The sequence below is a fragment of the Suncus etruscus genome, chromosome 2 (assembly GCF_024139225.1).
Source record: "Suncus etruscus isolate mSunEtr1 chromosome 2, mSunEtr1.pri.cur, whole genome shotgun sequence".
NCBI lineage: Eukaryota > Metazoa > Chordata > Mammalia > Eulipotyphla > Soricidae > Suncus > Suncus etruscus.
The window spans coordinates 89,437,958-89,580,987 of NC_064849.1; the positions used below are offsets into that span (position 1 = coordinate 89,437,958).

General features: G+C 46.7%; 2 protein-coding genes across 3 annotated transcripts; both read right to left on the minus strand.

Annotated features, from left to right (window-relative positions):
* Nucleotides 1-20,551: 20,551 nt before the first annotated feature.
* Nucleotides 20,552-32,095, minus strand: ROPN1L (rhophilin associated tail protein 1 like). The gene is given in 7 exon segments (XM_049767955.1): nucleotides 20,552-20,709; nucleotides 24,530-24,638; nucleotides 24,641-24,686; nucleotides 24,688-24,702; nucleotides 26,858-27,019; nucleotides 28,077-28,200; nucleotides 31,946-32,095. Coding segments are annotated over 7 exon segments (657 nt in total). The 5' UTR covers nucleotides 32,077-32,095; the 3' UTR covers nucleotides 20,552-20,639.
* Nucleotides 32,096-40,197: 8,102 nt separating this feature from the next.
* Nucleotides 40,198-114,649, minus strand: MARCHF6 (membrane associated ring-CH-type finger 6). Of its 2 annotated transcripts, none has more exons than XM_049767908.1 (26): nucleotides 114,452-114,649; nucleotides 95,663-95,759; nucleotides 93,966-94,039; nucleotides 90,175-90,318; nucleotides 88,480-88,552; nucleotides 86,374-86,542; nucleotides 82,650-82,839; nucleotides 79,413-79,474; nucleotides 78,061-78,093; nucleotides 74,145-74,196; nucleotides 69,980-70,038; nucleotides 67,953-68,033; nucleotides 67,648-67,716; nucleotides 67,404-67,478; nucleotides 66,301-66,435; nucleotides 64,280-64,399; nucleotides 63,782-63,882; nucleotides 62,530-62,667; nucleotides 60,415-60,619; nucleotides 58,261-58,330; nucleotides 52,910-53,106; nucleotides 49,236-49,370; nucleotides 48,163-48,252; nucleotides 45,363-45,495; nucleotides 43,662-43,797; nucleotides 40,198-40,605 (listed from the first exon to the last, which is right to left on the minus strand). In XM_049767908.1, the coding sequence occupies exons 1-26, from the start codon at nucleotides 114,468-114,470 to the stop codon at nucleotides 40,515-40,517; spliced, it is 2,748 nt and encodes a 915-aa protein (XP_049623865.1). In that variant the 5' UTR covers nucleotides 114,471-114,649; the 3' UTR covers nucleotides 40,198-40,514. The 2 variants fall into 2 exon arrangements, with proteins under 2 accessions (XP_049623865.1, XP_049623866.1); XM_049767909.1 differs by having other exon boundaries at nucleotides 52,910-53,091; nucleotides 114,452-114,571.
* Nucleotides 114,650-143,030: the final 28,381 nt, after the last annotated feature.

Sequence of the window (143,030 nt, forward strand, 5' to 3'; positions counted from 1 at the left end):
CTCATCCTGTGCCCTTTGGAACCACTGAGTCTGGAAAGATCCACATGGGTCTCCTCCCTAGCTATGGAACAATTGATCTCTGGTCCTCCCACAACATTAAAGACAAGAACCACTTCAGCATCTACAAAAGTGGTCTGCCCTCTCTTCCCTCCTCCTCCCTGTCCTGATTTTCCTCCTCCCTATTCTTTCTTCCTTCCTCCTTCTTCCTCCTCCCTGCCCTAACCTTCCTCCTCTTCCCTACCCTAACCCTCCTCACCCACCTCAGCCCGTGGCACTCAGTAGTTTTCTGTATTTTGCAAATTTTCCCAAAATAGATTTGCATGTTTAATGGAAGAAAAACGGGGAGAAAAAAGAAGCCATTTTATAATCAAATCAGTGGTTCTCATTTGTCTACATACACACCCATTTCCTAGTTCCATCTCATGATTGGCTTCTACCAGAAGACTAACATCCCCTGGTTATCCAGCCAAGTCTTTATGCCATGAGTTATTTATTAATGCTAAAACAATCAGTTTGGGAAATGGAGTCTAGACTTCATTTTTCCCTTTCTTCACCTTCTTCTCCTTTTTATTCCTCCCCACCCCCCTACCCCCCACCCCCGGTTTTATCCTGGCTGACTTCCTAGGCGCTGTGCTAGTCTGAGCACTCTGCCTATGTTCCCCGCTTGCACTGGCCCTTCACCCTGCTCATCCCAGCTTTTTCACCTGCATCCCTCAGGTTAGAAACACTGGTAACTCATTAAACAGACAGGCTATCTTTGCAAATCACCTTGCCACTGCCTGCTCAGATGAGCCCATTCTTTGTGCTTGCAAGGAGACTGCTCCGTTGTACTCTCGGCATCATGGCATGAGCTGCCGTGGGTGCCTGTTAAAGATGCAGAAGGGAGGAAACATATGGCTTCTTTATACAATTAGGGTATTGCAGCATGTAAAAGAAATGTGTGAAGGTAGACACAGAGTAATTTCACTCATCGATGGGATTTAAGAAAAATAAAAGATTATTGTAATAATACCCAGAGACAATAGAGATGAGAGCTGGAAGGACCGAGCAATGATATGATGCTTATTACAGAAATTGGTGAGTTCAGTTAGAGAAATAATTACAGCAACAACTATTATGAAAAGAATAATGACAAAGATAAGTACAAGGCCTAACCCAAGACAGGCGAGGAGTAGGGAAAAAGGGAGATGGGGCATTGGTGGTTGGAAGGTTGCATTGTTGAAGAGGGTGTTCTTTTTTAATAACTGAAACCCAACTACAAACATGTTTGTAATTACAGTGCTTAAATAAATGTATTATTAAGGGGCCAGAGAGATAGCATGGAGGTAGGGTATTTGCCTTGCATGCAAAAGGACGGTGATTCGAATCCTGGCACCCCATATGGTCCTCCAAGCCTGCCAGGAGCGATTTCTGAGCATAGAGCCAGGAGTAATCCTTGAGCACAGCCGGTTGTGACCCAAAAACAAAACAAATAAATGTATCATTAAAAAAAAAAAAAGAAATAAAGAAAAAAGAAATGTGTGAAGGGAGCAAAGAACTAGATCAAGTGAGCTCTGAAGCCAAGTGGAACAAAGCAAGACTGTTAGTGGCTTATCTCAGTCATAGAATTTACTGGACAATCCTCCAGCCAGGATGCTGCCAGCTAGATCCAGAGGACCACTGTGAATGAGGCTCAAATCCCAGGGAAGGCCCTGATTGGGCCAACAGCGAGTTAGCTGACCAGTTCTGACCAGTCAACATGGAGGACGAGTCACGTGGGCAGAGTCTAAGATCATGGCTGCCCCCATTGCATGGCTGGTTATGGTGGAAAGAAAGTTCCTCTGTCTTCACCACGGCCTTGCTCCAGCAACCTCCTATCCTCACTGAAGGGAGTCAGAGGAGCCATGCGAGGAGTCCCACATGTTGTTAGCCAGAAAGAACAAGGATTTTTTTTTGCCAGGGCTCCCCAGGAGTTGATGATTAAACTGGGTAGTGTCAGTTGTTTGCATTTCAAAAGGGGGTGCTAGGTTCTAAAGAGAGTTGGTGGGTGTGAGAGGAGGTTGAGGTGCTGAAGACCCTGTGGCCCTTTGTGTGACTACAGGATTTGTCTGTTTCTACCTCAATCAGTATATGCCCTTTTACTCATTGGATGGAATTGTCTTTGAATGTAGCACCTTGGATTGGTGTTGAGACCAGATGGTCCCACCTTCAGGTGTGATGAGTTCCCTCAGATGAAAATCTCAGATGGTAGAGAAAGTCAGCCCTTACTTTTTCCCAATCTCCTGGGAGCTGGCGGCTTGTGGCTGTGGCCTGCTAGGAGCTAAAGGTAACATGGGGAACTCCTCAAAAGCCTTTTCTCTCTACATGCATGTGTGTGAATTATTTTCCAGACCCTCGTCTCTCCAGTGTTCTGGTGTTGGAAACCGAGGACTTAATTCAATACCCCTTCACAGTCTGTAATCCCCTGATCTCACATGCTTTCCACACCCAGATTTCATGATCTGTGAGCAAGGCCAAGACTGTGGGCGTGGCCCTCCCTGGCTCTCTTTCTAGCTTCTGAGACATAAAGATCTTGCAGATGGAATCTAATGACTAGAATTTGCGGGGGATGGAGGGAAGGGTGTGTATGCAAGAAAGGGGTGCAGCTGGTTCTTTCCTGGGAGGCTGGGATGAAGACCAGTCCTCAGAAACTGCATTTGGTTTTGGTTTTAGGGTCTCACTCTAAAACCAGGTTTACTCCAAGCTCTATGCTCATGCATCACCCCTAAAGGTGCTCAGGGGAGCCTATGCAATGCTGGAGATCGAACCCAGGTCAGCTGAGTTCAAGACAAGCGTCGGATCCCCTGTAGGGTTTCCCTATCCCTTGAAGCTGCATTCGAATCCTTTACAAATGGTGCTGACTTGGGGTGACGGGCAGGGGGACTGGGATTTCTCAAGTGCTGAACTTTACCAGCCTATAACAAACCAGTTTGCCGGCTGCATCTACATTCCTCTGTGGAGGCTTTGACCTTGAGAAAGAGGAGGCCTCCTTTAGCACGGAAAGATCTGACTCTCCACAGGGCATCAGGGAGCCTCTTTGCCAACTCAGCTGCTCCCCCAAGAAGGAACCTGGTTTCACATTTCCAGGTCTACTTCTGCAATCTTCCACAAACTTGCCCATCTACTAATACTTGAAGGGCCTCCAAAACATTTGAAACAAAACCACCAGGAAAGAAAGGAAATTGTACCTAATGCCGATCTGGAGAGATATGACAGGGGTTCAGACTCTTTCCTCACATGGGGCGGACCCTGGTTCTGACCCAGACCAACATTTGGCTCCCATTGCACTCACTGCCAGGGCTCACTTCTGAGCACAGAGCCAGGAGTATGCCTTGGGCACCATAGAAGAAGGCTCCAAGTCCCAAAGAAAATTTTATTGGGTTCTATGTACCAAATACTCTCAGCACATCTCTGCGCAGGGAGCTGCAGAAACTGCCGAACCCCGGCATCCCATATGGTCCCCCGGGGCCTGCCAGGGGCGATTTCTGAGCATAGAGCCAGGAGTAACCCCTGAGCACTGCTGGGTGGAAGGAAGGAAGGAAGGAAGGAAGGAAGGAAGGAAGGAAGGAAGGAAGGAAGGAAGGAAGGAAGGAAGGAAGGAAGGAAGGAAGGAAGGAAGGAAGGAAGGAAGGAAGGAAGGAAGGAAGGAAGGAAAAAAGGAAGGAAGGAGAAATAAAGAAAAAAGGAAGGAAGAAGAAACAGAGAGAGAAGAAAGAGAAAGAAAAAGAGAAAGAAAAAATGAGGAAGAGAGAGAAAGAAAGAAAGCAAAAAGCAAGAAAGCAAGAAAGCAAGAAGAAAGAAAGAAAGAAAGAAAGAAAGAAAGAAAGAAAGAAAGAAAGAAAGAAAGAAAGAAAGAAAGAAAGAAAGAAAGAAAGAAAGAAAGAAAAGAAAGAAAGAAAGAAAGAAAGAAAGAAGAAGAAAGAAAGAAAGAAAGAAAGAAAGAAAGAAAGAAAGAAAGCTATAGAAGAAAGGGCTGAAGCATCTCCTCTGCATGTGGGTTCGGCAGATTTGATTCCTGGAATCACAAGACTTACCATCACCTCCTGAGTACCACCAAGTGTGGTCCCAAAACCAAACAGAAGGTTGAGGTCAGAGATACAAGGACAGGACAGAGAGCATCAATAAAAACAAGAAGGAGCCTTCCACTTCCACTTTCATTCTTATATGCAAGGCTAATCAGAAGAAGAAGAGGAGGATGAAGAGGAGGAGAAGGAACAGCCAGGAAGTGATGTCCATAACTTCTTCCGGGATAAAAATGGTTCAATCAGAACACAAATATATCCCCAACTTCCTCAACATATCACCCCATTTCTCCTGGTCCACAGCATCTCTGAACACAAAAGCCCTTTGCTGCTCTGTGAGTCACTCCTTCGGCTTCCCAATCTGCCACAGACCAGTGACACTAAAATGGTTCCTTTGAGTCCTTGGTCACTGCTGTTCATGAGGCGAGAGGTTGGGGCACAGATGAAACCCACCTTTTGGCTAAACTCAAAGGACCAGAAGCTAGAAGCTCTCTATGATTAGACTGGGATGTGGTGGCCCAGCAGGAGCAAACCCCAGACATCCTGGTTGGGTTTGCCACCCACGCCCCATGCTCTCTCAGCTCCCCACAGCTGGTGGGTCTTTGTGATTGCACTCATGGAAGTGACATGTCAGATCAATGGTGTGACTGTGAATTGGCACTGTTTCTATTTATTGACATACATCAATATATATTATACACATTATACATACATACATATATATATACATACATACATATATATATATATATATATATATATATATATATATATATATCTTTGCATTTGGGTCACATCCGGCAGGTGCTCAGGGATTACTCCTAACTCTGCACTCAGAAGTTGCTCTTGGCAGGCTCAGGTGACCATGTGGGATGCCAGGGATTGAACCCGGGTCCACTCATGTTAGCAATGTGCAAGGCAAATGTCCTATTGCTGTGCTATCACCCAACTCCCTATTTATTTATTTAGTATTAGCTTTTAGGCCATACTTGTGGGTGCTCAGGGCTGACTCCTGACTCTGCTCTCAGGCATCACTCCTGAAGGTGCTCTGGATCTTCATAAGAGATGCTTGGGACCAGACCTGGGTTGGTTACATGCAAGGCAAGCAATCCTCACTGCTATATGATCAGTCCAGCCCTGTCCCATGGTGTTGTTAGATCCGATTCCTGACCAGGAGCTCCTAGGAAGTGACTCCTTCACCCCAAACCAGTCCCAGGTCTAAATTCCAGCTCAGACCCCAGCAGGAGAAAAATCCTTGGTTGGTTGATGGGCAAGAAACTTTCTGGGTTCAGATAGCTAGTACCGTGGGGAGAGTACCTGCCTTGCATGTGATGAACCTGGGTTTGATCCCTGTCATCCCATATGAGCCCATCAGGAGTAGTTCCAAAGAACAAAACCAGGAGTAAGTCCTGATCACCACCGCGTGTGACCCCAAATCCAAGAAAGCTAAAGAGGAAACTTTCTAGGACAGATGCTTTTAGTCCACCAGTGCAGCCTTCAGAATCCCAGAACAAAATGACCACTCAGAGTCTGTAAAATGAACCTCACTCCATCCCATGTGGCCCCCACAACCACTGTGCCCACTGGATGAGCACCTGAGGCCATGAATGGCCAGTTCCCCACCCCTTGCAGTTGCTTCTGGTCCCTTGAGCAGTAAGCAGAAGTCTGGGGCTGTGCAGTGGGGACACACAGGCAGATGAAGACTCGCTGTGGCCCATCATAAGCTTTTAGACATCATCTCAGTCAGTCCATATTTATTGTCCTGAGGCGCATTCAGATGATGCATGATTGGCTTCCTGCAGCACAGCTTGCAAAGGCAATGCAACTCACCTGCACAACAGTTCATCAGGATGCCTCCAGGTGAGCTGATTTACCAAACAGATCTTTCCAGAAGCCTGGAACGAGCCCTTGGCATGGAGCCTTAACAAAGTGTCTCCCACCAAGTATGTGTGTGTGAGTGTATCAATATGTGTGTGACAGTGGAGAGTTTGAGAGTGTATGAGTGATTTGTGTGAGTGTGAGTGTACATGAGTGTTGAATTCATGTGTGAACGTATGTATGTGTCATTCAGAAGTTGGAAATACAGAGCATTCCCCACAACCAAGTTTTACCTTATGAACAGTTTTGCGTGCAATCTTGGGGAGATACTTATACTACAAAGTTATTGTCTGAGGGGCCGGAGAGGTGGTGCTAGAGGTAAGGTGCCTGTCTTGCAAGTGCTATTCTAGGACGGACTGCAGTTCGATCCCCTGCATCCCATATGGTCCCCCCAAGCCACGCTCGGGGGTCCATATGGGATGCTGGGAATCAAACCCAAGTATGTCCTGGATCCGCAGCATACAAGACAAATGCCCTACCACTGTGCTATTGCTTCAGCCCTGTTTGAAATTTAAACTTTGGGGCCAGAGTGATGGTGCAGTGTTTGCCTTGCATGCATCTGACCTAGGACAGACAGCATTTCGATCCCCTAGTGTCCCATATGGTCCCCCAAGCCAGGAGCAATTTCTGAGTGCATAGCCAGAAAAAAGAAAACAATTTGGACTTCACTGGACCTTTTATCTGATGACCCTCCATCCGGGGGATGCACACTGGCACCAGAGTTGGCTTAGAGGATTCGGCAGAGAGAAAACCTTCAGCCAGATTCTTGGGCAAGTAGAAAACATCTGGGAGCAGAAGACAGGGATCCCTCCCAACCCCAAGGCAAGAGGGGAAGCTGAGTCCCCCCAGTGTGAGGCAGAACCCTCTCATCCTGCTCCTCTACCTTCCTCCTCCCTTCTCTCTTCCCTCCTCTCTCTTTCTTCCTCTTTTATTCCTCCCTTCTCTTCTTCCTCCTTCCCCTCCTCCTCCCTTCCCTCCTCTATCCTCTCTCTTTCCTCTCTCTTCTTGTCCCTCTCCCACTCTCCATTCTCAACTTCTCTTTGTTATTTTTTTCTCCTCTATTTTTTCTGTTTCTCTTTTCTCTTCCAGCCACCCCTCTCTCCAGGGGTGCCAGGAATCTAGGGCTTTCAGCTGGGTTTGAGGCCCTTGGAAGTGGGATGGTGGTAAGTGCATGCTTGAACCCTCTCTCCTACCCTCTCCTCCTCCTTCTCTCGTTCTCCTCCTTCCTCTCTCCACGCAAGATCCCCCAACCTGCTTCCCTCACCTGAGCCCCCCACCCACAACCTAACCACTAGGAAGTCTCATTCTTAGGCCACTGAGAGTTGACTGGGAGACCAGGTACTGAGATACCCTAAAATTTGCTTAAATCCTGATAACAGGATGTTCTAGAATCTTCTTCCTTCTGCCCCCCCCCCCCCGGGGGATGCACAGTGGCACTGAGACCCTCTTTTCTGCAAGAGGAGATGGTTGATGGGGCCTTGACAGATCTTCCTTCCATGGCATCCACAAAGAAGGGTGTCTCTGAAAGGTCCCTCAGGGAATAATTTGAGTAGTTGCAGGATGGGTGGAAACAAATAGCCATAAAGACTTTCCAAGGCTCTAAGGCTCCTCCTTCACTGACCTCTTGGGCCATCTGGTTCTTTGGAAAGACTGGGAGACTCTCCCTGCCTGTGGCTTATTTCACACTGGCTAACGCACATACTATATATCAGTAGCAGCTCCTGGGCCCCATGTGGGGTGGGGGGCAGTGTCTAGGCAATAACTGAGCCCCAAAGGAGGAGACAGCTATGCCCCTCCTCCCAACCAGGGCCCCCAGCACATACTGGATTCACTTTTTTTTATTTATTTATTTTTATTGTGACTGAAGTTCATTTACACAGAATTATTTATGATACATAGTGACAATGAATGAAGGGCATTCCCACCACCAATGTTATCCTCCCTCCACTCTTGTTCCCAGCATGTCTCCCACACCTCCCTCCTTTACCCCCCAGAATCCTACTGCAAATGGTCTCCGCCTTACAGCTTGTTATAGGTTGGGTATCTATTCTGTTTGCTGTTCCAGTCTGGTCATTTTTTATTTACACTACGTGTTCATATGACTGGTCCTGGTATCATTCTTTTACTCCTTCAGTTTATGAGGCTGAATGATTCAAGTTATGCTATTCTGTTAGAGATTAAAAGGTTAAGGAAAAGAGAAGAAAAAACTTGGTATCAACTACTAAAATAGAAAGAAAAAAAATCACCGAATAATATCCACGAAAGTGAAAAAGAAAGAAAAAAGTGGAAGAAAAAAGAGAAGTGAGATAATATCAAAAAACAAACAAAAAATAAAGCAAAACAAAACCAGAAAAAGTGGTGCAGTGGCAGGGCTTGGTGTTATCCCAACATTTTTTTTTTGTATAGGCACAGTAAGTTTTTTTTTTTTTTTCAGTCTGACTCATTTTTATTAGGGGCAATGTTTATAGATGGAAGTGAAACCCTGCCTAGGAAAAGGCTGCCACACAGAGTATTTTCACAGAGGGGGTAGAGGGTCTGGGGTGTGTGTGCCATCAAAGAAACAGGTCTGCAGGGGATCTACCAACTCAATATGCACCGCAGGTCACCATTGTGGGCATTTTGATCTCAGAAGGAGCTTAGGGCAGAGCAGGGTTGGGGAAGGAGGATTCCCCACCCTCAACTCCCAGACTTGCAACAGGCATCATCAAAAAGACCTAGTCTCATTTGTGAGGTAGGAAAAAAAAAAGATAGTATGGTAATGATATCCAGAAATAATAGAGATGAAGGACAGAAAGATCAGTCTGTGGTAGAAAGCTTGCCACAAAGAGCAGGAGTACAGTTAGGGGAGACAATGAGAGCTGAAAATGATCACCCTGGAAAAGAACTGGATGCTGAAAGGAGATAAAGTGATAAGAATGATAATTCATTGATAACAAGATTACACAACACAGTGCCTAAGGGGGGGGAGAAAGGAGAGAGAGAGAGAGAGAGAGAGAGAGAGAGAGAGAGAGAGAGAGAGAGAGAGAGAGAGAGAGAATGTTTGCTATAGAGGCAGGTGGGATTGAAACTGGAGACAATGATGGTGGGAAATGAGCCCTGGTGAAGGGTGTTGGACATTGTGTGACCAAAACTCAATCATGAACAGCTTTGTAACTGTGGAAAAAGAACAACTGTGTTATGAACAACCTTGTAACCACAGTGTTTAAATAAAATAATATTGGAGGGTTCAGGGACCCTCCTGTGGTGCTGGCAGTCATGGAAGTTGGAATTCTGGGTTAAAGTTCAGGGCTTCCCTACACAAAACTCTGGCCCTTCTAAGCATTTCCAGGCTCTGCACTTTCTTCTCCCCTGCCTACTGATACCATTTCCTTCCTTTTCACACCTCTTCCCTGCCCCAAACAGAGAGACGTACTGAATAGATGACCCTGTCCTGCCGAGATGCTGAGCATTGTCCTGGGGAGCAGGGAGATCCCAGAGTAATCCCCAGGGGAAAAATCCCCCAGCAGCTCTGTGTATTTGGCCCTTCTGATCCCCACTGACCTCAATCCGAGCCTATTTCCAGCACCAGATACTAATTCTCCAGGCATAATCCTGGGGTTTAGCTTAGTGGGATTAGCACCTAAAATGTGGACAGCTGCTTCTTCCCTGGAGTCTATGGAGTTCCCCAATGATGTCCTGGATTCTGAAGATTGTCCTAGAGGTCAATCTGTTCCATCTTTCTCCCCTCCCCTTCCCTCCCCTCCCCTACTCTCCTCTCCCCTCCCATCTTCTCCCCCTCCCTCTCTCTCTCTCTCTCTCTCTCTCTCTCTCTCTCTCTCTCTCTCTCTCTCTCGCCCTCTCTCTCTCGCTCTCTCTCTCTCTGTCTCTCCTCTCTTACACACACACACACACACACACACACACTCAGATTCACAAAATACATTTCAACATCTGACTAGTGTTTCAACGTGAGACTAGACTAAAAGGTCTTGACCCCTGAACTGTCATGTGACCCAGAGCCAGGCATCAGGGCACTGGTAGGACACGCTATGCAGCAGTGACTGTGTCTGGGTGATGGCAGTTCCTACCCTCTGCTTAGTAATCCACGTAGCAGCATGGTCGGTGGTTGTGTGTGGGGAGGGATGCCAGGGCAAGGATGTAGGAGCCTCTACCGTGGGCTTCCATGAAAAGTGGGAGGAGGAAAGGAGGAAGAAAAGGAAAGAGGGAGGGAGGAAGTAAGAAGAGAGCCAGGGAAAGAGAAAAAAAAACCCTTAGCTCAGCCCCCAGCACCCCCCATAGCCATCTGCTTCTCGCCTCAGGCAGGTTCAGGGTCCCCCACCCCACTACCAATTTCCCCGAATTCCCTGCGTGGGAGCCTGAGCAGGTGTACAACTCCCGGACCAGCTGTCCCAGAAATGTGCGGGCATCTATTCCACCTCTCACGGGAAACACCCTGACTTCTGGTTGCAGTCGCAGAATTCCCAGGGGGAGGGGGGCAGCGAAAGACCCAGGATGTGGAGCCTCGGGCAGAGAGAACACAAAGGCTGGAGCCCATCAGTACCCTCAGGATACCCAGACACCACCGCGGCCCTCAATGTTCTCGACATGTGCAACCCCCGAACTCCTCCATCTGTAGCCTCTGAACACTGCAGGGTCTGGCCCCCAAGTGCACAGAGCAAAGGAAATAGACCTTTGCTTGTGCCCCAAAGCCTCCTGCAGGGCCCAGGAGCTGCAATCACTCCCTGCCAGGAGGCGATCTCCCCTCTTAGGGGACCCCAGGCTTCCTGCAGGAAGCAGATCAGGATCAATTTACACCTTTGTTGGGGGGGGGGGGTTTCACAGCACCGGGATCCTGGGGCAAGCTGGGTGCCGGCTCTGGGCTGCCCCAGGAAATGTCTAGAAACCGGAGTTCAGCAATTAGAGCAGGTTCTCCTGGGCCCTGAAGCTACCAGACAAGGGCAGCATTTTTTCGTCCAGGACCGACTCCAGGGGATCCAGAGGGATCCCCCACTAAATGCTCCTGGCCCCAGTCACCTCCAAACTTGCATGTCTTCACTGGAATCCCAATAATTCAGCAGCCTCAGGAAAGAGGGGCCTCAGGAAGTTTCTGAAAAATCTGGGACTATCTTCATGGCTTGAATCTCCACCCATCCCAACACACACACACACACACACACACACACACACACACACACACACACACACACACACACACACACATTCATACCCCCCTGAAAGTTTGGCCTCAATTTTCCTCCAGCAACACAGAATTAACCCCTGGCATCTCTATGGGATCTAAGACATGTTTTTTATTTATTTATTTATTTTTACTTTTTGCTTTTAGGGTCTTATGCAGCAGCGCTATGGGATTACTTCTGGCTCTGCACTCAAAAATTGCTCCTGGAAGGCTCTGGACCATATGAGATGCCGTGTACAAGGCAAACCTCCTCCTTGCTGTGCTATAGCTTCGGTCCCAGGACAGTGATTTTAGAATTAAATGAAAACAAGCCCTGACCTGAACCCTTCTGCACTTCTGCAACCATTGGGAAGGGAAGAGACAAAAACTCCCCACAGAAACCACCCATGTCTTTGGAGACTGTTTGTTCCTATTTTAGCACCTCCTAAAAGCACGATTTTTTTTTTCATGAGCTCTCTGAAGACTTTCCATTTCCCACCCTAGAAAGAGCAGAAGTGGAGATGGGCTGGGCTGGGGGCTCTTCACACACACAACCCAGACCCCACCCCAGCGCCCCAAAATCCTCACAGGGCAGGAAGATGACCTAGAGGGAAACAGAAGACCCTAGGCTGTCCTAGAAACTGTCACTGTGACCCCAAAGGAAGGGTCTCCCAGCCCAGTGGGCTCTCTTCCTCTCGCCAGCGGATTTCTGGGGAGCCAGTATGAGGGGCCCAGCTCCATCCTCTTCTCAGAGGGATCTGCGGCCTCAGCCCCCCATCTTCCACCTTGGGACTCTGTTAAGTGACCCTGACCTAGTGATACAGTAAGGTCACACCTTGCAGAACGTTGGGACCCCTTATTCTCGTCCTGCTAGCATAGTGGAGACCCCATCCGAGTAGTCCCCGGTGCCGCTGAGTACCGCCAGGGGTCGCTTCTGAGCACACAGCCGGGACTACTAGCCCCTGACCAGGTGTGGCCAACAGCCCCTCTCCCCAGCAAACAAATACCAGACAGATTGGGTTAAAAAAAATTTTTTTTTCTCCAGTGACAGCTGCAGGGAGGAAAGCCAACCCACCCTTGGTGGCTTGAAATCTTGGGACTTTTCAATCCCAAGATTTGTTTTTCTCTCCCTGTCTACCCCCTGGCCAGGTGTTTTCCAAACCCACACCCACAAACACCAGGGATGCTACTGATGCTACTGCTGCTGCGCTTTCTTCTTCTTTCTTCTTCTTCTCTTTTCTTCTTCTTCTTCTCTCTTCTTCTTCTTCTTCTTTCTTCTTCTTCTTCTTCTTCTTCTTCTTCTTCTTCTCTTCTTCTTCTTCCTTCTTCTTCTTCTTCTTCTTCTTCTTCTTCTTCTTCTTCTTTCTTCTTCTTCTTTCTTTTCTTCTTCTTCTTCTTCTTCTTCTTCTTTTTTCTTCTTCCTTCTTCTTCTTCTTTTCCTTCTTCCTTCTTCTTCCTTCTTCTTTTTCTTCTTCTTTCTTCTTTTCTTCTTCTTCTTCTTCTTCTTCTCCTCTTCCTCCTCTCCTCTTCTTCTTCCTTCTTCTTTTTCTTCTTCTTTCTTCTTCTTCCTTCTTTTCTTCTCTCTCTTCTACTACTTCTTCCTCTTCTTCCTTCTTCTCTTCTTTTCTTCTTTCTTTTCTTCTGCTTCTTTTCTTCTTTCTTCTTCTACTACTACTTCTTCCTCTTCTTTTCTTCTTTTCTTCTGCTTCTCTTTCTTTTCTTCTTCTGCTTCTTTTCTTTTTTCTTCTTCTGCTTCTTCTTTCTTCTCTTCTGCTTCTTTTCTTCTTTCTTCTCTTTCCTTCTTCTTTCTCTTTTCTTCTTTCTTTTTTCTTCGTTCTTTTTCTTCTTCCTCCCCCTCCTCCTCATTTCTCCTCCTCCCCCTCCCCCTTCCTCCCTCCTCCTCCCCCTTCTCCCTCCTCCTTCCTCCTCCTCCTCCCCCCTCCTCCTCTCCCCTCCTCCCTCCTCCTCCCCCTTCCTTCCTCCTCCTCCTTCCTCCTCCTCCTCCCCCCTCCTGCTCCCTCCTCCTCCTCTCCCCTTCTCCCTCCTCCTCCCCCTTCCTCCCTCCTCCTCCTTCCTCCTCCTTCCTCCTCCTCCTCTCCCCTCCTCCCTCCTCCTCCTCCCCTTCCTCCCTCCTTCTCCTCCCCCTCCTTCCTCTTCCTCCTCTCCCCTCCTCCCTCCTCCTCTTCCCCCTTCCTCCCTCCTCCTCCTTCCTCCTCCTCTCCCCTCCTCCCTCCTCCTCCTCCCCCTTCCTCCCTCCTCCCCCTTCCTCCTCCTCCCCCTTCCTCCCTCCTCCCCCTTCCTCCTCCTCCCCCCTCCTCCCTCCTGCTCCCTCCTCCTCCTTCCTCCTCCTCCTCCCCCTTCCTCCCTCCTCCTCCTCTCCTCTCCTCCCTCCTCCTCCCCCTTCCTCCTTCCTCCTCCTTCCTCCTCCTCCTCCCCCCTCCTCCCTCCTGCTCCCTTCTCCTCCTCTCCCCTCCTCCCTCCTCCTCCTCCCCCTTCTCCCTCCTCTTCCTCCCTCCTCCTCCTTCCTCCTCCTCTCCCCTCCTCCCTCCTCCTCCTCCCCCTTCCTCCCTCCTCCTCCTTCCTCCTCCTCCTCTCCCCTCCTCCCTCCTTCTCCTCCCCCTTCCTCCTCCTCCTCCTTCCTCCTCCTCCCCCTCCTCCTCTTCCTCCCCCTCCTCCTCTCCCCTCCTCCCTCCTCCTCCTTCCCCTTCCTCCCTCCTTCTCCTTCCTCCTCCTTCCTCCTCCTCCTCTCCCCTCCCTCCCCTCCTCCTCCTCCCCCTTTCTCCCTCCTCCTCCTTCATCCTCCTCCCTCCTCCTCCTTCCTCCTCCTCCTTCATCCTCCTCCCTCCTCCTCCTTCCTCCTCCTCCTCTCCCCTCCTCCCTCCTCCTCCTCCCCCTTCCTCCCTCCTCCTCCTCCCCCTTCCTCCCTCCTCCTCCTCCCCCTTCCTCCCTCCTCTTCCTTCCTCCTCCTCCCTCCTCCTCCTTCCTCCTCCTCCTCTCCCCTCCTCCCTCCTCCTCCTCCCTCTTCCTCCCTCCTCCTCCTTCCTCCTCCTCCTTCATCCTCCTCCCTCCTCCTCCTTCCTCCTCCTCCTCTCCCCTCCTCCCTCCTCCTCCTCCCCCTTCCTCCCTCCTCCTCCTTCCTCCCTCCTCTTCCTTCCTCCTCCTTCCTCCTCCTCCTTCCTCCTCCTCCTCTCCCCTCCTCCCTCCTCCTCCTCCCTCTTCCTCCCTCCTCCTCCTTCCTCCTCCTCCCCCCTCCTCCCTCCTGCTCCCTCCTCCTCTCCCCTTCTCCCTCCTCCTCCTCCCCCCTCCTCCCCCTCCTGCCCTCTCCTCCCCCTCCTCCTCCTTTCTCTTCCTCCTCCCTCTCCTCCTCCCTCTTCCTCCCCCTCCTCCTCCCTCTTCCTCCTCCTCCCTCCTCCTCCTTCCTCTACTACTACTTCTTCCTCTTTTCTTCTTCCTTCTCTTCTTCTGCTTCTTCTCTTTCTTTTCTTCTTCTCTTTCTTTTCTTCTGCTTCTTCTTTCTTTCTTTTTTCTTCTTCTGCTTCTTCTTTTCTTCTTTTCTTCTGCTTCTTCTTCTCTTCTTCTCTTTGCTTCTTTCTTCTCTTTTCTTCTTTCTTCATTTTGTTGTTGTTGTTGTTGTTGTTGTTTTTGGTTGTTTTTTGGTGTTTTTTTGGGCCACACCCAGCGGTGCTCAGGGGTTACTCCTGGCTGTCTGCTCAGAAATAGCTCCTGGCAGGCACGGGGGACCATATGGGACACTGGGATTCGAACCAATCACCTTTGGTCCTGGATCGGCTGCTTGCAAGGCAAACGCCGCTGTGCTATCTCTCCGGGCCCCTTTCTTCTTTCTTCTTTTTTCTTCTTCCTCCCCCTCCTCCTCCCCCTCCCCCGTCCTCCCTCCTCCTTCCTCCTCCTCCTCCCCCTTCCTCCCTCCTCCTCCTCCCTCCTCCTCCTCTCCCTCTTCCTCCTCCTCCCTCCTCCTCCCCCTTCCTCCTCCTTCCTCCTCCTCCTCCCCCTCCTCCCTCCTGTTCCCTCCTCCTCCCTCCTCCTCTCCCCTTCTCCCTCCTCCTATTCCCCCTCCTCCCCTTCCTCCTCATTTCTCCTCCTCCCCCTCCTCCTCCCTCTTCCTCCTTCCTCCTCCTCCCTCCTCCCCCTTCCTCCTTCCTCATCCTCCCTCCTCCTCTCCCCTTCTCCCTCCTCCTACTCCCCCCTCCTCCCCCTCCTCCTCCTTCCTCCTCCCTCCTCCTCCCCTCCTCCTCCCTCTTCCTCCCCTCCTCCTCCCTCCTCCTCCCTCCTCCTCCCCTCCTCCTCCCTCTTCCTCCTTCCTCCTCCTCCTCCTCCTCTCCTCCTCATCCTCCCTCCTCCTTTTCTTTTTTCTTCCTTCTTTCTTTTCTTTCTTTCTTCTTCCTTCTTTCTTTTTTCTTTTCTTTTCTTCTCTTCCTTCTCCTTCTCCTTCTTTGTTCCTCTTCTTTCCTCCTCCTTATACTTCTCATCCTCTTCCTATCGCTCTCTCTCCTCTCTTCTTTCTCTCTTCCTTTCTTTCTCACCCTTTTATTTCTCTTTATTGGTTTTGGATCACACCCAGCTGTGCTCAGGAATTACTCCTGACTCTGTGCTCATATATCACTCCTGGCAGGCTCAGGGGGACCCTAGAGGATGCTGGGATTGAATCCAGGTCATTCCAGTGCAAGGCAGACAGACGCCCTCCCCTCGAGCCCCAAGATTATTCCTTTCTAACACTGCATTTATCCTTGTCCAAGTCAGCCCTTATGTGACTCTGGAATAAGCTGGAAATCTGCTTTGTCTGTTGAGATGCTAAGAGACTTCTGTCTCCTCCCTGCAGGAGTAGGCCCATCCCAGAGCTCCCCATGGTCCCCCAACCCCTCCCAAGCTGCAGCATCTATGCTGGAACATTCCAGCCTTCCCAGAATGCCTTTATTCCAGCTCTTCATCCATTCCACCACACATTAGTTAACGATCATTTCAAGCAAGCTCCCAATATTCATGAAACCTTCATTGGAGGCTTGGGGCCCCAGCACTGAGCACCCCACAAAGCCAAACTTCCTGCAGTTGTTTGAAACGGAAGTCACAGCAGGGCCTGAAGAATAAAGATGATTCACCAGGAGACCAAGAAGGGGCCCTCTGATCAGTTTCCCAGTCTGGACTCTCAGCAGCCTGTCCCCCTAATCAGACTATAGAGCCAGGGGTGGGGCCTTCTCAACAACAACAGTGCAGGAGGTGATTGAGGGACTCCCCTGCCCAGGAAACGGGTCACCCCTCAAAAGCTTTGGCACAAGGCTTGTTTCCTGGGAGGAGCTCAGAGGCTGCCTGTGGAACAAAGACTTCTGAGGGCGCCTTCCCTGGAACTCTGATCCTCTGGGGTGGTGCTGTTTCCAGGGTCTCCTGGAGGTGCTCTCCCCAGTGTTGTGGGAGCCAAGCATCCAGCAGAGGCAGCGAGCTACTCTGCCTTTCTGGGATCTCCTGTACAGACAACACGGGTCTGAGTCCTCATTCAACTTCTTGTTCTCAACACCCCATGGAATGCTTGGGTTTGGAGATTTGTTGTTGGTGTTGGTTTGTGGGTGATACTTTAGGGTGATTTCTGGCTCTGCTCTCAGGGATCATTCCTGGTGATGCTCTGGGACCATGCTAGGGATAGAATCTGGGTCAGCTGCATGCAAGGCATGTGCACTACCTGCTGCAATAGTCTCTCCAGCTCTTGGGATTTTTTTTTTTTTTTTTTTGGTTTTTTGTTTTGGCCTTTAGGCCATATGGCGTGTCAGGGATCAAAGCTGGTTGACTGCATTCAAGGTACGTGCTTTAAACCTTAAACTGTCTATCTCTTTATAAAACGTTTTCCAGCTTCACCCATGTTGTAGCCAGGATCAATCAGCCCCTCCCTCCCTCCTTCCCTTTCCTCCCTTCCTTCCTCCCTCCCTTCCTTTCATGCCTCTCCCTCCCTCTGTCCCTCCCTCCTCCTTTCCTTCCTTCCTCCCCTTTTCCCTTTCCTCCCTTTTTCCCTTTATTCCTTCCCTTCTTACCTCCCTCCTTACTTCCCTCCCTCCTTTCCCTCTCTGTTTTGGGGCCACACCCAGTGGTGCCCAGGGCTTGCTCCTGGCAGGTTCAGGGTCCCCAGTGCAGTGCTGATGCAGGAACTGGCAAACTTGTTACTCTGTTCTTCCACTGTCCCCAGATCCTTCTGTTTGTGGGAATGAAATTATCAAGGAATAAAGGTGTTTCGACTTGTGAAAGTTTATTACAAGAAACTTCCCAGCCACATGGAAACTAATCAAGGACTAAGAAAATTATGGCCCATCTTTGTGGGGTTGTTTTATTTTGTTTGGGGGCCATGCCCATTGGTGCTCAGGGTATGCTCCTGGTTCTGAACTCAGGAATTCCTCCTGGTAGTTCTCAGGGATGCTGGGAACCAAACATGAATCAGCTGCTTTCAAGGCAAACACTTTACCTGAGGTGCCATCTCTCTGGCCCCATCATTTTTGTGGGGTTTCATAGGAAAACTAAGTCTTTGTTTCTGTTCAAAGTATCAAGGGACTGGAGGTCAAAGTGATGGCACAGGGATAGGGCATTTGCCTTGCATCAGCCATCCTAGAACTGACCCAGGTTCGATTCTTGGCATCCCATATGATCCCCGAGTCTGCCAGGAGCAATTTTTGAGCACAGAGCCTAAAGTAACCCATGAGCAACACTGGATGTGGCCCGAAAACAAAACAAACAACCAAAGTGTCAAGGGACCCCCATTGTTTCCCAGAAATGTCTTGTTAAATTAGGGCCCATTTGTGTTTCTAAAATGAATATTCTCATTCCCTCTGAGGTTGGGCTGTTGACTCCAGGCCTGGAAGGTTCTATATTTGACCACTTGTTCAGGTACTACCTTATTATCTCTTATTCTTCTGTGAGCCCAGGTCATGTCATGGAGCAACTTTCACAGCCTTAGGCAACTTTACCTTCCCAAATGACCAGGGTTTTGCAGGAATGACTAACACGTAGGATGAGGACAGTTCAAATGGAGCTGATTACCTGCAAGGAGAAACTGAGGCTTCCACTTCCAGAATAACCTCATCCTCCACTCAGAGAGAGCCCAGCCTCTGTGGACACCCCAGAGGTGATGATCCTGACCAAGGGGCTTGGTCTCTGGGGTGGAAGTAGGGAGCTGAGAGGGTAGTAGTGGGAAGACCCCGGAGTGTGCTGTGGGAATAGAGTCTGCAGCACCTCAGAAATGGCCAGGTTGGTGCTGCTCTGAGGAATATTCTGGAAATGTGACTCTTCAACTCTGGCTCTGTGAGAGCCCTGGGAAATTCATCCTGCAAGGTGACAGGTGCTCCGAGCTGGGCTGTGGGTCTCCTGGGGTCAGGTCAAGGTGGGGACCCAGCATCTCTCCCATTTCTTCCTTTCCACTCACAATGGCATCTGTGCAGAGGGTCGATTGGCAGGATTTGAGGGTCTAGCTTCTCGCTGCCTGCTTCCTCTTGAGCTCCATGTTTTCCCAGGATCCCCCTAACCTCTCATCACCTCCTTCTCACAGCCAAGTTCTTGAGTTGTCTCTGTCATGCATGACCCCAGCTCTGCCTGTGCACAGTCCAGTACGCAATGACAAACTGCCTGGCTCTTTCCTCAGTCCCACCAAGTTGGGCTCTGCCATTCCCAGGGGCTGGCATAGAACTTGCAGGGAAGAGAGAGGGGACTCATGGGGACACCGTGATGGGACAGAGTTGTTCTGGACAGCAGCAGCTTTTGTGCCAAAAGACAAACCCCAAAGCTCACTCAACCCTGATTTTGCTGTAGTGAGTGTGGGGAGCTGATTCCACATGTCCTTGCATGGATCTGGGGCCCTAACACCCCTACAGACACTCATACAATGAAGAACTAACACCCCTACAGACACTCATATAAAGAAGAATGCAGAGGGTGTCTCTGCCCCAGACCGTTGCATGTTCTGAGTATGTTCCTCAGTGTCCAGAGTCCACATCTCACATTCACCACTTCCCACTCTGCCTCTGTGCACAGCCAGGCAGGTTGAACTTGCTCAGTATCTACTCTGGAGCGACACTACACAACACACACACACACACACACACACACACACACACACACACACTCAGGTTCCCATCTCCTCCTGCCTGAGCCAGCCTGGAGGCTGCTGTGTCTACTCTGGGGCCTCTTCTCAACCATTACCCCAGAGTTTGGGGGTCATGAGCAAGTAGGTGATGTCTCCGGTTACATCCCACCAAACACCACACCTTGTGGATCTCTTTGGGGGTAGGAGGTGGGAGGTAGGAGACTTCCAGTGTTGAGAGTTGGGGGGATACTGTGGTCTTCTCCTCTAAGCCCCTAGAAGATTGTGGCTGTCCAAGTAAGTTTCATCCCAACTTCTGCCCGAGGGATGGATGCTGGTCAGTGGGGTGTCACTATGGGTGAGGCTGAGATGGCCACTGTTCTGGTCCTGGATGGGAAGCCCTCCTGATTTGGGGGGAAACAAAATTGCTCCCAGGGATCTATATACTAGGGGTTCCACACAGGCTGCTTCTCCCTGAGTGGGTCTCTGTAGACATCTTCCAGGAAAATTAAAGTTCTTGGAAGCAGTCAAGATGGAGACAGACTTCTGGTCAAATAGGGGCATATCTGAGATCCTCGACTCCCTGGGAGATATGAAAGACCCTCTGCACCACCATCTCATGAGAATTTCTGCCTCCACCATGCTGGAGCTGATCTGTGAGCAGCCTGTGTCCTGGCTTCCTGCAGTTCCGCACTTGCCCCAAAGAGCCCCATCATCACTGTCAGTCGCACCCCTGCAGGTTTCTTTCCTCTGGGCCCAGGTATCTAGGCTTTATGGTGAGTCAGGGTGACAAATTTTTGGACAACAGTGTTGAAGGCAATTAAACTCCTGACACTGTCATTTTGGGGTCACATACCTAGAAATGTCATAGCTGGGTACAGCGGGAGTTGCAGCTTTGTCTATTTTTGAGGAATCTCTCCTCTGCTGGTCAGAGAAGGTGCCAAGGGTGGTGCCAGGAGATAAAGCCCCACAACATTTTGCCCCCCACCAACAAGTTACCAAAGGAGCAAAACAGCCAGTTAAGGGGTGGAGGATATGTGGGGGGGAGGGGTGGTCCATTCAGCAGTGCTCGGGAATCCTGTGGTACCAGAGATCAAATCATCTAGGTCTCCTACACTCTTTGCATATGTTCCACCCTTTGAACTGTTCCCTCACACCCTTGAAATCTTCTTTGCTATTTTTCTCTTTTGGGGGAGACACAACCAGCAGTACTCAGGGGTTATTCTTGACTTCACTCAGGGGTCATATGGGGTACCAGGGATTGAACAGGGGTTAGGCAAGTGTCAGGTAAACATACTCCCAACTGTGCTCTCGCTTCGACCCCTCTTGCTGCTTCCAGGCTCCCCACCACTTCATGGTGTCCAGATTGACCAGTCCCCGGCCCCGCTTAGCAAAGAAGCCGGGCCTATGTGTGTTCAAGAGAAGCTGTATTTGCCACTCTATCTTTCTCTCTCTCTCTCTCCCCCACACGTGGCTGCCGAGCCCTCTTCCGGGGCGCTTACACAACTACCTTCTTCGCGTAGAAGAAATCGGCGGGTCCAATCATACTGCTGTTGTTTTTCGCGTCTCTGAAGTGGAAACAGAGTCAGAGTCTCAGAACACACAGGGAGGTGTTAGGGGCATGACACAATGACAAAGGATTAAACTTTAAAAATGGATTCTTGGGCCAGAGCAATAGCACGGTGGTAGGGCATTTGCCTTGCACGTGGCCAACCTGGGGAGGAGCCAAGTTCGATCTCTGGTATCCCATATGGTTCCCCGAGCCTGCCAGGAATAACTTCTGAGCACAGAGCCAGGAGTAATCCCTGAGCATTTTCAAGTATGTCCCAAACCCCAAAAATTAAAAAAATAATAAAAATGGATTCTTGACAACCTCTTATCAGTCAACTCTATATAGTTTGGTTTGGGTTTTGGCTCACACCCAGTAGTGCTCAGATCTTACTTCTGGCTCTGCTCTCAGGAATCACTTCTGGTGAAGCTCAGGGGACTATATGGGGTCCTAAGGACCAAACCCAGATTAGCTGCATGCAAGAAAAGTGCCCTCCTCCCTGCTGTTCTATTACTCTGGACTGATCAGATTTGTTTGTTTGCTTTTGGGCCACACACAGTGGCACTGAGGACTTTCTCCTGGTTCTGTACTGAGAAATTATTCCTGACAAGCTTGGGGGACCATGTGGGATGCTGAGAATCGAACCCAGGTCGGCTGCTTTGCACAAGCAAGTGCCCTCCTTGCTGTGCTATTGCTCCAGCCTTTGATCAGTAGATTTTTAACCTGTACAATTAAAGCTTCCTTTTCTTGGACAGACGTCAGTTGCTGGGTGTCAAGCCCCAGACCTCTGTGGATTATAGATTCTCTCTACAGACAACTCACATTTGGTCCCTGGTCTGACAATGTTGCACCCTGGGATTTAAAAAGTCAATTGAGGGGCCGGCGAGGTGGCGCTAGAGGCAAGGTGTCTGCCTTGCAAGCGCTAGCCAAGGAAAGGACCACGGTTCGATCCCCCGGCGTCCCATATGGTCCCCCCAAGCCAGGGGCAATTTCTGAGCGCTTAGCCAGGAATAACCCCTGAGCATCAAACGGGTGTGGCCCAAAAAAAAAAAAACCAAAAAAAAAAAAAAAGTCAATTGAGAGGGGCCAGAGAGATAGCATGGAGGTAGTGTGTTTGCCTTGCATACAGAAGGACAGTGGTTTGAATCCCAGCATCCCATATGATCCCCTGAGCCTGCCAGGAGCGATTTCTGAGCGTAGAGCCAAAAGTAACCCCTGAGCACTGCCAGCTGTAACCCCAAACCCCCCCTCAAAAAAGTCAAATGGAGCAATAGCACAGCAGGCAGGGAACTTGCCTTGCAAGTGGCCAACTATGTTCCATCCCCAGCCCCTCATATGATCTGTCTGAGCCTGCCAGGAGTAATTTTTTTTTAACTTTATTTATTGATTGATTGATTTTTGGCCAAACCCAGCAGCTCTCAGAGGTACTCTGGCTCTGCATTCAGAAATTACCCCTGGGCATTCTGGGGAACCATATGGTATGCTGGGAATCTAACCAGGTCCCTCACGAGTGTTGACCACATGCAAGGCAAATGCCCAACCACTGTGCTATCTCTCAGGGCCCCTCCAGGAGTGATTTCTTGAGTAGAGCCAGCGAGGTAACCTCTGAGCACACATGAGGACCAAAGAAATCAAATAACAAACCACCATCACCACTACCAATAACAAAAACTTCAGAGAAGGGCACTGAGCAAACACTTCTCCAAAGACGACATGAAGATGACCTGTGGAAAATCAAACAACAGTGAGCTTCACCCTCCAACTATGAAGAATTGGTCTATACAAAACAGTTTAGAAACAGGGAAATGCAGCGTGGGTGTGTGTGTGTGCAAAGGAAGCATCTTGCGTCAGGGTAGTGCTGCTGGCCTGCTGCTGCCTTATGAAAGGTTTGGAGACTCCAAACAGTAAATACAGAGCATCCCTTTGGCCTATGACCCCCTCCCAGCATCTTCATCCTAGAACACAGAAGCAGCCATATTTCTTCTTGAAGCTGAGGTCTGGGAACAAGCCCTGAGCCCAGGCTGAGGAATGGAAGACACAGCTGAGCCTTGCTACACAGTGACCCATGGGCCCAGCTCTGAGACAAGGGAGAAATCTCGCTGGGGGATAGAGCACGAAGGTGTTTGTGCCGAGTGAGCGGAGTCAGGAAGAGGAGGACCAATGCCAGATGATATGGCTCATTGGTGTGCAGTATCCCAGGTAACCCAGACCTTGCTTCGAGGAAACAAAGCAAACAAATTCAAACCTGGTACAGGAAACTGGGAGCTGCCAATGGAGGTGGTAGAGAAGGGACCTGGACAATGGAGGATGGGCAGATGTGTGGTGATGGTGGGTGGGGTGTCATAGGGCTAACGTGTAAATGTAGTATTAATACTTACTGTAAGTAGAAAACACCATTAATGCTATTGCAAGAGTAAAACAGCATCAACTACCATGAGTATAAAGTAGCCCTAATACTACTGCAAGTGTAAAGCAGCACTAATACTACTGCAGGTGTAAAACAGCATTAATACTACTGCAGGTGTAAAGCAGCATCAATACTATTACAGGTGCAGAGCAGCATTACTATTTACTGTGAGAATAAAGCAGCATCAATGCTACTGCAAGTATAAAGCACCCATTAATAGTACAGTGAGTATAAAGCATATTAATGCTATTGCAGGTATAAAGCAGCATTAATACCACTGCAAGTCACTGTACCCCAAAAAAGAATAATTGTTGCAAAATAAAGAAGGTACATTATAGGCCAATATACTGGCAAAAGAGAACTGATATACAATAAATAGAAAGACTTTTTAAACACACATTTACACAGACATATACACTATGGGGGCAGGCTGGACCTGCCTCTCTGGAAGAATATCATTGTCCTCCTTACAACTACAAGGCCCTGGGTTCATCCTGGCACCTCACAGCCCCAAGCACCCTAGGTTTTGGTGCCTTCTGAAGAAATAATAGATTCTTTTTGTTTTTTTTTTTTGGTCACACCCAGTGGTGCTCAAGGGTTATTCCTGGCTCTGTACTCAAAAAATCGCTCCTGGCAAGCTCAGGGGACCATATGGGATGCCAGGGATCAACCCCGGTTCTGTCCCAAGTCAGCAGCATGCAAGGCAAATGCCCTACTACTGTGCTTTTGTTCTAGCCCCAGAAATAATAAATTCTTTAATGAAAATTTGGTCTAATGAAACTGGAATGACTGCACAGCAGGAAGTATGTTTTCCTTGCACATGGCAGACCCAAGTTCAATCTCCAGCACACCATACGATCCTCAGAGCCCACCAGGAGTGATTCCTGAGCACAGAGCCAGAAGTAAGGCCTGGCATTAATGGCCAGGTGTGGCCCCAAAACAAACATTGGTGCAGTCACACACACACACACACACACACACACACACACACACACACACACACACACACCATCAGGATATTCTCATCCCCTCATCATCATCTCCAACCAACACCAGGGGCATGCAGGGAGGAGACATGGGCCAGCAGGGAGAGTGGCTCTAGATCAAAGGTTTTGGGGCGTGAGGACAGGGCCCGTTCCACCCCCAGGGCTGCACACTTATCCGGGGACGCCTGTGTCTGAGCTCCCCCACCCTCAGGAGACACCCAGAGTGAGCACCCAGAGAGGCTGAGGAAACCCAAGGCCCACATGGGGTCCCAAGGGTGGAACCCCCAAATTCTAGGTGTCCTGAGTCCTAAGGCAACAGGGCCTGAGAATCCGGCTAGACATGCACACAGGACATCTGCTCCCAGAACAGCTGGCTCTATACCCAGTCCTCCCTGTCACTGGCCAGTCCTCCTGCTCGCCCCATCCTCACACACCCCTGCACTCACATGGTCAGCTTGAGTGAGGCCAGATACGACTGCATCTCAATCTCGGAGCCGGAGCGCTCAAGGCCCCACAGGTACTGGTAGACATCTGAGAAGATCTCGAAGGGGATAGAGGCCGAGTCGGGGGTCGGGTACTTAGGATCTCACAGACATGCCGCATTGGCCGAGTTCAGTGTCTGCAACACACAGCGTGCTGTCACCCCTGGCAGGGCCAGGGGATATGCAAGAGGGGGCAGCATGAGGGGAAAGAAAAAGGGGTTCCCAGCCAGGCTGAAGGGGATGAAACAGCACTGACACACACACCCCAGCTGCAGTAAATAAACCTGATGTTCTTTGGATCCATAGGAATTAAAATGGGAGAAGCCGGAGTGATAGAAAAGTGGTGGGGTGTTGGCCTTGCATGCCTCTGACCCAAGATGGACCTGGGTTCGATCCCCGGCATCGACCATCGGCATATGGTCTTGAGCCTGCCAGGAGCAATTTCTGAGAGCACAGCCAGGAGTAAACCGAGTGCCGACGGGTTTGACCCAAAAACAAACAAACAAACAAAAACAAAAAAAATAAGGACAATGAATGGGCCACTGAAAGATGTGGCAATTGCCCTTTAAGTGAAGGCTATGAATTAGAATAGGAAGAAGGTAAGAGAACAGAGTGTGTCAAGACCAAGTTGAATTGAGTTGGACGGTTAGTGGACTGAACCATCAGAATGGAGCTCAGAGAAACGTGTCCTCACAGCTCTCATGTGTGCCTCCCACCAGCGTGCATGGTGACAGATTGTGACATATTCTGAACCGTGACAGACCTTCCTGGGATAAACACGGTGCCACTTCTTCCCTCGCACCTGCCTTATATCCTCCTTCTTCCTTTTGCAAGTCTGTCCCAAGCCTGAAGATGAGACAGGACCCATCCCCCACCATGTCCCCTCACCTCAAGACCTGCATATTCCCAGCAGGGACAAGCTCACATCCCTCCTGTGTGGCTCCGAGCCCACGTGGGGTCCAACCCTGCGTCTGAGTCCCCTCCACAGCAGAAAGGTGAGCCCCCTGACTTGAGGCAGGCAGGGAGGATGGATCCTGGAAGGACCTGAGGAGGCCAAGCTGGTCCCTGACCAACGTCTCCCTCTAGTGTCCTTCACAGGGACTGACTGAGACCTGCGGGCTGGCGAGTTGCTCTTGCATTGTTGCTGACAACAGGGACAGCAAGGTGGGGCAGCATCTGGGGTCACTGACGTAAAGCTCAGGACGCAGCAAAAGGCACACAGGGCGATTGTGTTCTGAGAGGCTATTTGTGATAGCACAGTCTGGCTCACAAACAAACAAATATTTCCTCAAGGGGGCCTTGCAGGTGCGAGGCCCTGAGCCCTGATCCCCCAGGGCTGTCCCATGAACAATGCTGGGGGTTCTGGGGTCTGGGCGACCCTGAACCACAGTGCCATCATGCTGTCTGGTATATTGCCCACAAGTAGGATATGTGTATGTGTGTGAAAAGAAAAGGAAAGAAAGGGAAAGAAAAGGAAAAGGGAAGGGATGGGGAAAGGAGAGGAGAGGAGAGAGGAGAGGAGAACGGAGGAGAGGGGAAGGGAGGGAAGGGAAGGGGAGAGAAGGACAGGAAAGGGAAAGAAGGAAAGAAAAGGAAAGAAAGGAAAGGAAGGGGAAAGGAAAGAAAAAAGGAAAGGAATGGAAAGAAAAGGGAAGGGAAGGGAAAGGAAGGAAAAAGAAAAGGGAGAGAAAGAAAGGAAAGAGGAAAGGAAAGGAACAGAAAGATAGGAAGGGAAAGAAAGGAAAGAAAAAAGGAAAAAGTAAAGGAAGAAAAGGAAAGGAAAGGAAAAAAGAGAGAAAGGAAAGAGGAAAGGGCCAGGGTGATTAGCACAGCAGAGTGTGCTTTTGCTTTGCATGCAGCTGACCCAGGTTCAATCCCTGGTATCCCATTTAGTCTTGAGCCTTCCAAGAGCAATTTCTGAGCTCAGAACCACAGATAACCACCTAGTGTGGCCCTAACCCGTCACCCCCCCCCACCAAAAAAAAAAAAAAGGAAGGGGAAGGAAAATAAAGAAAAAGGAAAAGGAAAACAGTATAAGATTCTGGTTCTTCCCATGCTTATTCACATTTTACCAGGAGTCTCTGCTGCCGTGTGTCCCCCAGAAACCGAATCTCACCACACAGGCACCTGTTTCCTGCACCCACTGCCAGCTCAGTTCACGTTAGAGCAGTAACCCAAGCCTGCACAATCCTGGAGACATCACGGGCACCCGAGCATGCCCACATGGCGCCAACAGGATCCGGGCCCTCTCTTGGCCCCTCCGCTGCCCCAACCTCCAAGCGAGCCACCTACCCCACCCAGCGAGCTGCAGCAGAGCGCTAAAAACTTGATCCACTCAATTTTCTCAGTGCGCGGGTCCAGCTGCAGGATGGCCTGGAATTTCTCGATGGGCAAGCACAGGTTTCTCCATTTCTGCTCTAGGTCATCGAGATTCACAAATTGCTTGTGGCCACACTGGTTAAGGAAAATCAGACAAAATAAAACACATACATATGTGCACACAGATATGTCTTGATGTCTGTGTATGTACGTTATGAGGTCTGCAAGATCTAATTTGGGCTGAATGCTCTGGAGAAAAGGGCCCTTTGCTGAGTGATGGGTCTTTTGCACACGACCCACCCCTTAAGCCCACTCAGCACTTATGTTTCCCAGGTGACAGTGGTCGGTTCAGTGCTTGGAAAGGCTCAGTGGGGGAGAAGTCCTAGAAAAGTCAAAGCCATAAGCTAGAGCCATAGCACAGTAGGGAGGGGGCTTGCCTTACATCCGCTGGCCTGGGTTTGATCCCCGGCATCCCATATGGTCTACTGAGTCCCACCAAGAGTGATCCCTGAGCAGAGCCAGGAGTTGGCCCTGAGCACTGCTGGGCTGGATGTTGCACCAAAATGACAAAAAATAAAATAAAATAAAATACACACACACACACACACACACACACACACACACACACACACACCCCATATATGGACAGTCTCAGCCATCCAACCCAGGCCATCAGGATACCATCTTTGCCTCATACAGAAACCTTCCTTTTTCTTTCTTGTTTGTTTTTTTTGGGGGGGGGCACACCCTAGGGTGCTCAGGGGTTACTCCTGGCTCTGTGCTCAGAAATCGCTTCTGGCAGGTTCGGGGAACCATTTGGGATGCCGGGGATTGAACCTGGGTCCGCTTGGGGTTGGACTTATGCAAGGCAAGCGCCCTACTGTTTTGCTATCGCTCCGGCCCCAAAAACCACCTTCTTTTAAGCCCTTGGTGGACAGGGGTTTCTGATGCCATGTCCAATACCCAGGCTGGGAGCTAGAAAGGGGACCCCCATGGTCCAGATGGGGAAGCGGCAGTGGGTTATCGCTTGAGCCCGAGCATGTGTTGTATGTAGATCAAATGAGGGAGTCCCCTTTCCCCTTTCCTCAGTCTCCCGGTTCCACAGCAGCTGGAGTCTCTGTCAGACGTTTCCGGGACACTCACTAGGGGGCATTCAGTGACTCTGGGGTTGTCTGGGGAGCAGCCGGGATACCTGCTTGTGCAGGATCTTGAGGAGCCCTTGAGTCAGACCCGTGTCCGTCTTCTGAGTGGCCGTAGGCATCTCCACCCTGTCCTTCACGGGCAGTGGGGCTCCGCGGGACAGTGCTGAGAAATACCTGCAAGCATAGCACATTGCTGCAGGCTCCCCAGAGACACAGCTGAGCAGGGCACCTCCAACCCCATAGGAACACCCCTGCACCACCATTGTGGCCTCAAGACCTTTCCCATTTTTAATGAGGCACCTGAAGGGACCTGGGAGTGAATATGAAGGAGGGATGGAGCACAGGCCTTGCAAGGTGAGGCTCCAAGTTCAATCCCAGGAGCCACAGGCCAACAAGCACCTCACTGTGTGGGCCTGGTAGACCCCTGGGCCCTCACAGGGGTGCAAGTATCCCCACCTGAGCATTGCTTGGAAACCAGCCCCCCAAAGGCACTGGAATGAAGGCAGCAGCATTTGGCCAGGGAGGTGAGTTCTGGGCTTTAAGGTTCTTTAATGTTCTTCCCCTCTGCTCTGACCCTCTCTTTCCTCTGGACTCTAAACTTTTTTTATTTTTGGATTTTGGGCCATACCCAGCAGCACTCGGGTTACTCCTGGCTCTGTACTCAGAAATTGTTCCTGGCAGGCTCAGGGGACCATATGGGATGCCAGGAGTCAAACCCAAGTTCGTCACAGGTTGGCTGCATGTAAGGCAAACACCCTACCATTGTGCTATGGCTCCAGCCCTCAACTCCAAACTTGTTGACAACATTTAGTTCTTGGGGGTCTGAGAGACAATGGTGTGTTTGTCTTGCACAGGGCTGATTCAGGTTCAATTCCTGGCATCCCATATGGTCCCTTGTGCACCGCCACAAGTAATTCCCAAGGGCAGAGCCAGGAGTAATCCCTGAACATTACTGGCTGTGGCCCCAATCCATTCCCCTGAAAAAAGTCTTTACAATGCTCCCAAATGTATTTGTTGACTTGTTTGGTTTGGGGGCCACACCAAAAGGGGCAAAACCACTACTTTAACACACTGAAGCTGGTAAAGCAATTTGGTTTTTCTGTCATCTGTTGGCCAAGTAGATCCCACTTCCTTTCTGTAGAGATCAATGAAAACTTAGAAAGTATCAATCAGTAAATTAATCTTCAACACCATGGCAGTTTCCTCCCTATTTTCTAAATACATTTAACAAACTGTTGTGCAGATCCATTGTCAGATGTGACATGTGACACCAATGTGTGAGCTGCCTGCCTTGGCATGTTCTAAGACATCACCCTTGTGGGCTGGTTGTTCACCTTGGTTAGACTGTTCCAAGAAGGTGGGTGAGATTTGATATAGCCTATCACACATTTTTTTATTTTTTATTTGTTTTTGAGCCACACCCTGTGGTGCTCAGGGTTACTCCTGGCTCTGTACTCAGGAATCATTCCTGACAGTTCTCTAGAGAGCATATAAGGTGCAGGGGACCAAACCCAGGTAGGCTGAGTGCAAAGCAAGCACCCAACCCACTGTACTATCCCTCTTGCTCTGATATGAAATTTAAAAAATTGAAAATGGCCGGGTGCTGGCCTTGCATGTGGCCACCTGGATTTGATCCCAGAGTGCAGCCAGGAGTAAGCCCTGAGCAAAGAGGGTGTGACCCCCCCAAACAAAAATAATAAATATTAGCAGAGTCCACCTTGTGAAGTAGGCAGGACAGTTTGACCTTCATGCAGCCCACCCCACCCCTGTTGGGAGTAACTGGTTTTCACTCTATTCAGGACAATTCTTCTTTGCTGCTGCTTGTCACACATAGACTGGAAGAACTTCTGCATTGGGTCCCTTATCCTACATGTTCTCCACCCAAGGGGGTGGTCCTTATCTCCCCAATAAAAACCTCAGGTCTCAGGGAGAAGCTACTAGTTCCACAGCTAGTCAATCTGCCTGCTACTCTCTTTTGCTAGAGAGCGGAAAGTTTGTTGTGGAAGTTTCCCAAACCTGTTTTTATTCTCTTCAACCTTGTGTGAATTTATGCTGTGTCACTGTTGCTTTCGGACCCATGTTATCCAATCCTTGGGATTGAGATATGAAGCTTTCACTTCATCCCCCCAACACATACTTCTAGTCTAAGAACCACCAGTTATTGGGAATTGGGAGTGCACATAACTGACTTGCTCAGGTCTGACTTCTGGCTCTTTGCTCAGGGCTGACTCCTGACAGGGCTCAGGGGACCATATGGGATGCTAGGAGTTGAATCTAGCAGACCAAGAGAGGTGCTCTCCTACCTGCTACCAGCTGTACTATCTCTCTGGTCCCAAAACAATCAGTTTCTGACCCTGGAGGTACTCCCCATCAGTTTCCTGCTGGAGAAATCTGTGTCTCAGGTTCTAAAAGGCTCAGCATGATCGTGCAGTGCAGACATTCAGGTTCCCAAGCATCTGCCCCGCCTGCCTTTTGGTCTGTCTGCAAGAACCCAGTTAGTGTGCAGAGAGCCAGGCACGTGGTTGGTCCCTTGGGCTATTGCCATCGATCTATAGGCATGATGGCTGAATATCAGCAGGACTGCTGCAGTTGAGGCCTAGCCTCCCCCTGAAAAAGAGGGTGAAGTCCTGTCAGACACTGCTGAGAAAATGCCAGTTGTGCTCAAGGCTAGTGGTTGGCAGGATAGCAACAATGAGCTTATTAAACATTAATGCATAGAGAACTAATAATGCTGAGTCAAAAAACAGTGGTTTTGTCCCTTGCATTAAAACAAGGATTGCTGGGGCCGGGAAGGTGGCGCTAGAGGTAAGGTGTCTGCCTTGCAAGCGCTAGCGTAGGATGGACCGCGGTTCGATCCCCGGCATCCCATATGGTCCCCCCAAGCCAGGAGCAATTTCTGAGCGCATAGCCAGGTGTAACCCCTGAGCGTCAAATGGGTGTGGCTCAAAAACCAAAAACCAAAAAAAAAAAAAAACAAAAAAACAAACCCCACAAACAAGGATTGCTGGAACACACTCTGCTTACCCTAAACTGCTGGAAGAATCTACAATAATATTTTTCTCAAGCTGATAGAATCTACAATAATATTTTTCTCAAGCTGGTAGAATCAATATATTTTTAGTCAGTTATTTAGTAGTATGTAGGCTACGAAAATGTTTGGTCTTTTAATTACATCTGCCCTCTTTTGTTGTTGTTGTTGTTTTATGTTTTTTTGTTTTTTATTTTGTTTTTGGGTCACACCCCGCAGCACTCAGGAGTTACTCCTGGCTATCTGCTCAGAAATAGCTCCTGACAGGCACGGGGGACCATATGGGACACCGGGATTCGAACCAACCACCTTAGGTCCTGGATCGGCTGCTTGCAAGGCAAACGCCGCTGTGCTATCTCTCTGGGCCCATATCTGCTCTCTTTTTACAATAGTTAGTTCCTTGGTATAAGATTAATAGACAACGGGCTTGTATTTTGTTGATTAGTAATAGTTGAGTAGCAAGAATCCTATCCAAGAAGAAAGAATAATATTTTTCTGATTTCTGTTTAGGGTTTAGGGTAAATGAAACTGATGACAAAGAATTTATAAAATACATATAAAGTTTAGATGATTTTCTAACGATTGTGCTGCTATGTAGTATTTAATCCTATGGCTAAAAGGCATGTCACGCTTGACCTACCCAATTTGCTACTATTGATTATTTTTTGCTTAAATATAAAACAGAACTCGCAATAAATGGGGCTCAATTCCAACTACTGTTGAGTGTGTTTGTCCACTCTTCACCGACTCTTCGAACCCATCCTCCTATGGAATAACCCTGAAGCCCTTCCCGGTGCTGCCTGATGCTCTCAGCTGGCCTGCGACAGACTCTGAGCACCCACCAACCTGGCGGGCAGCCGCCCCCTACCACACACCCCCACCCCCGCTTACCCCGCGGACCACTGCAGCACGTCGGCCGGCTGAGTGCGGATGGCAGCCTTGGTGAACTGCTTCAGGATGTCGGGCAGCTCCGGGGGGATGTGGATCTGCTGCGCGCAGAACATGGTGTCCGGCAGCGGCATCGCCCTCGCCCTCCCTTCGCACACCCGGTCCAGGCGGGATCAAGGAGGCTGTGCTGCAAGGGCCGGGCGAGGGGAAAGGCAAGGCGGGCCGCTCAGTCTAGGGACAGAAGGACCGGCCGCCCGCTCCAGCCTGCGCGCGCTTAGGGAGCAAGTCTTGAGCCCGGGGAAAGAAGTAGGGAGGGTCCCAGGTTTGGAGCTGGCCACGGTCCCGAGTCCGGGTGCGGGATCGTCCTGCGTGCAGCGGTGCTCTTAGAGGCCGGTTTCACTCGGGGACTCTTACCCGATTTTCCACGAGACCCCCGAAAAACAGCGCCAACCGCTTCTTGCAGCAACCGCCCCTTCCAGGCCGGCCCGAGCGCGCCACCGGCATCTTGTTGCCGGCGGTTACCAGGCAACCGGGATGATGCGCCTCGCGCGCCTCTGGCCAGCGGTTTGCAGCGGCCCGATCTGGACCCTGTTCACTAGAAATGGGTCTTTTGGGGGTAGCGACCACAGTCCAGCGGGGAGGGCCCTGGCCTAGCATGCGCCCGGGTTCGGCCGTCGGCATCCCAATACGGTCCTCCCCAGACACCCGTGAGAGATTCCTGAGCATGGAGCTGGAAGTGAGCCCTATGCAAAGCCAGGTGTGCCCCCAAAACCCACCTTCCACCTAAAAGTAAAGGACCCTTTGGTCTATTTCCTGCTACCAGTTGTGAGTGGGCGATGAATGCGCAAATGTACTCCTTCAGGGGCCGGAGAGAGAGCACAGCGGTAAGGCGTTTGCCTTAGACGCAGAAGGACGGTGGTTCGAATCCCGACATCCCATATGGTCCCCCGAGCCTGCCAGGAGCGATTTCTGAGCATAGAGCCAGGAGTAACCCCTGAGCGCTGCCGGGTGTGACCCAAAAACCAAAACAAACAAAAAATACTCCTTAAGTCAGTTAGTGAGATGGGGGAAATGGAGGTACCTGGGTCCCCAGAGGTGGACACAGCTAATGAGGGGTTTTGAGAATGAAGATCTCCAGGAAGCTGTCCCTTCCCCAGCTATTCTGCACGGCCGCACCAGACACACACACACACACACCCACACCCACACACGCGCGCGTCACCCCCCTCCCCACTCTGCTTAGGGTTGTTGGATGTGCTTGTTTCCACCGTCCTGTTCAATTCCTTCACGTAGATTTGATTTTGTTTTGGAGTCACACCCGCCTGGCTCAGGGATTACTCTTGGCTCTGCGTTCAGGAATCATCACACCAGCTCAGGGACCAAATGAGATGCTGGGGATCAAATCCAGGGCTGACAGCATGCAAGGCAAATGTGCTTTACACACTGTGTAAAGCTAAAGCTCCAGCCCCTGAAAGTCAGGGTTTAGCCACTGGATGGCTTCCAGCTAAGTGGCTCTTAATTCGCCCCTTGAGATGAGACAGTTGAGTCAATCTGAGTAGAGGCGCAGAAATAACCCAGCGCCCCTGGCACTGTCACATCTGTGGGGAGAAAGAAAATGCTTTCACGAGGATGCAGAGGGAAGAAGCATCAACCAACTGGGCGTCTTGACTGGCAGCTGAGCCTCCCTGGGGGAAACTAGCGAACACTCAACTCATCTTTCTCTGCCCACCGACATAGTGATGGGACACTCATCTTTCTCTGCCCACCCGACATAGTGATGGAGAAGAACCGATTATATACAGGACCCTTCTGCCCTGACCCCACAAATAAAGACACACACACACACACACATACATACACACATACATACATACAGGACCCTTCTGCCCTGACCCCACAAATAGACACACACACACACACACACACACACACACACACACACCCGGCTATATACAGGACCCTTCTGCCCTGACCCCACAAATAAAGACAATAAAGACACACACACACACATACATACATACATACATACATACATACATACATACAGGACCCTTCTGCCCTGACCCCACAAATAAAGACACAAAGACACACACATACATACATACATACATACATACATACATACATACATACAGGACCCTTCTGACCTGACCCCACAAATAGACACACACACACACACACACCCGGCTATATACAGGACCCTTCTGCCCTGACCCCACAAATAAAGACACACACACACACACATTTCTCTGTCCTCTCTCCAAAAGCAAAGCACTGGCAAACACTGAAAATACTTGAAATCAATGGCAATACACGGGAGTTAATTAGAACATTAGCATTTTTATTCTTAGGTTCACTCCTCTTGGCTTTGTGCTCAGGAATCACTTGCTCGGGGACTATATGGGATGCCAGGGATGGATTACGGGTCTGGCCTGTGCAAGGCTGCAAGGCAAAAGTCCTCCCTGCTGTGCTATAACTTCGGGCCTCACTTATCATTTTCTTTATTTTTGGGTTTGGGGCCACACCTGGCGACACTCAGGGGTTACTCCTGGCTCTGCTCAGAAATCACTCCTGGCAGGCTTTTGCGATCATACGGGATGCCAGGGATCAAACTTGGATCGGCCACGTGCCAAATGCCCTACCCACTGTGCTGTCACTCCAGCCTCCACCTGTCACTCTAGATACTGTCTTCCAACTTTTGCCTCAGAAACAATGAGTCTATAGAGGGCAAGGTGGCACTTAACAGCATTAGACCACTTGCCCGTTGCCACTTCATTCAGTCTATCTACGTGACAAAAACCTGTTACAATGAGGCAGCTCCATCTACACTGGCGTAATAGGGAGTTCGTGATGGGGCTGGGATTCAGGTGGCAGAGCCAGTTCAAGAGTTTGCTACCTGGTCCCAAGAACTGCTGGGAGTAACCCCCAAGCTAACAAGGAAAAGATGTCAGTGGAAATCCAAGTGAAAGGCTGCAGGACCTGGGAAGAGTAATACAGAGCAGATCCTCTACCAACCCCAAACTACTCACACTGGGGACCCCAAAACAGCTCCAGCCCCAATACTGAATCACATTACCCAAGCAAGAGGTTGGGATAAAGAACATGGAGGAGACAGACAGCACCCATGAGGTCTGACCTGGTCTGGGTGCAGACACTGCCAACGTAATGTTCACCAGATAACATTACTAAGAGGTACCCAGAGAAGAATCCCCATGGGACTGCTGAGGTCACAGTGGCTAGAACCCCAAGGATCAACACTGAGTCTCCTGAGCCCGAGGTCTGGTTTATCAGACTGGACTGCCCATGGGAACGTGGCTGCTTCGGACCCGGGGCTGAGGATGAAGGGGGCTGGAAGGTCTAGTGGGCAGTAGGGCTGCAGAGACACAGCAGGGAGGGTGTTGGCCTTGCATGCACCAGACCTGGGTTCGGGTCCCAGCATCCCAAGTGGGCCCTTTAGCCTGTCAGGAGTGACCCAGTGTGTAGTCACCTCTGAGCAGCCTGGGGTGATTGCAGCCTTCAAAAAAAAAAAAAAAAAAAAAAGGAGAGGCTGCAGTGTACAGTCTCCTGAGTTAATCCATTTTCTTACAGTTCACTTAAAACCCAGATTATTTATCTGCATATTCGGTATTCGGGGCAATTTTGAAGTCTTGCCACAAATCAAACTAAAACTAGGCCTCAACTAACATTCACTTGATTCCTTTTTGTTTCCTCAGCTCAGAAGGCAAACAACATGACCACAAGAAAAGGGAGCATTTCGGGTGGCCTCCACATAAAATGAGTCTGGGAACTTAAGGGGCTCACTTTTCTTTGCTTGTAAAATCAAATTTGCCTCCGTGTTTTTTGGGTTTAATTTTTTAAGATTTTATTAAAGTGGTTTACAAAGTTAGTCGTAGTTGGGGTTTAGAAATACAATATTCTTTAGCACCAATCCCACCCAAGGGTCAACCTCCCTCCACCAATGTCCCCAGGACCCCTCCCCTGCCCCCCTCACCCCTAGTCTGCTATCTGATCAGGCAACTTTTGGAGTTAGTTGTTTGATGTTGGGTATCAGGATTCCAGTGTTACTGACTCCATGGTTTGGGTATTTAGAGCTGTCCTTCCCACCACCGATGTACCTGAACCCCCTTGACCCTGTCCTCCCATACTCATTGGTTATTTTCCTCCCTGTCCCCCTCAGCATTTTTTTTTATCCTTTTCCTTCCTATACTCTGGGCCAAGGGTGATCTAGGCAGCTCCCCTTTAAACCACTGCACTTGGGGGGAGTCACATCCAGGGGTGTTCAGGGTTAATTCTGGCTCAGCACTCAGGAATGATCTCCTGAAGGCTCACAGGTCATATGGGATGCTGGGGTTCAAACCCAAGTTAGCCAAATGCAGCAAACACCCTCCCCAGCCCATAAACCAGGTATTTTTAAGAGAAAACTGACACCCCAAGTAACTAAATGTACAATTCAGCATCTGCAAGTTATTTCTGGACCTTACCATTCATCCCTGTATTCCAAGGACCACCCTAACTCTAAGGCCTACAGACGAGGCACTCAGACAAAGCAGGCAGGAGTCAGTTGACGTGTACCTCCTTTATGCTGTCCTATTAAAGTAAAAGAAGAGTACTGGGTGTGGTGTGAGCTTACTCACAAGGGCTGTTTTTAGAACCAACATGGGGCAGTCACTGGTTTAAGAGCCAACACCAAGGAAGGAGAAGCAAGAGAGCTCAGACAGCGGAGCCAGGGCGCCAGGGATGGCATCAGTAATACTTTAATGGTAACACACCTTGATTTTCTCTTTCCTGGGTGTCGAGTGAACAGGAAATGCTCTATCAGGGGTCTCAAACTCTCGGCAGCCCTCCGTATAACATTTTGTGGCCCTGCCCTAGAGGAATCTTTTTTTGTTTTGTTTTGTTTTAGTTGTTTGGGTCACACCCCCCAATGTTCAAGGCTTACTACTAACTTTGCACTCAAGGATCACCCGACTTTGCCTCCTGCAGCCCCCTGGTAAATTGAGTTTGAGACCCCTGCAATATTCGAAACAGTCACTTCATTTTACAATGTAAAAAATTATCACAGTAGAAAGCTTAAAATATTCCATGGTGAGAATGAAGAATAAGCAGCTAACTTGTGGGATAAAAAAACTAGCCACGCCGCAGTCTAGTGCTCTATCTTGTGGGTGTGTGTTTTCAGACAGACCAAAAGAGCCCAGTGTATTAGCCTGGTTTCAAAGTCACCAATTCCTCTGCATTCGAGATTACACTTTAATAACAGCATTTTGCCATTACAGAGATATGTAAAATGGAATCATTTGTGAAAAATTATTCATTTTATACTTAAGGGAAAGAAAAAAGCCATAAGACAAGAATCCATAGTAATAACAATTGTATTAAATGTTGAAATAAAAATTGCTTTTTGTTTCAATTGGGGGATGTAGGTCTCCAATCATCACTGTTCCTTCAGAGAACTAGCAGTATAAAAATCAAGCTAAAATCACAAGTTGGATTTTCTCTTTTAAAGGCACGCTATGCAAAAACTTCACACTGGGCCTTTTCTGTTTAATCTCACTCAACTGTTGGTAATTAATGATTTAAAAAAAAATCAAACAAATTTGCTTATAAAGAACTACGTACCTCACTCATACTATGGCCACTTGATAACTGGTAATGTAAAAAAAAAATCAAATATTGATTTGTCTCCAACTTAAGAATAATAAAGGAAAAGGTCTCCTTTCTTGATTAAATTCCCTTGATGATTGTTGTAGCTCAAACAGCACTAACACTTCTAAATTAGAGGGTCCTTGCACACTCGTATGGGGAGTTTGAGCCATACCAGAAAGTGTTCAGGGATCACACCTGGCAGTGTTCCTGGAATCATGTGCAGTAGCAGGGACTGAACTGGAGTTGGCCGCATGTAAGATAATCAACCTGATGCCTCAACTCCAGCCAGGCTTTTTTTTTAAATGTTATAAGACTATGTGTTCATAGACTTGGCTTCCCAAGCCAATATTATGCCAGTAAATACTTTCCTTGTGAAAGTCTTCATCACAATGACAAGAGCAGTGGAAAGCAGCGCTGAGATGAGAGAGGGAATCCTTCAGGGAGAGGGCATCAAGTTAAAATCCCCTCCAGTAAAAAAAAAAAAATGGAGGCCATCAATTCCTCTTTTTTTTTTTTTTTCCTTTTTCCTTTTTCTTTTTTTTTTTTTTTTTTTTTGGTTTTTACAAAGTATCTGAGGAGAAACATTTAAACTTTGTAGAATCACAATGTTTCCTCTTGTTCTGTATTGACTGGCCCTCTCACAGGTCAAACAGGTTAACTGCATGCTCTCCCAGAACAAACAGGTTAACTGCATTCTCTCCCAGAACTATTCTCAAGACCTACAAATTCTCTACAAAACTAAAGAAAACAGTCAATGCTATCAAGCCAGAGGCCCAATTTTATAGCATTTCTTCCTGCCAAAGAACATTTTCTAGACATACACTGTGACAAAGGACATCATCCCGTTTTTGAAGGCTCCAGAATTTTTTTTTTTTTTTTTGGTTTTTGACGGCTCCAGAAATTCTACAGAAGGTAACAAACCTATGTTTGTTTCTAAGTGAAGACGGGACGAGCCAAGGCCTTATTACTTGTTCAGGAGAAGGGTGCTCAAAGTGCCAACAAGTCTAACACTGGTCCTATGTCAAGCTTCATTTTTTTTTCTGATACTGATACTTAAAAATAGATTTGAAAATAGAGTTAGTGAATCACTTACCACTTCGGGGACAGCTGGTGAAACAGAAAACATGCTGCTTTTTTTTTTCCATTCTTTTGGCTGTTCTGGCTGATTTTCCAGTTTGGGGGGCAGGAGAACAGACTCCAGGAACCGGAGAGAGACACACCACAGAGGAATTCGAGCACAGAGCTGCAGGAGCTGCAGTCCTCGTCACGACTTTCGTATTTTAAAAACACTCAGTCCACAGACTGTTAACGCTATAGCGACATTATTCTGTAGTTTCTTAAAGCCCAGACTGTCCCTTTGCTCTGAGAACTTGTCAAAATTTCCCACACAAAGCCCATCAGTGCCCTTACAATGCACCACTGTGAAGCACGTGGACCAAAGCCCCTTCCGTCCTCGCTACTGTCAACACCTCTAATGTGAAGCAAGGGAAAGACACGTGGGTTCCGTGTTCCGTCCTGTAGAGCATGTTTCTGATGAGGTACATTCTGAAGCTAAGTTAAAAAGCCAGCACAGCCAGCTTCCTTCCAGACAAACAGAAATACAAATACTTTTTTTCTGTTGTAGTTTCAAGTATGTAAACAAAAAACTTGGGGATCTGGGGATCCGTTGATGGGCAAACCGGGAGCGCTGTGTGTATGCCCTGTCCATGCCCAGCTCCCTGGTTGATACATGGAGAGGCGGAACATAGGCTGCGTCTAAACCAGGCTCTGTTCTGCTGCTGACCCAAAATCGCAAAGCACAGCTACACCCCAAACATCTTGGGGCATACTGTGGCTGGGCAGTGCAGAACAGGTGGGACATTATTCAGAGTCATGAGCTCACATGACTTTTGGCCACTGTTGCCAAAAAGAGGAAGAGAGCAGGAGAGAGCGAGAGCGAGAGCGAGAGCGAGAGCGAGAGAGAGAGAGAGAGAGAGAGAGAGAGAGAGAGAGAGAGAGAGAGAGAGAGAGAGAGAGAGAGAGAGAGAGAGACCGAGAAAGACAGAGACAGAGACAGAGATATGAAAAAGGGTTGGGTGTATATCAGAAAAGACCGGGGGTGGGGGTGGGGGTAGGGGCTAATGAAAATCTTTTGGACTCTCTTTCCCCCCTAAGAAGAACATGCCCCCAACTCCCACAACAAGCACAAAAAACCTACCTCCCAAAGCTGGGAATATTAAATTATCAAAATTAAAAATCATTTCCTCACCTACCACAAGATACAATATTACAAACACAGACACATGGGTTTTTTTTGGGGGGGACGGACAAAAAAAATAAAACCAGGCAGTAGAAAATGTCCAAGAGCTTTGGTGTTATACAAAATAACATCCCCAAATAACAGGTCGTGAAGCAGAGTTCCTGTTTTTCACCCACACATGCCACTGCAGGTCTCTCCTCAACAATCCTCTCAGGTGCTCGGCCTGGTCAGAGCCGCCAAGACCGAGTCTCCAATCCGCTCGGTGAGGACTATGGGAGAGCCGCGCTTCCCAGACAAGTAGCTGCCGGGTGTTGCCTCGCTCACACTATGGCTCGGTGGCAGGTTTCCTGTCAAGATCACAGCAGGTCCAGAATAAAGTGACAACTAGATTTAATAAATTAATATACATTTGTTTCAAGATGTACAATGCATGTTGCTGAATCCGAGGGAGGCTCTCCGGGCGTCTATGTACACATATACAGATCCCAGGCCGCAGCCGTGTCTGCGGGGGCGGCGGGAAGGACAGCAGGGCCTGCGGCAGCCACTCGCGCCACACTGGGGAGACCAGCCAGTCAGACACAGGTAACTGAGACAATGCTGAGATCACTGGTAAAGTCTCCAGCGAGAATTCTGTCCACGGGGAAGGACACGGAAAGGCAAGGGACGGTCAAGGTAGTTGAGACAAGCACTTTATTCTTGGGACGACGGTGGTGGTGGTTGCGATGTGCCCTGCTTCCCTGACTTCCGCTCATAGTTGACAAGGCGCTGGCCCACGAGGTACCTGGGGGTAGAGACAAGGGTGGTCACTACTCGCCGGGGAGCTGGCAGAAGAGGGGCTCACCGTAGGAACATCCAGAGTGCCTCTTCCAGGATTGTCCAACAGGCAGGGAGGCAGGGAGTATACAAGGAGGCCTTGAAGAGGCCCCATACTGGGCCCCTACACCACATGGTGTCGGCAGGAAGATGGGTGACAGGGAAGCCCTCAGCTGAAATACAGTGTTAGGGTCATCTCTACTCAGACCTGGGGAAGAGTGGGTGGGGCTCCAGACTGAGGGGCAGCTCCTTCTGAAAAAGCTGGTCACAGGGAACATTCCACCAAGGAACCTTCAGGAAGCACCGTGGGAAAGTGCCCAAGGCTGAAGCAAGAAACCAGCAACAAGGCCTTCACCACAAGGGCCAGGCACAGTCTCCTTGCATTGTCACCCCTGACCTCCTTCCTTCACACATTTTAGAAGCACACACAAGTCTAGATCTGGCAGAGGTCTGACAAACATCTAAACACATGACTTATAAATATTTCACTACTCCTACTACTTTACAAACTGCTTAATGCTTTTCTTTTAAAAGTCAATTCTTCACCCTCCATTTCCTTTATTTTACCCTTTAAAGAACTTTATCCATTATTTTTCTGAAGTCGACTCACTGTTTTGCAAACAGCCAGAGTGTCATTTAATTATGAGGGATTTTTTTTTTTAATTTTGGGTCACACCCAGCAGTGCTCAGAGGTTACTCCTGGCTTTACACTCAGAAATCGTTCCTGGCAGGCTCAGGGGACCATATGGGATGCCGGGATTTGAGCCACTGTCCTTTTGTGTCTAAGGCAAATGCCCTACCGCTGGGCGATCTCTCCAACCCCTTATATTTTGAGGTTGTTTTTTTTTTTTTGGTTTTGGTTTTTGGGTCACACCTGGCGGTGCTCAGGGGTTACTCCTGGCTTTACACTCAGAAAACGCTCTTAGCAAGGCTCGGGAGACCATATGGGATGATGGGATTCAAACCACAGCCCTTCTGCATGCAAGGCAAACACCCTACCCCCATGCTATCTCTCCGGCCCATTTTGAGAGATTTTTGATGCTTCAAACAAGACATTTAAGCAATATATGCAGAATGCCACACAGTACAGTCCATCACAAAACAAGATGTAGAGGTCAGGAGAGCTTGTGCATCGGGAAAGACAGATGCCTTGCACACATCTGGGTTCATATCCATCACAATATATGAAATACCAAGTTACTTTAGGAGTGGATCCCTGAACACAGACAGGTGTGACCTCCAAAACAAAATATAACAATATCCAAGATATGCCAGCAATACTGCAATAAAAAGGCAGGGAAAAACAGCAGAGTGTTGTGACCTCAGTGCAAGAAAGAGGACTGAGCCCCCAGGAGGCCCCGTTCCACTCCTCTCCTGCCTCCAGCCACAATCCCATAGCAGCCCCTGAACTTGCCCAGGGGGGACAGAGCCATAGCACAGAGTGAAGGGCATTTGCTTTGCCCTCGGCTGACCCGGGTTCAATCTCCAGCATCATATAGGATCACTGACTTCCGTGCAGTCCCCAGCACCGCCGGGAGTGATCCCTCATTACAGAGCCAGGAGTAAGTCCTGAACCACAGAGTGAGGCCACAAAACAAGCCAAACCAAACCACCAGACAAAAACTGCTGCCCAGGGATGACTGGCTGAGGAATGAAGAGAAAACAGTAGGCACAACACTACTCCACCTCCTGGCACTCAAAGCTCCGTGTTCTGCATTAAAGATAGATCAAGCCTGCAGGAGGTGAAGGAAAGTGCAGAAGTGATACTCAAAAATGATCCAGGGTCATAGAAACTGAGGAGACCAGGACGGCAGTGGTGCCAACTGCAGCTATCTGAAGTAAGTCTCTACCAAAGCTGAACTGAAAAAAATGAACATCCTCACACACACACACCTACACACGCCTCCGGAGAAGCCTTTAACAAACTAAATTTGTTTTGTTTCTGGGCTGCTCCAGTGGTTCTCAGGGTTTACTCCTGGCAAGTTTTCTGCTAGGAAAAAATGGTGCCGGGATTGCATGGAAGTCAGCCACATAGAAAGCAAGTGCCTGTCTACTGTATTATGGCTCCAATCTCCTAACTTTCATTTTACTATGAATATTCAGAAATCACTAGTCCAGCAGGACAATCCAGTCTTCGTTTGTAAACCATGTCAGCCACATAGAAAGCAAGTGCCTGTCTAATGTATTATGGCTCCAATCACCTAACTTTCATTTTACTATGAATATTCAGAAATCAATAGTCCAGCAGGACAATCCACTCTTCATCTATAAACCATGCAGGACTTGTCGAGGGTGTGTGTGGGGTGTGTGTGTGTGTGTGATGTGTGGGGTGTGTGTTGGCTGTGGGGGGGGTGTGTGGTGTGTGGTGTGGTGTGTGTGTGTGTGTATGCGTGTGGTGGCTAGCCTGTTCTCAGGGTCCAGAGTAGGGTGTGTGTGTGTGGGGGGGTGGCTAGGGGGTGTGTGTATGTGTGGCTAGGGTGTGTGTGTGTGTGTGTGTGTGTGTGTGTGTGTGTGGTGGCTGGCCTGTTCTCAGGGTCCAGAGTTGGCTCCATAGGATGAATTCTAGACCTCAATCATGGTCTGCCACCAAGACATGGCCCACAGCACTTCCTTTGGCCTGTCTCAACCCCGTCAAGGTGCGTGAGCTGGCCACTTTCAGTCGCAGCATGGCTCTCCTGAGAGAGGGGCTCCCTAGCCTCTACCCTACAACCACTCACAGCATTCAGATACAACATGGGAGCAGGTGGTAAAGCAGACTTGCACACTCACTCCTGCACTCCACACAGGGGGGCCACCCCATATCTTCATCACCTGCAGTCCCACAGTCGGTCCCGTCAACCAGCTCAGCCCAGCCCAGCCCAACCCAGCCAACAGTGCCCAAACTGGCCCTTCATTCTGCAGACTGATGGCAAAGCCCATCACTTCCTTCCTCTCATTCTTACCTCAGAGCCTGAGCTCTTGTCCCTCCCAGAATCAATCGCCTTTGAAACGAAACCTAGTCAGCAGAAGGGGGCCTGGACTTACTTGTCGTTTTTAATATGCTCATAAAGGCGCTTGAACTGGCGGACCTGGAAGGACAAGATTGCCATCAGAACCACGACCATCAGCAGGAACGGGTAGATCCGGCGCTGGACCAGGTTCTGCATTTCTGCAGTTACACCTATCAAAGCAAAAAGAAAAAAAAGGAAAATCCTGTTAGTGTCACGGGCAGAGACAAAAACACTGACCTTTCCCTCCAGGGAGATGTTGGTTTCCCCTAAACTCAGAGGATGCAGGAGGAGGTGACCAATGAGTAGGCCGAATGGAGTGGCACGGAAGCTGGGTCCCGAAACCTGAGGAAAGAATGTTCCATGGAAAGAAGCAGGAGACTTATTCTTCTGGAAGGCCACTGGAAGTGGGGGTGAGAGACAGATCGGGATTGGAGAAAGAGAGACAAGCTGACCCCACAATGGCTGACCAAGGCAGGCAGCACACTGGATGGCAACCCTGGAAGGAGTCAGAAGAGAACAAGGAGCAAACTATGCATAAGAGAGTTGGGGTAGGGATCTAACAGCTTTGAGTCCCCTCATTTTTTTTTAAAAAAGTAACAAACAACCACTCCTAAGGATATACCCTAGGAACACAAAAATACAATTCAAAATCCCTTCTTCACACCTATATTCATTGCAGTGCTTTTTACAATAGCCAAATTCTGGAAACAATCAAGATGCCCTTCAACAGATGAATGGCTAAAGAAACTTTGGTACATGTACACAATGGAATATTATGCAGCCATCAGGAGAGATGAAGTCATGAAATTTTCCTATACGTGGATGTACATGGAATCTTTTATGTTGAGTGAAATAAGTCAGAGGGAGAGAGATAGACAAAGAATAGTCTCACTTATCTATGGGTTTTTAAAAAAAGTAAAGACATTATTGTAATAAGGCCCAGAGACATTAGAGTTAAGGGCTGGAAGGGCCAGAAGGACTGGCTCACAATTTGAAGCTCACCACAGAGTGGTGAATGCTGTTAGGGAAATAACTACAATAACAACTAGAATGACAATGTTAAAGAATGAAAGAAGTAGAATTCCTGTCTTGAATAAAGGCAGGGGTGGGGATAAGGGAGGCATTGGTGGTGGGAATGTTGTACTAGTGAAAGAGGTATCCTGTTTATGACTGAAACCCACAAACATGCTTGTAATCGTCATGCTTAAATAAAGAGTAAAAAATAATAATAAAAATAAATAAAAGTAATATACAGTTTTGCGACCAGAGTGACAGCACAGAGGGGAGATCATTTGTCTTGCACAGGGCTGACCCTGGCATTCCACATGGTTCCCCAAGCCTGTAGGAGCAAATTCTGAGCGCAGAGCCAGGAGTAACCCGAATGCCGCTGGATGTGGCCCCAAAACTAAACAAAACAAAACAAAAACACCAGTTTTATTTGGAAATCCAGAGGAAGGTATGGGAGACAGAGACATGCATTCAAGAGTGTGGGTTTCTTTCCAAGTGGAGAGAGATTCCCCAGGACATGCCCCACCCAGTGTTAAGGAAGAAAAGTAGGAAAGTCCTCATCTCAGGAGGGGTCATGCAGACAGCATGAGCTTGGATACCGTGTGCGAGGGCCAAAAGCACCCACGGGCACACACCAACACAAGGACCCAGGGAGCATATGTGTAAGAAATCTCCCAACCAACTTGCCCCGAGTGGTCCAGTCCCAGAAGGTGCCCTCACAACACACCGAGTAAAGGAACGACTCCAGATGCGATGACGTATGGCACACACAGGGAGAGCAGGAGTACAGAGATCACAGGGGCCGCCAGCTTACGGATAATATAGTGAAGGTCTATGTTCCGGATGCCATTGGCATAAACCTGGAAGACAGGCAGGAAAACAATCACAACAAGCCCAGGACAGCCACATCTCCAAAGTAGCAGGAAAGTCTCTCCCGAACCAAGGTCACTCCGAAAGGGCTGCTCATTCTTTGAGAATGAGTACGTTCTGAACAGGCTTTGAGTATAAGGGAACCCACTGAAATGGTGCCTTTAAACACTACTGCTAGTCAGCTCTGCAAAGGGACAGAAGAAGACATTCATCTGGGATCATAATAACAGCAATCTTTTGTATTATAGTACTGGAATCAAACCCAACTGCAAGGCCTGAAGACTCAAACCAATTACACACAGAGCTTCTATATGGATTAGTTGTGTTATTAATCAAGATGGCATTCCTCATGGGGGCCAGGAAGGTGGCGCTAGAGGTAAGGTGTCTGCCTTGCAAGTGCTAGCGTAGGACGGACTGTGGTTCGATCCCCAGCGTCCCACATGGTCCCCCCAAGCCAGGAGCGATTTCTGAGCGCATAGCCAGGAGTAACCCCTGAGCGTCAAACGGGTGTGGGCCCCCCCCCAAAAAAAAAGGTGGCATTCCTGATACAGAAAAAATCATTTGAAGTAGGAGAAGTTTCTAAAAACTTGTATAAATCCAATTTTAGCTAAAAAGGTTTCTTTTTGGGGGGGAGGGGAGCAAACACAGCGCGCTTAGGATTTACTCCTAGCTCTGTGCTCAGGAGACCAGACAGGTGCTGGGATTAAACCCAGGTCAGTCACATGCAAGACGAGCACGTTAAGCACTGTACTCTCGACGGCCCAATTAAAAGGTCATTGTGAGCAGCTAGTGTGAAAGAATTAGAGACTTAATCATCTTGCCCAGAATGTGCTACTAAAGATTCAAAATAAAGAGAAGTGGGAAGTCATGGAAAATGAAGCTGGGGTGCCAAAAAAGGACAAAACAGAGGAGGTTTGTTGTTGTGTAGTATTGTTCTTTTCCCGGCACTCAATTGATCCTGCCCCAGTCACACACTGTTGTGCCCATCAACCTGGCCCCTTGGGTGAGGGCCAGAGCAGTCAGCCATGAAAGATGGACAGGTCTGGCCTACATACCCGCGTCTGGCTCCCCAGAGCCAACAACCAAAATTAACCACGCCATTCCTCAAAGAATCCAACCGTTTTATAGAAATAAGTGAAACGAAAGAAAGGCATTTTGCATGAAATAAGAGAAATTCCACCATTTCCTGCTGTGATTCTTCTCTTACTTCTGAGGCCTCTTTACAACCAAGTGAAGGTGCCCTGTCTCTCCTCTCTCTCCCCCCTCTCCCCGTTCCTCCCTCCATCCTACTCTCCCCCCTCCCCACCCCAACTATGGAATAGAAACTACACCTTCAGGGTTACTCGAGCACGTTCCTGTGACAGAACTCAAAGGACATCTTTACTGGGTGCTGACCAAAGGAGATGGGGACCAGGGGACAGGAATGCCTCAAGCAAAACTTCCAAACATTTTACAAGTCAACTTTCAAATTCTGTCCCGTGGGCTCTTTGGGGGTAGAAATAGTCCTAAATGAACTGTTACAGGTTCGGGCCTCATTATCAGTGTTCAAAGTGCAATCTCTTTTTCAAGGTAGCACATTAGCCAATATTCAGATGGTCCCAATATTAGGCTTAGGTGCTACACATCTAGAAAATCCTCCACCAGCTCTGCCTTTTAAAATCTACTATTTTGGGCTGGAGAGAAAGTACAGCAAACAGGTAGGGCTCTTGCCTTGCACACGTTTGACCCGGGCTCAATCCCCAGCATCCCAGATAGTTCCCCAATTTTGCAACAAGTACTTCCTGAGCACAGAACCAGGAGTGACTCGATATCACTGGATGTGGCTAAAACAAACAAATCTATTATTTTTGCCTATCTTTACCTACTACTTTGAGTACTAACATATCTATACTATATAAACCTCAATGTGGAAGTCTTATTAGAATTCCTGCCCTGTAAAATGACATAGATGCTGAGTCTGAAGCTATTGTACAGAGTAGAGTGTTTGTCTGGCACAGGGCCAAATTGGGTTTGACCTCTGGCATCCATATGGTCCCTTGAGCACCAATAGAAGTGATCCCTGAGCTCAGACCCAGGACTAAATCCTGAGCACAGCCAGGTATGGCCTCAAAACACACCGAAAAGGCACTAGTTTTCTCTGTGCTTGGCTGTGTGTAGGTTTGGGTTTTGGAAATGCTGGGAACTGAGCCCAAAGTGGATGTCACACATGCAAGGCAGCTGCTTCACTGCTTCACATCCCTAACCCTCTGCTTTCTCTGCAGTGCATGGAGCTTTGGGAGCAGAAACTGCTAGCTGGCCTCAGACAATGCAAGTCTTAAGAAGGCCCAATGGAAAGACATATTACAAAAAAGAAAGCTGCCTCCTGTTTTGAAAATAGCTATGACCTGGGACCCAAAGCTTAAAGCCTTGCTTGGCCTGCAGGAGGGCAGGGCCCCAATGTTCAGAGGCCACACACTTGCAAGGTGGCCCTGACAGCCTCAAGCCTGGGCCCCAACGAAGGGTAGGAATTCAAAAATATCTTAGTCACTGTAAGGGAATTGCAGAGGACTCAGGAGAAGAACAAATACAAGTTCCCGCAAGCTGGACAAGAAGACTTGTCATCTTCCATATGGCCCTGCTTACCTGCCTGAGCAAACAGCATGACTGCATTCTCTTACCTGTTCGATCACCGTCTTGAGCCACCACTGTGGGCCCATCAGCGTAATGGCTGCAATGATCTTGGCATGCAGGACTCCCAGCGCCCAGTCCTAGAGTGACAAAGACCCTCCTGAATCTTCACATTGCCCGGCTTTGGTAAAGCGGCCTGGCCGCTATGTAACTTCTCTTATTCCATGTCCCAAGAGAAGTCCTGCATGTGAAAAAGTTGAAAAAAAACTGGACACACAGTGAGGGGCTAAGGCCTATGACACAGCCAACTTGGTGCTGTGTCAAGGAGTAAGCCCTAAACACTGCTGGGTGTGGCCAAAAGACAAAAAGATTAAAATGCAGAGTTTACAGGTGCTTTCTAGCTATAAGCCTTGGAGGTGCTAAGGCTTATGTCCAGCAGGACTCAAGATATTAGATGCAGTGCTGGGCACTGAATCCAGGTCAGCTGAGAGCTGGCAAGTGCTTTACTCGCTGTACTATCTCTCCAGACCCAAAATATTCCATTTTGCTGTTTACACACAAGTGTCCTGAACTTAAAACTTGAACATCATCTGGGGCCGGGCGGTGGCGCTGGAGGTAAGGTGCCTGCCTTGCCTGCACTAGCCTAGGACGGACCGCGGTTCGATCCCCCGGCGTCCCATATGGTCCCCCAAGAAGCCAGGAGCAACTTCTGAGCGCATAGCCAGGAGTAACCCCTGAGCGTCACAGGGTGTGGCCCAAAAACCAAAAAAAAAAAAAAAAAAAAAAAAAAAAAAAAAAAAAAAAAAAACTTGAACATCATCTTTGCAAGTAACTTTCTTTAAAAAAAAAATCTGGGGCCGGAGAGATAGCACAGACGTAGAGTGTTTGCCTTGCACGCAGCTGATCCAGGACAGAAAGTGGTTCAAATTGCAGCACCCCATCTGGTCCCTCATGCTGCCAGGAGCGATTTCTGAGTGCAGAGCCAGGAGTAATCCCTGAACACTGCCAGTGTGACCCAAAAATCCAGAAAGAAAAAAATAATCTATGCTGAAATTAAAGTGTTTTTTTCTTTCCTTGATTCTAAACACATAATAAAATAACTGAACAGAAGAGATACACCTACCTGCCATGGGTAAAAAAGGGGGGTCTGGTCCAAGGGAACCCTCAGAGGGGCAACAATGACCAGCTCAAACAGGAGGCCCAGGAGAAGAGGCACGACCCCAGCCAGCAGCACCGCGACAATCAGAGTCTTCATGATCTAGCAGGAAGGAGAGAGCAGGTCACTTAAGGCTTCTTGCCCCGAGGTCTTTTTCTTCCTTGACCTGATGTCATGTTGACAGAGTAAACAGAACACCTTACAGGATTTACACACATTCCAAACATGTGTTGGCAGGAGACTCTAAAATACATTCCCAAAGGAGCTCGAGCTATGAGAACCTGAACTCACTGCCATTGAGCGAAGAGAGCATCCACTCCACCCGCTGTGCTCTTTCTCTTACTCTCAAGCAGGAGGCCTCTGCTCATCCCAGACAAGGCAACAACCTTCCAGGCTCCTGATCCAAGGATAGGCTGGCCTGGGCCCTCTTCGAAGAGAGAAGAGCTCACTATCGCCGTCTTTAAGATAAATAAACTTGGGCTGGGGAGATAGTATGGAGGTAAGGCATTTGCCTTGCATGCAGAAGGACAGTAGTTCGAACCCCGGCATCCCATATGGTCCCCCGAGCCTGCCAGGAGTGATTTCTGAGCAGAGAGACAGGAGGAACCCCTGAGCGCTGCCGGGTGTGACCCAAAAACCAAAAACCAAAATAAATAAATAAAAATAAGAAAACTTATTATGCTGACTCCCTCTAAAATAGGGTACAATAGCAGACAGATTAATGGCAAGGCTGTTCTGCATCTGTGGTGTCTGATATGGGGGTGGGGGCCATCCACCCCATACAACTGGAATCTCTTCTAGATCACAGCTTCTTAAAACTTTTTCTACTTGCACCCACTTTCTCCCCATAAGAAATGTTTACATGACCCCAGACCTATTACAAATCAAATATTTATGATGAAATGAAGCACAAATTCATTTTCAAACAAAAAGTTTTAGGAGCCGGAGAATGGAGAATTAGGTAAGGCACTTGTTTGCCTTGTATGTGGCTGCCCGGGTTCGAGGTTCGACCCTTCGTACCACAGAAGGTCCCTGAGAACCGCTGAAGTAATCGCTGACCAGAGCAGGAGTAAGTGCTGAGTACGCCTGGGTACAGCCCCAATCCAGAAACCACATAAATTTTAAGCTGTATGAGCCTTATAGGATCATAACCCAGTTTAAAAAGTTAGGCTCTCGGTATTGAAGAATATAACAAACGAGACACTGAGAGCATACCACAAAAGGCTGTTATAAAATCCTGAAGGAAATTACTTTTAAGAGATGACCTCCCTGCCACCCTTTTTCTGAAGGAGAGTGTGTGTTCTACACATGTTTTCTCAAAGACTTCTGTAAAGATACCGTACAATTGCTTTTTTTATGTGGAAATTTGTGCTGCTATGAAAGTAGAGCAAGTGAACATAGAAATTAGCTGGATTTTGGGGTATATATAACTGTCTTGTTTTTTTTTTAACTGGGTTTTTTGGGTTGGGGGGGGCTACTCCCAGCTCTGTGCTCAGGGGTCACTCCCAGTGGGGCTTGGAAGACTATGTTGTATTAAGGCTGATACCCAGGCCTCTTACATGGAAAGTTTGCACTGAGCCCATTGAAAAATCTCTCTATGGGGCCAAAGTGGTGACGCTAGAGGTAAGGCATCTGTCTGCCTTGTAAGCCCTAGCCTAGGATGATCCCCAGGCATCCCATATGGTCCCCCCAAGCCAGGAGCAATCTCTGAGCACATAGCCAGTAAACCCTGAGCATCAAACGGGTGTGGTCCAAACCCCCACCCAAAGGAAAAATCTCTCTAGCCTTGGTTTCTGTATTTTTAAATAGTTAAATGCCTCACATTATTTATTAAACAGCAACTATACCTTGTCACTGATAACATATAGAATCCCTTACATTTTTCTTTCAACACCAATATAAATTGGATAGTAAACTTTCAATTTTATCAAAACATTGTCAGATACAAAACTAGACAAAGCATATCATGCAAATTAAAAAGGCATATGCAGTGTCCTAAATATTTGTGTCACAGCCAATAAGAAAATTCAATAAACTGATATAGTTGGATAACTATGTATAGATACAGATAAAGATAGATAACTATAGTTGGATAATTATAGAGGACACACACCAGTTCCTTGATCCTCAAGTCAAAATATTTCCTATTCCAGTGCTGGGAGAGAGCTCAAGCTCAAAGGGCGAGAGTGTGTGCGTATGCATGCGTGCGTGCGTGCGTGCGTGCGTGCGTGCGTGTGTGTGTGTGTGTATGTGTTTTCATATCCCAACACAAATACCATCATTACTCATGGTCCCCTCATACTGCTGTCGTGGACCTCCAAATAAAATTTAAATTTACAAGGGCTGAACAGGTGGTGCTAGAGGTAAGGCATTTGCCTTTCAAGTGCTAGCCTAGGAAGGACCTTGGTTCGATCCCATATAGTCCCCCCAAGCCAGGAGCGATTTCTGAGCGCATAGCCAGGAGTAACCCAAGCATCAAACGGGTGCGGCCCAAAAAAACAAACAAAAAAAAGAATTACAATTTCACTAAAGAAAAAGCCTACTAACTGGATCTTGCTTCTGATTTGTTTGAGAACTGTATCTAGCAGTACTCAGTCCCCTTCTGATGCAGTAATTCAGTCTCTCCCATCAGTGCCCGGAGAATAGGAGTGGCAAGAGAAAACTCTGAGCAACTCTTCAAACCTAAGAAACCTAATTTTGAAATTCTACAGACTGTCTTATTCCTTAAAAAACACAATTTTCAAATTAAGTTTTCTATGGATATTACTTTTTTTGGTCTATGGACATTAACAAAGAGCCTTATTACCTCACTCAATGTGAAGTTTTATTATAACTGTTTATACCAAACAGCCTCACAATAAAGCAGAGAAGACTGACTTACTTAATGGAATTAATCCTTCTATTGAAAACAAGTCATTTCTCTTTTTTTTGGTTTTTGGGTCACATCCGGCAGCGCTCAGGGGTTACTCCTGGCTCTAGGCTCATACATTGTCCCTGGCAGGCTCGGGGACCGTATGGGATGCCGGGATTTGAACCACTGTCCTTCTGCATGAAAGGCAAACGCCTTACCTCCATGCTATCTCTCCGGCCCCAAGTCATTTTTCTTGGTATGATCAACATAAAAGAAGTAAAAGATGGTGGCACAGTGGTAAGGCATTTGCCTTGCACACAGTTGACCCAGGACAGACCTCGGTTCGATCCCCCGGTGTCTCATGGTCCCCCAAGCCAGGAACCATTTCTGAGTGCACAGCCAAGGGTAACCCCTGAGCATCACCAGGTGTGGCCCAACAATAACAACAACAAAAGAAAAAGAAAAAAAAGTGAAAAGATTTCAAGACTCTCTTGGAAAAGTTTCTATGAACTCTATCAGACAAGATGAGTGTTTTGTAATTTTGTTATTGTTGTTGCTTTTGTTGTTATTGTTTGGGGGGGCAGACCCAATAGTGCCAGGGGTCTATTTCTAGATCTATGTGCTCTAGACATTGTTATCCAAGGTTGGGGGAATGGAAGGCATGACCTTGAACCCCTGAAGGTTCTCTCCATCCCAAGCTGTGTTTTGTTTCTGATGAATTTTGAGACCACCTCCCAGCAGAGCTGGTGGCTCTGTGAGCTCTCTCTTAGCCAAGAAGCCACAGACCTACCATGAGAGACCACTCTTTAACCTTCTGGAAGATGACTCGGCGCCCCTGCGGCATCCAGGCCACCAACACAGTCACTGCCCTGATGGTCAGCCAGCAGACGTAGAGACCACATGCAGCAGTATAGAGTTCATGGATCTTGGCAGTCCCCGTCCAAAAGGACATTAGCCAACGGCCGGCAAACACTGGAAACAGAAAGGCTGGTAAGAGATGGAAGCTGGTGAAGAAACCGTAAGACTAACGTCAATGTCCTAAGTGTATTCTCTTAACAGAAAAACACACATTAATAGATTAGCACCAACCTCTTTTTTCCTTTCACCCACAAACATGAAGGGACACAATAGTGTCAAAGACAGTCTCCTCAGCAGTTACTGAGGACAGACTCTCCAGTGACCTAAACTGCCCAGGGCAACTGTTCTTCTGAGACTGAAAAGACTATTGAGTGATTATTTTTATTGCCAATTTAATTAATTGTGTGGTGCTTGCTTCGGCAGCACATATATTAAATCACTGTGTGTGTAATAGGACAAGAGCAGAAAACTTCTTTCTTCTTTGTAACATTGATGTTTCTTCTTCCTGCACTGGCGATGGGAACCCAAGACCCTCTACCACTAAGTCACACCCCAGACCCAATACTTCCAAAATTTGGAACATTTCAGAAATGTAGAGTGCTTTCCTCCCGTTGAACACACTCATTCAAAGCTAAACTTCATTTCATAAGAACAGGGAGTTGCTTTCTGTTTGTCAGTTTGGTTTTGCTCCACACCCTGTGATGCTTAAGGTACTGCTTGCAGTGCTAGGATGGAAACAGGGCTGTGCCTCGCTACACGCAAGGTGAGTGAGTGGCTTATCTCCTGTAGTCCATCTCTCCAGCCCACCATCAACTTTCCAAGAAAATAGTTTTAAGTCCTAAATATACTGAAATATCGGAAACAGATTTGAGACTTGTCTAAGGAACTGCTTCCCACAAAAAGCAAACAATTTACACAATGTACTATGCACAAAAAAAATCTCTCAGGCTAAATTATTTAACTCATTAAGGGAGTTCCTTCTAATCAAATTAGAAAGAGCAAATGTACATATATTTTCCTATAAAATGAGTTGGTGATGGGAATGTTGCACTGGTGAAGGTGGGTGTTCTTTATATGATTGAAACCCAGTTGTAGTCATATTTGTAATCAAGGTGTTTAAATAAAGATTTTTATTGTTGTTGTTTTTGGGCCACACCCGGCGGTGCTCAGGGGTTACTCCTGGTTGTCTGCTCAGAAATAGCTCCTGGCAGGCATGGGGGCCTATATAGGACACCAGGATTCAAACCAACCACCTATGGTCCTGGATCGGCTGCTTGCAAGGCAAACGCTGCTGTGCTATCTCTCCGGGCCCATAAATAAAGATACTTAAAAAAAAAAAAAAAAAAAGAAAAGAAATAAGGGCAAGAGAGATAGCATGGAGGTAAGGCATTTTGCCTTTCATGCAGAAGGTCATCGGTTCAAATTCCGGCATCCCATGTGGTCCCCTGTGCCTGCCAGGAGCAATTTCTGAGCATGAAACCAGGAGTATCCCCTGAGCACTGCCCAAAAACCACAAAAAAATAAAAAGAAAAAGAAAGAAGCAGAGGTAAATAAATATTAAAAAAAAAAAGAATGAGTTCTCCTTAATGAGTACTTTTCTTATTATTTTGAATTCCTTAAATTAGAAGGTGACTGGTGAAGCACTTCTCATAGTGATTCATTCATTTTCCCTCCAATCCCACAATGAAGCTACAACCCACTATTTTGAAGAAATGTAATACCAAGAAACCAAAGATACACACACAACAGCATGTTGCCTAACTAAGGTCACACAAGGTGGACAATAAATCTGAACTTATAAAACCATCACAATCATCAAGTCTTCAAACCAGAATGCAGATAATCACACTTCTTTGGGGTTGACTCATCCCTCCCACCCATTTTCAGGTCTTACCAGCAAGTGCTCAAGGCTCACTCCTGGCTCTGAGTTCAAGGATCACTCCTGGTGGGCGTGGGGTACCAGGGATCAAATCTGGGTTGGCCAAATGCAAGACAAGTACTCTACCTGCTATACCATCATTCTGTACCCCCTAATCAAACTTCTTTTTTTTTTTTTTTTTTGGGTTTTTGGGCCACACCCGTTTGACGCTCAGGGGTTACTCCTGGCTATGTGCTCAGAAATCGCCCCTGGCTTGGGGGGACCATATGGGACGCCAGGGGATCGAACCGCGGTCCTGATCCTTGGCTAGCGCTTGCAAGGCAGACACCTTACCTCCAGCGCCACCTACCCGGCCCCAATCAAACTTCTTTCTAACTTCACAGTCTTCCTTGTGTTTGTAAAGCAATCTTATTTTAAGTGACAAACGTGTATAAGTGACAAATATCCATGTTGGATAAAATGACAGATAATTCTTTAGGAGTCACTAATATATATTTATATTAATTTCGACTACAGCACATCTGGAGCTACAGCTACAAAAAACTAACTTGGGGGTAGAATATGCTGCTTTGTGAATCACACACTTTGACACCAAACATATCCATCCACTAGGTGGTGAACTGAACTAACAGACAATTTAATTTCCTATTTGTTCCTTCAATCTTAATATTGCATAGGGAACTTCAGTACAGAGTCAATGTATATGTTATGTAGTGTTATAACTAATAATATGGTGTTAGATGATACCCTACTATTACCCAAAACAAAGGTATTCCCTCAACTTCTTCCTTCCTTTTCACCTTTTCCTTTCAGATGTCAAAGTCCACCTGTTGAATTTGTACTTGTATGGAGAGAATAAAGAAAAGTCAGTCTTGGCTTGGTGTGCTGAGAGAAACTCTCAAGGCAAGAAGCCAGTGACTCCATGATTCATTCTCTCCTGACTGGCTTGGTTTATTAATTCTTTGCATTTACCATCTTCAGACCCATCCACATGGAGTTAGAAATATGGTGTGGGGTGATTTCACAATGTGAGGTGACTTCTCAATAAAATACTGTACTATTCTATATATCTTATGGTTTTGGGTCTGATATCGAGGTCTTTAATCCATTTGGATTTTACCTTCGTACATGATGTTAGCTGGGGGTCTAAGTTCAATTTTTTGCAAGTGGCTACCCAGTTGTGCCAACACCACTTGTTGAAGAGGTTTTCTTTGTTCCATTTAGGATTTTTTGCTCCTTTATCAAAAATTAGGTGATTGTATGTCTGGGGAACATTCTCTTAGTATTCAAGCTTATTCCACTGATCTGAGGACCTGTCCTTATTCCAGTACCATGCTGTTTTGATAACTATTGCTTTGTAGTAAAGTTTAAAGTTGGGGAAAGTAATTCCTCCCATATTCTTTTTCCCAATGATTGCTTTAGCTATTCGAGGGTGTTTGTTGTTCCAAACAAATTTCAAAAGTGCCTGATCCACTTCTTTGAAGAATGTCATGGGTATCTTTAGGGGGATCGCATTAAATCTGTACAGTGCTTTGGGGAGTATTGCCATTTTAATGATGTTAATCCTGCCAATCCATGAGCAGGGTATGTGCTTCCATTTCCGCGTGTCCTCTCTTATTTCTTGGAGCAGAGTTTTATAGTTTTCTTTGTATAGGTCCTTCACATTTTTAGTCAAGTTGATTCCAAGATATTTGAGTTTGTGTGACACTATAGTGAATGGAGTTGTTTTCTTAATGTCCATTTCTTCCTTATTAGTATTGATGTATAGAAAGGCCATTGATTTTTGTGTGTTAATTTTGTAGCCTGCCACCTTGCTATATGAGTCTATTGTTTCTAGAAGCTTTTTGGTAGAGTCTCTGGGGTTTTCTAAGTAGAGTATCATGTCATCTGCAAACAGTGAGAGCTTGACTTCTTCCTTTCCTATCTGGATTCCCTTGATATCTTTTTCTTGCCTAATCGCTATAGCGAGTACTTCCAGTGCTATGTTGAATAGGAATAATAATGAGAATGTATGAGGGGAATTGAGAACCTGTTTAGAGTACAGGCGGGGGTCGGGTGGGAAGGAGGGAGACTTGGGACATTGGTGATGGGAATGTTGCACTGGTGATGGGTGGTGTTCTTTATATGACTGAAACCCAAACACAATCATGTATGTAATCAAGGTGTTTCAATAAATAAAATTAAAAAAAAGAGAAAAAGAATGAGACACCCCATAATCAATGTAAATTGTCAGTTACTTGCCATGTGACTACGAGCAAGTTACTGAAAAAAAAAATACTGTACTATTTACTAGTGATAAGTAATAATAATAATAAAACCTCTGTTTTATTTAGTGGTTATTAATATGAGTGACATCTGAATAAAATTTAGAATTTCCCAGAAGGCTGTAAATCACTTAGTTCAAATTGAAAATTTAATGTTGAGAATGCCAAGTAATAAAGAGAAACTGGGGCCAAAGAGATAGCATGGAGTTAAGGTGTTTGCCTTGCGTGCAGAATGACAGTTGTTCGAATCCTGGCATCCCATATGGTCCCCTGAGCCTGCCAGGGGCGATTTCTAAGTGTAGTCAGTAGTAACCCCTGAGCGCTGCCGGGTGTGACCCAAAACAAACAAACAAACAAACAAAAAAAACCAATAAAGAGAAACTGCCTGGTTTCCTAAAGGTCTAGAACAATATCAAACAATGGATTAGAAAAAAAATCACCTAAAGGTTGGAACTAGAGAGAAAACACAGCATTTGGGCATTTTAGCCCAGAAGAGCCAACTTGGGCTCATTCCCTGGTACCACATATGGCTCCAGAAGCAATCAGGAGCGATCCCTGAGCACAGAGTCAGGAATAAGGCCTAAGCACTGCCAAGAGTGGCCCCAAAACCAAAGTCAAAAGGAGAAAATTACATGAGGGCAAACATAACATAAAAAAGAACTTGGAGGGCCAGAGAGATAGCATGGAGGTAAGACATTTGCCTTGCATGCAGAAGGACAGTGCTTCAAATCCAGGCATCCCATATGGTCCCCCGAGTTTGCCAGGAGCGATTTCTGAGTGTAGAGCCAGAAGTAACCCCTGAGCACTGCCAGGTATGACAATCCCCTGCCCCCCCCCCCAAAAAAAAGAACCTGGAGAAAATGATGACCTGTCGAGCTAGAGATATGCATGTAATACAACATGGTCCATGAATACTGAGGGATCACAGTACTGACTTAACTTGGTTTTTAAAAAACAGAAGAAAAAGACTATGAATTGTGTTCTGACTTTGTCTCCCTCTGTTTCAATACGAATGAGTCAGTCATATAAAGCCTCTAAATGAATCCCATATTCAAAGAAGAAATTACTTCAAATTAATCATATCTCTGCAACATGCCCTTTGGAAACAAAACATTTCAATCAGTGAGGCTATGTGCGTACCTGGCAGAGTAAGGCAGATGAGGCTAGCGATGAGTAAGGTCACACACATGAAGACAATCAACAAAAATATCTGCAAGGGAAGAGAAAGGCTGTTTAAACAGGTTAGATGCACTTACTCTATTTTAAGATACCCCTCAAAAGAAGTAACAGAACCCTCCCAGGACAAAAACCAGCCTATAGTTGTATTTCCACGTTTTCTTCCATTTCAACAAAAATAAATTCTATTTTCAATTAAAAAAAAAATGTCAGTCCCCCCAAAAGTGTCATCTTTGTACAATCAGGTCCAACAACAAAAAATTCTATTTTTAATCCTTAAGTGTGAAAACAAGATCATTTAAGTTTTTCCTTATGCTAACCCATCTTTACAGGAATCATGTGTTTTCATACAAGCTAAACATATTCAGTTTCAAAAAAAAAAAAACATTCAGTTTCAAAATCAAATTCCTGAATGGAAACAGTTTTGGAGGTATGGCTGAGAAAAGCTATAAGGTGAGTAACAAAAGGGGTGATGTGATCCCTGCTCAGCCCCAGGCAAAGCACCCCATCAGGACATGGCCACCACACTCAACACCCATGTATTTACAGACCATGCTTTCATCACTGAGTCTAAACAATAATTGCTACATGTCGTTACCGGCCTCCACAAATAACAGGAAAGGGTCACTGCTGCTGATTCCCAAAACCAAAGGCAGAATTCCAGAAGTAGGACTGGCAAGGACACACTGGTTTCCCGAGGCACCGCTGCTATAAACCATGACTGCCGAGAGTGCCATCAGGGAGAGACAGACGCCCCTTGATTTCTCCTTCTCCCCTTCTCCCACAGCTCTGCAGTCAGAGATAACCATCTGCTTCACACACACAGTCCCAAGCATACCCGGGAACATTTTTCCTGTCCTTGCACACATCTGAAACACCCTGATCCCTTCTCCCCGCTCTCTTCTCTTTTAAAGTTCAGTTCCCAGCATCACCGACTTTACAGATTCCTGAACATCTCTCCCAAAAATGTGTCTCACGGGGCAGAACAATCAATCATGCAAATATCTACCAACTTAGCAGCAGAGACTTAGGAGCCAAGACCTGCTAGATGGAATTTAAAGCACAAAAGTCACTGGGCCTGAGAGATAGCATGGTGGTAGGGTGTTTGCCTTGCACGGAGCCAACTAAGGATAGATCTGGGTTTAATTTCCTGCATTCCATATGGTTCCCTGAGCCTGCCAGGAGTAATTTCTGAGTGCAGAGCCAGGAGTAACCCGAGCACTACCAGGTGTGACCCAAAAACAAAGCAAACAAACAAAAAGGTCACACACAGGCTTGACAAAAATTGGTTGTGGAAAGTTTGGAGAAAAGCCAGGCAGGACCAGGTGCTTGTGAACCACTGGGACCTGAGGGTTCATCCAATGGGAACCAGAAGTCACTAGTCCACCTCTGCAGTGTGTCAACGAAGACTGAGGGTCTTCGGACCATGAAACCATCCTGCCCCAGTTCCTCAGAGCTGAGATAACTCGGTCATTTCATTCCCTTGCTCCGAGTCCTGTTCCCTTTGAGCAGGGGTGGCAAACAAGTTTGACACAAAGAGCCACAATTTTAAACTATGAGAGTCAGAGAGCCACACCACGCAGTGACCTGCCAAAACAGACAAACACTCACACAAAAGCATATAATTTTAACAATAATACATTAAACACACATTGCATTTTGCCATTTTGAGTGAGGGTAAAAATCCTGCAGTGATAGTGAGGGTGTGCTGTGTCCTCCACACTAAAAACTAACGGCCAGATGTGACCCAACATGTGACACGAGTCTCCCCCACCCCCCACCCCCGCTCCCTGGCCCGTGCAATTGTTTCCGAGGGATGGGAGACAGGATGACACTCGGAGATCTCTCCTCAGAGGTCCCTCCTTAGAAACAGCAGAACAAAATACAAACTTGGCAAAGAGCCACAGTATACAAAATAACGTAAGAGGCAAAGAGCCGCATTCATTTTGGCCGGGAGCCGCATGCGGCTCTATAGCCGCATGTTCACCACCCCTGCCTTTGAGCATCAAGGCAGACAGGCCTGTACAGTGCCCAACCCCACATTCCTTTGACTCCCAGGATGAGCTGTGACAGTGCCAACACTCCTCACCTGCTGTAATGCTACCTCGCAATACCTACCCTGAGTGGAAAGTGCAAGGGTCGGCGATATGGCTGGAAGCCCACAGGGCCTCCCTGCTGGAGGATTGCCTGGTGGGCAGCGTGCAGACCTTCACCCACTGCCGGAAGTGCATTATTGTTGCGTGCGGGCTGGTTGTGGTGCGCCTGCTGGTTTGCGTTATTTTCATTGTCTTCTTGGTCTCCCAACAGATAGGAATGAAGATCCCTGTATTGAAGTAAAGAGCATTCCATCAGGGAAGATCCTGTCCAGAGCAGAACTGCAACAGCAGATTTGGGGATGATTTCGAATTGTTACTCGAGTGGAACTCGAACATAGTGCTACTCAATCCAGTCAAAACACTGGTGCTTGCCCTAAGTTACTGAAGTTACCTGCTAAAGATACTGCTACAAAGCCTACAGAAAGCTGTAGTGAGTTCAGTATAACTTATGTTTTCCTCAGTTATCTAAGAAATAATCGGTAACTCTAAGATGAACCAAGCTATTTTAACCCAAAACAAAAGGATTCCCCATCTTCCTCTTTCTTTTAAACCTCTTCCTTTGATATATAAAAAAGCCCACCTGGATCACTTGAGCTTCCCTCTCCAGGTGAATTGATATTGGTTTAATTAAAAAAAAAAAAAAAAAAGGAGCCTGGCTTTGGCATACAGAGACACTGCAGAAAGAAGCCACTGACTCCATGGCTTTCTCCTGACTGGCTCGGTTTATTAATCTTTTGCTTCTACCCTTCCTCAGACCCGTTCGCCTGGGGGTGGAAATACATGTGTGGAATGATTTCACAACGTGGCATTTATTTTACAGTAACTACAAAATTTTATATACAATAATCGCCAATGAAAACAAATCCTGAGACAATCACCAGATCTGGGAACCATCATGATGGTAAAGGGTAGAGAGGTGGAGCAAAACACACTTAGAAAAAATGGCCTTAATACTATTAGAAACTATGGTACCTCAATTTTAAAAAGATAAAATCTGCTTTTTCTACTCTTGCAAAAAGATAAAAGAAAAAACACATAGACAATATAGTCCATGAAACAGTGGAGGGGAAAAAAACTCCTCCCAAAGTGGCCTCTCTACCTGCTACTGTACTTCGTCTATATCCTTCTATCTTGGGATCAGGAAATAAGGGAAATGGGAGAGTGGTGGGTATGACAGGGTGGTTAAGAAAGGGAGAAATGCACCCAGAAATACAAACACTGCACACATAGCAATAGGACATGTCCTTTCTTTCTTTGTTTTTTTTTTAAATTACTTAATTTTGGGTCACACCAGGCAGCACTCAGGGGTTACTCCTGGCTCTATGCTCAGAAATTACTCCTCGAAGGCTCGGGGGACCATATGGGATGCCAGGATTTGAACCACCGTCCTTCTGTGTCTAAGGCAAATGCCTTATCGCTGTGCTATCTCTCTGGCCCCATGTCCTTTCTTTAAAAAACTCTTTCTCTTTCCTCTCTCTCTCTCCCTTCCACCCCACTCATAATGCTCTACGAAAATGCCTTTACATATAGGTTTTTTTTTCTTTTTTGTTGGTTTTTGGGTCACACCCAGCAGCACTCAGGGATTACTCTTGCCTCTACGCGCAGTGGTCCTCAAACTTACATATTGTATTTGTATCTGTTTTGTTTCTTCATTGCAAAATAAGATATATGCAGTGTGCATAAGAATTCATTCATAAGTTTTGTTTTTACTATAGTTAGACCCTCCAATGGTCTGAGGGACGTGAACTTTAAAAAGTTTGAGGACCCCTGCAGTCTATGGTCAGCTCCTGGCAGGCTCAGGGAACCATATGGGATGCCGGGATGCGAACCACCATCCTTCTGCATACAAGGCAAATGGCCGACCTCCATGCTATCTCTCTGGCTACATATAGATACATTTTCACAACAAGGCTCAACTTTAAAATACAGCAGGTCCTCAAATAATGTGATCTTATTTGATCTTGTATTATATTTGCTGTTGCTCATTTGCTGTTGTATTGTAATATGGATAGATGAAAAACTTCTGGCCAATTACTTTGCTGCCAGGTAAAGTCTTCCCTCCCCCCAATCCTTCCTCCTTCTTCCTCTCCGCCCCCCACCCCCCAGCTCTTCAAATAGAGGCAGCACCTCTACTCACAGCAAGTACCCAGCCGTGACGGTCCAGGCGCGCACCAGCCCCTTCAGCCACTGGCGAGTGTGACCTTGTTCGAGCAGAGCTGGTAACACCACCTGCAGCAGGAGCAGCTCGAGCGACAGCTCACTTACGGGAGCATCACTGAGGGGACAGGGCCATGGCTTAGAGCAGGAATGCCTTCTTCCAGGATAACAGTCGCATGTGACCCAAGAGCCGAAAGAACTCTGTTCCTCTTTATTAACTCCCCTCCATGCTCAAGAGACCAGGGAGGCTTCCCCGTACTTGGCTTAAATTCCGCCAAAACTCCTCTCCACAGGGATCACCAATGACCACTTTGTGGTGAAACCATATGGATGGACACAGCTCTAATTCTCAGTTATGTCACCTGGCCAAGACCCAGCGATCCCCTTTGCCCACCACCCTATGAAACAATACCTTCTTCCCTCCTGCCAGCTACATGAGTTACTATGTTGTTCACATCAGCAATGCCCAACCTGACTTTGCACTCAGGGTAACACCTGGCAGTGTCCCACAGCCCAAATGGAATGATAAAGACCAAATTCAGGCTGATAGTGCAAGGCAAAAGTCCTACCTGCTGTACTATAACTCAAGCCACTCATCTCTCGATTTTGACAAAAATGGTCTTATTTTTGTTTATTTGTTTGTTTCGGGGCCACACTCGGTGACAATCAGGGTTTACTCCTGGCTACACACTCAGAAATTGCCCCTGGCTTGGGAGACCATTTGGGATACTGGGGGATCGAAACGAAGTCCGTCCTAGAGCTACGTACAAGGCAAATGCCCTACCACTGTGCCACCACTCTGGCCCCAGTCTTAATTATTAACATCCATCACAAAACCTTGGTTAAACTATTGGTTGTCTGTAAACAGGTCTCACCTAACAAAATGTAAAGTTAAAACCAAGAGACTAAGTTACCATTACAAACAGACCCAAGTATATAAAGAGTGATAATTATTACTCTGCTTCATAAAGGAAACTTTTACATTTAAAACCTCGCAGGGATTTTGAAGAAAAGCATAAGTTTGAGGACTCTAACAGAAAATTTAAACCAAATTGCCAGGAAAAGACACATAAGAGTTAGGAATTCGTGAGGGGACTCAATGGAGTCGAACACCACTTGACAGAATTTAACTGTCAGATGCTATCAAGTATCTTAAGAAATGCCTTCAGCATATATTCTGAATATCAGCTCCCTAAGAGAGCTCAGGTAACTGCTGGGTTTTAAAAACTTACCTATAGAGCATGACGTTGTATGGAAGGAAATTTGGTAGCAAGGTCTTGATTATACGGATAGGAAGCCAAAGCATCAGGAGGACAATTGAGCCAAAAACAATCTGCAGGAAGAGAAAGGACCTAAGACCATGGTGAGTCACTCCCACAGGAGACAGGAGAACTTGAATGAGGCATGAGCATCGCACTACCCAAGTCTGCATCTGTCCTGGACCCAGAGGACCTACACCTGGTACCTTATACGCAGGATATTCTACATCCTACACTCCAGAAAGAGATGGCCCCCTCACACATACAAATGATGAAACGGTGTGACTAAAAGCCAGAGGAGTCCAGCAGATAAGGTACACACAGCCAAACTGGGATGAGTTCCCAGCACCCCAAGTGGTCCACCCCAGCCCACCAGAAGTGATTCCTGAGAAAAGAACCAGGATTAAACCCTGAGCACAGCCAAGCGTGGCCCCAAATCTCTACCCCTCCCCCTAGAAATTGAATGCTTACCACTGACAAAATAAATCTCCGGAGATGCCTATAGATGGGCAAATGGATCATTTCTTGTACTGGATTAAAATCCGGGTCATTCAAATTCCTTAAGAACCATAAGACACCAGGTCGAAGTACCTGCAAACATATTTTGAAAACTATAAAGATGCACCATTACCTTCAAGTTCTCTATGATTTTTGTTTGTTTGGTTTTGGTTTTTCGGTCATACACAGTGATGCTCAGGAGTTACTCCTGGCTCTACACTCAGAAATTGCTCCTGACAGGCATGGGGGACCATATGGGATGCTGGGATTCGAACCACTGTCTGTCCTGGATCAGCAACATGCAAAGCAAATGCCCTACTGCTGTGCTATTTCTCTAGTCCTAAGTTCTCTATAATTTAAAACAAAAACAATAAGCCCCAAATTATATTGGTATTTTTTGAAATATGAAATATGTCCCAAGAAATCAATCTGGCTTTCCTGGGAAGGTAAGATGTTTCCCAAATCACAATATTTTAGTATTGAGAAATACTAAAGCAAAGTCAGGTTCATGTTAGGCAGGTGCCTGGGCTGAGCTCTCAGTACCACATGGCCTCCAAGAATTATTCTCTTTCTCTCTCTTTTTTTTTTTTTTGGTTTTTGGGTCACACCCGGCAGCGCTCAGGGGTTACTCCTGGCTCTATTGCTCAGAAATCGCTCCTGGCAGGCTCAAGGGACCATATGGGATGCCGAGATTCAAACCACTGACCTTCTGCATGCAAGGCAAACTCCCTACCTCCATGCTATCTCTCCGGCCTCTAAGAATTATTCTTAATAAAAGGTTATTTTATACTATACATTAGATATTCTACAATCCATAATATCAAAGTGACAATTGAACTCCTAAAGACAAAGATTCCGAGCCCGGAGATATAGCACAGCGGCGTTTGCCTTGCAAGCAGCCGATCCAGGACCTAAGGTGGTTGGTTGGAATCCCGGTGTCCCATATGATCCCCCTTGCCTGCCAGGAGCTATTTCTGAGCAGACAGCCAGGAGTAACCCCTGAGCATCGCCGGGTGCCCCCCCCCCAAAAAAAAAGGTTCCACAACAACAGATACCATTATGTTGATAAGACTATTCCATGTAAACATTTTAACACTTAACAATACAACGTTGAGGTCATATAGAATTTGTATTTGCAGGGTGGGGAACAGAAACCACACCAAAGATACTCATGGATCCCTTATTTTATTTTGTTTTGGGGTTTTTTTGGGGGGGTTACTCCTGGCTCTATGCTCAGGAATCACACCTGGCAGGCTCAGGAGACTTTATGAAATACCGGGGATTGAACCTCCCTGTTGTGCTATCAATCCATCCTTCACAAATCACTTCTGACATAAGACTAAGGGACTATTGTGGTGCTGGGGATCAATCCCAGGTTAGCGGCATATAAGGCAAAGGCCTTATCCACCATACAATCTCACCAACCCCAGTTACCAATTTTTTACAATACATTGTACTTGCTTATATTTTAATCACTTGTATTAAAGAAAGAAAATGGTTGTATTTGCAAATAAAGTATACTGGACTTCATCAAGGAGATCTTCATCAGGAGATCATTAAGGCTCCCAATTACTAAAATCTCTTAACAGCAAAGCAAATCGTTAAGCCTTTATGTGTTTTTACTCAATCCACTTTGCATTAACCCGTCTGATCCTTCCAGACTTTCCCATCTCCACCAGCATTCTAAATTGAGCAAACTGACTGACCTCGAATATGGTCCAAGAACAGCCAATAAAAAAAATGAAAGGGCTGGAGCAATAGCACAGCGGGTAGGGTGCTTGCCTTGCATGTGGCCAACCTGAGTTCAATCCCTGGCATTCCATATGGTCCCCCAAGCCTGCCAGAAGCACTCTCAGGTGTGGCCCAAAGGCCAAAAAAGAAAATAAAGGGGAGGGGGGAGAGAAGGAATGAAGTAAGAAAGGAACTTGGGAGGCCATCACAATCTCAGACCTGACAATGGGAGGACATTCTTTCATAGCTGCCCTGGAACGTACCTCTCTTAACAAGAGGATGAAGGAAGCGAAGTAGAACACATACACCATGCCCACCAGCCAATGCAGGAACATGGTCGTACCCGGCGCTGACTGAAAGCTCAGCTCTCGATCCTTCAGGGTCGCATCAAACATTTCCTGAATCCAGACAGGACAGGTCACAGAGATATGTGGCCCTTTTACTAATCAGGTTATTGTCTCCATCTACTAGAAAGTGAACCAACCACCAGGCTAGGTCATTTATAGTACTCTGAGCTACGATTCTCTCAACGCCATTCTATAGTCACAGGAACAGAAATAATCTAAGGCAGGATATTATTTTTAAAGCATAGCACTAAACCAACAAGAAAGGAACAAGTTCATGAATTCTATTATATTATAAAAGAAATTATTTTTGTTAATGCAATATCTCCTTGGCTAAAATTCTATGTTCACAAAAAATAAAAAAAATTCTATGTTCAGTCAAATTTTAAGATGAGAGAAAACACTATTTCAGAAGCAAAGGTATTTTTTTATATAAAATACATTTTGAAAAGCCAAAACTGCTCATAACTAACAGCCATTAAATGACAGCCCAGAGCATCTTATTTGAAACAAACTGCTACAGTTGAATCTAGTACTACAAAGTGTGTTATAGAATTGCTTTTAATGTATATAGTGCATTACCATAAAATTTAGAAGAGTAAATAAAGAATACCTATTGGATATTAAGACAATCAGTCAGAATTCTCAGACACCAAATATTTGCACAAACTGGGGCTGGAGCGACAGTACAGCAAATAGGGTGCTTGCACATAGCCTACCCAGGTTCAATTCCCTGGTATCCCATAGGGTCCCTCAAGCACCGTCAGAAGTAACCCCTGAGTGCCACTAGGTGTGGCCTCTAAAATAAAATGGAGTAAAAGCAGAGAACTGTACAAGGACCCCCCCCAATCAGGTTTTCAAAAATTAGTAATGTTTTCTCCATCATGTTATATACTGTATTCTCAGAAATAAGAAACAACTACTAAATATTGCCCGTTTTAGAATACTCTACTCTGAGAAACTGCTTCTCTGAAACCTTTTCTGAAGATTTTGGCATATATGATCAGAAACATCCAACTCACCAAGGAACAGATGTCCAGCCACCAGCCACAGATGAGAGGGAAGACCCCAATCTCCACCACCACTAGCAACGAGACCTGCAAGTGAGAATTAATGGCACCAGTGCCACCCAATGGGGAGAGATCTTTTTCAAGGTTTTAGTGCTGGATCAAGCCCAAGGCCTTCCACATACCAGGCCAGACAAGCAATTCATTCTGAGCTCCAGCCTGTCCTCGAGTCCAGTTTTCACCAATAAACCCAAATTACCTTGACAACAATATAGCAGACTCCAAGCAATCGGCGAGACCGATGAAATTTAACAAGAGTCGCCAAACCCTAAGAGTATCACATAGTCAAGGAAAGCAGAGCATGGAAAGGCACATGGAAACAGGTAAACTGTTTAGGTGACTCTTACTTGTTACTTGACAATCGTTCATAGCTTGTCTTCCCCCACCTTGTATAAATAGCTTTAACATTTGACAAAGGCGAGAGAAATAATCATGTCATTATCAGAAGAGCTTTTCCTGGATCAAAGTTTTGTTTTGAACTCAAGCTAGTTCGTCAAAGGATACATGACAAATGATCAATGTTATTGCTAAAAGTATGTACCCAACTATGGTGGTGATTAAGCCTTCAAAGTGAGATGCTTGGACCTAGAAAGAAGAAAAAAATAATGAATTCCAGGACGTGGCCTCAAACCCAGGTCAAGAGCCCACTCAATTCTCCAAGGAGACTACAAGTGCAGGGCGGAGGCAAATTTCCCACTTGTATTTCTGCAACTGGCCTCCTCTTTAGTGGCAGCTACATACTGCAAGAGGAGACAAGGAAGTAGCTGTCACTTCCCCCAACAGGAGGAGGCAAGAGGAGGTTTTGAAACCCTACAGGCATCCAGGACCCAGTGGTCAGTCCTCCGACCCCTGCCCTCTGTCCAAACCTCTGCAGTGGGCCAGCTGTGGGCTAGGACTGAGAGCAGCAGCACAGACAGCACAGCCCTGAACTGCAGCCTTGAGCCCCACAATCCCTGCTTGCTGTCACATTGACTGCTCGGCTGCACCTTGCTTTGAGCACCTGACAGTCTCAGTCTGAGCAAAGGAAGGGCTGGAGCGAGCAACCCTGTCCTTCTTTTTGGTTTCTGAGTTTTAGACAGCAAGACGTGATCGATCATCTGGGAAGTCAAAATTATCCAAGTATTACTTTCAACTTTTCAAGTTCTTGCATTTGACGAGCTGTCACAAATGTTGGAGGACATCTCTGAACACTTCAAACTGGGACCTCCCCCCAGGAAACACAGACATACTAAATAGAATATTTCAGTTATTCCTTAGAACACTAAGTATTTAAAAAAAAAAAAAAAAAACCCACTAAGTATTTCTGGGACCAGAAAGCTAGGACGGCAGAGAAGGCAAAGCATTTGCCTTGTATGTGATGAACCCAGGTTCAATCCCTGGCATTCTATATGGACCCTGATCACCGCCAGGCGTGACTCCAAGTATAGAGCCAGAAGTGAGTCCTGAGTAACACTGGGTATGGTCCACAAATAAACAATAAAAATCTAAATTTCTTTTTTTTTTTTTTTTTTTTTTTTTTTTTTTTTTGTGGTTTTTGGGTCACACCCGGCAGTGCTCAGGGGTTATTCCTGGCTCCATGCTCAGAAATTGCTCCTGGCAGGCACGGGGGACCATATGGGACGCCGGGATTCGAACCGATGACCTTCTGCATGAAAGGCAAACGCCTTACCTCCATGCTATCTCTCCGGCCCCGAAAAATCTAAATTTCTGTCCCCACAGCAGTCACCTGCCAAAAATTAATCTACCCCTTAAAAAAAAAAAAAAAAAAAAAAAAAGATATGGGCCCGGAGCAATAGCATGCAGCCGAACAGGACAGACTCGGGTTTAATTTCCAGCATCCCGTATGGTCCCCCGAGTCTGCCAGGAGAGATTTCTGAGTGCAGAGCCAGGAGTAACCCCTGAGCATCACCGAGTGTGACCCAAAAACAAAAAACAAACCAAAAAAAAAAAAAGGATAAAATGTCTAAAATAAAACAAATTTGAGGCCAAAGTGATAGTACAGTAGTAGGGCACTTGACTTGCAATCCTGACCCAGGTTTGATCCTTGGAATCCCAGATAGTCCCCAAACCCAGCAAGAGTGATTGCTGAGCTTAGAGCCAGGAGTAACCTCTGAACACCGGTGTGTAGCCCAAACCCCCCCAAAAAAATTCATTTTAGAAAATACTTCAGCCCATCATTCCAAAACAAACTAACCCTTTAAAAATAGCATGCTGTTCCTTTTCTATATAGTTATGGGATACCTGGGGGAAAGGGAGAGAGGGAGCAAATAAGTTCATGGAACAGGTTAGATATGAATCTGTAAGAAATGAAGAAAATGCATCAAAGGACTTCTTAGGACACAGACCTCTTAACTGGCAACAAGACTTACTGTCTTGAGCCACTGCTTTTATAGCATGAGACTAAGTTGGATAAATTAACTATTCCCATGCCTGAGACTGAGAAATGAAGCACTTTTCACATTACTACTTACTCAACAAAAATCAAGCTTGGAGGTAATTAATGTAAGCAAGTTTGAAAAGGATATACTCACATGTTCTTCAAATCCCAAACCAACAAGGGAGAAATGACCAATGTGGTATGGGCAAAATGCTAAAAAGGAGGGAAAAAAACTCAATGAAAACTTCATTGATTTCAATGAAATGAAATAAAATCAAAGCAATGAACACTCCTAATACCAACCCCCATTAAAAGGAACTTGGACTTCTTTAGTGGAACGAACAATTCCTGGCCTCAGATCTAAAACATACTGTTTCTATGTGTAACACTGATTACAGATCATGTTATGAGAGATCAGTGTCTCCATGACAAACTTGCGGCCAGTGAACACAAGCACTGTTGTGAAAAGGGTTTCATGGGTGAGAGGATGACAGACACATCAGAAAGAATAATAATCAAACCTGGTGGTAACATTCCAAACACAGAAAGCCCAGGCACTCTTACTAAGAAGCAGAAGGTCGAAATCAAAAGCACCCAACTTCTCTCTGTGAAAACTGATAAAGGGAAAATACTGCATATCTACCTATTCTTCTATTACTAAATGAATTGAAGTGCAGTCAATAGCTCACTCTAATAAGAATACATTCTCTGGGACAAGGCAGATTGCTCTAAGGGAGTCCTGGAGTTTGATCCCTACCACTGCATGGTGTGTCTTCCCCCACACACACACTCCCAGATTACATTCTGAGGGTCAGGGGGAAAATGAACCCTAATAGTACAAGCTTTGAAATGTTAACACCTGAACTGCTAGGAGAAGAGAAAAACTAAACATATACAATGTTTTCATCGAACATGATATTAGTATTCAAAGTATCAACACTGAAAGATCTGGGGCTGGAGCCATAGCACAGCAGTAGGGTATTTGCCTTACATGTGGCTGACCCAGGACAGACCTCAGTTTGATCCCCAGCATCTCATATGGTCCCCCAAGCCAGGAGCAATTTCTGAGTGCATAGCCAGGAATAACCCCTGAGTGTCACCGGGTGTGGCCCAAAAACAACAACAACCAAAAAAAAAAAAACACTGAAAGAACCTAGTCTAATCAATCAGACCTTGAAATCCAACCTCCAGTTTTAAAGAGGGGGGCAAAAAAGCAAAAAGCAGCAGCCATTCCTCGGGGCCCATACAGCCCTGCAGGCTCACCTAGACCCCTCAATAAAGCTTGGAGCAGAGGAAGGAACAAGACTATTCTAGGGATGAAGGAACTTCAGACTGAATAAAGCATCATGTGTGTAACTATGGGATTTCATTCAGGCAGAACATTAAATGATTCTGACTTGCAAACACAGGAATTCATTAACATAACGAACTATTAGAAATGTTACATTTTGGACATGTGGTAAAAAGTGTGGTAACATTTTTCATAATAAAAATTTTGGGGGTCAGAGAGGTAGCTGGAAGAGTTGAAGCACCTGTGTTGCATATTAGAGTTTGCAACTGAACCCAGGCACCCACCCCTTGGTGCCCTGAGCACTATTCAAGGATTACTGAGAGCACGAGACTAAAGTCCTCCAGAAGACAGACACCAAAACAAGACAAACAGATCATTTCATAGCCCTTCTTCAAGACTTTCATGCAATGTTAATCAAAATGACATTTTTCCCTTAATAATAATAAAGGAATTATCTTTTCCTTAGGACAAAACTGAACAATGCATCTAATTAGAAAAGGAGAGGGGCTTAATCATTGAGACAGCAGCGTGAATCTGAATCATTTTGGCAAGTATTTCAGAGACAGACAACCCTAATATATTTCAAAGTACTTAAGCTATACATATGGACTTTTTAATTAATCTACAGATGAATCATAAAATATAAGCAATTTGTAATGGGTAAGAAAAAAGGTATGTGGTATGTTTTCTATTTAGTTCTCATACTCAATTAATGGAAATCCCTGGGCAAGGCAGCTTTCAGGTTTCAACTTAACAAATGTAAATGTTAACCTGAAACAGCAATTGGAACATCAATTTTATCCCACTACACAGTTAGTTTTAGATGTTTCTTTTTTTTTTTTTTTTTTTTTGGTTTTTGGGCCACACCGATGACGCTCAGGGGTTACTCCTGGCTATGCGTTCAGAAGTCGCTCCTGGCTTGGGGGACCATATGGGACGCCGGGGGATCGAACCTCGGTCCGTCTCCTAGGCTAGCACAGGTAAGGCAGGCACCTTACCTCCAGCGCCACCGCCCGGCCCCCACAGTTAGTTTTAGAAGTCACTGTGAAATTAGTGAGTTTCTCAGGATTAATCATCCATTTCTCTCCTCTGCACACACAACCACAAAGCCCACAGTATAGAGGTAGCAATGCCAGACTGGCTCACTGGAAAGGAGAAGCATATGTGCCCAAGGACAAAACTTGTTCACAGGTTTCTAAAGACTCCAGACAGTATAAGGACATTGACTGAGACAAAATGTTTTGGCAAAGTATAATCTTGGAAAGCTGAGTTAGAAAAAATTACATAGATAAAATTTTGTTTATATAAATCCATTATTTCTATAATGCATGCTTTAATGGTGACTTTCTTTCCAAACATTCACCTGCAGCATTAAACAAGCCTTTGCAAAGAGTGAATTCTTTTTTTTTTTTTTTTTTTTTTTGGTTTTTACCCGGCGATGCTCAGGGGTTACTCCTGGCTGTCTGCTCAGAAATAGCTCCTGGCAGGCACGGGGGACCATATGGGACACCGGAATTCGAACCAACCACCTTTGGTCCTGGATCGGCTGCTTGCAAGGCAAACGCCGCTGTGCTATCTCTCTGGACCCTGCAAAGAGTGAATTCTTACAGATCAATGGTTATCAACCATTCACATCTGCAGACTAGTGAGACTAAAAGAAATATGTGTGGGCTACTAAGGTAAAACTAAAGAGGATCACTTCTATTATCATAAGAATAGCAACAGGTGAGTACTTATTACAGTACCACTATGCAATCCAGAATACCACATATTAGATAACAATAACCTTTTTTGAGGATAGGCAGGAAATTTCTGAAAACTAGCTATTGAACACCACTCTGTTTATTTTTGTCTCAATAAAAATTGGCTCAAGATCAAAAAAACTCCACAATCTATACATAGGTTATATTACATAAATGATAGATGAATAAAAATGTGCAGGTATCTTCATTCAAGGGAAGAGCCACAAAAACAAGCTTCTTATTAGTCACCAATATCTTATATAGCTACTAAAAGTTGGTGGACAGGTTTCAAGGTATTGTCTTTCAACAAGATAACTAAAACTTCTTCTCAGTCTTCTATAGATTATGTTTGTTCAGAAGCTGTTCGTTCCATCCCCATCTCCAGATTCAACATGGCCTGCCATGAAAGGATGCTGCTTTCTGGGTCACAATGGCACATACATGCCCAAATACAGCAATCACTTGGGATTCAGTGGAAGCAACCGGAACGCTTTACTCCCCCTCAGAACAGAGGCAAGCCATACCCGTGAAGCCTTGAGACTATCACTCAAGAGAACTCTAGTCTTATGTCTCAAACACCATCATAGCACAGCCACACAATCACCAACTCACAGACTGCACATCCTCTCTCTGAGACACTGGAAGATGGAATTCTCGGGGTGGAGTTCCTTGGCTCAACTTCTCCCAGATTCCATAGCCCATGTCAACTGGATCTTCTCTGGTCCACCCTCCTCTCTGATGACTCCCAGGGCAGAGATGGTCTGTGTGATATCCACACACAGTGTCCTCCCAGCTACTATTTAGCTGAGTGACTGATGTGACTGCATTTATTGAATCTTGTTTTAAAGAATTAGGTTCTGGGGGACTTGATTTCTTTCCCAAGCCCATACCCACCTCCCACCCATCTGCAGTTAAAGCTGGTATGCCAGGATCTCACCTTTATTACAGTCATGGTGAGGACTTGTTGGACAGACAGAAATAAGTTCTTCTGCCCCAAGGAACAAGACAGCACAAAATTCACTCCTGAGCTGGTATATTTTCTATTCTCAAGCCTGTGAGAAATCACCTTCAACAAAGAGAGACAGAAATGCCCAGCAAAAGCAGTGAAGGCAGTTTATCTATCGATGTTGTATAAGAAAGCTTCTGTGTGTGTGAGGCCTGTGGGATGCTAATGGAAAGCTATCTCATATATTCCTACACAAGAACAAAATGCTAACCCTGTAACAAGGTCCCTAGTAACTAACTACAAGCACAGTACCATAAATAAAAGTGTAAATATCACTTACCAAAAACCAGAATGAACAATGTATTCAAGGACACCACCCAGAAGACATGTTCCTACAGGAAAAGAACAGCAACGGAACAATGAATTCCTAACTGATAGTGTGTTTGGACCAGTCTACTACTTGTCTAGATGACTGAAATTTTATCCCTACAACTTCACTATCTCATTCTAGTTTTAGCTTTCCGCATTTTTCCAAAGACAGCTCACGAAACGAAATCTAATAAAGTGTGTGGGTTGAAAGGCTATCAATGCCAGGGACACAGAGATGTCACTGTAGGCAAGGAGCCTGCCCTGCATACTGCTGTCCCCAGCACAACAGAGGGTGCCCCAATCTTTTTGTTTTTGTTTTTGGGTCACACCCGGCAGGCTGCATTCAGGGAGTCCTCCTGGCTCTACGCTCAGAAATCACTCCTGGCAGGCTCAGGGAACCATATGGAAGGCCGGGATTGGAACTGTTGTACTTCTGTATACAAGGCAAATGCCTTGCCTCCATGCTATCCCTCAAGCCCCAAGGCTGCCCCAATCCTTACAGGAGTGACCCCTGTGTGCATAGCCATGATCACCACCAGGTATGGCCCAACCAAAGTTTTTTTTTATAGAGTAAAAAAATAATCAATACCTCTTTTCAAAAAATTTTCATAAACAAACCTACCACAAACTCATCTATACAAACTTTCACAAATAAGTGACTGATGCCATTTAAATCAAATGACACATTTTTTTTTTTTTTTGGTTTTTCGGTCACACCCGTTTGATGCTCAGGGGTTACTCCTGGCTAAGTGCTCAGAAATTGCCCCTGGCTTGGGGGGACCATATGGGACGCTGGGGGATCAATCCACCATCCTTCCTGGCTAGCACTTGCAAGGCAGACATCTTACCTCTAGCGCCACCTCACCGGCCCCGACACTTACATTTTAAAATTCCAAATAAACATTTGAAACCAATGAGCCATGAACACACTTGAGTAAAACTGACCATCATTGTTTCGAGGCATTTCGTCCTATGATTTCTTTTTTTTTTTTTTTTTTTTTTTTTTTTTTTGGTTTTTGGGCCACACCCAGTAACACTCAGGGGTTACTCCTGGCTATGTGCTCAGAAGTTGCTCCTGGCTCGGGGGACCATATGGGACACCGGGGGATCGAACCGCGGTCCGTCCAAGGCTAGCGCAGGCAAGGCAGGCATCTTACCTTTAGCGCCACCGCCCGGCCCCTCGTCCTATGATTTCTGCAAGGTCACTTGATTTTGTTTGGTTCCTTTTCTTTTTTTTTTTTTTTTTTTTTTGCAGATAATATGAAAATTATAAAAATTTACATCTGGGTTTCTGGAGCAATAAAATAGTGTATAAGGCACTTGCCTCGCATGACATCAACTGAGTTCAATCCTCAGCATTCCAATACCAATCTGCCTTTTATAATTATCAATGACAAAACAGAGTTATCCCTGGCTCCTGAACTTCACAGACTAGTCATTTAAGCTCCAGGTATTTCCATTACATGCATAAAGACATTGATCATAAAAGTACAGCTTAAAACATGTATGGAAACTCAACACACTTATGTATGGAAACTCAACACACACTTTGTTTGGTTCCTTTTCTAAAGGTGCCCCCGAGTATTCATTCTCTTACTTGGCCATTGACCCAGTTCTGCCATTGCATCACCTCTGAGAGCCTCACCTCCAAGAAAACTGCTCCTAACTATTCCTGAAGCTTTGTTACACAGCAATAAGTTATGCTCCATTCTAGGTCCCACAACTACCTGGCATTTGTCTAATAGTCCTATCCAGGAGGCCAATATGGTAAATAATATTTTCTTGCCCGAAGAAATATGGTAAATAAGATTTTCTTGCCCGAAGAACATTCTGATCCAGGTCTCCTAATCTGCCACAAATCTAAGCATTAAGAAGGATAATTAGTTCGTCTAGAGATGACTATCACCTTCTTTGTCAACATCTAAATTTTTTCAGCTTCTGCCTACCAAACTGACTGCCAAACTATCTACTTCTATCTGCTTCTACCAAACAGTCCTTACCCCTGTCTCTTTTGCGCCCCAAACCTCTACACTGTCTACTTGTGGTACTGGTCCATGACTGGTCCAGGTGTCCTCCACACATTATATGCCTCTGGACACAGTTACCTCTCCAGTTTCTAGTCATGCGTCTACCTGTCTCAACTATACTATCAAGTGCTTTTTAGTACAGGACACTATTATGTTCATCTCCGCATCTCCCAAAAATGATCACACAGGTGACATGAGAGCAAATTTTTTCCACTGAGGAATGAATCACCCTATATATGAGTTCCAAGAAAATGATTTGAGTCAACCCCAAAGCTTCTGTCATTCATTTGAAGACTGAGGAGGAGAGAGAAGTAAGTGCTCAGATCTCTAATACCTGTGATTCTCAGAGTGATCTAGCCTAGAACAGGAGCTCATGACTCTCTCATTCTCACGAACATGAATTACTACCACACGTTCCTCAAAATCCTAATACTGGGGCCGGGCGGTGGCGCTAAAGGTAAGGTGCCTGCCTTGCCTGCGCTAGCTTGGACGGACCGCGGTTCGATCCCCCGGTGTCCCATATGGTCCCCCAAGCCAGGAGCAACTTCTGAGCACATAGCCAGGAGTAACCCCTGAGTGTTACTGGGTGTGGCCCAAAAACCAAAAAAAAAAGGAAAAAAAAAATCCTAATACTGCTGATTTCTGTTTCCTCAACTGGTTCCCAGATGGTGTCCATCTAAGAAGGACTAAGGACTAAAGGTTAAGGACCCCAAAGAAATGGACAGAAAAGATCTGAGCTTCTGGATCAAATGCCCTGGTATTAACTGCCCTTTTCCTTATCAACAGCATGTCAACAAGGTTCTTGCTTCCGTCAGCAAGGCTCTCCTATCTCCTATCTGTAGCTAAAGTCATCTGAATACCAAAACTGGCTAAAATGCTCAACTAGCAAATGATTTTCCTGATAAAGCCCAAAAGGGCCTTTCTCCTTTCAGAGCAAGTTCCTCCCCTAAGCTTTAGACTCATCAAGTAAAGGAACAAGAAGCTCAGCACAATGGAGGCCTATAAGGAACTAAGCTGACAGAGCGTCAAAAGCTGCTCTGTCCTCCAGGTCCATGCATAGCCACTGCAAGGCTGGGAATTTCTCCTAAGCAACACTTGACTTCATGTCTCATTTCTGGAAAGAAAAAAATTAAGATTTCCTGTTTGAATACTTATAATACACAAAAGAAATTCTTAACAAACAGTAAAAAAAAAATCAATGGGCATTTGAAATTTCAGTAACAGTCAGCCTATACTGTAAATCTGAAATTCCTAAATCAGGTACAGGGGATAACTTAAAGGAATAGAGCACAAACATTGCCTATGGGAAGTCTAGGTTTAATTCTCAGCACCAAAGTCCCAAGTACCTTTGCAAACAACTCTCAAGTACTACCGAGTATGGCCCCAAAACAAAAACAAAAACAAAACAAAAAAAATTACTTAAATTACTAAAATAAACAAATCACAATTCTAGTATTGGAAAAAACAGCTTGCATGCCTTTTATGTGGCAGACAAAGTTTGATACCTGGTATCTCTTTTTTTTTTTTTTTGGTTTTTTGGGCCACACCCTGTGACGCTCAGGGGTTACTCCTGGCTATGTGCTCAGAAGTCGCTCCTGGCTTCTTGGGGGACCATATGGGACGCCGGGGGATCGAACCGCGGTCCGTCCTAGGCTAGCGCAGGCAAGGCAGGCACCTTACCTCCAGCGCCACCGCCCGGCCCCATATACTTTGTTCTTGCTGCTGGTATCTCATACGGTCTTTCGAACCCTGCCAGGAGTGACCCTGAGGTTAGAGAGTCCTGAGAATCAAGAGTCCTGAGAATCACTGACTATGACCCCAAAATCACTCCCACAAGTACATACACACACTTTTACTTACCAGAAACACTAGAGATCCATCAAGTCCTAGCATCTAAAATAAATAATAAAATATATTAGCTCAAGACAAAATTGGAAGAAACTACTGATTGCAAAGGATCATTTTTCCTTTCAATATCTTAAATATCCTTATTTGGGTCTTCTCTTATTCTAAACCATATAGTTATACACAAAAACTTCCATCTTGGATTTAATTCCTTTTGTTTGTTTGGTTTGGTTTTTGAGCCACACCCAGTAGTGCTCAGGGGTGATAACAGGTTCTGCACTCAGAAATTGCCCCCAGGGGCCAGAGCGGTGGCACTAGAGGTAAGGCATCTGCCTTACAAGCCCTAGCCTAGGATGGACCACAGTTTGATCCCCAGGCGATTCCATAGTCCCCCAAGCCAGGAGTGATTTCTAAGCACATAGTCAGGAGTAACCAGGAGTGTCAACAGGTGTGGCCCCAAAACAAAAACAAAAACAAACTGAAATCGCCCCAGGCAGACTCAGAGAACCATCTGGTATGCTGAGGATCGAACCCAAGTCCATCCCAGTCAGTGAATACAAGACAAACACCCTACCACTGTGCTATCACCCAGGGCCCAGATTTAATTCTTATATTAAAGTATAAAGTCAGTTAAGACTTCGTGCTAGAACTGCATTACAATAATAGTAATAGTATTACTATATACTATAGTATATAGCAGATATACTATAGTATATAGTAATAGTATGTAGCAGTAATAGAATAGTATTACAATAATACTTAAAATTTCAAAGTCCATAATTACAAGCTGAACACTCCCAAGAGTAAGATTTGTACTGAAAGCTATAAGACAGACTGCATCAACAATAAATCTGTCATGTTTTCACCAAGAACAATAAATACAATAGGGCATTTACTTTCTCTACAAGTTAAAATTTCTGGTAATTATTTTCAAATGTAAGTACAAAGTGAGTATATACATCTAAATAATGCATTGACTTTAGAGGCCTGGAACACTAATACAAAACTTGCTTTGCACATGACTGACCTAGATTCAAACCCTAGCACCCCATACGGTCCCCCAAGTCTGTCATGAGTGATCTCTGAGCACAGGGCCAAGAGTTAAGTCCTGAGTATCACTGGGTGTGACCCAAAACCAAAATAAAATATATCTTAGGTGCTAAAAAAGATAATACAACAAGGAGTGTACTTGCCTTGCATGCAGCCGCCCAGATTTGATTCCCAGAATCCCACATAGGCCTTAAAAACCACCAAACAGAGCTAGAATTCCTGAACACCACTGAGTGTTGCCCTCAAATTTTTTTCACAAAATTAAACTCAATATGTTAGTACTAAATTGCAGGGCACTTGATAGAAAGAAATCTTACTCTTTCCCACGTGAGTTCTTCGGCAGCTCGATCCCACTCTAAAGCATTCCAATTCATATCATCTGGAAATAGAATTAGTTTAAGTATCATTAATGGAACCTGAACTATAAATAAGTACTCTTTCAATCTGATATTTATTTTTAAGCCACTGTTGAGAAGCTAAAACAAATTTGAATTTTTTCCATAAGTATTTACTTGTTAAGCGATAAATATGGATACATATAAATAACTACAACAACAGGAAAAAATATAGATGGTATTTCTAGAGTGGTATGGTAGAAAGTAATAGAGTATTAAATGAAAAAAAATTTCAGAGAAGCTCTTTTTGTTTTGTTTTGGTTTTTGGTTTGTTTTTTGTTTGTTTGTTTGTTTGTTTGTTTTTGTTTTTTGGCTCACACCTGGCAGTGGTTACTCCTGGCTCTAAGCTCAGAAATCACTCCTGGCAGGCTTGGGGGACCATATGGGATGCCGGGATTCAAACCATCGTCCCTTTGCATGCAAGGCAAATGCCCTACCTCTGTGCTATCTCTCCAGTCAAGAGAAACTCTCTTAACTTTAGAATGAAAATGGCAGGGCCTGGAGAGATTACACAGCAGCGGTCCAAGCCGATCCAGGACTAAAGGTGATTGGTTCGAATCCCAGTGTCCCACATGGTACCTCGTGCCTGCCAGGAGCTATTTCTGAGCAGACAGCCAGGAGTAACCCCTGAGCACCGCTGGGTGTGACCCAAAAACCAAAAAAAAAAAAAAAAAAAGAATGAAAATGGCAGAGTTGAGAAAAGGAAGTCAGAAACAGGAATACACTGGGTGGGAAAGAAAATACTAGAAGAAAGGACAGCTGGGAAGGTTAGGCAAGAGTTTTCCTTTGTTCTCTGTTGAAAAGAAAGCCCACTGAGCCTTCCAAGGCTCAAGAGCGTGACACATGCTCAAAGAAGCAAGGATGGAGTGGGGCCAGGATGGAAATGAGACCTCGGGAGAAGGATGGGGAAAGAGGGAGTTGGGGGGCAGCCACATTCCCATAGCCTTGGTCTCCCTGAAGATGCCCCTACGCCCCAGGTCACAACTTGCTTCCTCTCATCCTGCAGGTCTAGGCTCCAACATCACTTACTCCAAGCCACCCACAGGGAATCTGACTGAAAGCTGGTTTCTCCCCAGGGCATGCTCAGAGCAACCTACACAACATTGACCACAAAATGCCAGGATGCATTTGTTTACTTGAGTGCTCTGACCTCTGAACTAGCCCTAGATGCTGGGACCTGGTGTTTTGAGGGTCTGAAACACAGAAGATGTCTGAAACACCTAGATGTCAACAGCATAAACTGCTGACTCAGAAACGGTGCAATCTGGGGCAAGAGGAAAGAGACAGTGGCAATGACCCACTTGACAGATGACTGTGGTCCAGTCTTAGAGCTTCTTTTTCCATTCTGGCATGGAAACACTACACAATTGAGAAACAACTTCTCTCAGTGGCATCCAGCTTTTAAAGAATTCGTACAGGGTACAATTCAAGACTGTCTCTTTGAAATTTTATGTTGCTCTGATAACTATTAGAATCTAAGATTTAGAATTGACTGTAACCTAATTGTTGATATTAGAATATGGTGAGCCTTTACTTAGTAATATTAGAAATAACACTGGTGGGGCCGGAGAGATAGCATAGAGGTAAGGCGTTTGCCTTGCATGCAGAAGAACGGTGGTTCGAATCCCGATTTCCCATATTGTCCCCCAAGCCTGCCAGCGAGCGATTTCTGAGCATAGACCAAAAAGTAACCCCTGAGCGCTGCTGGGTGTGACCCAAAAACCCAAAAATAAAGGGAAAAAAAAAAGGAAATAACACTGCATTAGATTTTGTACTCTGCTTGAGTTAGTTAACTACTGTAAACCTGACTTTGTTGAGAGCCTAAGTGCAGCCATGACAGGCTGTAGTGCCAGTTCCTGGCACTAGCTCCTAGGGATAAATGCCAGGAAATACAGCCATATATAGCTAAACAGCAGCTGAGAGATGGCCAGATGACACAACACCCTGGGTCTGGGTGCTGTAGCCTTCCCAGATCTGTCTGATGTTACATTTGAACTACAACCATTCCTATCCAAACTTGTACTAAGGACCAATAATTTTAAAGATCAACTACCCAGAGATGAGACTCCCCTGGACTGAGCCTTGGTACCATTTAAATTTGCCATTTGAGCCATTCTTGGAGTCCTCATTTCTTAGATGTTGGACTCCAGCATGCTGGAATAAACTCCCTTGCATTTACATTACTGCCTGTCTCCCTGGTGGTCTTTTGGGTGGCAGATCCTGAGTTTTATACTCTCTAATAACAACATGAAAAAGGAATATGGTCAATCTTGTCAAATTCCTTATTAATAAAACTAGAGTCTATACCAACTGATAAATAATTCCTGCCTCACTCAAGCCCGCTGTAGGGGGCAGAGAGAGAATACAGGGGGTAAGGCACCAATTCAAATCCTAGCACTGCATTTTGGCTTTGCTTTAGCCAGGAGGAATTCCACCAAAAACACACAAGAAGCCCCATCCATGTCCTGTAGGGTTTCTTCAACACGAAGTGGAGTATGGACTGGGGTGGAGCTCACTGGTAAAACATGCATCACCTTGATACCAAACATCAACCAATACACCAAACATAGCCTGCTACTCCACAGGAAAAAAATATTAACATGGCAGCATAATAGAAAAAAATAGTGTGCCAAAGTCAAGCTGACAAGTTAAAATGATGATGTAAGGCCCAATAAACATCTTCCCTTGGGGTCCAGAGTAGGAGTACAGTGGGGAGGACAATGGCCAACCCAAATTCGAACCCTAGCATCCCATGGGTACATGAGCCTGCCAGGAGTAATCCTGAGGCAAGAGCAAGGAGTAAAGCCTGAGTGCCGCTGTGTAACCCAAAATTCAAAAACAAGCAAAAAACCCATGTTTTTCCCATTGGAAATGGACTTAAAGTAACTAATCTCTCTGCCCTTTCTGTTGCTGCTGCTGCTGCATTTGGGGGCCACTCTCGGCAGCATTCAAGAGCTTCTGCCTGGCTCTCTGCTCTTAAACCAAGACAGGACCAGCACAGCCCCAGTCAGGTAAGTGCCTCACATCCACCATCTCTCCAGACCAGATTTAGTTCAAGTAGGGCCCCTCCCATGCTGCTCATGCACTCTCCCACCTAAGACCTCTGAGGGGGAAAGGGGTATCCTGAAAGAAGGGCGGGAGATGAAAGCCACTGGTTACCCTGGGCCCCATTGTTGGCGTCGGCCACATCATCCCCACCAGCGTCATCCTCTTCCTCGTTCTCCTCCTCTTCTTCGTCTGCCTGGTCATCCTGAGCATCAGGGTTCTCCCCAACCACTGCGTTCTCAGCGGCAGGGTTGCCAGGCTGGTCAGGAGCCACGTTCTCGGCACCATTTCCTCCTGCTGGAGCCTATAGTGACAAAAAAAAAAAAAAGACACTAGGTTCATCTCAGCTTCAGCTCCATTTCCAAACATACTCCCCCCTTCTTACAATAAAGTAGAAAATGGCCGGGGTGGTAGTACAGAGATAGGAAGTTTGCTTTGCACGCTGCCAACCAGGGATGAACCTGGGTTAGATTCCTGGCATTCTGTAGGTCCCCGAGCCTGCCAGACACAGCTTTGTTACTATTCCAAAATATACCCCTTCCAAGCCAAAGAGATAGCACAGCGGTAGGGCATTGCCTTGCACGCGGCCAACACAGGATGGACAGTGGTTCGAATCCCAGCATCCCATATGGTCCTCCGAGCCTGCCAGGAGCAACTTCTGAGCACAGAGCCAGGAGTAAACCCTAAGTGTCACTGGGTGTGACACCCCCCCAAAATATATTCCTTCCAAGAATCTTTTTTAAATGTGTCGGTGTTAGATCAATTTGTTATCAAATAACAGCAGCTCACTAGGCCAGAGAGATAGATAGCACATGAGCAGGGCACTTGCCTTGCCTTATATGTGGCCAACCTGGATTCGATCTTTGGTACCCCATATGGTCCCAAGTCCCACCAGGAGTGATCCCTGAGCGCAGAGCCAGAACTAAGCCCTGAGCACAGCTGGGTGTGGCCCAAAATCAAAACCAACAACAAGGAGCCAGAGAGATAGTACAGCAGTGTTTGCCTTGCAAGCAGCTGATCCAGGACCTAAGGTGGTTGGTTCGAATCCCGGCATCCCAATTGGTCCCCCGTGCATGCCAGGAGCTATTTCTGAGCAGATAGCCAGGAGTAACCTCTGAGCACCGCTGGGTGTGGCCCAAAAAAACAAAACAAAAAAACAAAACAAAAAAACAAAAAAAACCCACCAAGAACATAAATTCACATCAATGTATATATTCACTGTTAAAAGTCTAAGGACTAAAATCTCAGAAAGTGTTCAAGAAAATGAGCAAACTTAAACAAGACAGTCTCTCTTGAACAAATCATTCAAACATAAACCTTCATTACAAAAAAATAGAAAAAAAGAAAATAGAATTTGTTTATATGGGTAGGCAAACACATGGCTTCATTCAGTTAACTAGGACCGTGAGGGAACAGTCTCTAACACTCGGCATAAAACATCTACCCTTGTATCCACCTCTAGCTCATTCTGAGCTTTGCTTCCTACAACTGCAGAGACCTCACTATCATCATGAAAGCACTTAACTTCCATGAATAAGTGAATAGTTTAAGAGGAAAAAACTGAGTAAATGTGCTGAAGCACAGGCATAATGATGAAAGTACTAACACTATGTAAGAGTGGGGTCTTTAGAGGTCTCTTATTTTATATGTAATATTCAAAGGTAAAATGACACTCAATTCCATAGAGATGAGTGTAGAATTGAGCTGGAGCAATAAAACAGCAGGGAGGGCATTTATCTTGCATGCAATTGACTACCAGGAGTGATTTCTTTTTTTTTTGTGGTTTTTGGGTCACACCCGGCAGTGCTCAGGGTTTTTTCCTGGCTCCGTGCTCAGAAATCGCTCCTGGCAGGCATGGGGGACCATGTGGGACTCCGGGATTCGAACCAATGACCTTCTGCATGAAAGGTAAACGCTTACCTCCATGCTATCTCTCCGGCCCCGATTTCTTCTTTTGTTTGTTATTTTTTTTTTTTTTTTTTTTTTTTGGGTCTCACCCGGCAGTGCTCAGGGGTTACTCCTGGCTCCATGCTCAGAAGTCGCTCCTGGCAAGCACGGGGCTACCATATGGGACGCCGGGATTCGAACCGATGACCTTCTGCATGAGAGGCAAACGCCTTACCTCCATGCTATCTCTCCGGCCCCATTGTTTGTTATTTTTGGGGGTCACACCCGGCGGCGCTCAGAAGTTACTCATAGCTCTGGGCTCAGAAGTCACTCCTGGCAGGCTCAGGGGACCATATAGGATACTGAGATTCAAACCAGTATCCGTCCTATATCAAGAGCGTGCAAGGCAAATGCCCTACTGCTGTGCTATCTCTCCAGCCCCACCAGGAGTGATTTCTGAGCTCAGAGTCAGGAGTAACCAGTGAGCACTGGCAGGTGTGACACACACAAAAAAAAGTGAAAATTCGATTCAATTAACAACACATCAACAAAAAACAGAGACCAAGAATGAAAAATTATGTTAATAGTGTTTTGAGTATGTGAACCCATTTTTATAATAAAATTCTATAAAGTGCAAATTATTTTATATAAAAATGGCTGATTTAAAAAAAATTTTTGTTTTTGGTTTTTGGGTCACTCCCGGCAAAACTCAGGGGTTACTCCTGGCTTATGCTCAGAAATCGCTCCTGGCAGGCACGGAGGACCATATGGGATGCCGAATTCGAACCACCAACCTTCTGCATGAAAGGCAAATGCCCTATCCTCCATGCTATCTCTCTGGCCCCTGATTTTTAAAATTTTTAATTTTACTGTAAGTAACACAGTTGCAATACCAGCAGTGTTCTTAGTTCTGATGTATAAAGTTAACAGATCACCTCTAAAGGTTAAATGCTTATGATACTGTTGACATTTATGGTCTTGGTGTACAAAGTTACCTCAACTCACAACCACTCAAGTTCCCAAGATCTTTCATCAGTTCCCCTCTGCCACCTCCGGTCCACCTCATCACTGTCCCATAACTGAGTGCTTTTGGTTCTGTGTTTGTTTTGTTTTGTTTGGGGCCACACCTGGTGGTGCTCAGGGCTTATTCCAGTCTGCACACTCAGGGATCACACATGATTAAAGTGCAAGTACCTCTCAAGGTCCTCTCTCCCCAGCCCCACGACCCCTGGAACTCCAGAAGGTCTCCCGTACAGGTGTTCTCAGGCCTGTGACTGAGTGCCAGGGTTGGCTATCAATCGAAGCCTAGATTCTCATTCTGTTTCTTTATATGCTACAGATGAGTGAGAAGATCATCCAGGATCTGTCCTTTCTCCCTCTGGTTTATTTAGGAAAGAGGTAATTTTTTTTTAAGATCTTCAGCCTCACCATTTCTCAACAAGCTAATAATCATTTACTATATCCTCTTTTTCAGCATATCCTCCATCATCTAAGCCTGTATCTCATCAAGAAAATAAAACTGCACGAGTGTTATCAACAGTGTTCCAATTTTTCTATTTTTGGTAATGTTGCTACTAGGAGCAGCAAAGGCAGGATAGTTTATATATGAAGAGCTGATGAATAAAAAGGGCACATGAGTCCCCACGTGTTCAAACAACCTGTCAGAATATGCAGAGGTTTGCACTGTACAATGACCAGAAGGCAGGCAAAGGGAATGAAAAAGTCATTTAGTACACCAGAAACTTTGCTATCTCAATCTCATTGGAAAGGAGGAAACTGACTCCACTTCAGAGTATCATTCTGGTTTTTTTTTTTTACATCATCCTGAATATTCTCCCCAAAATTTGACACTGTCCTGCTTTAACCATGAGAGTCAAGGGTGAAAGGATTAACACTAATTCTCCTATTTTACCTGAGCACAATCAGTCTGGCAGTGAAGAGAATAAATTACCTCATTCTGATGATGCCCCGCAGCATGGAAGGGTGGAGCTGCGTGCTCCAGCCAGATGGGCGCTCCTCCATGCACGATCTGCTCCCGCAGCCAGACGAGACTGATGAACGCACAGAGCGTGCATGTCACCACAAAACAGCCCTGCAAACAGTCCGCCAACAAATTGTCCCTATTTCAAATAAAACACACACGCAATTACTCCCAAGAATATTTAAGAATTGAGAAGACGAAAGCCATGTTGCTTTAGAGAACATCTCAAAAGTAGGTCATCATCTTTAGAGCAGGGGTCTCACACTCAATTTACTTGGGGGCCGCAAGAGGCAAAGTCGGAGTGAGGCAGGGCCGCATAAGAGATTTCGTTTACTGAATATTCGCAATAAAAAATCGCATTAGTAAGAAAAAATATCGCAAAAAATTGCATTAAACATTTGCATACCCCCAACGAAACTGCTCGGGGTATGCGAATGTTTAATGCAATTTTTTTCTTACTAATGCGATTATTGTGATTATTCGGTAAGCGAATAATCGCGAATACTGCGATATTTGAAGGCCAGCTGCGGGCCATAAAATGTTGTGTGGAGGGCCCGGAGAGATAGCACAGCGGTGTTTGCCTTGCAAGCAGCCGATCCAGGACCAAAGGTGGTTGGTTCGAATCCCGGTGTCCCATATGGTCCCCCGTGCCTGCCAGGAGTTATTTCTGAGCAGACAGCCAGGAGTAACCCCTGAGCACCACCGGGTGTGGCCCAAAAACCAAAAAAAAAAAAATGTTGTGTGGAGGGCCACAAACGGCCTGTGGGCCTCGAGTTTAAGACCCCTGCTTTAGAACTTTGAAAAGAATAACCTGAGTAAGTGAGAACCTATCTTCTGAGCTAACCAGATGCATTTATCTGTTTCTTTGTACATGTATCTGATAGCAAGCAGAGTATACAGTAGATATAAGTATACAGTTGGAGCTTATGAAATGGGAGGGCAGCAAGTAAATCATCATTAGCAGCCAAACACTAGGACCCTGTCAAATGCCAGGACTAAAGGAATGTACTTTACCAAGGATGGAGAAGTCCCAGCTCTTAACAATAATGAAAAATAAAATGCTAGGGCTGGAGAGATAGCACAGTGGTAAGGCATTTGCCTTGCATGCAGCCGATTCAGGATAAACGGTGGTTCAAATCCCAGCATCCTATTTGGTTCCCCATGCCTGCCAGGAGCGATTTCTAAGCGCAGAGCAGGAGTAACCCCTGAACCCTGCAAGGTGTGACCCAAAAAAACAAAAACAAAAAAAAAAAAGAGAAAGAGAAAAAAAATCAAACGCTAAACAATCACGCACACAAAAAAAAGCATCTAAAAAATAAAACTGGGGGCCAGAGAGATAGCTTGGTAGGCCGGCTAGTATACAGGCTTGGCATGCACAAATCCAGGTCCAATCCCAACACTGCGGGGGCAGGGGGGCCCCTAGTGTTGGCAGAAGCTACTTCAGCAATGCACTGGGAGTAACCCTTGAAAAGTGTTCAATGTGATCCAGTGTTTAAAAAAAATTTTTTAAATAAATACAATGTTTTTTATAAAAATGCTTAACTATAGGGGTTGGAAAGATAGTCCAGCCAGCAGGGCACTTGCTTTGCACAGCTGACAGGTTCAATTTCCAATCCCCCATATGGTCCCCAAGTCCCACCAGGAGGAATCCCTTACTGCAGAGCCAAAAGTAAGCCCTGATCACTGCCAGATATGGCCCCAAACAAAATAGAGCACGTATAAATACTCAGCTCTCAAACTACCATGTACTATGGCCTTTTAGTAAGCCATATCACCACTATCAAAGGCCTTTATGGCAGATGGGTGCAAAAACACTATTTATCAGAGCAGGAGAAATAGCAAGTGTCCCAGGTTCAATCCCCAGCATCCCATATAGTTCCCCAAGCCTGCCAGGAATGTGATTCCTGAGTGCAGAGCCAAGAGTCATCCCTGAGCACCACCAGGTATGGCCCATGAAAGCACTGCTTATTTATACAGTTACTACTACTACCAGGATTTAATTCTACAAGTTAACCTGAGGCTAGGAGAGCATTGTCCCCTGGCGTGGCTGCCCAATGGGTCGGGTTCAGTACTCACGTGGACAGCATGTCCAGTGGCAGTGTCAAGAGTGAGCTCACGGAGCCAGTAAACAAGCACTTGTAGATACGGCCTATCAAAAGAAGGCATGACAGTCACAAGTCTCCTCATGAAAAGGGGGGATGCCCCTGAAACAGACATGCAGTCTTCTGAAGGTCTGAGTCTCAGAACACTACAGTCATATATACATACACACACAATATGATTAAGACACTAAAAACCCCGGGGCCCTGCTGTCAGGGATGTAGAGGACCAATTTGTTGACTGTAGGTATTGATAGAACATCTGCACTGCATCTCTTCCAGCTGCATCCTGGGAGCGATCCTTGTCACATCTTCAAGTATATGATGCTTCTTGTAATTATTCCTCTTCATGAAATACTATGCTTATTTGCTTATTTTTCTTGGGGTCTATTTAGGTTTAGGGGCAGTAGCTGGCAGTGTTCTGGAGGCCATGAGATAGCAGGAATGGGACCAGCACACAAAGTACACACTTCAGACCCTTGAATTCTCTCACTGGGCTGATTTTATCTCATTTTAAAGAGACAGGAGAGGACTTTAATCTGACTTGTTCAACAATGTTGTTTAAGGGCCAGAGAGAGAGTGCAGCAGGCAAGGTGCTTGCCTTGCACGTGGCCAACCCAGGCTGAATCCCCAGCACCACATATAGTCCACCTAAGCCCCACCAACAATAATCCCTAGCAGAGTCTAGAGGAAGCTCCAAGCACCTCCAGGTATGCCCACAAAACAGGACCAAAAACTCTTAATTTGGGTCAGGGAGAAAACTCAAAGACTGCAACACATGTTTTGCATGCAGCAGTCAGTCCCAGGTTCAAGTCCAGCACCACATGGTCCTTGATGCTAGCATGACTCAGAGCACTGTGCCAGAAGCAGCCCCTGAGCACTGCCAGGTTTGGTCCAAGAACAAAAAAAAAAAAAAAAAGGCACCACCACCCACAAAAAACAATAAAATCTCGCTTGTGTCTAACCCCAGAGAATCACATCTATATGATCTGGCACTTCCAGTACCTGCCATGTCCTTAACAGAGGAAACAATAATCCCTGAAAGTCTTCTAAACATGAAAGCCCGTCCATAACTCCAAGTCACTAGGCAGAGTGTATTTTTAAGCACGGGGACCAAGAGACATCAAGAGAACAAAGTTTCACAATCCTCGAAAGTTCTACTGGGGAATGGAATCCAACTTTGGTTTCACTTTTCCCAATTTCTTCACCAGTTTTCAGCAGTAGCCTCTGTATCCTGTTTTCCCTGTACTTTCACTCATTTTTTAAGATTATTTTAAGATTATTGCCAGAGCAATAAACCAGGAGGTAGGGTACTTGCCTTGCACAAGTCTGATCCTGGCATCGCATCATATACTGTCCCCTGAACCTTAGCAGGAGTTCTAAGCCCCCCTAAATTAAAAAGTTCTTAATTCACATGAATAATGTTATGTACGTAAGACTTTCATCCTGATACCTTATAATCCCAGGTAATCAAATGTCACCCTAAAAAAAGAGTGTGGAGTGGCTCAGTGGCAGAGCACATGCACAAATAAGGCTTATTTCTAAGTTCAAGCCCAGTAAATGAATAATGACATAGTACCACTCAGATGTAATATGTGTGGTATTTCTAAAAGTACTATTTGGTAACAGTAAATGACGTGTGACCATTAAGTGACTAAACAAAAATACTCACATGCTGTAAGAGGAACAACCCCCAACCATGCAAAGGCCACAAGTGTATAGTGGAACCAGTATCGGATGGCGGTGCCAATACTTGTCACCAGTCCAGCAAATATGTCTTGGATAGGGAGCCGTGAAGGCATATCTGGGGAATAAACTGGAAGAGAAAAAAAAAAGTGTAAATAATTTCCTGAGAATCATAAATAGTTTAATTCGTAAATACGACATGGGCATTTACTGCTACCTTTTCGATATTTATACTGAACTGAAGATAGCTTTTCCTTAAAACAAATAAAAAACTTAAATAAAATACTTACAATAATATCATTTACCCAGAAAGTTATTCATGAAAGCAAATCACATAGGAAAGGTAGACAATTCAAAAAAGGGGAATTTTGAACAGAGATTCAAAACTCATTAGATTCAAAAGCTCTCATCTTTCACTCAGAGCCACAAACTTCTTGAAAGGCTCATTTGAGTCAAAAACAATAGTTTAACATCTAAAGTAATTCTGGGCTCCCCAATTATAAAAGATTAGATAAAGCAAACTGGAGAAGAAAGTGAAGCTGCTGTCATGTCATGGAGAGAAAGACCAACCCCTGACCCAGGTGATCCCCTGGCATCTCCAGGCCTGCCATGAGAAATTCTTGAGTACAGAGCCAAAAGTAAGCCCTGACCACAGCACCACTGGGTCTGGCCCACACTACTCTAACATGGCACTCAAACACAAGGCACCTGTGAGCATTTCATAGGGGAGCAAACAGTTTGGCACTTGGTAGCTGGCCCATCTTTGTCCTTTTAGCATAAATTCATACCACATGAAAATCCAGATCTCCCCACCTCTGAAGGATATGTTTGATTCAGTAACATTCTGAAAAGGGGTTTTGTCATGTTCTTAAAAAGAAATTCAGGGGGGCCGGCGAAGTGGCACTAGAGGTAAGGTGTCTGCCTTGCAAGTGCTAGCCAAGGAAGGACTATGGTTCGATCCCCCGGTGTCCCAGATGGTCCACCCAAGCCAGGGGCAATTTCTGAGCACTTAGCCAGGAGTAACCCCTGAGCATCAAATGGGTGTGGCTGAAAAAAACAAACAAACAAAAAAGATTCGGGGCCAGAGAGATGGCATGGAGGTAAAACTTTTGCCTTGCATGCAGAAGGTCGGTGGTTCGAATCCTGGCATCCCATATGGTCCCCTGAGCCTGCCAGGAGCAATTTCTGAGCATAGGTCCAAGAGTAACCCTGAGCGCTGCCCGGTGTGACCCCCCAAAAAAAATTCCTTTTTCGGGGGCCGGAGAAATAGCACAGCAGTAGGACATTTGCCTTGCAAGCGGCCGACCCAGGACCAACGGTGATTCGAGCCCCAGCATCCCATATGGTCCCCCGTGCCTGCCAGAAGCGATTGCTGAGCAGAGAACCAGGAATAACCCCTGAGTACCACCTGGTGTAGCCCAAAAACAAAAACATCCTTTTTAGATGTATGCACACCATTATTCATTGCTGTACTTAATACAACTGAGGTACAGAATCAACCTAAATCCGACCACAGAAATGGATTCTGAAGATATGGTCCATATACACAATGGGATAGTATGCAGCTTCAAGGAACGATAAAATCATGCAATTTGCTGTAACCTGGTTGAAACTGGAAGATCTGCTGGGGAAGTCAACCAGAAGCAAAGACAAACACAAGGTGATCTCACTATTTAACTGGATGAGAAACTGTAAGGTAATAAAGGGAGATGCCTAGTTAACAGTGACTCCAGAACTAGGGGAAGATAAGGAAAAAAACCGAAGTGGGAAAGGAGAAGATGAGACAGGAAAGTAACAAGAGGACAGGAATCTGGGAGCTGATTCTATTGGGGATGTAGAGAGTAGGTGCAACTCTATATCCAAAGCAGACTCAGCAACATTAAAGTCATGAGATGTGCAATCAATCACTCAAATTTACAATAAGCCTGTGAAGGTGGCAGGGGTGAGAAGAGGAAAGTAGGGGGTGGTGACATATGGGAACACTGATGGTGGGAATTGACAATGGTAGTGGATTGTGGCACTGAAATAGCATATGCCTAGAACTCAGCTATCAATAGCTTTATAAACTACAGTTCTTTAAATAAAAATTTATTTTTAGGGGGCCGGGCGGTGGCGCTGGAGGTAAGGTGCCTGCCTTGCCTGCACTAGCCTTGGATGAACCGAGGTTCGATCCCCCGGCGTCCCATATGGTCCCCCAAGCCAGGAGCGACTTCTGAGCGCATAGCCAGGAGTTACCCCTGAGCATTACCGGGTGTGGCCCAAAAACCAAAAAAAAAAAAAATTTATTTTTAAAAATATTGGGGGGAGAGTGCAGAGGGATAGCAGAGTGGCTGGGCATTTGCCCTGCACGCTGCCTACTGGGAATAGATCTGGGTTCTATTCCCAGGATCCTATATGGTCCCCCAAGCCTGCCAGGAGCAATTTCTGAGTGCAGAGCCAGGAGTGACCCGAGGGCCACCAGGTTTGGCCCTCCCAAAAGAATAACAAAAAGGGGGGGGTGGTAAATAGCATAGAGGGAAGAGTGTTGGCCTCACTTAGCTAACCTAGGTTCAATCCCTGGCATCCCATATGACCCTCGATCCTGCCAGGAGTAATTTCTGAGTGCAGACCAGGAGTAACCTCTGGGCGCTGCTGGTGTGGACCAAAAGCACAACAAAAAAAGAAGGGGGGGGGGGCCAAAAAATGTTTAAAAAAATTTTTTTTCCTTGGATCACACCCGGCAGTGCTCAGGGGTTACTCCTGGCTCTACGGTCTACACTCAGAAATCACTTCTGGTAGGCTCGGGGGACCATATGGGATGCCAGGATTCGAACTACTGTCTTGCATGCAAGGTAAATGCTTTACCTCCATGCTATCTCTCCGGCCACTTAAAAAAAAAATTTTTTTTTTTTTTTTGGTTTTTGGGCCACACCCGTTTGATGCTCAGGTTACTCCTGGCTATGTGCTCAGAAATCAACCCTGGCTTGGGAGGACCATATGAGACGCCGGGGTGGGGGTGGGGGGATCGAACCGCGGTCCTTTCTTGGCTAGCGCTTGCAAGGCAGACACCTTACCTCTAGTGCCACCTTCCTGGCCCCTTCTTAAAAATTTTTTAAAGTTCCTTTTTAAATGAGTCTAATGAAAGTCACACAAAGTGGACATAGGAAAATATGCCTTTCTGCAGGAAAGCTAAATCAAGGAATCAGCCTGAAGACATAGTACAGCAGGGAAGGTCTTGCATGTGGTCAATATTCGTTATTTATATATTAGTTTCCCTAATATATGAGTGACCCCTCAGCACCAGACTAGGAGTAGTCCACAAGAACCACCAGTTGTGGTACAAAAAACAAGAAGAAAAAGTATTCCACTAATTTCTTTCTCTCTGAAGTGCTCATGCAGATAAGCTGACATGTAATCTTTTCTTTAAACAAACAAAAAAAAAAGATTTCCAGGTCCAGGAGACAAAGTTTGCAAAGGTTTGAGCTCATGCCATAACTGGTCTGATTCCCATTACTGCACCACCCACTCCCTGAGCAGAGCCAGGAACATTCAGTCCTGAGGCCCCCAGCACCACCTGGGTAGCCTGGGCATCTCTGGCACAACCTCTTCCTTTGGGTGGAGGGAGGGACAACCAGAATTCCTGAGCACTGCTGGAGACCCTCTCCCAGAAAAGCTTTCCAAATGTTTTGACAATACTTGCACTTATTATCCAAACCAAATCAAGTTGAAAACAGCTATTCTAAAGCAATTTATGCAATTGGAATTCAATACGGTATGAAAGACTTCAAATGAACTTACTTGGTGTAAAAGCAAATCTGTGCTTGCATAATTCACAGTATTCTTTTCGACTATGTTTCAGCCATTGAACTAAGCTGCAATTACAAATACATTAATAATAAATACACTGTTTTTAACAAAAAATTAAGACTCTGCTAACATCACATGCTTTTATATATCAAAGATCATTAGCAATTTTAACAATTCCAAATTCTGAATTTCTTGCAGCTGATAACTCCAACTGTTATACAGAACTACAACAAATGAAAATAGAAACAATATGCATCTACCATTAAAAAGGTTAACAAATGGGCCGGAGCGATGACATGGCAGTAGGGCATTTGCTTGCATGCGGCTGACCCAGGATGGACCACAGTTTGATCCTCCGGAATCCCATGTGGTCCCCTAAGCCAGGAGGGATTTCTGAGTGCATAGCCAGGAGTAACCCAAGCATCACACCGGGTGTAATGCAAAAAAAATTAAGATAAAATAAAAAAGTTTTAACACAAATTCCAAGTCCTCCAATCTGAAAGAATCACCAAACACTGGCATAGTTTCTAATATTTGCTTAAGGTTCCTGCACCAGAACTAGTTCCTCAACCTTTCTGTTTCAGGTCCTCCTCAGCAGTATCGGCATCCTTATTCACTTCCAGTTTCTTGGAAATGATCAAGGAGTTAAGCCGCATCAAAGCAGAGGCCAAAGAGTAGTACAGAGGGGTAGGAAGGGCACTCACCATGCATGTAGCATACCCTGTTCTATAACCCAAACCCCATATGGTCCCCCTAGAACTGCCAGGAGATTCCTATGCATCACTGGATATAGCCTCAAAACAACCAAACAAGGTAAGTCAGAGCACAGAATATTACCTAGTATCAACCACTATATAAACCCAGGTTTTATGTCAAGCAAAGCTAAAAATTACCAACACTTTCTTGTTTTGTCTTGGGGCCACACCCAGCAATGTTCAGGGGTTACTCCTGGCTCTACATTCAGGAATTACTGCTGGTGGCACTCGGGAAACCATATGGAATGCCGAGAATGAAACCCAGGCAGGCTACATGCAAAGCATGTACTATCTATCACTCCAGCCCCAAATTCGAACACCTGCAATGAACTTTACAAACTCTCCTGACAAAAATATTCTTATGGGAATGGTTACACAAAAATATACACATGGGAACAGGTACTAAAGATAATTTATCTAAATGACAGATACAAGTTTTCAGTAACTGGTTTTTTTTTTGTTTGTTTGTTTTTGTTTTTGGGCCACACCCATTTGATGCTCAGGGGTTACTCCTGGCTATGCGCTCAGAAATCGCCCCTGGCTTGGGGGGACCATATGGGACGCCGGGGGATCGAACTGCGGTCGGTCTGTCCTACGCTAGCGCTGGCAAGGCAGGCACCTTACCTCTAGCGACACTTCCCGGCCCCAGTTTTCAGTAACTGAAGAAAAAAATATATTGGTACAATCTCCTTGATGATAAATGCTAGAATAAAAGTCCAAATATACAATTTCCTAAGAGAGGAAGCAGAGTGATAATACAGTAGGCCAGGCTCTTTCTTTACATGCAGCCAAACCAGGTTCTCTCCCCAGTGCACCACATATGCCCCCTCCAAATGCCCCCCAGAGATGATCCCTGAGCTCAGATCAGGAGTTAATCAGCAGCAGTGGGTTTGGCCCAAAACAAAGGAATGAACATTCTAAGCAGTTACTCACCATTCTTGATGGATAAACTTAATACTGCCAGTACAGACACAAGGGTGGTAGAGAGGCTTCTCAGGGGTTCCTTCCGACCGACACACTCTACATATATCTGTGAACAAGGAGAAAAACCAAATTGCTGTAAATACATAGAACCCAAAAAACAAAAATATTGCATATTAACTGAAGTTATGTCACTCGGTAAATACTGATGACAACAGAGAGAATTATAGCGAGTGGCAGGAATAGTAATAAGGGGAATCATGAGGATTGGAAAGAAAGCTCCGTGTGCTGAGGGCCTGTGTGGCATTGAGGAGCCTGGACTTAATGCTGGCGTGGGTGTGGCATGGTTGAGCCAGCACGGAACCAGGAGCAGCTCCTCAGCAGTACCAAAACTATCACAAAGCAAAGGTTTCATATACCAGAAAAAATTTTAATGCTGCTATAGGATAAATCAACTGCTCCTCTCTATGAGATCTGCATGAGAGTCAAGTTGAAACTTATTTCCTTTAAAAGTCTCCCATAGTGACTGCTAAATGGGGGGGGGGGGGGGAATGGGAACAGTGGGCGGCACAAAAGACAGCCCCACACCACAGGACAGTGCTGCTGAAGGAGCTGTGATTGCAGAGACAATGGTGTGAACAGAGCCCAGAGGGAACTCAGTGAGCTGGAGCTGAGTCCAGACTGCAGTTAGCCACAGAGTGCCAGGATCGAATCCAGGTGGACCTCAGGGTAAGCACCCTCCCCGTTGTCCAATCAGCCCCATCCTGCTCCCTTAATGCTCCCTATTGTCCCCCAGTGCTCCCACAGCACTGTGCCTGAAATAGATAAAGCGCAGCTCCTGAGTCACTGGCACAGTGAGTGTGCCAAAAAGCAGCACAGAGAGAGAGGGTGACCCTGACAAGTGGGCCCACCATGCAGAGAGGTGACAGCACATAGGAGAGAACAGCCCCCATACTGTCCTGGGGTCGCTGACACACAGCAGGGTCTCAGAAGAGGGTGGCGCCCCATAATACTGACACTGGGGTTAGTGTCCGCCTGGGCAAACTCCATCCCACTCACACCTTCATCCTGCAGGAACGATGACATCATGGGCCAGGGTGGGAACATGAAGACACTATGCTCCCAGCAGGACTCCACCAAGTCCCAAGTCCAACAGAACAGAACCGTGCCCACACCCCCATTCTGTAACTCCCAGCAGCAGTAACAGGCAGCTTCCATGGGCTTTGAGTCCCTCCGGTTCCAGAGACACCCCGTGAGCAAGACAAGGGGAAGGGCAGGGTCCGTCCCCTTCCATCCATGGTAGTGCTATCTGCAAGACACCAGGTCAGTGGGGGACACTGTGAAAACTCTATATTCTTGGGAAGGTGGGGACACTTGATCCTGGGTCAGGGGAAGTTGCATACGAAGACTGCCAAGAAATAAGTGCAGCTAGAGAGCTGACAGTCCAAAGAGAGTGGCGGGAAAAGATGGCTTAAGGACTGTACATTTGAAGAGAAGGCTTTGTTGATGAGGGTCCCGAATTCACTCCTTTGTCAGCCTCTCAGGGAGAAAGACTATCCACAGCTCTGCCCTTGCTTCCTCTTCCTCCACATACCCACCTTTTGAGATGAAAAGACCCACCTAGGCTAGCATTAGACATTTTTTGGTTTTTTGGAGGTATTTTGGGTTTTTTTTTTGGGGGGGGGGAAGGTTGGGTCACATCCGGCAGTGCTCGGGGTTACTCGGGGTTACTCCTGGCTCTATGCTCAGAAATCGCTCCTGGCAGGCTCGGGGGACCACTGTCCTTCTGCATGCAAGGCAAACACCTTACCTCCATGCTATCTCTCTGGCCCCAGCATTAGACATTTACTTTTGCCAGTTAGCACCTGCCCTTCCTTCTGTCCTGACTGATACTGAACAAAAAAGATTGTCCATGAAGGCCCCTCACCTCAGGTTCTTCTCTATTAAGCCTGTCTGTTTTCTTTTTTTTTCTTTTTTGGGCCACACCCGTTTGATGCTCAGGGTTTACTCCTGGCTATGCGCTCAGAAATCGCCCCTGGCTGGGGGGGGGGGGGAACCATACGGCATGCTGGGGGATCAAACCGCGGTCTGTCCTACGCTAGCGCTTGCAAGGCAGACACCTTACCTGTAGCACCACCTTCCCGGCCCCTGTCTAGTTTTCTTAATCCTCACGGCACCTTCAAACCTGTTTACCACTCCAGCAAGGGGACCCAAACAGAAACCCACAGGAAATAGGGGTGCAGGGAGGCTCCCCAGGGGGGAACCAAAAGCCACAAGTACTTAACCGTGCCACATTCAACCCCAGGACAAAAGCTGGAATGATCCGGCGGTAAGCAGTCTTGGCCCTAAAGAAATAAAATGTTCAAGTGAATTCCTTCCAGTATGAGACTGAAAAGCAGAACCCTCAGGTTCTTCCAGCTGCAGAGAAGGTCTGCCTGAGCACTTGCTGCCCTGCTGGGCATAGTTGGTGCCACTGAGGGACAAGACCCAAGTTCTGGCCCATCAGGGTCCCGGGGCATAGTTGGTGCCACTGAGGGACAAGACCCAAGTTCTGGCCCATCAGGGTCCCGGGGCAGGCACAGGGGCCCTAGGAGTGGGCGACCAGGAGATGTGAGACCAGCAGAGACTCAGGAGCCCACGAGCAACAATAATCCCCAACCCCCACATCCACAGGTGGGGGAGACCCAGCTGCCTGGACCCCACCTGCAAATACCAAGCCCACACAAGCACTCAGATGTCAAGTTTACAACAGAACCGACCAGGTAGAGGACAGGCCTACTGGGAGCAGGCTGGTGCCAGACACAGGTCCACTGGGCCAGTCTCCAGTGCCAACCTGAGGGTGATTCCGGAGTTGGAACAGAGCACAGTAGTGACTATGACAAAGGGGTGCTAGGCACCTGTGGATGCAAACACAGCCAGGGCACAGCGGGGGAGGGGGACATGCATGGCAACAGCCCATCACCCATCTGCCACTGTGATGGGCGATAAAGACCACACAGGGGTAATTCACTGTCGTTATGTACCTTAAATATAACTGTGAAAGACTTGGAATTCAAAAATAAATAAATTTTAAAAATAGACCACATGGAGAGATCAAACACACAGCTCGAGGTAGCATGATGGAGCTGTGGCTGCCCCCACCCCAGGGCACCTCTTCTCTCCACAGGCCCAGGTTGGTGTGGAAGCTCGCAGAGCCCACATAAAGGCAACAGCAAAACACCCACAAATTCAGCAGGCCACTGCCCTTCAGAGTAGCTCATTCCTGCCAGTGAGCAGAGAGCCACCAGATTCAATCCCAACACCCTGCAGGGGCTCCAGAGCACTGCCAGGGGTGATTCCCAAGCACAGAATCAGGAGTCAATACTAACCACCACCAGATGTGTGGCCCAAAACTCAAAGAGAAAGTAAGAAAATCTAATTCCTCGAGTGGCAGAACAACAGAGATATAATCAATCACCCAGACCTCAGTCAGCCAAGGGCTCTCCCAAACAGTCTAGAGACCTAAACTTGCCCATCTCTGCAGGGGCAGATCTACCCTGGACACTCAAGACAGGCAGCTGCCTTTTTGCTGTCTTGCCAGTGTCAGGTTTTCCACAATGAGACTGCAGATTTAAAAAAAAAAAAAAAAAGTGCTGCCTCGGATCAAACATTGCAAGTGAAAAAAAAAATCCATGATCATCAGTATTTGAGGTTTGGAATATAAGCTTATTTTCTTGCACAATGTTTTACATCAACATGTAATTGATATGCTAGAAAGCGTTTTTATTTTATTTTATTTTTTGGTTTTTGGGCCATATCCAGTGGTGCTCAGGGGTTACTCATGGCAGGCTTGGGGGACAATAGGAATGCCGGGGATCAAACCCAGGTTCTTGCTGGGTCGTCCACATGCAAGGCAAATGCCCTACTGCTGTGCTATCACTCCAGCTCCTAATTTTGTTTTAATATGGCAAAAAAAAAAAACCAACTTCCTGAACATGGCCAGGTGTAACCCAAAGACAAATAGAAAGAGGATGTAAGACACCCCTCTGCTCTCTGACTAAATGGGGAAGTTTTAAAAGGTCTTTGGTGGATGGAAGGTGACGCTGGAGATGGGACTGGTGCTAGGACACAGGATGCCTGAAACTCCACATGAAGCATTTTGTAAATCAGTGTCTTCATGAAAAAGTTAATATCAAAGGACTATCTTGATGATGCAGAGAAAGGGAGAATGCACACACCAGAATGTCTCAAGTTCTCGCCTTCTAAATAAACAAGTGTTACAAACAGGAAATTATGCTGAATGCAATCATTTCTTTAACTATTTTCCTATTATCTATTATTATTAAACTTTAAGTTATAGGTGTTGAGGTCTCAAGGAACATCTATTATTTTTAAACACGTTGTATTTTTTGTTTTTGTTTGTTGTTGTTGTTGTCGTTGTTGTTTGGGTCACACCCAGCGGTGCTCAGGGGTTATTCCTGGCCCTGAGTTCAGAAATTGCTCCTGGCTGGCTCAGGGGACCATATGGGGTACCGGGATTCGAACCACCGCCTGTCCTGGGTCGGCTGAGTGCAAGGCAAACGCCCTACTGCTGTGCTACCTTTCAGGCCCCAAGTTGTATGTATTTTTAAAAGATCTTAAGTAGGATGGTTTTTTACTGTTACAGGACCCTCTTCTATAATGAATAATTCATTTTCTTGTTTGAGATTTTGTTTTTAAACATTTAGCACATGGCTCCAAAGAAACAGTACAGGGTAGGGTGTTTGCTTTGCATGCAGTCAACCCAGATTCAATCCCAGGCATCCTATATGGTTTTCCAAACCTGCCAGGACTGATCCCTGAGCTCAAAGTCAGATGTAACCCCTCACCACTAACAAATCTAGCCCCATTTAATTTCATCTTCTTATGCAGCAAATACAAACATATACAGCACACTTGACTTCCTTTTTTGGGCTGCTTAAACATAAACACACACACACATACAAACATAAACACATGCGTGCGCGCGCGCGCGCACGCACACACACACACACACACACACACACAGGTCCACAGATCGGCAGTTAAAGCACAAAAACCATATTTCCACCCCCTCACACTCATGGCTGAAGATCATCATTCTACATCTCCCAGTTTTAGAACTATGAAAACTTTTATGATACCTTTATATTGTTGTTGTTTGTTTACTTGCTTTTAGTTTAGGGGTCTAAACTGACATGCTCAGGGCTCACTCCTGACTGTGCCTCAGGAGATCATATGTGGAAGAAATGAATCAGGATAACCTGCATGCTAGGCAAGCACCTTCCCTCTTGCACATCTCTGTGACACTCCCTCTCGTTGTTGTTCATTTGCCAGGGTTAGAACCCAAGTTTCATGTAAGCCAGGCCTATGCTCTATCAAGAGCCACTTCCCCCACCCATATTGAATAATCTACCTATATTATTATGAAAGTTGTATCAAAGTGGGACCAAAGGGACAGACAGTACAGTGGGTGTGGCATTTGCCTTGCACATAAGAGGTCTGATCCCTGGCACCGCCTATGGACCCCTAAGCACTGCCAGGAGTGATGCCTGAGTAGAACTGGTAGTAAGCACTAAGCTTATGGCCCAGAAACAAAAAAAAAAAAAAAATTATATCAGTAGAATAAAAGCAGACCCTAAATAAAAAAAAATAAAATAAACCTGTATAGAAATGTTTCAAAGCCTTCAGACAGTACGGTAATATGATTATACACATCTAGGACATCTTCTAACATAGAAGGAAGAACAAAGAAACACCACACAGAAAACCACCCTGCTTAACAGAATGATATGACCATCAGTCATTTAAAAGTTGGGGGATAAAGTCAGTAAATATTTTGCCAGTCATAGTGTGGGTACGTGTGCTTTTAGAGAGATCATCTCTGAAAATACGGGTCAAGTGAAGAGAGTCAACAGAAGCCAGACTGAAAACAACGAATTCCGGGCCCGGAGAGATAGCACAGCGGCTTTTGCCTTGCAAGCAGCCGATCCAGGACCAAAGGTGGTTGGTTCGAATCCCGGTGTCCCATATGGTCCCCCGTGCCTGCCAGGAGCTATTTCTGAGCAGGCAGCCAGGAGTAACCCCTGAGCACCGCCGGGTGTGGCCCAAAAAACCAAAAAAAAAAAAAAAAAAAAAAAAAAAAAAAAAAAAAAAAAAACAACGAATTCCAACCATAGCTTATTTATGTTGAAATCATACTCTGGCTACATGGCAATTAACTGTATTAGTCTAGTGTGTGCATGTTTGAAATGTGACAAAACTACACTTAAAATATATGCAGTCTTTTGTAGTACAAAGTTTTTACCATCTGTAGCTAAGTAAGACTTTTACAAGAACCTATTGTATGAAAGGGAGATATCACAGCTGGGGAGATAATACTGGAATAATACGGAAACTGCCTTGTATGTAGGTTCAATCCTCAGCAACACCAAAGGTTCCCCAGCACTACCAGGAGTGACACCTCAACAGAGCCTGGAAAGGACATAGAGCACCACTATATCTGCTCCCTAAACCCCCAAAAAACGAATAAATACAGAGGCCTCGGAGACTTTTATTTTTCAAGAAAGGGGAGGTAAAGGACAGAGAGACAGTACAGAAAGAAGGGGAAGCATTTATCTGCCTTGCAGTGCTGACCTGTAGCTCGATCGCCAATACCCAACTAGTTCCCTGAACACAGGCAAGAAGCATAGAAGGATTAGGAGCCCAAACCCGACCCCACACACAGAGGGGAGTGGCTAGAGAGAGTACAGTGAAGAGGATGTTTGCTTGGCATGGGGCCAACCTAGGTTCAATCCCCAGCCCTGCCAGGAGTGATCCCTGAGCACAGCCAAGTGGGGCCCAAAAACAACAACAAAAAAAATAAAAATCATTGTTATGAATCAACTAGAATGGTAATAAGACTTCACTTTCAAAAAGTGGTTTTCAAATTATTTCATATCTGCAAACAGTAAAAATAGAACATTCTCATGGGCTGGGCTGCTAGAGCAGAAATTAAAAATGGTTGTTCGCAATTAAAAAAGACATCCTGTCACTGTCTACAATATCATCACTATAGGAACCAGTCAGCCATGTACACAAAGCAGTAGGAACTAGTCTGAAGCCTGCAGTGTTTCCTGGGAACAGAAGTTGAAGCAATGGGTTTCTGAGACTGGGAGATGGCTCGTGCCCAGGCTTTACATGCTGAAGGACCCTAGATGGTCCCACAAGTACCGCCAAGAGCAATCCTTGAGCACTGAGCAGTGTCCCTGAGTAATGCTGGGGGTGCTGCTCCCCACAAAATCAAGAGGACCAGAGATGTGGATCTGTGGTAGAGCGCCTGCCTTGCTTGGTTTGATCCCAGGCATTGGAGAAATAAAAGATTTTCTACAATAATATTTATATGCACATATAAAACAGTGAAAATTTAAAGGGTCATGACATCAAGTGCTCCCTCTAAAATGTCTAATAAGGCTGCATGTTTACAATGTACTCCCATTGGTATTTATTTCACCAACTACGAAATAATCAGTGCTAACAGGGATGGTGGCAATCAGCAGCACTAGCCATCAAATATTTCTGATTCTCCATTTTCCAACTATCAGGTAGGACTATGCTGTTTCTTTTTGGATTGTTTTCATTTATTTTGGGGCCACACGCAGCAGCACTCCACACGCAGCAGCACTCCACACGCAGCAGCACTCCTGGCTCTGAACTCAGAAATCAATCATGGCGGTGACCCTCTGGGCTTCAGGGGATGGTGCCTGGGCGGACTACATGCAAGGCAAGCACCTTCCCCACTCCAATGGCTCCAGCCCCAGGACTAGGCTGTTTCCTGTTTGTAAGGAGACTCTAGCCTGGCTTGCTTTGGTGAGTGGAGCGTGAGAGTCAAGTGTCTTGCTTCCGGAAGTGCTGTCTGTGGGAACCAGAGAGCACACATGGTCACACTTTCTGACCTCAGAGACTGGGCACAGCTGCAGCGGAGAGGGCCTGGCCTTGCATGTGACAGACCCAGGTTCGATCCCCAGTATCCCACACTTCTCCTGGATGACATCCAGGAATAATTCCTATACTCAGTGAATACCCTGAGTATAGCACCAAAAATGAAATAATTTCATTTTAGCTACCTAAAGCACAGAAAGTCAGAGAAAAAAATCTGTTTTGAGGCACATAAAATAAAGCTAATTTTGGAGCCGGAGCAATAGCACAGCAGGTCGGGCATTTGCCTTGCATGTGACTGACCCTGGTCCAACCCCCAACATCCCATAGGGTACCCAAACCCATTGAGGAGTGTTTTCTGAGTGCAGAGCCAAGAGTAACCTAAGCACCTTTGGCTGTGGCCAAAAAAAAATGGGGCCAGAGTAATAGCACAGCTGTAGGGCATTTGCCTTGCATGCTGCCTACCAGAGATGAACCTGGGTTCAATCCCCAGCATCCCATATGGTCCCCGAACCTGCCAGGAGCAATTTCTTTTTTTTTTTTAATTATCTTTATTTAAACACCGTGATTACAAATATAATTGTAGTTGTATGATTACAGTCATGTAAAGAACACCCCCCTTCACCAGTGCAGGATTCCCACCACCAATTTCCTAGATCTACCTACTCCCCACCCCACCCACACCTGTACTCGAGACAGGCTTTCTTTTTCCCTCATTCATTCACATTGTTATGATAGTTTTCAGTGTAGTCATCTCTCCAACTACACTTATCACTCTATGTGGTGAGCTTCGTGTCATTAGCTGTACCTACATGGGAAGATGGGGGGAAGTAAGGGTTGGGACTGAGGCAGTAAAATATTAGAAATGAGCTTTGTAAGGCAGTATCAAGGTCACAATACAAGATGGATATTATGGATATATAGAAAAATGCATACAATACTATCAATATGAAAACAAGGAGAAAAAATTTCCACTGACTGTCCCAACATAAACCAGCGCTAGAACGGCCCGCCCTCCTCCCAGAATGCATTCCCATTAGTGTAGGGAGACGTAGGGGGAAAGCCTGTTGACCCCTATAGAGTCCACCTAGACTGGCGCCCAGGGAAGGCCTGAAGTCCAGTGGAGAAAAACCCTGTACCTGGCAAGAACTGGTCTCCAGAATTAAGGAGGAAACCAGAAGCCAGATGTCTGCCCACCCTCCTCCCCATGCACCTCCCACATGGAGTACAGAGGGAGGGGGGAAGCCTGAGGACCACTACCAGTCCACCTGAACCCACTTCTGGCCAACTGAGCTGGCACCCAGGGAAGGCCTGGAGTCAGGGGGAAAAGATAAGGATGGCTGGGGGCCTGCCAAGCCTCCCAGCACTCCCCAGGCTAGGGAGAAAGGCTCTGGTATGGGGCCTCCCCAAACCCTATAGCCAGGAGCAATTTCTGATGAGATGAACCTGGGTTCAATCCCCAGCATCCCATAGGTTCCCGAGCCTGCCAGGAGCAATTTCTGAGTGCAGAGCCAGGAGTAACCCCTGAGCACAGTCGGTGTGGCCCAAAAACAAAACAAAAATTAAATTAAAATGCTAATTTTAAAAATATATAATGCTAATTTTATCACTGCCAAACTTATCAAATCCTAATACCCTGTCAGTAAGTGCATTTAATTGTATGCTGGGCATTCCTCGATAAAGCTAACTTTTTAAACCAACCTTGTTGCGGTTCTCTACCACGTATTTATCACTGAGTCATGCATATCTTCCAAATACGAGCATAGTTCATGTGACACGGACACTCACATGTATCATACCTTCACAGCATGAGAAATATCTAGGAGTGGGTATTATTGTGGGAATACTTCTCTAGAATTCTCATTTCTGCTTATAGTTTGGTGGTTTGCTTTTTGTTTGTTTGTTTGTTTGTTTGTTTTTTATTGCTCTGGCTTTGGAATACTCCCAGCTAAGTTCACCCTGCAGTGCTGGAGTGGGATCAGAAATAGAGACAACCTTGTATTAGGACCCACCCTCCAGGCTATGGATCATAATTTTTTTTTTCTTTTGGTTTTTGCACCACGCCTGGCAATGCTCAGGGGTTACTCCCAGCTCAGGCCTCAAAAATCGCTCCTGGCAGGCTCCCGGGACCATATGGGATGCTGGGAATAGAACTCGGGTCATCTCAGGTCAGCTGTGTAAAAGGCAAACGCCCAACTGCTGTGCTATCTCTCTGATTCCCTGTAAATTCCATTTTTATCACTAATATCAAACAACGTCTGTATTCCCCTAGCTCCTAAGGCTGGCTCCAAACTCTAGTGGCAAACATGGAACAAATATGCTCAGGAATTATCCCTGACAATGCCCTGGATAAAACTAGGGTTGGCCTCAAGCAAGGCAAGCATCTATATTATAACCAGTCCTATATACGCAGATCCATACCCTTTTCCTTTTAAACCCACTGAGATGTCCTCACTGACGGGGTGAAAGCTAAGCCAGGTCAGCAAAGGAGGTGGCATCGCCAGGGGCCAGACAGTACAGTGGGTGAGGTGCCTGCCTTGCACAAAGCTGACCTGGGTTCAATCCTCTGCTCCCAAATGGTCCCAGAGCCCTGCCAGGAGTGAGCCCCAAGCAAGAGCCAGGAGTTAGCTCTGAGAACATCTGGATGTGACCCCCCACCCCAAAAGAAAGAATATGACAAAGTTATCAGAAAAGTCAGGTTCCTATTTATTGAGACTATGTGAGGCATATCTTCATAAACTCACCAAAACATAGGGAAGCAGTAACTACAGAAGCACAGAGATGAGAACCTGGTCATTTTCTGCATAGCTGAAACAAGAGATAATGCTACTATTCTTAGTGTGAGTTTGTCTTCCAAAATTCATTTATTAGAAAAATATTTTTGTTGCCATGTCTGAGTTTAAAATTGCTTTCATTTGAGTCTTTTATTTTTCAGTTTGCCTTTTTTTTTTTTTTTTTTTTACTTGCGGCCATATTCAGGGATGTGGGAGCAGATGGGGATACTTCCATGATTCTAGCATCTGTAGAGACTGCAGTAGGCATGCCCTGAAATACTAGGAACCATGTTAGGGTCTGGCCATTTAGCACACAGCCCAGTGGCTCACTGCTCGGGGGTTGGGGAGCTGATGACATTGTGGGTCACCAGGGCTATGCCAGGTAATCGTCAGGAGCCATGAGGGTCATAGTTGGCAGTCTGAGGTGAGCGGAGGCACACAGTGACGGAGGTGGCACTTGGGTACGCTGATCACCCCCAAATTCTAACGTTAATTAACCCCATGCCTCAAAATGACAGCGCAGTCTTTGGAGACAAGGTTTTTCAAGAGATCACTAAGGGTAGGGGCTGCTCCAATGGCTGAACATATGCTTTTGATGCAGAACTCGGAGTTCTAGGCCAAGCCCATTGAGTTCCCAAGCACCAAGCCAGGAATAACCCTTGAGCAATGTCAGATGGAGCCAATAATAAGGCAGAGAGCGGCTAAAGAAGTACAGCTAAGGCACTTGCTTTGCACTTGGCCCCTGACACGTAGCCCACCTGGGCACCCACATGTATGATCTTGGAGCCCCACCAGGTGTGACCCTCAAAATGCAGTGGCTGAGGCCAGAGCAATAGAACAACAAGGAGGGTGTTTGCCTTGCATGCAAGCTGACCGAGTTCAATCCCCAGCATCCCCTGATCCTGCCATGAATAATTTCTGAGTGTAAAAACAAAACCTCTGTAACTTGTGGTGAGATGTTGAGGATGGTGAGTGGATTAGACATACAGCAAGGAGCACACGAGGTAGAAGCACACCCAGCTTCTCTGTCTGGAGCTCAGATTCTTCCTTTCCCAAAATCAGCTTTTGTTGCTTAAGCTACCAGTCGGCCATGCTTTGCCCTGGTGGTCCTTATAAAACCAGAACTTTTCCCAGTTAGAATTGATAAAACCCTAATAGAAACCCAATCGCCAGGGCCAGAGTGATAGGTACAATAGGTAGGGTGTCTGCCTTGCCCCACCAACCTAGGTTCAAACCCCGGCCTTCACATTCCTCTCTAAATACTCTGCCTAGCCCACTGCCACAGCAGTCTAAACTAAAGCCAGAAAAAGAGCTTTTACCCTCGGGGTCTTGTTTCCTTTTCTTAGTGCTCACACTCAGACAAGTACAGGTCTTACTTTGTGAGAGAGCCTGAGTGCAATCTAACATGAGCCCCCAAGCACCCACATGATGCATGCGGACCAATGTATATATTTTATATGTAAAATATGTGTGCTCTCCATCCGACATGAAGTACACTAGCAGCACTGATCACTTCCCATCCTTGGCCTGGCCAGAATACTGGGTCAACAACCTCGCAGGCACCAAGCACGGCCCCAGCCAACGGGATTTTTTTCTAATTGAAATAGAACTGACATGTAACATTAGTTTCCAGCCTAAAACCAAATGGCATGTATATCAATGATGGCTATAGTAATCTAGTTAAATCCACCACCACACAATTGCAACTTTGTAACTGCAAGCCACCCACTCCTTGCAGTGCTCCTGGTCTAGGCCTGTGCTCTGTTGACTACACTATTCTCTGTGAAGAAAACCTGCCTGTGTGCTCTGTGTGGTGTGTGTATGTATCTTTTAACATCAGTATGTGACCCAGCGTCCAAGGACCCTGGGCCCCTCCTGGCAGAGCCTGCTGACTCACAGAAGGTGCTGTGGGGAGGCCTATCAGGGTCAGGGCCACCAGGTCCTCTTTGCATCTGGCAGGTAGGCTGAGAACCAGCCTCAGAGCCAGGCAAGTGCCAAGCACATGCTGATATTTACTTACTCTTACCTGACCATCCCTGGCACTACCCAGATACCTGACCTAGATCATGGGAGATAACGGACCTGACAGGCCAGTCAGATTCGAGCCCCCAGATTTCTGGGCTTTCGATCTGACCTGTATTGATATGGCCAGAAAGTGAGCCAGTTAAAGAAGAAATGGGGGCCCGGAGAGATAGCACAGCGGCGTTTGCCTTGCAAGCAGCCGATCCAGGACCAAAGGTGGTTGGTTCGAATCCCGGTGTCCCATATGGTCCCCCGTGCCTGCCAGGAGCTATTTCTGAGCAGACAGCCAGGAGTAACCCCTGAACATCACCGGATGTGGCCCAAAAACAAAAATAAAATAAAATAAAGAAGAAATGGAAGAAAACGTCTGGCTGCTGCCCAAATTGTCCCAGAGCAGCAGCAGTCTCTCAAAAGTCCAAGTCCAGACTGATTCCTCTCCCCGGACACGCCCTCTGCTTTCCCTTACTCCTCCTCTCCTAACCAGTTCACTATTACAGCATTGATAACACCTCCGGGCTTTTCCATTTTCCCTCTGGCAGTGGTCGGGGCTTACTCCTGGCTCTTCGCTCAGGGGCCCAAGCGTGGGATGTCAGATATAGAATCCAGGTCAATCAGAAGCAAGGCAAGAGAAGGGCCTTACCCCGTGTACTTTTTCTCCAGCCCTCCTGGCTATTTATTCAACTTTCCTGGCATGCTGCCTTCTGAGGAGATTTCACACTGGTCCTGGCCTCTGCCCACAGATGACCTCCACCCCTCTACCCCTTCCCTGGGAGGGCCCTGCCTTAACCGCCACACTGAGAACCACCTGCCCTCCTATGCCCGCCCTCCTTACTCCCCCCTCCTAATTACCCTCCCTGGCACTTAGTCTTCCCATTTTGCTACATAACATATCACATGTTTCTTTTCTTTTCTCTTAAATTTTTGGGCCACACCCGGTGACGCTCAGGGGTTACTCCTGGCTATGCACTCAGAAATTGCTCCTGGCTTGGGGGATCTTATGGGACACCAGGGGATCAAACTGCGGTCCGTCCTGGGTCAGCTACGTGCAAGGAAAACGCCCTACCGCTGCATCACTGCTCAGGCCCCCACATGTTTATTTTCTGCCCTCCCTTTTCCACAAGCAAAAAACAAAAATGTAAGCACTAAGAACGGGTCTACTCTTTTTTTTTTTTTTTTTTTTTACTCCTGCCTCATGCAAGTGCATAAAATAGCATCCGGCTCATAACAGGTGCTCAATAAACATTTGTCAAACAAGTGCATGGATCCTGGGCATGAGCTGTCTAAGCTGAAAGCTGAGCTGTGGCAGGAATGAGGCAGACAAGTCTAGAAGCAGGGGGGGGCAATCACGTGACTCTAGGGGAGACAATCACGTGACTCTAGGAAAACAGTAGAGAGTTCTGTTCTGACAAATCCATGTCACCTTAGGATTCTGCCAGAAGCAAGTGTAGTCTATTTCAGCTTATCTTATTTCTTATCTTCCCAATGTCTCATATTCAGATAAAGAATAACTGCTTTAGCATTACAGCAAAATAACTGCTAATAGGATTCTGCTTATGGTCTGACAGTAAAGGGCGATAATTTAATAAGCTTAAAAACAAAAATAAGTTCTGTATATCAGCAGACCAAGAGTCTTCCACTGTGGCAAGCATTTCACCGCGTCTTTCATGCATTAATATTTGTTCTCACATCTAGCTCTACGGTGCATTTCATGCATTAATATTTCTTCTCACATCTAGCTCTACAGTGCAGTGTTTCTCCTGTCTAAACGCACACAATCCTTGAGAGGGGAATATACATTTTTCCACTCTGAAACAGAAAGACACCACAAGGATCCTTCAAGGATTAGACTCCAAAGCAATAAAAAATGAGGAAGTTACATATCTAAAGTCTCCTCTAGCTGTGAAGATCGAAAATCTGACGGTTAACGGTTTATAAAGCACGTGCACCCACACAACCCACCAAAAAAATAAAAGACAAACACAGAGAATGATTCACCCAAGGGTCAAGGAGACAACCCACAGGGCTGAAGTACATGTCTTATATGTACGTGGGGACCACAGGTTCATTCCGGACACTACATGGTCCCCCAAAGTTCTGAGGCAATGTGGGGTGTAAACCTTCCTCCGAAATTATTCTTCTATCCTTTTAATACAATTACAAATCTGATGATTTCACACACACAGCTAATACAGTGGAGAGTTTAGAAAGAACTTTAATGGGGGCCGGGCGGTGGCGCTGGAGGTAAGGTGCCTGCCTTACCTGCGCTAGCCTAGGAGACGGACCTTGGTTCGATCCCCCGGCGTCCCATATGGTCCCCCAAGCCAGGAGCGACTTCTGAGCGCATAGCCAGGAGTAACCCCTGAGCGTTACCGGGTGTGGCCCAAAAACCAAAAAAAAAAAAAAAAAAAAGAAAGAACTTTAATGAATTAGAAAGTGACCAAGTTCTTCATGATTCCATTTCAAGTATACAATGTTCCAACACTAATGCCTTCACCAATGTCCACTTCCCTCTCCCAGGCTCCCTAGTTTCCCCTCACCCCTCAGCCTACCTCTATCGCGGCACTTTCTTCTTTTTCATTTTAGGTACAGTGGTTTAACAATAATGCCATTGACAAGGCATCTCATATATTTTGCTTTACCACTTTCAGCGTCCAGTCCTCCCCCAGAGTAACCAACCACTTCCATCACTGTCATAGGGGTTCCTGCCCTGACTTTTCACACCTCCCATCTCCTTTCCCTATATGAAAGCTTTAAAATATAACAAACAACATGAAAAGTCAACATCCATCTGCCAAATAAGCAATTCTCTAACAGCTGTTTACTATAAATTTAAATTATTGAGTATTTGATTAAAACATCATATATGGTACCATGAGAGGAAAGCAACATGCTAATTTTAAAATAAAGGTACTTGGGGCTGGAGCGACAGTGCATCGGTAGGGCATTTGCCTTGCTATGCGCTAACCTAGGACAACCACAACCCTCGGTGACGCATAGGGTCCCCCAAACCAGGAGCAATTTCTGAGTGCATAGCCAGGAGTAAACCCTGAGCATCACGAGGTGTGGCCCAAAAACCAAATAAATAAATAATTAAATAAAATAAAATAGAATAAAATAGAGGTACTCGATCACAACACACCATTTTAAAATGCACTCAATCTGCATGAGTGGTATTTTAATAACATTCTTTTTTTTTTTTTTTTTTTTTTTTTGGTTTTTGGGTCACACCTGGCAGTGCTCAGGGGTTATTCCTGGCTCCAGGCTCAGAAATTGCTCCTGGCAGGCACAGGGGACCATATGGGGCGCCGGGATTCGAACCGATGACCTCCTGCATGAAAGGCAAACGCCTTACCTCCATGCTATCTCTCCGGCCCCTTAATAACATTCTTAAATCTGTTTGGATAAACATTTTTAAAAATAGGAAAGTAAACAATGTTACAGTGTTTTTAACAGCTCATGATTAAAGTTTCATTTAAATTTTATGGTTAGCCATATTTTGCAAGAATCCTACATAAAAACTGAAAAACTCAGTTGCATTTTTCTTTTTTTTGTTTGTTTTTGTTTTTGTTTTTTGGGTCACACCTGGCAGCGCTCAGGGGTTACTCCTGGCTCTAGGCTCAGAAATCGCCCCTGGCAGGCACAGGGGACCATATGGGATGCCGGGATTCGAACCACCGTCCTTCTGCATGAAAGGCAAACACCTTACCTCCATGCTATCTCTCGGCCCCCCCCAGTTGCATTTTTCAGTTTGGGAATAAGTATTTAAGGGTGAGCAGATAGCTCAGATGGAAGGACCACCTTCTTTGCAAGCAGAAGTTCTAGTTTGTATCCTCTCGTCTCCATGGGGGCAAATCCCAAACAACAAACTGGGATTAGTGGAAAGGGAGATAAAGGGAGTAGAGCCTTCTGAGAGCAAACTCAGTACAGGGGTCAGAGCCTTGCGGGTTAGCAAGCTGACCAGGGCTCTGGTCTCTGCTCTCTGGTGCCCCAGAGGGTCCCCTGAGGAACGCCAGAGGTGATGCCTGAGCACAGAGTCAGGATTAAGTATAAACACCACCAGGTGTGACCCCAAAGCCAAAATAAAAAACTCACTGAGAGCCAAAGAGATAGGACAGCAGTGGGGCATTTGACTTGCAAGCAGCAGATCCAGGACAGGCTGTGGTTCAAATCCCAGCATCCCATATGGTCCCCCGTGCCTGCCAGGAGCGAAATCTGAGTGCAGTCAGATGTAACCCCTGAGCGCCTGGGATGTGACCCACCCCCCCCTCCAAAAAAAAAAACACCTCACTGAGTACATAAGTTATTTCCAAACTTTCTGCCACCTTCACTTTATACTGGAATCCCCTTTCCACCCAGTATTTTTCCAAGTTAATCTTGAAAATTTTTCAGGACACTTCTAATGTGGAATTTTACAGCAAGAGGTCTCAGAAGCATTAATAATTCACTTTCGTGTCATGACTAATCTCTCATAAAAACATATGCAAAATAAAAGCCCCGTCAGATAATGGAAATTGTCCAATAAAGGAACTGAGGAAGAGAAGTCATTTCAACAGTGGGCATCGGCTAGGTACTTGAAAACGTCTAAAATGCCCTCGGAGCCTGCCAGACCTCCGTGTAAATCTCACTCTGCCATCTGCTACCTGTGTGTGGCCTTGGCCCTGCCGCCCGGGAACCCTTGGTTTGCATCATCAAAGAGCCGCTTATTATGCCTTTTCAGCAAAAAGCCTTTAGCAAGTCAAAGTTTTCTATGAAGTGCCTGGTCAAGTCCATCCTTCTCCGTGCTAGTCCTTACTGGCCGGAGCAGAGCAAGTTGGTAAACGCCTTTTATTTACACCCTATTTTAACTTTACAAGGAAAAGAAAAGTTTGACATTCTGGACGAACACAGATGAAATACTTCTTCGCGGTTCCCCATAACCCTCAAATGTATATGCAACTCCTGACTTAGTATCGCTCGCCATCGCGCGGGTCCCGTGTCCAAGGCACGAAAGGCATCAATGCCCGGTATACAGCAGGCGACAAATACAAGCACCCCTAAACCGGCACTGTAGGCCTGAGCCTACAGAAATCATGCACCCTGTCTTTCCCAGGGGATCCCCCCCGTCACTCCCTTGGCCATACTGTCAGTATGGAGAAAGGTCCCCCCAATCACCTACCCACTCACACATCCACCCACCCACCCACACACACACCTCAAAGTGGAGGTCCAGGAAAGATGCTCCAAGCCAAGTCTTTGGCCCCCAGCTAAGGGTGTCTCCCTTCTCCAACACTCCTGGAGGAGAAGCCAAAGACCCGACCAGGCAGAGCCAGGTACCCCCCTGTCCCCACATTCCCCCAACTACAGCGCACCCATGCATGCGCGCGAGCGCACCTCCTCTCCAAAGTAGCGGCTAGGACAGACCTCCTCCAAGGGGCGCGCGGGGCGAGTCCAGCTCGCCCCCCACCCCGAGTATGCACAGGGGGAAGAAGACCCAAACTCCCCTAGCCCAGCCCAGCCCAGCCCAATCCAGAAGAGGGGTTGCCCGAGGCCCGCTCGGGGCCCTGCAGGAACGCGGACTCTGCAACTTTCTCCTGGGTGCACAGACCGCGCTGGGTGGGTGATGGGTGGTGGGTGGGTGGAAGGGAAAGGAAAGGAAGTGCACCTCCTAAAATAATAAACAAACCAAAAAAAACTTGCAAGACCTGACACCCCCCTGGAGCCCAACCGGGGTGCCCGGGGCGCCCCAACAACCCCAGCAGCACCCAAAAGCAAACCCCAACAAAAGCTGGCCAAAGTGTGGCCGGGGAAAGAAAGCTGGGCAGGGAATAGGGGTCCCCGGTTCACCCGAGCCGCCCTTGCGGAGGGTGTCCCCAGCGGCCCCCCGAGTTGCCCAAGGACCCAGAAGTTCGGGGGGGGTGCAGGGCGCGGGCGACGCGCGGGGCCCCTCCACCGCGGCCCCCGAAGCCCACCCGACAGACCGACCGACCCCCGGGCCGGGCACCGCGCATGCGCAGAGCCGCGGGGCCGCCTCGGGGTCACCTTGGCCGCCCCCGCGAGCCCCGGACCAACGGCACCGCCGCCGCCGGGTTTCCAGGCCGAGGCGCCGACCTACCTTCCTCGGCGGTGTCCATCTTGGCTGGCGGGGCGGCCGTGACGCAGCCGCGAGCTCCCGCGGCGGCCCAGGCCGGGGCCTCCGGCCGGGGCGGGACGCGGCGGGGCGAACGGCGGGCGGCGGGCCGCGGGGGTCGGGCCGCGGCAGGTGCGTGAGCAGCGGAGGGAGCGAGCGGGCGGCGAGAGCCCGAGTGCGGGGAGAGGCGGCGGCGGCGGCGGCGGCGCCTGACAGAGCGGCCGGGGGAGGGGCGCGGCCGCGGAGGCGGGGCGTGTACCGGAAGAGGTGTGCTTGATGTCGGAAGGGGCGGTGCTTACACCGGAAAGAGCTGTTCCGGGCCTTCGTTTCTCTCGCGTCACTTCCGCCGCGCATGCGCGGAAGGTGGCGCGGACGCCAACCAGAAAGCCGGGCACAGGCTAGCTGTGGTTTTTTTTTTTTTTTTTTTTTGCTCTCTCTAAGGAGAACCTTGGTGGTCCTAGGGCCACGTCGCCTTTGTCCCCGGGCCTGCTGGACGAGGAGAAAAGAAGGCCCAGGATTCTGAGGGAGGGGAGAAAGAGCCCGAATGGTGGATGTCGCCCCCCTCCCGCTCTCCGGGGTTCAGGGTTGTCGGATGCAAGTCGAAACTGCAGATTCGATTCGGCGAGTAGGGAAAGAGATGGGGGGCCGGTCGCCGTGCTCCCGGGAATGCGCATTTGTTTCCCCAAAACGGTGCGTGGGCCAGAGCGATTGCGCTGCGGGGAAAGCGTTTGCCATGCACGCCAACTGACCCCAAGTTACATCCCCTGCCATCCCATAAGGTCCCCCAGAGCCTGCCAGGAATGATTTCTGGGTGCAGAGCCAGTTGTGACTCCAAAATACAAGCAAGCAAAAAATTAAAACAAACAAACAAACATCTTTTTTAGTGTCTTCAGAAGGCCAAGAACCAGTCTCAGACCAGAATTCCTCCCTGGGAAATGAGCTGCTTGGAATGAATGGGTCATGGGATCACATCTACCAAGTGCTTCAAGCGAGGGTTGGGACTAATGCCTAAAGGAAGTTGATTCAGATATGCCCGATAAAAAGGGTTATAATTCTTTTGTTTACTACCAAAAAAAATTTTTGGAGCAAGCAAAGACATGTAAAAAGACATAAGATGGTGAGCACAGTGTGATTTGTTGCTGAGTTGCATAAGTGCATAATGAAGGCCATCTCTGCCTCCTGTCAGGACACCGCATTCCCTCAGCAGAATTCCTGGCTGCTCTGGCTGACTATTAGCTGTCAAAGCAGTAAAGCAGGTACGGAACTTGGCCTTGCACACAGCCAACCTGAGTTCCCCCGTAGGGTCCTGGGAACACTACCAGAGTACAGCATTTCTGGGTCTAGCCCAAAATCAAAGACATTAGAAGGGCCTCTACCTTCTAAATAAATGCTTGAGTAGGAACTAAGATGATTCTGATCCCAAAAATATAAGAACTTTTTCCTATTTTTATCCACTATGCAGAAATGGCTTGGAAAACACAAAGTTTTTTTTCTAAACTGGGAGTGAAGGGATTGGGTAGACCCCTCCCCAAAGCCTCATTAATGACATGTGACTAAGAATGAAACTCCATAGGACCCTTTGACCTCTGATCTGGTTAAGGCCATTCAAAGTTAAATTTGGTCAATATTTCCCAAGGCTGGAAAGAACTTAAGTCCTTGGACCTGAGACTATGGAAGAAGGGCTGGCCTTGAGAAGAGGGTGTCTTTAAACCACTCCTTAATTAGGTTCAAGAAATTAAATTTGGGGACCTGGGGAGATAGCATAGCTGTAGGGTATTTGCCTTGCACATGGCCGACCCAGGACGGACCTGGGTTCGATCCTGGTGTCCCATATGGTCCCCCAGCTAGGAACAATTTCTGAGCGCATAGCCGGGAGTAACCCCTTTTTGGGCATGGCCCAAAAAACAAAAAAAGGAAACTTAAATTTGAAGGAGGTACATTCTCCACTACCCAAGCTGAGCCCATTTTAGCACTTCCAGATCCAGCCTCTTTCTCCTGCTTCTGCCTTTGTGTTGTTCTTCAGGAACTTCAAGAAATCTCTCAGCTTTCTTTCTTCCTTTGGAAGTTAGATGCAACTAATGGACTTTTATTGGATCCTTGGAATGTGCCCGATCTTCATAAGATCTTGCAGCTGCCCTTCCTAACTGCCTGCAGTTAGGAAACCTGCTAACATGAGAGGAATGTACAAGCTGTATATGGGAAGAAACCTTGGCAAGGGAAGTGCCCTTTAGCACCTGGGGACCTGCTAGAACAAAGTCCCTCACTCTGCTCTCTCTGCACACAGACTCCAGGCCGTCAGAGCAGCTTCTTTCCACAGTTGCAGATAAGACATGTTTGTCAGTTTACACAGAGGATGTTTATACCTTCCTATGCATTCACTGATAGGCTAGTGATGATCACCAGTCCCAGTAAAAAAAATTCCCAGTTCACTGGTCCCTGACCCAAAAGACTGCCCATATAACAAGAATCTGAAAGAATAGGGACAATCCATGGAGAAAGAAAGAATGCTAACCCAAAATGCAAGCCCTTAATTATAGAATTCCCATAGTTTTCAAGTATAGATACCTATTATACTGAAATACTTGTGTTTGCCATGTTTTTTTGTTTGACTGTCACACCTAGAAGTGCTCAGTGGAACATGCAGTGCTGGGGATTGACCCCAGACATATGTGTGTGTGCGCTGACTCATGAAGCTCTGTAGTAATGCTAGGTTTCCAGCTGCATTGAATAAGCTAAAGGAGATGTGAAGAAGTAACATATAATTTTTGAACAACAATAATAATAACTAATCAAGTTCCCCATTATGTCCCAGGAGCCTGAGGAATAATCCTGTGGCGTGAATATAAACCTATTTTACAGATGAGAACTCAGACTCACAGCTGATAATTAGCTTTGGCCATACATGTAGACGAGAATCCACATTTAAAGCCAGTACATTCAACCCCTCAGAGGCCTTCAAATTTCAAAATGCACTGATTCGTCATTTGTAGCCACATTAACATGCTCATTAAATTTTCAACTTTCTACAGTGAATGGCTGTTAATAGAAAAACACAGCCATTGCAGAATCATTCAGTATTGCTGCCAAACAAGGACAAAGTGTCTTGTTTTAAACTTAAAAGTATTGACATTAGAGCAAGTTGGAGTGATAGCACAGCAGTAGGACTTAGGACTTTTGCCTTGCAAGTGGATGACTCGGGATGAATTCGGTTCGATCCCTGGCATCCCAGATGGTCTCCTGCGACTGCCAGGAGCTATTTCTTGTTGTTGTTGTTGTTGTTGTTGTTGGGTGTTTTTGTTTTTTGGTTTATTTCTGTGGGGTGTCACACCCAGCAGCGCTCGAGTTAGTCCAGGCTCTATGCTCAGAAGTCACTCCTGGCAGGCTCAGGATATCATATGGGATGCCAGAATTCGAACCACGGTCCTTCTGCATCTAAGGCAAACACCCTACCTTTGTGCTATCTCTCCAGCCCCTCCAGGAGCTATTTCTGAGCACAGAGCCAGGTGTGCCTCCCCAAAAAAAGAGTTTGGTTTTTCTGTTGTTGTTTTATTTGGGGGGCCACACCCAGTGATGCTCAGGGGTTACTCCTGGCTATGCGCTCAAAAATCGCTCCTGGCTTAGGGACCACATGGGACACAGGGAGATCGAACTGTGGTCCATCCTAAGCTAGCACATGCAAGGCAGACACCTTACTGCTTGTGCTACCGCTCCAGCCCCCAAAAAAAGTATTGGCATTAATCAAGTATGGAAGAAAATTGACATTATCTCTTATTATCAATACATTTTTATTTTAAATGCTAATTTTATACCTATCTATCTACCTAAAGTTCAAAAGATTTCTCTGATAAAAATGGGTTGCAAGTGGAAAAGTGTGAGAAACCTTGGGCTAAGCTGCCACTATCTTACACTACTCCCCTGCTCCTAAAACTGCACATTGGTTATATTTATTTTTTCAGTTTGGGGTTTCTTAATATATTTTGGGCCACATCCAGTGGCACTTACCTGTTACTCCTACCAGGTTCAGGGGACCATATAGGATGCCGGGAATCAAATCTACATCGGCAACATGCAAGTCAAGCATCCTCCCTGCTATGCCTCTTTTGGTTTGCTTATTTCTGCTTCTGTGTTTAGAGATCATATCCCTACTGGCAGGCTCGAGGAACCAGGACTAGCTGATGAATATCATGGATAATGAGTCCAATGGGTGCCAGGAGAAAAGCCAAGCTTGGCAGAACGTGCCTCTCACTGGTCAGGATTGAGCATCGGGTCAGCCCGGGGCATCCCCTCATAGCCATCACGACCTGGCTCCTTTTCCAGGCTCAGGAAGTCTCCTCTGCCATGAGCCTTGGGGCTATTTCTAACATCATCTGTGGGTCAGACAGTACAAGCCACTATGTGTGTCCTGCCCTGTGCCATCGGAAACCATATGATGTCATCTGAGATGATCGGCAGGCATGTGTGTTCCCAACTGGATTTGTCAAGAATTATCATCATTACTGCTATTACAATATTTGGGGTTTGGGGGGGGTTGTTTTGGTTTTGGGGTCACATCCAGCAGCACTCATGTGTTACTCCCAGCTCTGTGCTTAGAAATCACTCCAGGCAGGCTCAGGTGAACCAGGTGGGATGCCAGGGATCAAATCGGGATCAGCTGAGTGCAAGGCAAATGCCCTACCTGCTGTGCTAGTACTTTGGCCCCCATTGTTGTTGTTCTTAGGGTTTAGGGTAACAATGATCTCAGGACTTCCTCCTTGCTCTGTCCTCAGGGGTTCACTCCTCGTGGTTCTCAGAAGACCTTGTACATTGTGTGGGAGACCAAAATTGTGTTCTGTTTTTGTCATTCTCCTAATCATAACCAAATACAAGTTCAGAGGCATCGTGATTGAAAGTGGTGGACATGGCCTAAATCAGAGCACCTGTGCACTGCACATCAAGGGAGAAGGGAGGACACAGGAGGTCAAGAAACCCCTACAGTTTGCAGTCACTGTGGTTGGCATGCTCAAGCTTAGGAAATCAGTGTAGACAGAAAGTGGCTGCTTTATTCTTTTTTCTTTGTATTCAGTTTATTTAAATAAGGATAGAGCTTTGAAGAATTTTTACATATAAAATGTTCAAGGCTTAATAACCTTTTTTGTGTCAAATTATAAAACCTACACAAGCATTTAATAAAAGAGCACACTTAAAAAAAATAAAGGAAGTGGCTGCTTTATTCTGCACCCAGGCACAATGATGCTCAACCCAATATTTTCTTGGTGAAAAAGAATGCCCATAGGGCCTAGGACCAACTCTGCTGCACCATCTAGAAAGTCCAGGAATCCTTCCATGAAAGTCCTTTGGCTGGTGGGTGGGAAGAAAAGCACAAACAGAGGGACCTGACCCCATTCCAGACACCCAGCAGAAGCAGCAGCTGGGGAAGGGAAGTAAAGTTAGAAGTGAGCTGCACATTGAGTAGGACACTTGCCTTTTACTTGGCTGACCCAGGTTCGATCTCTGACATCCCATATGGTCCCCGAGCCTACCAGGAGACATTTCTGAGTGCAGAGTCAGGAGTAAGCCCTGTGAATGCCACCAGGTGTGGCAAAAGAAAAAGAAGTGAGGTATCTTCTGACATTCCTTCTTTCCTCCACCAACCTGGGGCTAACAAGGGCCTGTGCAACTCCTTTACAACAGGTGCTTCCCACAGTGGTGATTAATGTAAGCTGAAGCAGGCAGCAGGTTCGATTCTCAGCATCCCATAGAATCCCTCAAGCACCTCTTGAAGTGACTCCTTAGTGCAGAGCTAGGAGGAAGCCCTGAGTATTGCTGGGTGTGATCTAGAAAACAAAACATAAATAAGAGAGGGGCAGAAGGAAATGTGTGACACACAGAGGCAGCCGCAAAACCCAGAAACAAGAGCATTGTAACTGCAGGTCGGGGACCCCACGTAGCTGCCGGAGGAGGGAACCCCCACTTGTACATTGAGAATGTCTAGCTTTGCTTCTTTATTTGTTTGGGGTCATATCAGCACTGCTTAGGGATCAATCCCGGTTCTGCATTCAAGCATCAGGAATTTCTCCTGACAGGCTCAGGAGACTATGTTCTGGGGATTGAACCCGGATTCTGTGCAAACCTAGAGTCTCATCCTTGCTGGGTTTTAAACCATTCATTGCTATGCCTGGACACTATCCACCCAACTTACGTCTATATTGTACAATCATATGTCAGAGCACCTACAAGAAACTCAAAGAGGGGCCAGAGCGGTAGCACAGTGGTAGGGCGTTTGCCTTGCACGCAACCAACCTCCGACGGACACTGATTCGATTCCTGGTAGCCCATATGGTTCTGCCATGAGTGACTTTTGAGCACAGAGACAGGAGTAATGCCTGGGTGCTGCCAGGTGTAACCCAAAAACCAAAATAAAAGAAAGAAAAAGAAAAGAAAGGTCCACTGCTTGGGGTGCAAAAGAGACTTTCAAGAACAGCTTTTCGGTCTCTGGGACCAAAACCTGGAAAAGGCTATTTTTATCTGCTCTCCTGGCTTCCAGCTGGACATGATTCCACTACCGTCAAGGGATGCTCTAGCTTAAAGGTTTGGTTTCAGACACAGAGAGTTCAAAGGGACCAGCAGGGATGGTCTGGTCTTGCTCCCTCTTTCATGGAAAGAAACCTCGAAGTTCTGAAGCAGGATTTCTTTTGCTCTGTTCCCCAACACCCTGGAGTTCTGATTCCAAGGAAGAGTCCCTCAAGAAAAACAGGTCAAGCAGGTTGGAGACTTGTTTCCTTTCTTCAAAGGAGGTTACCACTGAATTAGGGTTAGAGCCTAATTTTAGCAGGAGGATTTTTGTTGTTGATTTTTTACAATCTCCTTGGGTAATGATCCCAGCTCTGACTGGGATCTAACTTGAAAGGTTTAGATTTCTTAGCTTTAAATCTTCCCTTTGACCACAGACATTAAAGGATATCAACCCGGGGCCAGAGAGATAGCATGGAGGTAAGGTGTTTGCCTTGTGTGCTGAAGGATGGTGGTTCAAATCCCAGCATCCCATATGATCCCCTGAGCCTCCCGGGGGCGATTTCTGAGTGTAGAGCCAGGAGTGACCCCTGAGCGTTGCCGGGTGTGATACACACACACACAAAAAAAAAAAAAGGGGGGGGGTATCAACCAGAGCTGGAACAATAATAGCACAGCAGGGAGGGCATTTGTCTTTCTGTGAAGGCAACCCAGGTTTGATCCCCAGCATCCCATATGCGCACCCACCCCCTAGCCTGCCAGGAGTGATTTCTGAGAGCAGAGCCAGGAGTAACCCATTAGCCACCAATTTTGGCCCAAAAGCCAAAAAAGGGGAGGGGCTATGAACCTACAAGGGCGGGGGGGGGGGGTTTGTTTTGTTTGTTTGTTTGATTTAGTTTGGTTTTTGGGCCACACCCGGAGGCGTTCAGGGGTTACTCCTGGCTCGGCTTTGCACTCAGAAATTGCTCCTAGCAGGCTCAGGGGACCATATGGGATGCCTGGGTCTATCCCAGGCAAATGCTTTACCACTGTGTTATCATTGCGGCTCCAACCACCCAGTTTTTCTCTTTTTGTTGTGTTTGGGGCCCTATTCTATTGGTGGTGGTGCTTGAGCTACTCCCTGGGGTGTTTAGGGGAACATGTAGTGCCTGCCTTTGAACCCAGGGCTCTGACATATAAAGCATGTATGGTATGTGTGGCCGGAGAGATAGCACAACGATAGGGCATTTGTCTTGCACACATCCGACCCAGGATGGACCTGGGTTCAATTCCTGGCATTCCATATGGTCCCCGGAACCTGCCAGGAGCTGTTTCTGAGCGCAGACCCAGGAGTAACCCCTGAGTGCCGCCAGGTGTGGCCACCAAAGAAACAAACAAAAAAACACATATATGTATGCCTGCCCTTTGAGCCATCACCACAGACTCATGCATGCTATTTGGGGATGCTGGTAATATTGATTAAGATTGGGGCCGGAGGGCCCGGAGAGATAGCACAGTGGCGTTTGCCTTGCAAGCTGCCGATCCAGGACCAAAGGTGGTTGGTTTGAATCCCGGTGTCCCATATGGTCCCCCATGCCTGCCAGGAGCTATTTCTGAGCAGACAGCCAGGAGTAACCCCTGAGCACCGCCGGGTGTGACCCAAAAACAAACAAACAAACAAAAAAAAAAGATTGGGGCCGGAGAGATAGCATGGAGGTAAGGCGTTTGCCTTGCGTGCTGAAGGTCGGTGGTTAGAATCCCAGCATCCCATATGGTCTCCCGAGCCTGCCAGGAGCAATTTCTGAGCCTGGAGCCAGGAATGACCCCTGAGCGCTGCTGGGTGTGACAAAAAAAAAAAAAAAAAGGAATAATATTAAGATTTATTGTGGATTGAGTTCTCCAGTCCCACTGCTTCTGACTGGAACATCCTTCTTTCATTTCAAGAACCACTCCTCAGCTAATATTGTTCATCCCCAACTCCACTCGTAGGGAGTTGAGAGTGGATCAAAAGCCTATTTCAGTGCCTAGTTGTACTGTTTCTACTATTGACTTGCCAGTCCATTAACTGCCACAGAATACTGAGTCCAGATTTGGTTGCTATTGTTATTTTTGGACTACACTTGGCTGTACTCAGGATTTTGCACTCAGGGAATCACTGCTGGTGGACTCAGTTGACCATAAGGGGTGCCAGAGATCCAACTCAGGTTAGCCACATGCAAGGCAAGCACCCTAATCCAGATTTCTAACATTTAAGTTCCACTACATCAATATGGTATTGACCATACTGCAAATATTTCTTTTTTTATTTTTTGTTTTGAGGCCACATCTGGCAGTGCTCAGGACTTATTTAGTCCTGGCTCTGTTAGGGATCACTCCTGACACATCTGGGTAAGATGGATTGTTTTTGGGCCATATTTGGCAGTTCTCAGGGCTTACTCTTGGCTCTGCACTCAGGAATTACTCTGTCCCTGCTTAGAATGGCAGGGATGGAGCCCAGGTCAGCTGTACACAAGACAAGTACATTACCCATGCTGTATTACCACCTCAAATAATTTGCGGGGAGATTTTGGGCCACACTCAGCGGCACTCAGGGGTTACTCCTAGCTCTGCAGTCAGAAATCGCACCTGGCAGGTTCGGGGACTCTGTTGGATGCCAGGGATCAAACCCATTGTGCTATTACTCTACCAATGGTCCTCAAAACTACAGCCCATGGGTCACATACTGTATTTGATCCCATTTTGTTTCTTCACTTCAAAATAAGATATATGCAGTGTGCATAGGAATTTGTTAACAGTTTTTGTTTTCACTATAGTCAGGCCCTCCAACAGTCTGAGGGACAGTGAACTGGCCCCCTATTTAAAAAGTTTGAGGACCACTGCTCTAGCCCCTCAAATAATTTTTTTATTTTGTTTTTTTGAGTCCCACCTGGTGGCTCTCAGGGATTACTCCTGGCTATGCACTCAGAAATCACTCCTGGCTTGGGGGACCATATGGGATGCTGGGTTTCAAGATTTTAAGGTTCATCCTGGATCGGCTGCGTGCAAGGCAAATGACTTACCGCTGTGCTATCTCTCCAGCACCTCAAATAATATGTGTATATATATACATATATATATATATACATATATATATATATATTGGTTTTTGGGTCACACCCGGCAGCGCTCAGGGATTACTCCTGGCTCTATGCTCAGAAATTGGTCCTGGCAGGTTCAGGGGACCATATGGGATGCGGGATTCGAACCACCGACCTTCTGCATGAAAGGCAAATGCCTTACCTCCATGCTGTCTCTCCGGTCCCTCAAATAATATTTTTAATTTAAATGTTTGATCAGAATTTCAGAAGCATTAATCAAAACATCCCACTACCCTGGGGTCTGCAGGTTGCAGGTAATGTGGGAGGAGCTCGAGGCCTCTGTTCTCTACACCCGACAAGGGAGGCACTGAGGAGCTGGCACTCGAGTTCCACCCCTAAAGAGACTGCACTAATCTCTGGCTCCAGCGAGGCAGCAGTGACATCCAGGCTTCATGATGCCTGCACCCCCTATTTCTGAAAGTCACAGCCATGTCCCACTTCTCTAAGAGTTCATTGTGTGAATGTGTGCGAGAATGTGTGTGTGTGTGTGTGTGTGTGTGTGTGTGTGTGTGTGTGTGTGTGTGTGTGTGTGTGTGTGTGTCCAAAGAAATATTCAGGAAGCCTAAAGGTTTCTTGCAATATTCGGCCAGTGCTGCTCTGGTCCAGCTGTACTGGCCACCCCAGAAATGCTGGGAGGTTGGGGCCTGGAGCAATAGCACACAAATGGGTAGAGTGTTTGCTTTGCATGCAAACAATCTGGGTCTGATCCCCAGCATCTCATAAGTTCCCCAAACACCGCTAGGAATGACTCCTTGAGCGCAGAGCCAGGAGGAAACCCTGAGCACCGTGAGGTGTGACCCAAACACCAAAATAAATAAATAAATAAATAAATACAGAAATAAATAATTGATAAATAATGGGAAACCATGATGGACTGGGAACGACAGTCAGGACCCTCCGAGCCATCTCTGGGGCTCTTCACCTCGTTAAGGGACCCCACTTCCCGCCCAGGCCCGATGGTCAAGTTTCTGAGGATCCAGCGAACAAGCGCGCAGATTTGCACCAGCTGCGGGACAAAGGTACCAACCCCCGAGACCAGGCCGCAGGGACAAGCCACGGCCCCAGCATCCATCAATCAAAGTATCCGACCAATCAGAGAAAGCGCAACGTTCACCTACGACCAATCAGAAAGCGAGCGCGGCATCCCGACCCTAAGTGATGCTCCCAGGTCCTTGGCCGCTGCATCCCGCATCTCTGGCCCCGCTATGGGCCCTACACGGTTCCCATCGCCTTTTCGCAAGGAAAAGCTCCTGCTTTTCTGGCACTTAGCGCTGCCAGCATGATGACCCCAGGGGTGGCCTGCCCCGAGCAGTCTCTCATCCGTCACACCAGCCTCAGATTCGTTTTTTTTTAACCCCTACGTACATTGACACATCAGGTTGCTCACCCGCGGGTGTTGAGCCCCGCATCTCGGCGAGGGCACCCCGAAGCCTCATGCCAGCCCCAGCGCTGAAGAAGCAGTTGCCATGGCAGCAGGAGAGCTCCAGGCAGCAGGCCCGGCCCGGCCCACGCAGGGAGGAGGGGTACCCTCTGCTCTGCACCCCCATCGCCAACCCCCAACACCTCTTCTCCCAGCTAAACAAATAGCTATTATTTTATTATATTGTTTATATATATCATATTATATTACCTCATATTATATATTGCATTTCACACAGTTAGTTATATATTATTTATATTTTTTAAATTATATTTATTAAAATAAATACATGAGACCCAAGAGATAGCACAGCGGCAGGGCGTTTGCCTTGCACGAAGACAATCCAGGACGGACCTTGGTTCGATTCCCGGCACCCCTATATGGTCCCCAGAGCCTGCAGGAGCGACTCTGAGCCTGTGCCCAGAAGTAACCCCTGAGCACAGTTGGGTGTGGCCCAAAACCCAGTAAATAAATAAATACAGCAATGGGCTGGGGACTGTTATTTTTATTATATTATTTATATATTTATACATATTTTATATTATAAAATTGTGTATTGTAATCTTATATGTTGTATTTCATATATGTATTTATATTTATAACATTACATTTACTGGGGCTGGAGAGATAGCATGGACGTAAGGCGTTTGCCTTGCATGCAGAAGGTCATGGATTCGAATCCCAGCATCCCATATGGTCCCCCGAGCCTGCCAGGTGTGATTTCTGAGCATAGAGCCAGAGTAACCCCTGAGCACTGCCGGTGTGACCCCCAAAACAAACAAACAAACAAAAACATTTAATAAAAATAAATGAATACAGTGCCAGGGGACTATTATTTATTTTATTTTTATATTATTTCTATATTTATACATATTTTACATCTTATACTATTATCTATTCTTCTAATATTATGTATTGTATTTCATATATTTATATATTGTTTATATTTTTAAAACTATATTTATTAAAATAAATTAATACAGTGCCAGGCTGTGGACTGTCATTTATTTATTTTATTTTTATTATATTACTTATATTTATACATATTTTGTCTTATAATATTATCTAGTCTTATAATATTACACATTGTATTTTGTATGTTTATTTATATATCATTTATATTTTAAAAATTACATTTATTAAAATAAATAAATAAATATATCACTGGGCTGGGGACTAGCACTGTGACCAGCCTTGATTTCCTTTGGCTCTTCGTGCCCTGACCACGTTGGCAGTTGGTAAAGATTGGCGCAGACTCTGGTTACTTGGGGTTCTATCCTGCTGCCTAGCAATGAATAGCAAACAACGTAAATGGCATCTCCAGTGACTCTGCCTGAATACCTGAATTTTTTATTTATTTATTTATTTATTTATTTATTTATTTATTTATTTTTTGGATTTTGGGTTACACCTAGCTACACTCAGGGTTGACTCCAGGGTTGACTCCTGGATCTGTTCTCAAGAATCACTCCTGGCGGTGCTCAAGAGAACAGATGGGATTCTGGGAATCGAACCCAAGTTGGCTGCATGCAAAGCAATCGCCCTCCTTCCTGTGCTTCTGCTTGGTCCTCTGCCTGAATATCTCATGGATGTCGGTTGTAGTAGATGTGAGCTCCAAGGGCTGCACAAAATCAGAGCTGGGGGTGGCAGGTCAGTGGAAATCTTGGGAAACAAAAAGAGTCAAAAGGCACGGGGTTCAAGTACACTGAAGTCTTGCTCTGTTGTAGCATTGAGCGACCCCAGGTACAATCCCCAGAGCACTTGCTGAGCTGAGTGTCCCAGGCAGTCAATTGTGCCAACTGCCCACATTTTCATTCCACCTACTTAATTACTCTGCCTGTGAATTTTGTACAAAGGAATCCGACCATTCTGCCTCTGGCCTTTGATTGATGATGTCCCACATCATGACCTGTGCAATATGGGCTCATTTCCTGGGTGTCAGAGCAGGAGGTGAGGGGTGTGGCTTTCACTCACACCCCTCTGCCACCCCAACAGTAGAGATGCCAGAACAGCAATAGAACTATTTCTGTTTTATGTTTTAGGGGGCCACATTCAGCTGTGCTCAGGGGTTACTCCTGTATCTGCACTCCAGAATCAGGTGTTTGGGGAACCCTATCAGATATCAAGGATCAAGGGATCAAGTCCAGGTCGGCAGTGTGCCAGGCAAACGCCCTCTCTGTTGCATTAAGGCTCCAGGGCCCAGAGCTATTAGAACTTTGCTCTGATTCTGAATCTCTGCCTCCTGGCATCTCGCCTGACCTTTGCCATTCTTAGTGGCTAGCTAAGTTAGCAAATCTCCCCAGACCTAGAAGCAACTGTAGACTGAATGAACGTGTCTCTGCTCCTGAATGTTTCTCTGTACATCTCTTAATTTTATCTATCATCATTATGTTTTGAAGCCACAACCAGTGATGCTCAGGGTTTCTTCTTGGCATGGTGCTCTGAGACTGTTAGACAGTACTGGTGATTGAACACAGGTTGCAAGTTTGCAAGGCAAGTATTGCCTGTACTATCTCTCCCGCCCATAGTTCTTATTTGTTGTTGTTTTTTGTTTTGTTTTGTTTTATTGTGTTTAGTTTTGAAGCCATACTTGGCTGCACTCAGAGGTTACTCCTGGCTCAGTGCTGAGAAGTCACTCCTGGCAGGCTCAGGGGATCATCTGAGATGCCAGGGATTGAACCTGGGTTCGTCCCAGATCAACCACATTCAAGGCAAATGCCTTACCACTGTGCTATCACTCTGACCCTCTTATTTGTTTTATTGTTGTTTTTGTTATTTGTTTATTTGTTTTTTAAAAACAAAAGTAATCCCTGCGGGTGTGGCCAAAACCTCCCTAAAAAAGAAATCCACAAGGCAGGAGCCAGAGAGACAGCACAGTGAACAGAGCTTTTGCCTTGCATGCAGCAGACCTGGGTTGGATCCCCAGCATTCCATATACATCTCAGTATGTGGTCTCCCGAGCATCGCCAGGAGTAATTCCTGAGTGCAGATCCAGGAGTAACAATTTCTGAGTGCTGTTGGGTGTGGCCCCCAAAGAAACAAACAACAACAACAAAATTCCCAGGCAGCCAGTGCCATTGTGGGTCTTCCCACAGCCCAGTCCTCTCTGTCCCCTGGTCATGGGGCAAGAGCACTAGCAGAGCAGAGATGGCATTTGCCTTGTACTCACTCTAGCCACCAGGTCAGGGAAATCACATCAGCTGTGATCTGCTCAGAGGGTTAGTGTGCAGACTCGCATGCTGGAGGCTGGAGTTCAATCCATGGTCCCCCAACCGGCACTGGGAGAAAGCCCCTACTCCACACAGTGGAGAGCAGCCGTGGAGCACCCTTGGGTGTGGCTCTGAACAAGGACAAACAACAAAATCAAACCATGACCTCTAGCTGCACACCCTAAGTGGAAGCTGGGGTGTGTATCCTTGAGAGCGGCTTGGGTGCACCCTTGACCCTGATTCTCTCCTTCCTTCATACCTGATGCTGCGCAATAACTGTGATGCAGTCAACTTGTTTTCATTTTATTCTTTTTATTAAATCACTGTGAGGTAGAGTTTAAAAGTTGTTGAGAGTTGAGTTTCGATCACACAATGTCCCAGTACCCGGGCTCCTTTCCTACCACCAGCTTTCTTCCTGTCTTCACACCCCATCTCAGCCTGCTTCTAAGACAGACAATTTTCTTCTCTCCTCTCTTTTTTTCTCTCTTTCTGTCTCTCTCTTTCTCTCTCCCCCACCCTCTCTCCCTCTCTCTCTGTCTTTGGGCCACAGCCCAGAGCACTCAGGGGTTACTCATGGCTCTGCACTTAGAAATCTCTCCTGACTTGGGGGACCATATGGGAGGCCAGAGATCCAACCCAGGTAAGTTCTGGGTCAACTGTGTGCAAGGCAAATGTCTTGGGTGCTATTTCTAGGGGGTAGTTGTGAATATTCCTGAACCCATGTGTGTGTGTGTGGGGGGGGGGGCGTTTATATAGTTTTAGCTCTCTTGAGTGTAGAATCTCTAGTGTGGAGGGAAGTAGTAACATTTCAATGAACCAATTTTCAGCCACTCTTTTCAGAGGAGGGGAGGCAGTTCAAAACAATTGATGAGCTGGAGATAGGAGAAGAGGGAGAGGGGAGGGGATGAGAGAGAAGAGAGGGGAGATGGCAGGGTTTAGGAGTTTCCTTTGCATGCAGCTAACCTCAGTTTACTCTCTGGCACTGCATATGATACTCGGAGTACCACCAGGAGTGACTCTGAGCTCAGAGTCAGGAGTGAGCCCTGAGCCTCACTGCCACAAAACTAAGAAACAAAAGAAAGGGCCAGAGAAATAGCATGGAGGTAGGGCATTTGCCTTGCATGCAGAAGGAATGTGGTTCGAATCCAGGCATCCCATCTGGTCCCCTGAGCCTGCCAGGAGCGATTTCTGAGCGAACATAGAGCCAGGAGTAACCCCTGAGCGCCTGCCGGGTGTGACCCAAAAGCTAAAAAAAAAAAAAAAAAAAAGAAAGAAAGAAAAGAAACAAAAGAAAACAAAGTACTTGCCTCAACCTGCCCTTTTAGAGCTGATCTAATTAATGACCTTGATCAGGCTAGCTGAGCCCTTCTTTTCTACAAAAGGAATCTTTCTTCTTTTTATTTTTTTTCACTTTCTTTTTGTTGTTGTTGTTGTTGTTTGTTTATTTCTGAACTAAATTATTTCACTGAATCCCCATGAGCTACAGTTGCAAAGTTGTTCATCATAGAGTGACTGACCTTCCTAAAGAGAAGGGGGGGTGGGGGACCATCCTGGGAAGATTTGCCCCTGGTGACAAAGGAGACAGACATTCCAGCTTCCCCTACTCAGCTCTGCTCAGAGCCCTGCCTCCAGCCTTAACTACAGGGGTGCAGGAATCCGCAGGCCTGGTTAGGATAAGGGGGTGCCAGGGATCCCAGCGGGCTGGGAGCAGCGCAGCTGAAACAATATTTGCTTTCACACACCCACAAGACTTTGCAGAAGGAAGGACAGAAGGACTTGGACAGGAGCCCGTTGCCCTTGGTTAGTGAAAAGGGGGAGGAGTCGAGAGATGAGGCCCTGGAAGGTAAACTGAGACCACAGTAGGAAGCTCACGCGCCAACTCCAAGAACTGTCTCTTGACTTGGGGCTGTGAGTGGTGGCCAGAGCCTGGAGATGGGGAACTGAGGAAGGAAAGCAGGCAGACAGGAATAGGGGTACAGAGACAGGACCTTCAGAACCCTGCAGTTTCTATGGTGGCTTTCACAGTACCCAGGTCCCTCAGAGCCGAGACCCCCATGAGATCCCATGAGAAAGTGAGTTTGGCAGAACTCTCAAGGTTTCAGGAGAGTTTTTTGATTTGAGGACACACCCGGCAACATCTGCACTCGGGTTACTCCTTGCTATCCTATTTCTCCAGCCCAATAGTAAAGTTTCATGAGACTTTTTTGATATTTCTTTGTTTTGGGTTCAAACCCAGCGGTGCACAGAAATCACTCTGGCAGGCTTGGGGACCATATGGGATGCCAGGAATCGAATCTGTGTCCATCCCAGTTTGGCTGTATGCAAGTCAAACACCCTACTGCTGAGCTATAGCTTCAGCCCCAATTATGAAAGTTTTTTGATATTTGTTTGTTTTGGGGTCACACCCAATGGCACTCATGGGTTACTTCTGGCCCTGTGCTCAAAAATTGCTCCTGGCAGGCTCGGGGGATGCCAGGAATCAAACCTGAGTTCATCCCAGTTCAGCTGCATGGAAGGCAAATGCCCTACTGCTATGCTATAACATCAACCCCAATCATGAGATTTTGTTTTGTTTTGTTTTAGGTCACACCTGGCAGCACTCAGGAGTTTCTCCTGGCTCTGCACTCAGAAATCACCCCTGGCAGGCTCAGGGGACCATATGGGATGTGGGAATTAAATTGGGGTCAGACACATGAAAGGCAAACACCCGGGTCCCCGCTGTGCTGTGTATGGCTTCTGCCCAATAATAATGTTTCAGAAGACCTTATAGCTACAGGACATTTCGCCACCTGGCAGGCAAGTTCCAGCCTTTGAAGTGGGAAGAAAGGACGTGTGGCAAGGGCGATGGTGACTAATTGTGGTGTGACTGGCAGCTGACCCTCTGGCATAGCACTTTCCCTTCAGGGCCTGTGTGAGTTTTGTGTATAGAGCTGGGCAGGTGTCCATAGGATGCCTGAGCCTCTGTGCTGCCCATTTCAGCAGCAGGCAGGGAGGGGCACAGGGCCAGGCAGAGTCTCTCTTACAGGTGCTCCTGGTCTTCTCAATGCTCCTGTCCCAGGGACTGGCCCTGTGTCAGCTTCAGTTCAAACTCACAGGTAGAGGCCAGAGCAATAGCACAGTGGCAGGATGTTTGCTTTGCATGCACAGACCCAAATTTGATTCCAGGCATCCCATCTGGTCTCCGAGCCTGCCAGGAGTGAATTCTGAGTGCAGAGCTAGGAGTAACTCCTGTGTGCTGCCAGGTGTGACCCAAAAACCAAATCCAAACAAACAAACAAACAAACAAACAAACCTCACAGGCAGTTTTCCCCATAATTAGAGGAGCAGGCTCTGGGAGTTGAGAAATTAGATAGTAAGAATGTAGGATTTTTCTTTTTCTGGTTGTTGTTTTGGGGGCTATACCCAGTGGCGCTCAGTGGTTATTCCTGGCTCTGTGCCTAGAAATTATTCCTAGCAGGCTTAGGGGACCATCTGGAATGCTGGGGATCAAACCCAGGTCAGCTGCATTCAAGGCAAACACTCCCTGTTGTGCTATCATTCTGGCCCCCCAAAATGTGTTTCGAAACAGCTCATAATGGGACCAGTGAGGTGGCGCTAGAGGTAAGGTGTCTGCCTTGCAATCGCTAGCCAAGGAAGGACCACGGTTCGATCCCCCAGCGTCCCATATGGTTCCCCCAAGCCAGGGGCAATTTCTGAGCGCTTAGCCAGGAGTAACCCCTGAGCATCAAATGGGTGTGGCCCAAAAAACCAAAAAAAAAAAGAAAAAAAGAAAGAAGGAAGGAAGGAAGGAAGGAAGGAAGGAAGGAAGGAAGGAAGGAAGAAGGAAGAAGGAAGGAAGGAAGGAAGAAAGAGAGAGAGAGAGAAAGAAAGAAAGAAAGAAAGAAAGAAAGAAAGAAAGAAAGAAAGAAAGAAAGAAAGAAAGAAAGAAAGAAAGAAAGAAAGAAAGAAAGAAAGAAAGAAAGAAAGAAAGAAAGAAAGAAAGAAAGAAAGAAAGAAAGAAAGAAAGAAAGAAAGAAAGAAAGAAAGAAAGAAAGAAAGAAAGAAAGAAAGAAAGAAAGAAAGAAAGAAAAGAAAAGAAAAGAAACAGCTCATAATGACTGTTCTCTTAGCTACAGCTTAAAACCCCCAGAAAAACTCAGGGTCAGCTTGCTTTAAATCACACCTCAGTGGTATCTGAAAGTTTTTAAACAAACTCTATTCACATCAGTGCAGGTGTGAATCAGAATGTCTGGCCCCAAATGTTTTCTGAGCCTCATTTCAGCCAGTTTAGTTCTAGCTGATTGAATGAAAGTTTGCTTGAGACTTAAGTGATTTTTTTTTCTTTTTAATCATATAGTTTTAAAGCTCAGTATTGGGATTTACAATGTTGTAAATAATGGAGCCAGAGAGACAGGACAGGAGCTGGGGCGTTTGCAGACTGGGCTCATATCTGATACCCCGGATAGTCCAGTTTGTCCTCATTTTCCAGTGCTCAGTGTTTTCCAATCAGCTTTAGCATCTGCTGCTTCAGTGCTGCCAGTAATGTGTCAATCAGCTAGTTAACACCTAGTGACTTTAGCTGGTTTTTAATTTGGGGGCCACACCCAGTGTCGCTCAAGGTTTACTCCTATCTCTGAACTCAGGGAATCAAGGAATCCCTCCTGGTGGTGTTTGGGAGATCATGAGGGAATGCTGGGGATCAAACCCTGGCTGGCCTTTTGCAAGGTAAGTGCCCTGCTTTGAGCTTTAGCCCAGCCTCGACCTCTACAGTCTTTGTGTTACCGAGTCGAGTCATGCCCAAGGGGGCCACCTTAGCCCTTCAGAAGCTAAGAGACTGATTTTATGGCCACTCTCCAGGGTTTATCTGTGGGGGTCTCAGTTTTTCTAGAAGGTTCCACCTTTGACCTTCACTTGGAAGCTGTTTCTTAATTCCAGCAAAATGTGCTTTCTGGGAAGGGCAAGGAATTTCAAAACCATCCGGGCCTGGCTTGTTTCTGCTTAATAACCTTCTCTCTCTCTCTCTCTCTCTCTCTCTCTCTCTCTCTCTCTCTCTCTCTCTCTCTCTCTCTCTCCCTCTCTCTCTCCCTCTCTCTCTCTCTCTCTCTCTCTCTCTCTCTCTCTCTCTCTCTCTCTCTCTCTCTCTCTCTCTCTCTCTCCCTCTCCCTCTCCCTCTCCCTCTCCCTCTCCCTCTCCCTCTCCCTCTCCCTCCTCCTTCTCCTTCTCCCTCTCCCTCTCCCTCCCCCCATGTCGGTCTGTGTCTGTCTGTCTGTCTCTGTCTCTGTTGTTTTCTGTGTTTCTCTGTCTCTCTATCTCTGTCTCTCTCCATCTCTCTTCTTTGTCTCTCTGTCTGTTTCTGTCTCTCGTCTGAGTCTTTCTCTTTTCTGTCTCTCTGTGTCTGTGTCTATCTCTGTCTGTCTCTGTCTGTCTCTCTCCTGGTTTCTGAGGACAAGTGATTAGAAAGAACCCGGCACACTCCTGCACTCAGCCCACAGGCGACAGCCAGCTCAGCAGCTCTGCGTGCCCTGCCCTGTGCTCTGATTCTCTTGCTCTAGGAGCAGTTGGCACGGTGCCCTCTGTCCACACCATATCACCTCACCCAACTTCACAACTCACACCCGTAACCTTCAAAGACTGCACTTGGCAGGGAGGCCGCTCCACAGCCTGAAAACAGGCTTCGCAAGGGAGAGAGGAAGAGAGGGAGAGAGGGAAGGAGCTCTGGGTTGGATTTCTGGCCCCAGTGGGTCCCTGAGCACAAGCACTGAACTGGAACTAGCTACTGAGTGCCATTAGGTGTGGACCCCCAAAAAACAAAACCCCAAACATGTGATGTTATTGCCACTTCCATCATGCCTATAGGGTTGAATCCTCCGGACCACCCAAGCCGGGAGCACCAGCAGGGGTCGCCTCTGAGCATTGGGTGTGGTCTATCCCCACCCAAGCCTTTGTCTCTTTTCCCATTAGCATCATTTTGTGTATTTGGTGGTGGTAGTGGGGGGCACATCCAGCCGAGCTAAGATTTATTCCTGACTTTGCACTCAGAACTCACCTCTCACTGTGCTCTGGTGACCCTTCCGGGGGATCAAACCCAGGTTGTGTGTGTGCAAGCAAGTGTGGTCCCTACTGTGCTCACTCTGTCTCTCCTGTTCACTCACAGGAGCTCCCTCCCACCCAGCTGAGACCATGTTGACTTTTCAGGGTTTTGTCCCAGCAATGTCCCTGTCCAGGAACCCAAAAGGGAACTGACTGGGGTCCAGTCACCATTTCAGTCTCCCCACCCCACCCAAGCAGCAACCTAGGAAGTAGACAGCATTGTGTTGCAGAGTCCCCGAGGATGAGGTGTTCGGGAAGTGTCTGGCTCTGTCAGGAGGCTGTATAGGGTGCTGGCGGGCACCCCAGCCTCCTGAAACCAACCTGGGTGATGGATCCAAAGCCAAGATACTGGCTAAAGGTTAACGCTTTCCTTCGCCATCTGGGTCTCTCCAGAGAGCTACTTACAGCACAGCAGCTGACATCCCCAGGGGGGGAGGGGGAAGGAGAGAGAGAGAGAGAGAGAGAGAGAGAGAGAGAGAGAGAGAGAGAGAGAGAGAGAGAGAGAGAGAGAGAGGAGAGAGGAGAGGAGAGAGGAGAGGAGAGATGAGAGAGAGAGGAGAGAGAGAGGAGAGAGAGAGGAGAGAGAGAGGAGAGAGGAGAGAGAGAGGAGAGAGGAGAGAGGAGAGAGGAGAGAGAGAGAGGAGAGAGGAGAGAGGAGAGAGAAAGAGACGTCCTAAGCTTATACCAGACAGATCCCCCAGCAAATGGCAAACATAGGACATTTTCCCAAGACCCCTGTCATTCTTCTGCTGGACAAAACAATTTTTTTTTAGGTTTTTGGGCCACATCCGGTGACGCTCAGGGGTTACTCCTGGCTCTGAGCTCAGAAATCACTCCTGGCTCAGGGGAGCATATGGGATGCTGGGGATCAAACCCGGGTCAGTCACAGTTGGCTGCATGCAAGGCAAACCCTTATGGCTGTGCTATATAGCTCTGGTTCCCAACAAAAACAAATTAACTTCAGATTTAGTAAGGCAGGAACAGAAGGAGCCCTTGATTTCTATACATTTAGGACACTACTCAATATGCTATTCCAGGGTGAGCAAGGAGAAAGAGTCAGTCAGTCATACCTTCTGAGCTGAGGACAGGGATAGGAATGGGGACTTCTGGTGGTGGGGGGGGGGGGTTCCCTGACAAAAACCAGAAGCACTGGAAGGCATCTCTGATAGGAAGGCTATTTCTGGGACTGAACGATAGCGCTGCTTCCAGGAGCCCCAAGTTGAATCCCTGACATTGCATAGTTCCCTAGGCACCCCAGAAGCAATCCCAAGGCTCTGCCTGAGCTGAAAAGAGCTCAGTATTTCCACAAGTGGTCCTTCTAGTCCAGCAGGACTTCTCTTGCACAGAGCAAAACTAGGTGGTTCAATTCTCAGCAAAAAGTTCCCCTGACAGGAGTGATCCCTGAGTACAGAGCCAGGAGTAAGCCCTGTGTTCTGTCAGATGAGGAGAAAGAGAGAATGTACTAAGAAAAGAGAAAGAAAAGAAAAAGAAAGAAGGAAAGAAAGAAAAAAGAGAGAAGGAAAGAAAGAATAAAGAAGAGAGAGAGAAAGAAAAAGTAAGAAGAAAATAAAATTTAGCAAAACTAATTTTTGTTTTGTTTTTGGGTCACACCAAGGGTGGCACTCAGGAGTCACTCCTGGTTCTGCGCTCAGAAGTTGCTCCTGGCAGGCTCAGAGGATCATATGGGGTGCAGGGATTCAAACCGTAGTTTGTCCTGTGTTGGCCATGTGCAAGGCAAACGCCTTACTGCTGTGCTATTGTTTCAGCCCTGCAAAACTAACTTTTTAAAAATGTTTGGGTCAGGGCCAGAGAGATAGCACTGCAGTGGGGCATTTGCCTTGCATGCAGCTGATCCGGGATGAAAGGTGATTCTAATCCCGGCATCCCATATGGTCTCCCAAGCCTGCCAGAAGCTATTTCTGAGCACAGAGCCAGGAGTAACCTCTGAGTGCCATCAGTGTGACCCAAAAACCAAAAAAAGTTTGGGTCAGGGCTGGTGCAATAGCATAGTGGTAGGGCATTTGCTTGCATGCGGGTGACCCAAGACAGACTCAGGTTTGATCCCTGTCAGGAGTGACTTCTGAGCTTAGAACCAGGTGTGATCCCCCACAAAAATAATAAATAAATACAAAAGAGAGTGGGGTTGGAAAGAGCACAGCAGTACGGCATTTGCCTTGCATGTGGCTGACCCAGGACAAACTGAGGTTCGAACCTCAGCATCCCATTTAGTCCCTGAGCCTGCAAGGAGCAATTTCTGAGCAAAGATCTAGGAGTAACCCCTGAGTGCCACTGGGCATGCACCCCCCCCCAAGAGAGTGAAATAAATGAAAGAAAGAAGAAAAGAAAGAAAAAAGAATGAAAGAAAGGAAGAAAGAAAGAAAGAGAAAGGAAGGGAGGGAGGGAGGGAGGGAGGGAGGGAGGAAGGAAGGAAGGAAGGAAGGAAGGAAGGAAGGAAGGAAGGAAGGAAGGAAGGAAGGAAGGAAGGAAGAAGAGCGAAAGAGAAAGAAAAAGTAAAAAAAAACTCAGCAAAACTAATTTTTTTTTTTTAAGAGGGGAGATTTGGGTCACAACTGGTGGCACTCAGGGGTTACTCCTGACTGTGCTTAGAAATCGCTCCTAGGGCCCGGAGAGATAGCACAGATCCAGGACCAAAGGTGGTTGGTTCGAATCCCGATGTCCCATATGGTCCCCCGTGCCTGCCAGGAGCTGTTTCTGAGCAGACAGCCAGGAGTAATCCCTGAGCACCACCGGGTGTGACACCCCCCCCCAAAAAAAAAAGAAATCGCTCCTAGCAGGCATGGGGAACCATATGGGATGCCAGAATTAGAACCATCATCCATTATGGATTGGCTGCATGCAAGGCAAACGCCCTACCACTGTTTATCTCTCTAGCCCAAAACTAAATTTTTTGGGGGGGGGCACACCCGGCATTGCTCAGGGGTTACTCCTGGCTATTTGCTCAGAAATAGCTCCTGGCAGGCACGGGGGACCATATGGGACACCGGGATTCAAACCAACCACCTTTTGTCCTGGATATACTGCTTGCAAGGCAAACGCTGCTGTGCTATCGCTCCGGGCCCCCAAAACTAATTAAAAAAAAAAGTTTAGGCTATACCCAGAAATGTAGGTTTGCTGGGTTTTTGGGGAGGCCACACCAGGAGCATTTAAAGACTCCTCCTGGCATAGTGCTCAGGGATTACCCCTATCCGTGTGGTGAAACTATCTGTTGCCGGGTTGAACCTGTGACACAAGCATGAAAAACTTGCTTATAATTCTTCAAGCCATCTCCCTGGCTTTGGAATTGTCAAATTTCATAATAAAAATGGAAAATTAGGGGTCTGAGCGATAGCACAGTGGTAGAGCGCTTGCCTTGCATACAGCCAACCCAGGTTGGACCGAGGTTCGATTCCTGGCATCCATATGATCCCCCGAGCCTGCCAGGAGTGATTCCTTAGTGCAGAACCAGGAGTAACCCTGAGCACTGCTGGGTATGACAGCAAAACAAAACACATATAAACAAAATAAGTAAAATAATTGGCCAAACTGAGAGATAGCATGGAGGTAAGGCATTTGCCTTGCATGCAGAAGGACAGTGGTTCAAATCCTGGCATCTCATATGTCCCCCGAGCCTGCCATAAATAATTTCTGAGTGTAGAGCCAGAAGTAACCCCGAGCAATGCCGGGTGTTACTCAAAAGCCCCCCCTCCCAAAATTAAAATAAAATAATTGACCAAAGTGATAGCACAGTGGGGAGAGCATTATTAGCCTTTTACATGACTAACTCAGGTTCGATCCCCAGCATCTCATATGGTCCCAAGAGCACCCCTGTGGGTGTACCTATTTAAGACCCTGAGACCCACCCATTTCTGGGAGGGGTCTTGGGAACCGGATAGTAGGTGTAACCTTACCTGCTAGACCCTCCCATTCCTGGGAGGGGTCTTGGAAATGTTAGATAAGGCTTGGACCAAGGGAATTCGGCTTTTGGGCTTTTTGCCTTTTTGGCTTCTTGCCCTTTCTGCGCTGCTGTGCGCTCTGGCTTCTGGGTTTCTGTGTTCTGGTCTTTGACCAGCATGGAGCCCAAAGGGAAGATGGCTAACAGGAAATAAGATGCAGGGCTAGCAAAATATTGCTGTGCTTGAAAGGTTATGAATAGGCCACACACACGTGGTGGCTAGGGCTTGAATAAAGATGATTCTTCCTGACGCCTGACTGTGAGTGAGTGATTTCACCTGGGCCTGGGACTCACCGACTGCATGGAGGTTGCAGAGCCACGTGGACTGGGATGGCACGGAAAGAAATCCACCGCCATCCAGCCCCATCGTTAATTATTTAATACAACACACCTCCAGGAATGACCTTTTTTGAACGCAGAGACAGGAATAACCTCTGAGCACCACAATGGTGTGGCCGCAGAAAAACCAAAATTAAAAAAAAAAACAAACAAGATGAATGAAGAGTTTAATCTGAGGGTGAAGGTGATTTATTGCTCAAAGGCCTTCTAGAAACTCTCGGCTTCCACTGGCCTGTTTCTGGCCTGTACCCAGGCCTGGCTAGACTCTGCAGCTGTGCTCAGAGCATTGGCTGTGTCAGAACCAGCCTGTGAGTGGAAACAGACTCGCCAGGAAGTGCTCACTCAGGCCCCCCTGGGCAGGCATGCACTTTCACCGATTTGGCCTCAGCATCTCTCTGGCAGAGCCAAGTCCCTGGGGCTCCTTCCCCTGAGCTTGCGGAGACATGGGTCACTGAGTCCAGCTGTGACAGTTAACAGCCTGTTCAAACTTGGTCTTGGCCCTCCTTGTTCATTCAGCTCTGGCTCTACACCAGGGCCTGGAATTCATGTCTTTATTTCCTCGTAAACAAAAACAAAAAAATGTTAGGGGGAGACCTACCTAGCAGGGACCTGGAATCGCATGCTCTCCAAGGAACCTTTCCTGTACTCACGGAGTCTCAGTAGAAATGAGATGTCCATTATTTTCAGAATCTGGGTTAAATATTAGCCAGGATGAGTTTTTTTGCCAGGAGTTTGGAATGGAACATGATGAAGCAAAAATTCCTGCTGGGCGGGAGGGGGATGTCTTTTTTTGGGGGGGAGAGGGGGTGGTCATGCCTGGCAGCACTCAGGGGCTACTCCTGGCTCTGAACTCAGAAATCACTGTTGGCTGGCTCGGAGGGACCATATGGGATGCCGAGAATTGAACCCCTTGCCTAGGTAAGGACTTGCCAGGAATTTGATCTGTTTCCAGCTTCAGGTTGCCATCAGACTTTTTTTCTCTCTTCATTTTTCTCTCTCTCTTTTTTTTTTTCCCCCGGGGAGGGGGTTGTTTTTGGAGAGCAATGCTCAGGAGTTACTCCTGTCTCTGTGCTCTGAAATCACTCCTGGTGGGGCTTGTGGGATGCTGGGAATAGAACCCAGGTCGGTTCTATACAAGGCAATAGCATTCCCCACTGTACTATCCTTCCAGCCCCAGACCTTCTGTCTTGAAAGTGGCCGCTGATCTCTTCCACCTAGGATTTTGCTGCTGAACCTCAAACCTAGACTCAGGGCAGGGAGCCTGGGAGACAGCCTCGGAGTAAAAGCACCTGCCTAGTGTGGTCTGAGTAAGATTCTGTAATGGGAAAATGAATGAATGAATGAATAAATGAATGAATGAATAAATTAGGGTCAGAGTGATAGCACAGTGGTGAGGAGGCATTTGCCTTGCAAGCAGCCAACCTGGGACAGACCCTGGTTCAATGTCCGATATCCCATATGGTCCCCCGAGCCTGCCAGGAGCAATTTTTTTTTCCTTTTGGTTTTTGGGTCACACCCGGCAGTGCTCATGGGTTACTTCTGGTTCTATGCTGAGAAATCGCTCCTGGCGGGGCTGGCGAGGTGGCGCTAGAGGTAAGGTGTCTGCCTTGCAAGCGCTAGTCAAGGAAGGACCACGGTTCGATCCCCTGGTGTCCCATATGGTCCCCCCAAGCCAGGGGCAATTTCTGAGCGCTTAGCCAGGAGTAACCCCTGAACATCAAATGGGTGTGGCCTGAAAAACCAAAAAAAACAAACAAACAAACAAAAAAAACGCTCCTGGCAGGTTTGGGGACTATATAGGATGCTGGGACTCAAACCACCGTCCTTCTGCATGCAAGGTAAATTCCCTACCTCCATGCTATCTCTCCAGCCAGGAGCAATTTCTGAGTGCAGAGACAGGAGTAACCCCTGAGTGCTGCCAAAATACAAAAACAAACAACAACAACAACAATGATTCTGTAATAGGCTGAAGAAAAAGTGTAGCAGGGAGGGTACTTGTCTTGCATGTGACCAAGTGAGTTCAAACCCCAGCACTGTGTAGGGTCCCCTGAGTACCACCAGGAGTAATCCGTGAGCACCACTAGGTGTGGCCCCCAAACAAAAATAGAAATAAAATTAGATCCTGGTATTTGCAATGTCTGTGCCTGGCAACACTGCTGTGTGAGATTCCTGGTGTGTCAAGTGATTTCTACCCACACATTCAGAGCCCCCAAATCCCAAACCAACACTGTAGCAAGGTGTGTATGAGCACCACAAAAAAAGTGTCATTCCTGATAAGCACCATTATATATTTATATATTTATTTATTTTTGGTTTGGGGCCACACTCTGTGAGGCCCAGGGGTTACTCCTGGCTTTGGGTTCAGAAATCAGTCACTCTTGGCAGGCTTGGGGGACCATATGGGATGCTGGGAATCGAACCCAGGTCAGTCCTGGATCAGCCACTTGCAAGGCAAATGCCCTACTGCTGTGCTAACCCTATGTCCTATTTACTTTTTCTTTAAAAAAAAAAATGGATATGGTGGTTGGATCTAGCGCAAAATCACAGCAGGTAGGGCGTTTGCCTTACATGCAGCTGACCTGGGTTCAAACCCCAACATCCCATATAGTCCCCAAGCCTGCTAGGAGTAAATCTGAGAACAGGGTCAGGAGTAATTCCTGAGTGCTGCCAGATGTGGTCCCCAAAACAAAGCAAATAAAAAATAGTTTATAAGCTTTTCTCTTTTATTTTATTTGCTTTTACTTTTATTTATTTGGGGGAGGGGGGGTTGGGCCACAATGGGCAGCTCTCTGGGGTTACTCCTGGCTCATTGTTCCTGGCAGGCTCCGGAACAATACTGGATGCCAAGAATTGAACCCAGGTCCATCTCAGATTGGCCATGTGCAGAGCCCTACTGTTGCAAGTCAGCCCCTGAAAAGGTTGATTGATGGAGGGACGGAGGATGAGGTCTTTCCCTCCAGCTCGGAGCACGCATCTGCCACCCTGTCCAGCCGACAGTTCTGAGGTGAAATGGCGGGTAAACAGCTCGCAGTCAGGCTTGTGGAAATATTAGCTTTATTCAGTGGACAAGACTGAAGTTCAAAGACTCAGCATAAGTTCCAGCCAAAAGCCTCTCACCTTCCACAGACCCTTGTTTTTATCTCCCAGAATCAGGTACCACCCAATGGTGGGATCAGATACCACCTAATGAATGGTGGAAGCAGAATCAGGTACCACCTTAGGGTGGGGGCAGAATACCAGGTCACACCCTAGGGTAGGGCACAATCACCGATCAGAGTAGGGTCAGTAACATAATAATCAATCCCCTAAAATATTTACATACACAACACCCTACTTCTGTGCTATTGCTACTGTGCTAACTCTCTGGCCCCTCAACCTTTATTTTATAGTAAGGAATGTGAACCTGACTCTCAGGGAAGGCCTAGTCTTTGCTTTATTTACTTACTGGGTTTACAGGCCACGCCCAGTTGTGCTCAGGGCTTATTCCTGGCTCTGTGCTCAGAGGTCACTTCTGGCAAGGCTCAGGGCACCTTATGAGATGTTGGGTGATCGAACATCGATTAGCACCCTACCCCTTGCACTGTCTTTCTGATTGAATGTCAATATCAGAGATTGTCAATCTCTGGTTGAATGTGAAGATCTCAGAGTCAGAGTCGAGACTGTCCTGAACACCTGTATTTGCAAGGCTGGAGCCTTATGGCTGCTGCCTTGGGAGCCCTTTGGTTACTACATTTGTTGAAATAAGGCTTTCAGCAAGTGGATGATACATGATCCACTGACCCAGTTTGCTGGACTAAATGCCAAAGGAATTGTGTTTAGGAATGCAGATGAGAGAAGAGCAGAAGATAGATGGCATCCTGCATGTGCCAGGAGGAAGCTTTCCAAAGACTGAAGAAGGTTTGAAGAGTGCAAAGAGGAAAGACAGTCCTCTCCCCAATGAGAAAACCCACAGGAAGTGGGAAGGAAGGGG

What these genes read in the sequence shown, in the direction of transcription:
- MARCHF6 (XM_049767908.1), bottom strand. An exon ending in CGCCAACAATGGGGCCCAGG is followed by an intron (nt 79,475 to 82,649) that starts GTAACCAGTGGC and finishes TTCTATTTCCAG; the next exon opens with ATGATATGAATTGGAATGCT. An exon ending in GTCACGGCTGGGTACTTGCT is followed by an intron (nt 60,620 to 62,529) that starts GTGAGTAGAGGT and finishes ACTTCAATACAG; the next exon opens with GGATCTTCATTCCTATCTGT.